At 55.7% G+C, this 121,517-nt stretch overlaps 4 protein-coding genes and 1 long non-coding RNA gene across 8 annotated transcripts; 2 read left to right on the forward strand and 3 right to left on the reverse strand.

The window, feature by feature from the left end:
- The first annotated feature begins 262 nt into the window (after positions 1 to 262).
- ABCG1 (ATP binding cassette subfamily G member 1) lies at positions 263 to 68,233 on the forward strand. Of its 4 annotated transcripts, none has more exons than XR_006965587.1 (16): positions 263 to 335; positions 6,964 to 7,207; positions 39,811 to 39,928; positions 41,606 to 41,738; positions 43,620 to 43,670; positions 48,023 to 48,168; positions 48,452 to 48,575; positions 49,537 to 49,651; positions 51,716 to 51,864; positions 52,039 to 52,140; positions 52,984 to 53,152; positions 53,963 to 54,063; positions 54,177 to 54,335; positions 55,358 to 55,476; positions 57,096 to 58,993; positions 59,117 to 61,272. XR_006965587.1 is itself a non-coding variant. In XM_047098588.1 (16 exons), the coding sequence occupies exons 1-16, from the start codon at positions 294 to 296 to the stop codon at positions 67,392 to 67,394; spliced, it is 2,196 nt and encodes a 731-aa protein (XP_046954544.1). In that variant the 5' UTR covers positions 263 to 293; the 3' UTR covers positions 67,395 to 68,233. The 4 variants fall into 4 exon arrangements, 3 of the variants coding, with proteins under 3 accessions (XP_046954544.1, XP_046954545.1, XP_046954547.1); XM_047098588.1 differs by lacking the exon at positions 59,117 to 61,272 and adding an exon at positions 67,196 to 68,233 and having other exon boundaries at positions 57,096 to 57,320; XM_047098589.1 differs by lacking the exon at positions 59,117 to 61,272 and adding an exon at positions 64,116 to 64,692 and having other exon boundaries at positions 57,096 to 57,320.
- Positions 15,502 to 18,690, forward strand: LOC124525946 (uncharacterized). Its single transcript, XR_006965588.1, has 2 exons — positions 15,502 to 17,174; positions 17,367 to 18,690. It is a non-coding gene; the product is annotated as an uncharacterized LOC124525946 (long non-coding RNA).
- A 6,191-nt stretch (positions 68,234 to 74,424) lies between the features above and the next one.
- TFF3 (trefoil factor 3) lies at positions 74,425 to 77,439 on the reverse strand. Its single transcript, XM_047098678.1, has 3 exons — positions 77,340 to 77,439; positions 75,628 to 75,774; positions 74,425 to 74,468 (listed from the first exon to the last, which is right to left on the reverse strand). The coding sequence occupies exons 1-3, from the start codon at positions 77,419 to 77,421 to the stop codon at positions 74,455 to 74,457; spliced, it is 243 nt and encodes an 80-aa protein (XP_046954634.1). The 5' UTR covers positions 77,422 to 77,439; the 3' UTR covers positions 74,425 to 74,454.
- A 25,829-nt stretch (positions 77,440 to 103,268) lies between these two features.
- On the reverse strand, positions 103,269 to 106,168 carry TFF2 (trefoil factor 2). The gene is made up of 4 exons (XM_047098633.1): positions 106,089 to 106,168; positions 105,257 to 105,406; positions 104,210 to 104,356; positions 103,269 to 103,359 (listed from the first exon to the last, which is right to left on the reverse strand). The coding sequence occupies exons 1-4, from the start codon at positions 106,165 to 106,167 to the stop codon at positions 103,346 to 103,348; spliced, it is 390 nt and encodes a 129-aa protein (XP_046954589.1). The 5' UTR covers position 106,168; the 3' UTR covers positions 103,269 to 103,345.
- Positions 106,169 to 118,290: 12,122 nt separating this feature from the next.
- Positions 118,291 to 120,496, reverse strand: TFF1 (trefoil factor 1). The gene is made up of 3 exons (XM_047098646.1): positions 120,419 to 120,496; positions 118,818 to 118,970; positions 118,291 to 118,396 (listed from the first exon to the last, which is right to left on the reverse strand). The coding sequence occupies exons 1-3, from the start codon at positions 120,492 to 120,494 to the stop codon at positions 118,380 to 118,382; spliced, it is 246 nt and encodes an 81-aa protein (XP_046954602.1). The 5' UTR covers positions 120,495 to 120,496; the 3' UTR covers positions 118,291 to 118,379.
- Between the last annotated feature and the right edge of the window lie 1,021 nt (positions 120,497 to 121,517).

Here is a 121,517-nt window from a genome sequence, read left to right on the forward strand (position 1 = left end):
CGGGGGACTTCAGCCGGCGGGCCCGCCGCCCTCCGCAGGAGCAAAACAAGAGCACGCGCACCTGCCGGCCCCGCCCCGCCCCGCGCGCCGGCCAATCGCGGGGCGTGGGCGGGGCGTGGGCGGGGCCGGCGCGGCGGGCGGGGCCGGAGCCCCAGCGGCAGCAGAAGCCCGAGCCGGCGCGGGGCGCAGCAGCCCAGCCTGGAGCGAGCGCAGCCTCGTGCCCGCCGCCCGTGCCCGCCGCCGCTGCCGCCGCCGCCGCCGCCGCCGCCGCCCGTGCCCGCCGCCCCCGGGGCATGGCCTGTCTGATGGCCGCTTTCTCGGTCGGCACCGCCATGGTGAGTGAGGGCATCCTTCGCCTCCGGGGCTTGCTTCTGTTTTCCAGGAGAGCGAGAAACGCACAAAGCCCCGCACCCTCACCCTGACACCCGCCCCTGAGCCCCCGGGGAGAAGCCCGGTTCCCATTGCCCCCAGCCCCGGCCACCTGACGCCTCGGGATGGTCCCCGCACCGGCAGGGGACGCGGGGCAGGCGGAGGGGCCAGGAGTGTGCGGGAGGCGGCCGGGCAGCCCCACCAGTGCACAGATGGCCTCGTCTGGGTCCCCTCTGGCTAGGGGCGTGGGGCCTGGGTTCCTGAGCGCACTGAGCTGGGTGGCAGCCTGGGCCCGAGGGAAGGGGAGGGGGGTCCCTCCCTCCCTGCCGGCGCGCGCGCGGCCCGGACGCGGGGAGCCCGCACTTCCCGCGCCACCCTCCGGAGTGCCTGGCACGGTCTGGGGGAACAAAAGAGGAGGCTGCTCCCTGAGAGCCAAAGCCTGCGCTGCCCCCCGCGCTCCGCAGGGACAGCCTCTCCCGGACGTGCTCGGGAGGGGGTGGCGGATTCCGGGGAGGCAGCCCAGGGGCGAGCCGGATACCTGCAGGCCACCTTCTCTGCACCCTGGAGAGAGCCCAGGGTGGGGACAGGGACGCGGATCTCCCGTTCCCGAGGGTGCCAGCTCCGTAGGGGGACCACCGGGTGCAGGCAGATTCAGCGCTGGACCCAGTGACAGCAAGTGCTGTTCCCATTGGTGGCCCAAAGTCTGCTTTTGCTCCTTTATACGAGCTCCAGAAACTCACATTAGGAAAAAAAAAAAACAACAAAGTAGCCATCGACCCGTCCAACCTAGGGCCTTTCATCTTTATGCCTAGCGCACCGACCTTGCAGTTAGGTACTTACAGACTAGATTTCAGGTCACCTAAAGTACAAATAGAAAGTATTCCGTTTTCCAACCCACCTCGCCCTCCCTCTCCATCCCTCTCTCTATCCTCTGTCTGTGGATTTACTATCCTGCTAATTACTCCCCATAGGCTGTAAGCCCACGGTGCACAGCACGCACCCCCACCCCTCGCCTTATTTCATTTTTAGCATCCTGTGTTTGAAGTCAGCAGGGCTCAGCAGGATCTGACCGACAGTTACCTCTTGCCTTGAGCCTGAGGAAAAAAAAAAAAAAACATAGCTGACGGTCTGCGCATGCTCTCTGCTCTCACAACCGCATCCTATGCTCCAAACAGGTTACTGTGGAACACATACCGAGCGGCGCCAGCTCATTATATAATGATTTTGTGTAAACCGATAGAATGGGGCCGCAGACATGTTTAGGAGGTTGGTGGAGCAGAGGCTGGCGGGAGGGGGACGCACTGACCAGGTCCCCTCTCTGGGCGTGCCCTGCCTTCATTACTTGGCTTCTCACCCGGAAGGGGATATGGAACCACAAAAAAGGCAGCCCCTCTCACATTCGCTTTTATGTGATTGAATGTTTGGGGAACACTTGGTAATTCTTCCTTTCACATTTGCCCATCTCTTTGGGTTGCCTAGATTATGTGGATAATGGAAAATTAAGGCGATCCTTATTGTTAGTCGTAGGTAAAGAATGTTTCAGATCTTTGAGATGCCGGGTAACTCCTGAAGTCCTTTCAAAGCTGCAAAAGTGGTTTATACGTGTGGAAAAACCATGAATCCAAACGTTTTAAGGTATTGATGTTTTTATGTCAGGATTTTCTAATGTTATGTTATAGTTTGATGCAGACCCAGAATTCCACAGTGTTCTGAACTCAGATGGACACACTAGCGGCTGGGCTCATTTTTTCAGGAAACATTGTTTGGTTTGAAAAGCATTTTCCTCCCCCCCAAAATCGTGTAATTTTTTTTTTAATTACAAAAATTCTACCCAAATCATAAACAAAGAGCACTTGAGGGAGCCCCAGGATCCTGAGCTCTTTCGTTGCCCCCTGCTCTGGGGTCCCACCTGGGACTGAGTGCGCCGGCGGTGAACCTGGAGAAGCTGGTTTAGAGGGTGAGCAGAGCACCCAGCCCTGAGCTGGGCTGGGAGGGGCGGGCACGAGGTCCCAACGGGATGGTGGTATTTGGAGCCGTATGAAGTGGCTTTTGGTGATGGTGAGGTCAGCGGCCTGAGTGACCACGCAAGTGGCACTTGCCTTTTGCTTGGTTAAGGGTGTGACATTTGGATCAGTCTCCCCAGGGCAATGGCCTTGAGGATTCTTGGCGGGGCGTTGTCCTCTGATGTGGCCAGCGTCCCTGGGAGGGACCTGCCCTCCAGTGAAGGGCCCACCGGTTCCAGGTGGGGACCAAGCCCAGCAGCTACCCACGGAAGAGAGAACCGAGAGAGAAGCGCGTGCCAATGCCTGGCGCTTGCACCTTCCTCTCCTTTTCCTCCCTTCCCCGTGAGCTGCGGGAAGAAGTTTCTAGCTCTCACTGTGTGTTCCCGGGTAAACAGAGTGAACCAGCCTCACAGTGGACTGGGGGCGGTTGCTGACTGTCAGAGACCCTCCCCAGCTAAACACGCATCTCTGTATGCTTGCCTGCCAATTGGTATGAGCGCCCAAGAAAATACTCTCATGAACGGCAGGCACTAACAATCCAAACGGGGTCTCCTCGGCATTCAACACCACGAATGGATATGTTATTATTTATCATGTATTATGTAGCACACACCGTGTGTAGATGGGGAGGTCAGAGGCAATGTGTGGAGAAGACAGGGAAACATACAATGAAAGGGAACAAATGTGCAGGGAAGATGTATTTGTTTCATTTTTAATGAGCTCAGGAGGCTGAGGACAAGTTAGCTGTAACCTACATTGCCGGCCGCTCTCATCTGAGGATGTGTTTCCAGAGAGCTGGTCTATTTCCGAGTGACAGCCACTGCCTCTCATCATACAAGATTCCATGATTTTAGTAATTGGGCGAGGTCATTGGACACCCGCGGAAGAAAGGTGGGTAACGGTTGGTTTTTGGCGGGGGCGGGATGGTATGGTTTCCTCAGTTCCTTGTGGATTTTCCTACAACGGGCAGGGGCTGGGATGACCCCGGGTCACCTACAACTTGCCTCGAGACAGCTGAGCAACCTTCGAGCCCGGTTAAGGACACTGGCCAGGGGAACGGGGCACAGAGAGGAAACACAGGGGGCTGGAGCCTGACTTGGCCACTCATGCACTGTGGGGTGTCGGGGGCAGAAGGCGGTCTCTGTGCCTTAGATCCCAACTCCAGGCGAGTGGGAGATGGTAATACCCCCTTCGGGTGGAGACAGGAAGAGGCCTACTCCTGGCAGTCTGGAGTTTACAGGCACTTGTAATTGCTGAATCAATAGTCACCATTGTTTGTAATCACTTACCTAGTAGGCGGGAGGCATTATTATTTAATACCTTAAATAATGAGTACTTGACGCGCTCTCTCTCTCTCTCCCTCTCTCCCAGATCAGTTTAGTTACCCAGCTTTGTCTTACCGGGCTTGTCCCCTTGTCTCCATCCCCCCGGCCACTTGCTGGTTAAGGCCACTGTCACCCTCCCATCTGCACGTTGAGGCAGGAGATGGTTTTTAATTACAGTTCTGGTCTGTTACCCCCCTTTTAAATCCCTTGGTGCCCCCCCCCCAACGACTTGTAGATAAAGTACAAAACCCTTAACAGGGTTTGCAGACCCTGTGTCTCTAGTTTCATTTTACCCTCCCTCCCTCCTCCCCACCACCTGGAAGGGGGCCCAGCCTCTGAATTTCTCTCAGATCCTCCCCCCCCCCCACCTTGTTCCACTCCCTCCTGCCACTGAGCCTCTGCACCTGCTGTGGGGAAAATCAAGCACCCTCCCCCCACCTCACCCAGAGGATCTCAGTTTAGATTTGATTCCCTCAGAAGAAATTGGTGCCGAGTGCCCCCCACCACACCCCGGGGTCTGCTGCTGCTTTGGAGGTCCCTCTGGGTTTCTGCACAGGGCTCGTTATAGCTCTTGCCTCCTGGCATTGTGATTGTCCGCATTCTTGCCTGGGGCCCAACGTTGAAGGGAGCCTGTGCTGAGGCCACAGGCCTCGTCTGCCTGGCTGACTGCTGACCCCCGCAGCTCTGCTTGGTGCTCTCATTCCTGAAGGAGCCAGCGAGAGAGAGAGAGAGAGAGAGAGAGAGAGAGAGAGAGAGAGAGAATAGGTAGCCTTGGAGTCTGGAGGGGAAGTCAGACCCTCATCATAACATGGGTTTGGTATCCGCGGCAGCCGGCTGGTGAGTGGAGTGATGGCCGTCACCCCTGCGTTCCCGTGGGTTTTATCAAAAAACGAAAGACACCACCCATCCCTGGAACCTCCTCGAGGGTGACGCCTGTGGTGGGTGCCGGGGAGAGGAGGGCGGTATGGATGGGCCGCGACAGCTGGAATGCCGGGGTGCTGGTCCCGGGGGCCACCGCTGGAGAGGGGCTGCTGGATGCCCCCTGCTGCCAGCTGAACCCAGTGAGCGGGGACCCCCAGGGTGTGGGTTTAGTAGCAGACATTTAGCCTTTCCACTGAGGCGGCAGGTGGGGGGTGGAGAATGGGCTTTGGGGACCGGCCCTGGAGCTCACGGCCATCCCCACGGCTCTCTCCTCTATCCTCCAAAGCCAGAATTTGCAGAGTCAAAGCCGGCCGTCAAGCTGGAGCATGTGCGCCCCAAAGGGCAGGATGGATGGGCAAGGGGATAGCGTGTGGTGCCCGCGGTAGGTGCCGGAGTGGCCTCGCACGTGCTTTCCCAGGGGCCGAAGCCAAGAGTCAGCTGAGCAAGGGTGGGCTCCCGTCATCCCTTCAGGAGGCCCCGGCACAGAAGGCACTGGGCAAACCCAGGCCCGGAGGTGGTCCGGCAGCTAGCTTCCTCTCGGGAGCGGGACGGCCACAGCCCCACGCCAAGGCTCTCAGGAGTCCGTTGTCAAGCCTTCCCGGACTCTGCGTCGGGAACGTATGAACCGGCTTATGTTTGCATTTGAAGCATTTCACATGCTGGGTGCCAGCAGCCAACCAAGCTTAATTTTCTCAGTTTTACTTTGCACTTTAATTTTTATCCACAGAATGTTACAGTCAGTGAGCTAAGTTTTGATCTCAGCGAGTTAAGCTCTTCAGAGGTAGGAGATGCCTGGGAGGGGGGTGTGCGCGTGTGTCTTTCACTCAAATGGCAAAACAACACTTGCAGACGTCACAGGAACCAGAAATCTCGTGCGCACCTCTCCCCTCGCCCCACGTGTACTTCAGATATTCAAAACCTTCAAGCCTTCCAAGACTTCTGAGCCTTTAAATCCCGTGATGGAAATTATGCCAGCTCTTCAATGATGCAGTCACGTACCCTAAAGCGGGCCCTGTAGGTGGGGGCAGAGCTGGTCTGGCCGCTAGAATTGCTAGGGTTTGTAGGCATGTTTATCGACGATCCACTTTCTGGTTTTGTTTTGGGGTTTTGATTGGAAACAATAATGATCAAGAAGCTATCACCTCTAGAGGAACACCTAGCAAACCTAACGGAAACAGAACAGTGTGGTGCCGTTCTGCTTTAGAACAAAGGACGACGTGGCAGTGTGTCCACAGTCCTGTGGCCTGAATTATCAAGGATGGTTCTCGATGGGCTCTCCCAATCAGGCCGACTGTCTTCAACGGTACGGAGGAGAGTTGCCAAAGGCCCACCCTTTTGGCACTGTGGAACGTTCTCCTTGGGGTCGAGAGACGGCCAGGAAAGGCAGAGCATAATATCTGTCCACCCCAGGGTTCTTCTGCGTTTTGGGGGGTGGTTGCAGCATATTTATCTGTTCGGGGTTGCCAAGCCATTAGACGAGGATATTCCTTCCTTCGCACAAACACTTTTGAATCTTGGCACATCTGTACCAGTGCAATTGGCTCCCCGTGGAAGCTTTAAAAGCCAAGGTAGCTACAAAAGATCAGGTCCCCTGGCGTTGCAGTGCAAGGAACCCCTGTTGTTTTGGTGATTCGACCCTAGGAGCCATCGTGCCCCTGCCCTGATCCTAGGGCTCAGGGCAAGCTCCTCAGAGTGGCTGTGTCTCCATTGCCTTGTCTGTATAATAGAGACAGAGAAAAAAAAGAAATCGACCTTTCCAACTTCCCAGTGCTACTAGGAAGATGCAGTGAGAGGGAGAGTTGGAAGTGATTTGCAAAATTTACAAGGAAGACACAAATGCTGACTCCCACAAACCCCAGCACTTGATGTAAAGCCACTGCTCTTGAGAAATGTTTATGAGCCTACACAGGAAGGCACTAAAAGAGCTCATTTTAAATAAAATGCTTTCAATTACACATTTCTTAGGAACCCCAAGCGTTTTTATTGGTTTTTTAACCGGTGTACTTAATGTAAACATCATTTTTTTTTATGGTGGCCCGTGTTTGATTCTTTGAGACAAACAATTCATTTCTGTTACAGTTTTGGGAGATTTTGACTCCAAAGTAAGACTTTGGCAGGTTAGTTTCGTGTTCTCTCTTAGCGTTTTTTTTTTTTTTTTTTTTTTTTCTAAACGGAAGAGGTAGTCATGGCTGGAGACGACAGATCCCTCCAGGTAAGCACCTTGACGTAGTTTCAGAAGCGTTGCCATGAATACTCAGTGACCCCGAGCCTCAGGGCCAGTCCCCTACGCTCTTCCCTCTATGGAGATCGTGACGTCTCTTGGTGCTTCTTCCCCGGTTTTCTAGAACGCCAGCAGCTACTCTGCAGCGATGACGGAGCCCAAGTCCGTGTGCGTCTCGGTGGACGAGGTGGTCTTGGGCACCATGGAGGCCACCGAGACGGACCTGCTGAACGGACATCTGAAGAAGGTGGACAACAACCTCACGGAGGCTCAGCGCTTTTCGTCCCTGCCCCGCAGGGCGGCCGTGAACATCGAGTTCAAGGACCTCTCCTACTCCGTCCCCGAAGGACCCTGGTGGAGGAAGAAAGGTAGGGAGGGCTGTTGTGGGCCTCGGGCCGGGAGGAGCCTGTGGAGGAGGCGACAGGTGTCTGGGGCCATCTGGGTCTGGAAGCCAGGAGGCGGGGAGTCTTCCCCCCCGAGTCACTGCCACGGCCGATTTCTTCATGCCCAGCTTTTTCTGACCTCTACTACAAACAGCTCGGATTAGAGACCTCCGGACTTAGGGTGGCTCTTACAGCCTGATGTGATTACAAAGGCTTTCATGTCCACGTGTGCTGGTTCCTCATCACAGGCTGCTGTTCCCATTAGCCCCCCGAGAGGGGACCGTTTCACAACGTTTCAGAGCAGAGAGGAAGGCAGGCGCTCCGTCCCAAGTTTGAGGGGCTACGAAGTAGCCGTGACCTAGAGTGGCCCCCCCGGGAAACCAGTCATCTACATTAAGAGTGGTGCCGGTGGGCTATGAATAAACTGTTATCAAATGAGCCACAGAAATAAAAATAGAAGGGAGAGAAAGGACGGGAGGCTCAGGTATTTGCCGCGGCTTGTCGCACGTTAACGAGAATTGACGACCCACGGTATTTCCAGCTTCCTTAGCAACCTGGATGTCCCTGTGCTAGCTCTAGATTTTCAAAGTGTGTAGAGTTAATGCCTCCCTGGGCTGGCGTTTCCTTTTCCAGCCTGACCTATTTCTTCCCACGGAACTTACTCCGCATGTCCGTGCCCCCGTCCTGCACCCCTCTTTCTGGCGGGTGGGGGGCTGGTTGGGAGAGGGCACGTCAGACCTCACCAGGGAACATCTACTGAGTCACTCGGAACGGTGTGTGGAACAATGACGGTGACTCAGGTACCGCTGGAATATCGTACGTTAGGATTCTCCGCTCAAATCCAGAGTCAACCCTTCTTCCTTTTTGAGGAAGACTCACCAGGACTTTTTTAGTTTTCGTTTTCCTGTCTTTTCCCGCCATCACCTCTGTTTTGTTCTCCTCCTCCCTTGAGGCCGAGTTGCTGAGATTGTTGGCCTGGGCACTCTGGGCTTCCTTGTGACCACGGTGTTGGACCCTCGGCGGACTGGCCGCTGGGACCGGCGAGCCGCGTTGGTTGCTGGATGACTTCTGTCTGTTTGTACAACTAGGAACGGACCCTGAGCCTTATCGATGGCCGAATGTACATTGCTGATACGTCCGTTATCCGAGTTTGCCAGCCAGGGTCATAGAGAAAGAAATTCTGTGAAGGCTCCCGGGTGAGTCCATTCGTGTGAGCCGACTGGAATGTTAGTACAGGGTTACAGCCTTCTCCCAACTCTCACGGTGAACAAAAGACCTTAGGGAAAAACTCGCCTTGTTCTGTTGGCTTGATTTGTCTATACAGACACATTGCGGCAAACCCGTGAGAGGCAGAGATGGGATTCTGTACGCCCGTTAGGTGTGGCCGGACGTCCCGGTGCGTGGACGGGTACCCTGTAAACAGAAGGTGGGCTTGCGGTGCAGACATGGAAACACTTGCAGAACCCTGGCAGAACCCAGGAAGTGCTCTGCACTTGCAAGTATCGTTTCCTATTTAGGTAAGGGGCTTGTTAACCCTGTATTCTCTCAGTGTTAGGACCGGTCCCCATAATTGTCAAAGCTAGCCAAAGGTGACGGGCATCTTAACGAGTGAGGGAGGGGCCACCGCCGTCCATTCCCGGTGGCCTCCTTGGAAACTCCACCCAGGCGGCCTCCAGACAGACACTTGCCCTACAGTAACCTGTGTGGGCTCGGGAGGGGAGGAGTAGGAAGTGAGCCCCACGGGACCTGCCGGTGAGTCAGAGATGGCGAGGGCCGGAGGGGTAGATGGGCCCGATCGGTCTGGCGTGTCCCAGTTGCTGGTTTCTGAACCGGCGGGGCCTGATCTCGCTGCCTGGCTTCCTTCCCTGCTCCCCTCAGCGGCACCTGTTTCCGCTTTGCTCCCCCTGCCCTTCCCCCACTCGGTGCCCCATGGTTTCCTTTGTTCTCGGTGCCCTGCGATTCGGAATTTCGATGGCTTTCCGCTCCCCGTAAATTCAGCGGGGGAAATACTTCTCACAGAATAGAAAGGAAGCTGAGTGGTCAGGGGGCTTGTCCGTGCACCTGAGCTAGTCAGCCGGGGTGGTTTCTAACTCTGTAGCCGGGCTGCAGGGCCTCGGGGGTGCCAGGGTCCCCGCAGCCACAGGGAAGCAGCGTTCCTCCTGGAGGCTTGGTGCCCACAGGGCCTCACTTCTGGCTGATTGGCGGCTTGGCTGCCCCGTTCGGCTGCAAGCCGCGGCCAGGGAAACCTAGAGCTTCCCGAATGAGGGAAGTTAGCCGCCCACGTGGCTCGAGCTCACTGCCTCATCGCCAGCTGGCTCTTGAGTGGGGTCCAAGTTCTAGTGGGGTCAGAACTTGGGGACCGTAGCACCCCAGCTAAGAGCCCCCACCCAGGATGAAGAGTAAAAGTAGGCATTGAATCTGGAGGCAGGCATCGGGGCTGTCCCCCGACGTTGGCAGCGGGGAGGGGGGGTGTCCTTAAGCTGGTACGTGTGCGTCTGCTCGTTCTTTTCCTGCCTGGTTCGCCGCGTCCTCTTCGGGGAGCCCGCTCCTTCTCGGGGTCCGTCTCCTTCGCCCTCAACGTGGGACCCTGCCTTTCCCGATTTTGTTCCTCTGATTGCTGCTGATTGCCTCAGCCCCCAGCAATGATTAGGCTAAGCTGAGAAGTCAAAGCCAGCCACCCAGCACCCCCCTTTTCTCATCGCGGCCATTCTATATTTGGCGACACTCTTGTAGAATTCACGTCGTTTGTGAGGCCCCTTGGCTGTGCGGCCGACCTTCGGGGCAGGGGCTCTTTTCCTTGCTTCTGTCACCATTGTCAGTTTTCGGTTTTTTTAAATTCGGCTTTACGTGTTGCACTCCCTATAGCGATCACACAGGGCCTGGATGCCCTGGCGTCTCCGGACGTTGAGTTCCCGCAGGGCCCAGTGACTGCACCAGGTCACAGCCGAGGAGGGACCCGCGGTCCGACTCCTGCTCCAGATTTCTTTCCATCACAGAGACACTGGACCGCTCTGTAGATTCCACGGTTTCTCCCAGAACCAGGCGCCGGGACACAGCTCGACACAGAAGCTGTAGCAAAGCTTGGTGTCGCGATGAGAATAATATTATACACTCCTACGTGATCGTTTCCAAGAAAGAGAGCTTCGTAATCCTTAGCAGGAAGGTGTCCGGTGAATCAGTAGCACTATTTGTAAGATGTCAGGCACTGGTTCCTTAAGATCCTTGAGTGTGACGATTGCCAACCCCTGAATACGGCATTTAACAAAACATCTCGCGTTTTCAATTGTAGTAACGTTTTCACCATATGATTAATGATGTCTTTGGAGGGAAAACTAGATCATGTAATAGATTCCTAGTAGAGAACACAATTGTGAAAGGAAGTGTTCTCAGGAGAACACAGCTCACCCCAAGGATAATCGCACCGGCTTCTGATACAGTAATTACTCTTCCCCAAGGAGTTGGCTCCCGTAGCACAAGTCGATGGGACAAATGATCTGGAACGGTGTGGACGTCGGCCCCGTCACACAAGCCATCGGGTCGGGGATGCGCCGGAACAATCCGGTCCGGTGGTTCTCATTCACCGTCAGCGTGACTTACTTTGAAAGCAGCTCTGGTTCCTGTAAAGGAGGCGCGGCGTTGGGAATATTTAGGAGCCCTGATTAAGAACAGAATCCACATCAAGAAATTCTTAGGTGCACATTGTACTGCCACAGGTGGTGACGAGGACGTTTTACACCGAAATAGCACCTCCTGGCTTGGGGAGCACTTACTGGGATGTGACCGATCGTAAGGAATGGATACTCAGGGTACCAGAGGGGTGCTGCTCGCCTGGGGGACCAGTGCCATCTCCATTTGTAGAATTCATGTCGTTTGTGAGGCCCCTTGGCTGTGCGGCCAATTCTGCCCTTTCTCCCCGTGGGATCCCTGAGGCTCAGAGACAGGGCCCAGGTCACAGGAGCACAGAAGACAGCCCTTGAAAGCGGGTCTGTACAATCTGAGGCCACGATACGACAAGGAACCTGGCAAGCTCCTGGCCCTGAGGTGGCACACCACAGGGCCGCTCTGGCAGGGATGTGCCTCACCCCACTTTATGAAACCGTTACGCATCGCCTTGACCGTTAACGCCGACGTGTTTCCCTTTTAGTTGGCCTGCTGCGTTGTCCGTCCCCTTTGCCATCCGTGAGGACCCATAAAAGACCTCCTGGGCCTTTGGAGAGGCTCCAGCTGACCTGTCCCGTCACCAGGGGAGGCTGATGTGCATGGCATGCTGTCACCCAAACAAGTGACATGATTCTTAGAAATTAAATACACCTCCCATGATTACCTTGTGATGAAGTTCAGGCGGAGAATGAAAGTAATCGTATCTGGGGCTTTAGAGAGCCTGGCAATTGTCTCAGCGTGGTGAGTCTCAGACGGAAGGGCAGAGAATTGCCTCCTCTGGAACCCTCCCTCCTTGCCCGGGATACCGGGATGGAGTTCAACATTCTGGGCGGGCCCACCTCAGATTATCGGTCCTGGTTTGCTTCTAAGCTTTAAACATGCGTTTCTCAAATGAAAGTTTGTTTTCTCTTACTTTCCAAAGCTATTTCGCGGGGCCTGCAACGACAGGCCGGCGAGTATGAGTGGAATGTGCCACTAATAAACCCCTTTCAGGAATTCCGTTAAGGGAAGATTGGATTCCAACCACGCGCTGGCCGGCTTGATGCGGCCCACGGGAGCAGGGGTGGGGAGGAGCGCCGTGGGGATCCCACAGCAGCCATGGGTCTTCCCAGGGGTGAGCAGCTCACGTTCAAGGGGGTTTGTACTCCCCAGCATGAATGAATGGCTTTCGAGCTTCTTGGGAACCATCGCACTAAGGTGATTTTCTTTGGGGTACAAAAGAAAATTGTCTTTAATACTCTGCCTTTGTCTCTCTGTCTGAGGCTGTAGGTAGTCTGTAGGGCACTGTGGTGAACCTACACCTTGCTCACAAGGGCTCTTTCCTTGAGGCTGGGGTGTTCACAAAGGAAGCCCAGTGGCCCTACGTAGTTGCCGTGGTGAGTCCAGACACTGGAGAGCTCCTCCCTTCCCCTCCCGGGGCCAGTTCTTAGGTCCTCAGTACTGGGTGGCTCCCCGGGGCAGGCAGGCAGGCCACCCACTCAGGCCCCGTAGCGGTGAGGTCTTCTGGAATAGTTTTGATCTTCTGTTCTCTAGGCTTTGAAAGAGGCTTTGAAAGACGTGTTGAGAATGGGGCCGGCTCTCACACAGAATCACGATAGATACGGTGACTGTGTTCAAAACCGGAAAGGCCTGCTAGTTTACAAGAACTTTTAACACCCAGGGGTCAGGGTGCTCCCCTTTCTCCAGCCGGCACATCCTGTGCCCTCGAGCACCCTGCGTGGAAGCCGGGGCCTGGAATCAGGTGCCGGGATGGAGAAGGTGGCACCGTCCAGCTCAGTGGCCTCTGCAGACACGACTCAGGTGGCCCGGCCATCATGGGCCTTAAGGCTTCCTTTTCTCCTCCGCCTCGATGCCTGGCCACCCTGTCACCTTCCCATCTGCAGGCTCTTTACCCGGGCATGCTACCCTTTTGTCACTTTCCCATAGAGTCTGCTTCATTCTTGAATCATCTGGTCTCCTCGATGAGACTTTGCAGGGCTGTGCTCTGCTTGGTGGAGCGTTGGTGTCACTGTTCCACCTTCTGAGGACGTTCCGGCCACACTTGTTTTCACCTGCTGCCCAAACCCCAAATATGTTTGTATCTTGAGAACATCACATTCTTGAACTAAAGTCCTCTGTTAGGAACCAGAACCTAATCTTCCAGGGCAAAGCTATAACCCAAGGTGATATTTTGCTGAACCTGAAACCGTTTCTGTTGTTTCTGAACTGGCAGAAAAAAAAAATGTTTAGTAACCATACACCTTCTCTTTTTGAGTTCAGTTCTGGAATCAACAGATCTGCTCATTTAAGGGACAAAGGTAACCACGTGGTCAGATTACATCTGACCTGTTCCATCCAGGGGTTTGTAGAAAGGTCGTGCATTCTCTGTCAGCCCCGTGCTGCCCAGCTTCCAAAACCTTTGTAGGAAAACTTACCTTCAAGTGAACTATATCTAATACTGAGTGTCTTGCTCATGGGAAAAGGCACCAAGAGGGGTTTTCGGAGTCAGGGTGGAGGCCGACGTGCCTGCTGGGAGCCAGTCTGACCCCAGCCATCAGCTTCGTTCCTCACTCTTGGGCTGTTCTGTCGGCACCTAGTGCTCTGTGGGGGTAAATGGCATCCGATGTCAAGATTAAGACATACCAGAGTCACTTCAAGACTCTTATTAATTCCAGCTCAGGCCTGTATTTAGAGTCCCAATCTTGGAGGCCCAGGGGGACCTCCGAGCTCCCTCAGGCCGACCTCTTACCGGTGGAGGAACCTTCCTTGCAGCATCCCCGCCAACGGGCGGCCAGCCTTTCTCTGGAAACTTCCAGCAACCAGGCACTGGCACCTCCCCGGGCAGCCAGGTCCTTGCTGGCACAATCTAATTCTTAGAAAAGGCCTCTGTCTGTTGAGCCGAAATCTGCATTCGAGTTCATCTGTTGATCCAAGTTCTGCTTTTTGGAACTCTGCAGAACACGTATAACCTTGGTCTTGAAACGAGCTCCCCAATGAGGAACAGAAAAACCTAACCAAGTACCAAACAGCAACCAAGTGCATCAAGGCCAAGGACGACCTGAAGAGGAAGAGACAGAAGCACGTAGCCCCAGAGTCTTGCTTTGGGTGTGGGCATCCCAGTGACATCCCTGGAGCGGGGGGGGGGCAGGGCAGTGAGCAGGAGCCTCTGCCCACAATATTCTTGCTCTCTTGGTTTGCAAAGTGACGAGTGGAGCTTAACAGAAGAGGAGCATGTGAGGCCCCCTTTCTGTTTCTTTTACTGTCATAAGGCAAGCAGTGTGCTCGTCCAAAAAGTCCCTCACCTTCATATATCTCCATGGCCTATCTTGAAACCGAATCTTTTTAGTAGGAGTTTTATGGGCTTTCTCATTGTTATGTCTGCCCTCCCGCTTTTTTTCTGGAAGGGTTTATTTTTTATTACAAAATAACTGTCCACTAAGCAAAAGCGGTTGGCTTTTTATTTTTAGCACACTGCATCCTTAGGCACTTGGGGAAGAGTCGTGGGGGCCTATCTGTCTGGACATCCTACCCAGGAGCAGTGGAGGTTTCTATCTTAGATTCAGGCTTAAACCTCAAGTCTTAACTACAGTCTCTCAGCAAGCTCCACGGAGAACTCTCCTCCTTTTGTCATTTCCTAGGCCCACGTAAAATGAACCGCATTATCTTTGCCTGTGACTTACACAACCCCAGGCCCTGGGGGCAGCTGAGGTGCCACAAAAGGCCTCCCCACTTCCCTGGGGAGGGGGTTCCCAGATTTCCTTCCTGGCTCAGGAGGGGCACTTCCCTCTGTCCTGTGTAGGATCGCTGTCCACCTGCCTGCCCTCACCCTCCAGGATGGGGGTATCGGGCCACCCGCCGTCCTCCCGGACGGCCCTTCCGAGGGCCGCGAGACTGGCCTGTTCCCAAAGAACGAATTCATTTTGGCCAATTTTCACCTGCACGTTCTCGGGGGAAAAATGAGGTTCTGGCCATCGGCCTAGCGGAGGCTCTCCAGCAGGCTTTCAATACGGAGTAAAACCCCATCTCTTTCCCGGTGCGGGGGCCGCGCTGACTCTGCGGGCCTGCTGCCCAGGGTGGGGTGGGGGGTGGGGGTGACGTGTGCGCTGTCCCCGCCAGGCGGCCCGATGCACCTGCTCCCACGTGCAGATCTAGCCGCGGGTCTGGCGGAGGCTGCCTGGAAGACTTTCGTGTTCTCAGGGACCCTAAATTCTGAATGGCTGCGAGAGAAGAACGGGGCCGGCTCCCCAGCGCGCGCAGGTGCGGGCGGGGCAGGTGCGCGCCCCCGCGCGTGCGCAGTGGCCGCCGTCCGCCGCCGCCGCCGCCGCCGCCGCCCGCGCCGGGGTTACTCTCGGTCAACGCTCGCTGGTAACCTCGGCGGCGCGGCGCGATTGGCTGCGCGCGGGGCGCTGTTGCCAAGCGGGAGCGGAGGCGCGCTGAGCGCGGGCGGGATGCTGGGGCCCTGGGGCGGCCGGGTGTCCCCCCTCCCCGGCCCGGCGACCTCTGATCCTCGGACCCCGGCCCGGCAGACCCCGTGTTCCGCCCGCACCCGCCCCGACAGACCCCGGCGCCCAGATCTCTCTCTCTCTCTCTCTCTCTCTCTCTCTCTCTCTCTCTCTCTCTCTCGTGTCGGGGAGCCTAATTTTCCTCCGGAGACGTCCCTAAAACGGACCTGATGCACGGAGAGACTCTTTACTCCCTGCTTACTATTTTGATGTCCGTTTAAGCATAACTGGGCGCTTCACCGGAGTGGGAACAGCGCACAGACGTTTACAACGGCCAGCCGCAGGAACACGGCAGGTGTCCTGTGCAGTGTCTGTGTCCTTGTAGCTTTCATCCTGGGCAGGCTCCACGACTTTTCCAGACTTCTGTTTGAAGTGGAAGGTGGCGCCATTAGGTCGGGTGGCGCACGTTCCCTTTGAGGCGACCGACTTCTCAGTCCTCCTGAAAGGTTCTTGTTTTGTTTTGTTTTGTTTTGTTTTGTTTTAGGCTCACCTGTGGGTGAGGTGCTGTGAGGCCGGCCTCTGGGGGTGGGGCCGAGCGGGTTGGGAGGAAAGCACCCAGCCCCCGCTGTGGCCCCCTACCGGGCGGTCAGGTCAGCCTTCACACATGACCCCGGGCGGGTTTTGGAATCCTGGAATTCCCCTTAGGAATCTGAAGCGGGGGATCCAGTAAGGCGGCTGGCATCCAGAGAGCCAGGCTGCTGCTCCCCTGTCTGCTGAGTCACTTCCACCCTGGGCGTGTCCCCGAGGCCAGGAGAAATAATGGCTTGAACTTGACCAGCGTGTTTTCTGGAGCACCTAGTGCACGTTTTTTGCGAACCCACAAACGAGGCGATAAACATAGTTTCTGCGGTTGGGCTCCGTTCCAACACCGCGAGGGCCTGGGAATGCCGTGATGGGATTGGGTGCCCTGTGTCACCGTTCCTGGGGACCGGGGCCCTCCCTGTCCAGACACACGCTGGTCTGGTTCCTTTGGGCTTAATTTCCGTGTGTCAGGAAACCTTTAAACACTGTCATTCCTATGCTCTCCTCAACCTTTCGGTTTCCTGACCCGATGTCTAATGATTTTTCTCGTACTCTTGGGTTTTACTGGGCTGCTTATCGGGTTCTGTGATTGTAGCCTTGACATTTTTGTAAACCTGCGTAGAGACCTTCTTAGTCCTCTGAGACTCGCTGAGCTGAAGGTAGCATCTAGGAAGTCGGAGACGGCGGGGGGCAAATTTCATTGCCAGAAATTCCCTCTTCCGTTTTCTTGAGGTTTTGCTGGTGAGGAGGGTCCCAAACCTTTGCAAAAAGAAGGAAGTGCACGTTTAAGACAACTGCGACGCTCCATCGTTATAAACAATAACAATGCATGTTGGCAGCATAAGGATATACTACGTCCAAAATTCTAGTTGACGAGTGGGGAGCCCTTACGGCGGTTTTCAGAGGCCCCCGTCATAGGAAAGGAAGCTTGCGGGTTTCCTGTTTCTGAGGCCTGCATATCAGCTTGTCCAGAAAGTGGTTACGTCTTAAATGGGGGTGAGCCTTCTAACCACGTGCGCCTCGTCCTCCTTCCTTTTGGTCGTTCATGAATGTGTCACGTGCTCTGAGCCAAAGCTCAGACATTTCCTGCCTCTCGTTTTGATGAGGCTCAGGGAGGAGAGGGATCACGGTCATCTCGTCCCTTTCTGTCTTCGTAGGAGCGTTCTGTACCTCTTGACTTTGGAACTGGCCGTGTCTCTCAAGGGCTCTCCTCGGCCCCTTCCTGCGCGCCTCCAGCCTGTCTTCCCTGAAGCTGCTCTGCAGGCAGGGTGGGCCGGCAGAACTGCCTGGTGAGAAAGACGTCTGCTGGCAGTATGTGTGTGTTCTTCTCCCGCGCCGTGCCCTCGGCCAGGAACCCCGGCCGGGGAGGTGTTCCTCCTGCCGTCCTCCCCTCTGTGGCTTGTGCCTCCATACCCTTGTGCCCCGTGGTCGTGGCGCTCAGCACACGATTTTGTGTCTTCTTTTTCTCCGCTTCCGAACAGGAACCATGTCAGTGACCCCTTACGGCTGCAGTCCAGCCCAGGGCCTGACTCAGCCCGGCCCGCAGCGCCAGTCCAATGAATGGAGTCACAGAAGCCTAGGTCACAGCAGACAAGCGCGGCCTCAGCCTGGAAGAGGTGTCGGGGACATGGGACGCTTTGATCTTCCCATGCTGTATGGAGCCCATGAGCCCCCTCTGACTGATCACTCAGGAGGAGGCTGCCTGCTGTCTCCTTGGGTCATTGCAGCCCCGGGCCTCACCTCCAGCAACCTGGATGGGCAGGCAGGCGGGTGGGAGATGGGCGGTGGCTAAGTCTGGCGTCTGGGGCAGACACCCTGCTCTTGGATCCTGGCTCCACCCCCCCCCCGCCCCCCCCCCCCGAGCCATGTGGCTCTGGGTCTCAGTTCCCGCATCTGCAGAATGGGGTGAGGAGGGTCCCACCCTCAGTGGGTGCGAGCAGGGAGGGGCGGAGGTCCACCCACACACAGCGGGGCACAGTGCGTGTCGGTACGGTAGGTCAGACTTTGCTGAAGTCCTGGTTTTTGTGGTCTTGGCTTCCCTGGGGATTTTACTCGTGAATAAGAACGACGATACGAGTGTGTTTGTCTTCCCAGCATCCGCAGGGGAAGGTCTCCTTACCCCCTTCTCTTGTGGCTCGGAGCAGTGAGGTCCTCTGCCCGAGCTGCACAGAGTGCCCTCCCTCACCTGGGACCTTCGACCTCGTGTCCCGATGCCCTGGGCTCTCTGCCCTGTCCGAGGAAGACCGTTGACAAGCATCCCAGAGTTGTGCTCTGGGGGAATTTCTGTACTTCTCTAAAGTGGCTTCCTGCTCCTGGTGGCTGTCAGGACTGACCCCCACCACGTCAGGGATGTGAATAAATACCGTATTTAAGGCTTGTGCACGTCCGTGGATGAACTAGACAGAGGTTCCATTATTTCTGGGAGGTCCCGCAGGCACGTTCAGCTTGCCGGCTGATGAGTCTACTGACACGGAAGTGTCTACACTTGGAGTGACTGGATGGAAATTTCCACCGCAGGAACAAGGCGCCCAGCAACATTACCCTTCAGCAGTTGGCTCAGGAGTGAGGTTCATTGGGTTATCTTAGGCGGGTGTGAGATGTTACAGGGCGCTGTGCGTGTTCCTCTTGTTGGCTAGAGTTTCATGGCTGGAAATGAAGGACGTCGTGCCCAGTGCTGGAACGTGGCGGGGTCGGCCGCCTCTCGGGCACGCGCGGTGATGGGCCGCGGTCTCGGCGTGGTGGCAGATCGCCGGCGTGTGAATCTTCTTGGATTTGCAGATACAAAGTGTGAAGTCCTGCCAGGTTGTAGTTTTGTAAAAAACGCATATTCCGGGGCGCCTGGGTGGCTCAGTCGGTTAAGCGTCCTACTTCGGCTCAGGTCACGATCTCGCGGTCCGTGAGTTCGAGCCCCGCGTCGGGCTCTGTGCTGACAGCTCAGAGCCTGGAGCCTGTTTCGAATTCTGTGTCTCCCTCTCTCTCTGACCCTTCCCCATTCATGCTCTGTCTCTCTCTGTCTCAAAAATAAATAAACGTTAGGGGCGCCTGGGTGGCGCAGTCGGTTAAGCGTCCGATTTCAGCCAGGTCACGATCTCGCGGTCCGGGAGTTTGAGCCCCGCGTCGGGCTCTGGGCTGATGGCTCAGAGCCTGGAGCCTGTTTCCGATTCTGTGTCTCCCTCTCTCTCTGCCCCTCCCCCGTTCATGCTCTGTCTCTCTCTGTCCCAAAAATAAATAAACGTTGAAAAAAAAAAAAAAAAGTTCAAAAATAAATAAACGTTAAAAAAAAATTAAAAAAAAAAACGCATATTCTTTCTTTCGAGTCATAAGTTAACGTGCAACGAGGCGGAGGAGGGTAAGGCGAACTGAACTATATACAGGGGGCTTAGTCAGAACCTCTTTCTCCTTCTCTCTTTTAATAAAAGGACTGCGGGTCCAGCACCTCCTGGCAACGTATGCTTTGTGGCGGAGGGTTTGGCTTGGGAATGTGGGCTCCAGAATAAGGGAGTCTGCGTTCGTTCGAAGCCTGGTTCTGCCACCTACCGCCTGGGCAACTGGGCGAGTCCCCTCGCCTCTCTGTGAAAGGCCATCATTATCCTCACCGTCATCATATCCCTCTGACTGGATCCAGTAACCTCATATATATGAAGCGCCGTGCCCAACACGTAGTGCGGAATAGACGGTAGCTACAATCCCCGTGAATGGTTCTGTATGCGACATAATAAAATAGTCATAATAGCCTTGAATCGAGGGTGGATCAAAGCCCTTCGGTTATCATTCTGAGAGTGAGTTGGGGGCAAAATCTTAGGCTTTACAAATAAGAGCAGTGGAGTTGGTTCACGGTGACGGTAAATGACGCATCACCACCTGTGAGCTCACATGACCCTCACCTTGGCCCCACGGAGGGGAGGGGCCCTCGTGAGACAGCCGGGGTCACAGGCTGTAGTCTTGGAGGCTCGAGCCCTGGGCGTCCACCTTGGAGGCTCCACCCGTGGGTGGAATAGGAGAGAGGTAGGGTGACCTGTCTTGCTCTGTCCCCAACACCGTGTCCGGCAGCCTGTTCACGTCACCCATGAGGAGACTGTGGCTGGAGAAGTGTAAGCCACAGGTTCAGAGTTCCTGCAGGGGCCACTCAGACGCCCGATCACGGCCAGCCCGGCTGACCCCACTCTCCTCCTCTTTGCCCTTGATCGTGTGAAGCAGGTCCAGCGCCCACACTCGCCCATGGCCCTGTTGAGTCAGCTCCCTACACGAAAATGTTCACTTCCTTCACGCTTGTGCCCTGCAGCCCTGTTTTCGGGGAGAACGAGGCAGTGTCCTCAGGGAGTAAGTCTGAGGATCTCGGAGCACAGCTGAGTGGTGGAGGCTGCAGCCGGGGGTCCTGACCGGGCCCAGACCGCCCCCTGCCCGTCCCCGGGGACGGTGTGGCACTGTGATGGGCACACACTGCACTCGCTGCCCCGCCTGACCCGGGGCGGACCTGGGCAGGGAGGGGTGAATCCAGACGCTCTGTCACCTTGTCCGCTCAGGGCAGACTCGCCAGAGGAGAAGAGGGGCCTGGGAGGACCAGGGAGGGCCTCTCCGGCCATCCGGTGTCCGCACACACACTGCGACAGCTCTGCCCGCCTTCTAGAGAGGCTCAGGACGCCGGGCCACCAGCTTTCATGCATAGCAGTGCGAAGTGGACGTGCCTCGTTCTTGACACGTCGGGGAGCCCGCCGTCACCCAAGAAGGGGGGGACGTGTCGGGCCCGTGTTTCTTCTGTTGGGGGTTTGAGAATCCACGGTAGCCGTGCAGTGTTTTCTTAAGAAATCCCGTGGTATTAGGAATGCCCCGTGGCGAGATGCGTTTCTAAGACCCGAGGGGCCAGTGCTACAGTAGACTCCTTAGTGCGTTTTCTTTAAAAAAATTTTTTTTGTTTTAACGTTTATTCATTTTTGAGAGACAGATTGAGGCAGAGCATGAGCGGGGAAGGGGCAGAGAGAGAGGGAGACACAGAATCCGAGGCAGGCTCCGGGCTCCGAGCTCTGAGCTGTCAGCACAGAGCCCCACGCGGGGCTCGAACTCACGGACCGCGCGATCGTGACCTGAGCCGGAGTCGGTCGCACAGCCGACTGAGTCACCCGGGCGCCCCATCCTTAGCGCATTTTCTTCTAAGCAAAATGACCGAAGCGTGTGCTGTTCTTTCTACTTTATTTTGACTTTCTGAGCTTCCGTTAGGGGACGCTGGCTTTTTTAAAGCTGCGCAGCAAGAGGGAGGGTGCTGTGGCGGGCAGGAGCCTGGGTTCTGCTATCAGACCCAGGCAGGGGTGTAACGGCGCGGGTAATGGGGTGTATTGGCTGCAGGGAGAACACTGGCGTTTCGGGGCCTCTTCATTTCCTCTTGCTGTTTTCTTTCTTCTTCTTCTTCTTCTTTTTTTTTTTGCTATTAAAAAACTTTATTCTTACTGTATTTTTTTTTAACCAAGAATACGCCCAGCTGGGGTTTCTCTAGCTCTTCTGTTATTCACGCCTCCCACACGGCCCCCCTCAGAGCGGATGCAGGGGCACCAGCCTCTGTGTTGTTCTGTTTGTTCCTTGGCTTCTCCAGAAGCTGAAGGGACGAGAGGCAGTCAGAGGAGCAGGGGCCCCACACCCGAGTGAGTGCCAGAGTGTCTGCGAAGCCTGCGAAACGCAGGTGGCCGGTGCCATCCAGAGGGTGGGATTCAGCATCGGGGGGGCAGGCGAGAATCGGCACGTCCCTTAGGTGTGGGTGATGCTGCCTCTGCTGGCCCAGGGACCTCACTCTGAGAACCGCTGAGTTCAAACAAAGAGGAGCTGGTGGCCGTTTGACAGCCACACTGACCCTGTGGGAGCTGGCCCAGGAAAGGGCCCCGCCCACACCTGCACTGGAGGCGGGACCCAGCGGGCGTCAGGGTCTCAGCAGCCCCAGAGCTCACGGTCGGCTTCCCCGGGGGACCTAGGAGGGTGGGACCGGGGTGCAGGTGCCGCTCCGCGTGCAGCACAGGGCAGGGCCCAGGCTTCTGAGCCCCACCGTGGACTTGGGGAGCCTGTCCGTCCCCTCCCCTCCCCTCCCCTGAGGACTAAAATCTCACTGTCCTCCCCGGGGCATCTCTGGGGAATAGCAGGGCGGGAATGCCTGGATTCAGCGATTTTTAGTGTTCGTATTCAAGAGAACACACATTGTATTTTTGTCTCTGTCTCACCCAGAGCACGGTATTTTAGATACCCTGTGTGCGTGTGTGCACGCGTATGTGTGTGTGCGCCGTCTGGTTTGAGACCTCACCCGTGCGGGATAAAGAAGGTAAGGCTTCCTCCTGCTTGTTTGTAAAGCTTGTTCAAGCCCCCAAAGAAAGCTGTTCTGATCTCTGACACGGCTGGACTCTTGTCCGCTGGCCAGTTCCTCTGTGAAATCTGGGAAGAGGGCCGTGTGAAGGGACGGGGGTCCGTTGTGGGAACCCCAGGCACTGGCCAGACAGAGGAGGTGGGGGGAGCATAGGGGAGCCCACTTCCAACCTTCCAACCTGGTCGCCCTCTTTCTTTGTCTGTAAACCTGCCTCATCTTTGACTAACGGAAAAATTCCTCCCTTCTGGCTAAAACGTCACTGTAAGCCACAAAATCATTTGCGGAGGCTGGAGCCTGAGGTCGGCCGGGGTGGGAGGGCACGGCCAGAGTAGACACGGGGGCCCACGGGTGTTCAGAATGGGCCCTTCGGACCCCGGGCTTCTCCGTTCCCCTCCCGGAGCAGGGTTCCAACACGAGCCTACCTGAGCCGTCTGTCGGTGTTTCGTAATACTCGCTCACAGCAGAATAAGGTCACATTTCCAAAGTCCTCTGCACCAGCTCCAGGGACTCGAGAAGAAACACCGCGGTCGGCACGGCCACCGCTTTGCCCGTAGGCGGGCACATGTAAAAGCCCCCCAAATCTTGTTCTCTGATGCACCACGTTCCCTGCCGTCTGCTGTCTTGCTTTGCAATCCCCACTCCCTTCTTGGCAAAGAACCTGAGCATCTTCCTCGTCTCGCAGAGGGTAGATTATTCTGAATCGCAGGACGGTAATTGACGAATTTTAAAAAATTTTCCTGGGAACACAGAGGCGGTCCTAATGGTGGGAGCGTGAGTGGGGCGACTCCAAGGCTTCTCGCCTCTGTGCTGAAGGGCAGGGGCTGTTGACGTGACACCCCTTGCCCCACCACCTAATAGTTGACTCTGCCACTGAAGTGTCTCCGTTGGAAAAAACTTGCTGAGGACTGGCAGTGGCCTTTACCACGGGGGAAGCACCTTCACATGTGGAATGACTGAGGCAGAGAAATCCCCAAGCTTGCTGGCAGAACTGGAGGTTCACAAGGGTTGTTGACTTGGCAGGAGTCATGCGGGGGGGACATGTAGAAACCAGAAGCGTGAACTCTCTCGTTTTCAACTTGCCGGCTGAGGGTGACTTCCAAGCAGGAAGACCCTGTGCCTGGCAGGGTCCTGGGTCCCCCAATCACCGGCCCAGCTCTACCTCCCAGATGCCTGCTGCACTTCAGACCCACCCTACGAGCTCTGCACGCTGAGCCTGTATCCCCTGGGCTGCCTCTGGACCTCTGGAGCCTCCTCCAGTAAATTCTGGATGCCCCGTGCTTTGTGCCAGAGTGTGTAGGGGGAAGCAGACGTCGGCATCTGAAGACTTCTGGGGCTTCGTAGATGGAGGAACCAAAGAAAATGGGATTTACGTGAAAACTCGAGCCTTTCCATTGGCTTGTGGATAAGCTTGATCTATAAAGAAGCTGTTGGATTGGGGTTTTGGCGTCATAAAAATGAGAAGGGAACTGGAAAATTACATTCTTCTCCAGCTGACTTGAGGCCTTCGGTGCAGATAAGGGGATTATTAAGGGGGGGAAGCAGGACTTCACCCCAATTTGCTTCAGCATACAGCAAGCGCTCTCGTGGAGAGTGGGGTCCGTTTGCCTGCAAGCTGGGGCTTGCCTCGCGTCCTGCACCCCCACACAGACGAGGGGCCAAGCAGGGCACAAGGAGAGGTCAGGGCAGACGGCAGAGCAGAAACAAAGACTGTGGGGGAGGCGTGGAGAGGCCCACGAGGCTGGCAGAAAAAAGAGAACAACTCAGGGCTGGGATGCGGCCAGGCCAGGTGGGCAAACCTGCAGGGGAAACCAGGCAATGTCAGGCACTTCCCCGTCCGTTCCTGGCCTCCACCCGTGATGGCACACCTCCACAGCCAAGCGAGTGTCTCGGGGGGACCCTGATGGCCAAGCACCCGTGGGGGGCCATGCCTGCCTCTCTTCTCCCTGGGGAACATCCTGGAATTGGGTCAGGAACAGTGGCCCGGGCAGGAGACCCCAGAGAACCCAAGGCGGATCGGGGAGGAGCAGGCTGGTGAGAGGGGGGGACAACGACACAGACACATGTCCAGTGTCCAGTCCAGTGACTGGACACAGACAGTGATCCCGACCCCCGGGGCGGCTCCCTGCATCTACAGGTGTCAGCCTCGAGCTGTACGACCTTGGCCATCCATGCACGTCAAAGGAGTCAATGTGGGGGTTTTGACGGAGGCTGGGTATGGAAGGCAGTTTCTTAAGAGGAAAAAGAGTCCTCAGTGGATGTAAAGAGGCTTGAAAAAGGATTTATTGCTCTTGAGGCCTTCTTCACTCGTGATGCTGGCAAAACATTAAAACTGTTCCAGTAATTACCTGGCGATGAACGTTTTCATAAAGTAGCCTCAGTTCAGTGCAAGAAGTGTAAACAGAGCTGCCGTGGCTGAGGGAAGGTGGTCAGCTACAGCTGAAAGCCCCCTGATGTACAGGAATGAGCGATCTCATGAGCTTTCTTCCGTTTCTTTTTCATAATGTTGCCTTACAGGGAGTCAGAGAGGTGATTTCAAGATGCAGCCGCATAAGCACGTATCAACGCTTGTGTATGTGATGTATTCACGTATGATTACTTTTATATGTGAGTGTTGTGTTTTAAATTTTTTTTAAGTTTATTTATTCTCGAGAGAGAGAGACAGAGCACAAGCAGGGGAGGGGGAGAGAGAGAGAGGGAGACGCAGAATCGGAAGCAGGCTCCAGGCTCTGAGCTGTCAGCACAGAGCCCGACGCGGGGCTCGAACCCACGGACCGCGAGATCATGACCTGAGCCGAAGTCGGCCGCTTAACCGACTGAGCCACCCAGGTGCCCCTATGTGAGTATTTATTTTTAAGTAAGGAAAAGAACTTAAAGATTCACAGAATCCAGTTTTCTAGAAAAATAAGGCCTGGGTTGACAGAGTTGGGTTTGAGATAAATCAGCTTTTGAGATCAAACACTGTCCCTGCCACATCTAAATTTGTATCTTATGTGCATATCTTTATTTCCTTCTGAGTGAGAAGGTGATATATTATTGCCTCTACTATCAGCACCAAAGCCGCATGTAACCAGCTTAGGATAAGTGGGGCGGGGGGTGGGGGGGAAGGAAAAGCCTAGGATCACGAGATTGTAAACTTGACCATGATTTTTCAGCTACACCAGGGAAGCCCTTTTCTGCTTCAGATTAGACAGGAACATCTAATGTAAGAAACAGGAGGTGTAGGGGCGCCTGGTGGCTCAGTCGGTTAAGCGTCTGACTTAGGCTCACGTCATGATCTCATGGTCCGTGGGTTCGAGCCCCGTGTCGGGCTCTGTGCTGACAGCTCAGAGCCTGGAGCCTGCTTCCGATTCTGTGTCTCCCTCTCTCTTTGCTCCTCCTCTGCTCACACTCTGTCTCTTCCTCTCTTAAAAATAAATAAACATAAAAAAAAAAAAAAGAAATGTGAGGTGTTACATACTCTTGAGAAACAATTTCTAGTCAGCCCTTCTTGGGGGGGTTGCTTCTTTCTCCATTTGAGTAATTTTCAGGTTAGAAAATATTTGAGTTTTTTCCCCATGTTCTTAACAAGTTCATAAAGCATCTGTTCATCATTCAACAAATTTGTTATTAGTTATCTGTTATAAGCAAAGTGCTTTGGCTAAGTCTCGGGGAGGATAAAAGTGGATAAAGTATGGCCCTTGAGGGGAGGGGAATTTACACAGGGGAGGGGGTCACTGGGAGCAGGAGTGATACATGGCAGGGTTCTAGAAACCAGGAGCCGAGAGGGGTGGGCACCATCCTCTTGGGAGGAAGCAGGGGCGGGGGACAGAATGTGTAATGGGAGGCCCACTGTCCAGGAAGGAAGGGGGCCAGAGCCCGGCCGAGGGCCCGGCGTGGTGTCCAGATCTGGGGGGGGGGGGTGTGGGGGGGAGGGGGGAGTAGAAGGATCAGTGGTGTGCGGGCACCAGGGTCTCCAGGGCCACCACCTGACCAGTCTGTGTGCCATGAGGGAGACAGGCTGCGGCCCACAGAGAGCGTGGGGACCCCAGGAGGGCACGGGGTACAGCAGGCACTGTGTTTCCTCACCCGGGTGGTGGGCACGTGAGTATTCATTTCTTTTCCTTCCGTCTGTGTCGGAGAGGGAGTTAGCATCACAGATACACTCGGGACCAGGCCAGGTGGTTTAAGTGCTGACTTCTCAGCCGCTGGCCCCCGGGACCCCGGGAAGGTTATTTTAGCTCTCCATCCCTCAATGTTCTCACCCGTAAAGTGGGTGTATTAAAAGTACGTCCCACTCAGGGTCGTGTGGGAATCCGCTGAGTTAGTCCAGGTGGGAGCGTGGAATGGTGTCCGGGGCCAGGGAGCCCGGAAGCCGGGGCAGCTGCGGTCGCCAGCGCCCTGTGACTGAAGCGGTCTGCGATCAAGAAAGGAAAAAGCAGAAGGGATGGATGGATGGAGAGCTCTCGCTGAGGGAGGGCCGGCGTGTGCCCGTCCGTGACGTGGGGTTCTGACCTGCAAGCCCGGGGCTTGGGGCTCCCGGGGGACGACGGGAAGGGAAGACACAGGAGGAGAGCGCCCTAGAAGGAGGTGACGAGGCCTCCTTGGCCGAGCGGCCTTCCCCCCGGGTGAATCCTGCCACCCTGCTGACCAGGGACCTGGGGCACTGTGGCACGTCTGGTCACATTTTGAAGGCCTTTAAACGGGCAGATGCCAGATTCAAGCTCAGTTGGCTCCCCCGGCCCCCCTGGGCACCTCATTGGTCTCTGCTCTGTGGGTGCCTGTGGGGTGTCCTGCTCACAGGCGGGGACTCCAGGGACAGGAGGCTGCGTGCAGTGGCGCTCAGACATTCAGGAGCCACACTCGGCTTGCTCCTCGGAAGTGGGCGCTGAGGACACGCACCGGGCCGTCCAGAGAACGAGTCAGTCCATCCAGGGGCAGGGCCTCCTCTCCGGCCGGCTCGCCAGTCCTCCCTGTGGCCGCGCGTGGTCCCTGGAGTTTCATTCGTGGGTTGCACGTGCCCTCAGCGCACGGCTGTGTCAGTCAGCCTCTCCCGCGTGGTGCCGTGACCCCGGCCGTCTCTGGGTCCCGTGCTCCCCGAACTGCAGGTAACACTTAAGCCTTCATCTCTTGCGATTATGGCTTCTCATCACGCCTTGTTGGTTGGAGACTTGGTCAGGAGCCAGGCCGAGGATTGGACGGGCGCTGGGTGTGAGGCCTTCCCCGGTACCCAGGAGGACCAGGCTCCCAGGAGGGACCCGTCTTCCCCCTGCAAGGGACGTGAGGGCAGAGCTAACAACAGAGCGACCACAGCGCGGTGACAATGATGGAACTTGTGCTCTGACGTCCCACACTGCCCCAGGCACCGCGCCCCACGGACGCCGGCCCCCGGCCCCGTGAGGGACTGGGTGGCCCTCCCCCGGCAGGTGGCGAGCCTGGAGGAAGGCAGGAGTGGCTTCTGACCGGCCTGCCTCCGCACCTGCTGCCTTGACTCTCAAGGTGGCGAATGAGTTGGCAAATGGAATGAATAGATGAAAATGGCCCAATTGCTTGGAGGAAGAAGCCTGTCTAGTTTGGAGGGGGTTGTGTTCACTGAGGCCCAGCCCAGCACCAGAGGCCCCCCCCAGTGCTCGCCTCCTTTCACCTTCCAAGCAGGTAGATGTGGTTATCCCCACTTTAGAGATGAGAAAACAGAGGGGTAGATTTGGGATTTGAGCCATCACCAGTCACCCCGTAAAGGTCACTCTCTCTCAGGGGCCACGTCCCTGGCCAGACCATGATGGAGCCAGCACAGGGGGTGCGTTCTGTGGGGTGAAAAACACCAGCCAAGGCATGTTTGGGAGACCCCAGCAGACCGGCCTGGTGTGCGGGGAAAGTTGAGTTTCATCACTGGGTGGTGGGAGATGGGCCTGGCAGGGCCCAGTTGTGGCAGAAGGCCCGGAACCCTGGGCCTGGCCACACAGAGGTGGTCCTGGAGGGGGAGATAGTGGGACCCCATCCAGAGGGACACCCGAGAGGCTCAGGATGCCACGGGAATCCCCACTGGCCCAGAGGGTACCGAGCTTTTACTCGGGGAGCCAGAGTGACCCTCTAGGATGGGTGTCAGGCCTGCGTCTGTGTGTGGGGTCCTCTCCACGGCTGTGTAACCCAGAACAACAGGGAAAGTTCATGAAGCTGGTGGGGTCACTGGCATCCCTGGCTTAGCCACCTCGGTCATGCCACGGGGTCCTTGGAAATGCCAAATGTGGAAATACAGTGTCCTCCAATCTGCGTCTTCTGCAGCTGTCCCCAGAACGTTTCTCGGATGTGGCCACGCACGGTGACGCGTGGCTGAGCTATCTCCAGCTCTGCCCGGGTGCTTGCAGGAGACCGAGCTGTGGCTGCCATTTCCTGTTGGGGAAATGCCATCAACGTTTCCCAATGAGGGAGGGGAGTAGAGCCCAGCGGTCGCCAGCCATGGCGTGCTTCTGGAAGCCGCCCAGAGCCCTCTGTATGTACAATTGCACATGTGCTGATTTGGGCTTAGTTTCTCCTTTCCCCCTTCAGACTTTGAACTTGGGATGGGGAAGCAGTCATTGGACAGAGACAGCGGTAACCATGACTTTCCTTAAATAGCCCCGCTGAGCACAAACGGGTCCAGTAGGTCTGGGACGCCTCAGAGCCCGTCGAGCACGGAGCTCGGGCGACTGTGACGTGTTATGGCAGCCAGCCTGGCTGATGGGGAAATGCAGCGACACTTCTAGGTTGTCCCGTTTGAGAGCCTCCACCATGCCTTTTTGGAGAGCGTGTGGCCTCTGGTCCGAGTCGTACTGTGATGTTTCTTCAACGGAAGACGCCGGTGAATGTCCTCCAGTTCTGAAACGTGTCCCGCGATAAACTGGCATTCACAGAAGAGCTGCTTGTGAGGCCGGGGGCAACCTCCTGGTGCAGTGACTGCAGGGTGGAGGGGACGGTCCCTTTTCCAGCTCGGTGACCACGGCCTCCTTGGGAAGTCATTGGAGGGAAGCCCTCCCCACACGTCATCCTGGCGGGCGGTGGCGGCGGTGAGCGCGGCTGACACTGGTGCTCCTTGGGGCAGGCAGCAACAGCAAGAATCTTTGCGCCAGGGGCTGCCACCCGAGTGCTCCGGTCTCCCAATGTCCCCGCAGGCCTGCGTGCAGCGTCGGCACTCGGGGAGGGACACGGCAGAAGCTCCAGGGCGCTGGGATCCGGATCCCAGCCTTGGGGCCGCTGGCCCCGGGGAGTGCATCCGCCCTGCCCGGAATCGAGGGCTGGTCACCACCCCGGTGGGAGACAGACACCGGGGTCTGAGTGGGGCACGTCGGCAGAGAACGTGGGTGGCGCAGACACGTGGAGACCCGGGCAAGCGCGGCATCTCCAAGGGCGGGTGCCCGGAGCAGGTCACAGGACCAGACTGGGGATGAGCTGGTGCTCGCGGGGGGAGGACAGCCCCAGCCACCGCGGAAGGTGGGGGACTAAATCCCGGCCACACCAGGCACAGTTCAGCAAGGCACCGGATGATGCCCGTTGCATGGTTTTCTTGCCCAAAGCCCTTCCTTAGAGGGAGAAAGGCCCTCATGTTACCCTCCAGGGTGTCAGTAGCCCACCGACCCCTAGGCCAAAAGCCCTGCGCAGAGAGGAGCTGGACGGAAACCCTTGGTGCCGCGACTGGCTTCCCGGGGAAATGGAAACCACATTTATGCAGCTCTGCCCAGCGACCCCAGATGCACCTGCTGGGGCAGGAGGTGAGAGGGGGCGTGTGCGCCTCCCTGGGGTGCTTTCTGGACACTGAGCACCGTCTCCGGTGATGTTCATTGATGTGATCGTTCCCCAGTGCGGTTTAAAATCCTGAGGCCGAAGCCGGCGGAAAGAATGAGGGAGCTGCTTGGGCCTAGAGCCGGGCCGAGGTGGGGCGGCAGACGGACAGACGGACAGGGGAAATGGGCGGTGAGGGAGACCATCAACCAGGGACAATAAAGCAGAGAGGCTCTAGGGAAGGAAGGGTGGAAAGGCATCCTGAACCGTGGCCGGGTGACCATTTTGGGTCCATTAAAGTCACGGCCCAAAGGAAAGCCCTTGGAAAGTTCAGCGCTTTGTCTGTTATCCAGCTGCTGGTGGGGGGAGAGGGAGCTGTAAGACCGGTAGTAGATGGTCACGGTCGGACCGGTTAAGTTAGCCGTGCCGAAGCCGACTGGACTTGCTGCCCCAACACTCGCTGGGCCGGCAGAGAGCGGGGACGTGCTGTTTGCACGGTTTGGGGACACATGGTAATGTCTCGGAAGCCCTCACCTACCCCGTGTTCGGGCCCGTGTTCACGTTACGAGCCCGTTTTCCCTGCTGTTGCTGTCATGTCAGAAGCCCCCTTCACTGTTTCGGAAGGTGCATAAAAAAGGAGAAAGAGGGTTGGTTTGTAGGCGTGGCTTTGCCACTTAATAAGGAAAACCGAGGCGTGAATGTGAAGGCCCTTGAGTGTTGCAGGGAAGAAGCAGGTGGGCTAAGAACGAAATGTCTGGGTTTATAGGAACACGGAGTTCTGTCCTTCGTGCCTTGGGGTTACTCTTGGAGGGGGAGGGGGAAGGGGCTGGAGAGAGACACTTTGAACAAGAGATCCTTTTAGCTCTGGGGCCAAGAGTAGTGGGAAGAAGAGGAGAGGGAGAGGGAGAGAGGAGGGAGAGGGAAGAAGGGGGAGGAGGGGACAGGGAGGGAGGGGGAGGAGGGAGCGAGAGGGAGGGAGACCAGGGAAGGAGAGGGAGGGAAGGGAGGAGGGGGAGGGGCATGGGGGGGAGGGAGGTGTGCAGCTGGGCTTATCTTACAAACGTCGGTCTCCATAGAGAATTCCGCCGTGGGCGTGGAGACCAGGTACTGCGTGTTCTGCTCAGGTGAGGATGATGGGATGCCGGGAGGATGGTTTGGCACCCTCGAGGCCCTGCTGGCATCATTTGAAGAATCGGGATTTTTTTCTTCATTGTTCTAGCCAGGTTTAGAAGTGTGTGAAAGAGACCAGTTCTGCTTTTAGAAGTATAAAAATAACGTGGTGATAAAAACCTGCTTCATGCCTGACAGGCAGATGTAAATGACTTGCATCCAATTTTTAGTGGCTGTGCTGGGGCAGGGCTGTTCCACTGCCAGTGTTCTCACGAACTGGTGTGGTATGTGTGGAGCGGGGTGTCGGTGTGCCTGTGTGTGTACATGGTGGGGTGCGGGTGTGCATGTGTGTGTGTGTGTGTGTGGTGTGCATGTACATGTGTGCGTGTGTGTACCAGGGCGTGGGCATGCGGTGGGGTGTGAGTGTGCCTGTGTGTACCTGGTGTGTGGGCACGTTCGTGGGTGCACGGCGGCCTCGTGCAGGTAAGGATCACAGAGGGGGCACCTGAAGTGGACACGCAGTCAGAATTTCATCTGTGAGCTTCCTGCCCACCGCTCGGGGCGGGGGCTTTATGGAAATTGCGGAGCCACCCTCGGAGACTCTGCTCGTCCGTTCTCGTTGGTTTGTGTTGCTCTTCCCCTTTAATCGCGGCTCGGGCTCCCTCTGGTTTCGGGGGGGGGGCTGCTTTCGCCTAAAGTTCTTCATGTTCCCCGATTCCCGCTCTTTGGTGTCCCAGAAACAACACTTCTCAGTCGTCCTTCTGACGTGATGGCTTTCTGCCCTGACTGATTCTACGGTGGATCCGAGAGAAGGAATTCCAATGGGGTTTTTGAGACCTTTTGCTATTTGGCAAGCCCTCGGCTTTGTCCTCCGGCCCGTGTGCCGACGCCCCCAAGGGGGGGCTGGCTGGGACCCGGTCACCGGGCGCCGCCTCCCCGTCTCCAGAGCAGCACTGGGAAAGGGGTGGCCCCGACTTGGATCCAGGGGTGGACACTTCCTCCCCGTGTGCCCTGGGCAAGTCCCTCGGCCTCTGTAAGCCTCTGTAAGCCTCGGTCCCCTCCTCTGACATTCATTCTGCCCCCCGCCCCCAGGGCTGCTGGGCTCACTGAGGCTGATTCAATGGTATATGCAGAGGGCTTTGCCTCAAAACAGCCCTTGATGGCAATGCAGGAAAGATGCTGCCGGTGTCACTGGCAGGACCCTGTCTGTTTTGCCACCGGGACCAGTGGGGTTTTCGGCTGCTGCGCCCGAGGCCACGGGGGACGGTGGGCACTGTCGGCTGGGCTCCAGGAGCGGTGGCTGGGATAGAGAGGTTCATGTCTATCCTCCCGGCTCGACTGTACCCAGGCCCGCTCACGCCTTCGTGCCCCACGGCTGTCTCAGCGGGTCAGCATCTCAGAGAACCCCGATGGGATATTAACCGGGACGCCATTTCCCATCACCAGGTCACACAGGTCACCTGGGGCCAGCAACCACGATGTTCGGGGCTCAGAGCCACTCTGATGCTGATGCCAAGATCCAAGCCCTCACGGGAATGCGTCTAAGTTAGGGGCAAGGGAGAATGTCCCGTAATTTAGGATTCGATCGAACTGGCCTTGACATCCCCCTGGTCCAGAGATGCCTCCCTGCACGGCGGGAGGCACTGTGCTTCTTGAGAATAAAGCTGTGTAAGGAGGGAGCACGTGCATATGGGCTCCCTGGGCTGCATGCTGTCTGGATACAGATGGGCAGCTTTGGCGTGCACAGGAGACTTGTACACTTCGGTGTGGCGTGAGCGATCAGAGCCCCGGGCCCACGCTGGAGCCCCCGAAGCCAGCCCCCCGCCCCAGAACACAGAAGCCTTCTCTGTACCTCACCTGCTCCCCTCTCCCATCTTTCCACTGATTTGCTCTTTCGAGAACGATCCGGGCTGTCTCGGTACTGACCGGATCACGCAATCTTCGGATCGCCGTCGCGTCGGCGTTGATCTTCGTCAGTTGGGTAGGAACGTCTGATTGTGTCTCTCCCTCATGGCGGAGAAGACAAAGCATCAGTGAAATACAGTTCTGGGTAATGGGGGGGGGGGGTCGCGCTGTGTGTGGTCTGAGGGACTGGCTGGCGTGAGTCTTGCCTGACAGAGCTGGAAAATGACTCGCTCTAGGATTCTGGGCGTTAGCTGTGGGAAATTTTACCGCTGAAAAGATCTGTCGTTAAATCCCATACATTTAAAAATAGTCGACGGTCTGTGTCTATTACCTGGCTCTTCCTAAGCCGCTTGGGGCTCCTTTCTTTTTTGTCGTCATTACTCAGAGCTGACGAACGTGTGAAAATCAAGCACGTGCTCGGACTGAGGGAAGGTTCTGTGTCAGGCCCTGCACGATGACGAACCCGGACCTGGCCTCAGTCGCAGACGCTCGCCGTGAGCTTGGCACGTGCAGAGGGGACTCCCAGTGGCCGTGTCAGTGGGATCCGCACGTAACCCCCAGCTACCATTTGGTTATCTAGGGAAAGAAAGCCACATGTGACTCCCGGAGGAATCTAGAGGATTCTAGTGCCAGAACGGGTTTTATCCCGGGGAAACTAAGGCCAGGACGGGTAGGTGGTCTGTCCATGGCCACTCCCTAGTCGTGAGCATAGCTGGAGGGGCCCTTGGCTGTCTCCCACCACCTTACTCTTCCCTCTCCTTGTTTTTCTGTTCACATTTAATTGCAAAGTTTAATCTGCTTCCTTTAACCTCATTATGAAAAGTCTACACTGGGGACCTGGTCTAACCAGGCTCTGTGCCGTGTGGATGACCCGAGAAAGTCAGAATGACACCGGATAGAACAAACACTCGTTCTGGAAGATTTTGCCAGATGGTACCACTCATCTCTTCTAGAACAGCCCGGGGCTTCCTTCCCGGAGGGAAGACCGTCCATCGAGCTGCTCCTCGTGAGGCTTGCTGGCCTGTCCGCCATGTCCACAGAGGAGGGGGGACGTGGTCCTCGGGGGGCATGGCCCCGCAGGCAGCACCTGGGCATCGGCTGAGCGGGGCGGGGAGGGGTTTACGGGCGTCCTGGTGCTGAGGTAACAAATCGCTACAGACCTGGCGGCTTCAGACAACACACATGGATTGTCTTCAAGTTTGGGACGTTAGGAGTCCAAAATCAGGGCTGTGTTCCTTCTGGAGACTTCCAGGAAGAATCTTTTCCTTGCCTTTCCCAGCATCCAGCGGCTGTACTCCTGGTCTTGTGGCCCCTTCCCCATCTTCAGAGCCAACAGGGGGGCATCACCCGATGTGTCTCTTTCCTCAGCCTCTGCGTCCTTGGTCGTGTCTCCAGTCCTGCCTCCGACCCGCCTGTCTCCCGCTTTCCCTTAGAAAGACTCTCGTGATTATTTTGAGCCTGCCTGGATAATCCGGGGTAATATCTCCATCTCAAGATCCTTCATTTAATCCCATCTGCAGGGAGACACAGATTCTCAGGATTAGGACGTGGACTTGTTTGGAGGCTAGTATTCGGTCCACTCCAGGGGTAGAGCGCGTATCCCCCCATCCCTGCCTCTTTCCCTCCTTCCCTCCCTCCCTTCCCTGTCCCCCCCACAACTCCACCCCGGACCCCCAACACTCAAGGCCTGAAAACCACCCTGGGAGTTGCAGCTGGGGATTGCTTCGAACCAACGTGTTTCTAGTATACCTGGGTAAGCTTTGGAGATGGGGACTAGAACATTCTATCGGAGAATGGGCCCTGAGGTCAGTTTTTCTCGGGCTCCCGTGGAAGTGGGGTGCTGATAGCAGCTGCCCTGAGGGCCCGTGAGGAGGTGGCCCCCGTGGGTGGCTCTGGAGACCGCGGTCCTAGGGGGCTCCCCCCGCCCCGCCCAGGGGCAGTGTGGCTTCCTGGTTAGGATGGCACCATGGGGAGTCTGGGTGTGATGGGGGAGCAGCGGGCACCCTGACAGGCCGTCTCATTCATGCTGCTGAGTTGGGTCTGGGCTAGCGTCCCCCTCGCTCCGGGGTGTAGGGTGAAGTTCGTTTCCTCTCAGGGCTGCCTCAGTTTCCCCATTCTCCCCTAGAGCAGGCGCACGCCAGCCCTACCTGGCCTTCCCACAGCTAGCCAGCGCACCCGCCTGAGAGAAGTGACCTGGCAGGAGCCCAGCCGCCTCTCGTGCCGGGCCAGTCCCCGCTCCAGAGTTCTAGAACAGGGTCCCAAACCACCAAATCCGCCCGCCTCCTCGGTTTGTAAGTCAGGTTTATTGGAACGTGGCCACACCCATTTGCTTCTGCAGCAAAGCAGTGGAGTCCGTGGTTTGTTCTGTGGGCACAGCCACCTGGGCCGGGTCTTGAGTGAGCCAGCAGGCCCAGGAGGGCGGCCCCTCTGTGGCCTCTGCACAGCTGCCCGCGTGGGGACTGTTCCTGCACCGTTATTTTTATGGCGTGAGTGCCCCACCCCCGGCGGGGTCAGCGCCCTGGACCGTCAGGATGGCATTCGGCCCTCGGACGAGCACGGAAAGGGCCCCCTCTCTGGGGGCGCCCGCTTCTCCGTCCGCTGCCCGGCGCGGTGAGACAGCGCGCCCTTGTTTGCCGCGGCTCAGAAACAAAACCTAGCGACGCACTGACCCTGGAAACCTCTCTAGAAACAGCCGCCTGTTCTAAAGCCACAACTCGGTCAGTGAGGCCTGAGCCAGCGAGTCACTGGCTGGAGCCTGCGGGACATGCTGCTTGTTATTTTCTGCAGGTCACCAGGATCGGGGCCTAACGGGTCCCCGAGGGCTCCGACAGCGGGCCCCGATTTGCGGGCTCTGCTCTGAAACACGTCTGCCGAACCCCTTTGTCCCTGCGCCGCCGGGCTGGGTGGCTGGAGGCACTTTAGTATCAGGGAGCGTCTGTTCCGTCAGAGGACGCCTGTCTTCCCACGTGCACTGAGGGGTCCCTAACATACACAGGGCTTGAGTCCTCCCTAAACCACAGAAGACCCTCCCTCACCCCGGCAGGAAGTGTTTTTTACCTTGAGGGCATTTTACGGAATGAAGATCTGAAAGGGGAGGGGAGGATTCGACCCGCTCCGAGCTCTTTGGGTGCACACAGGGCGTTTTTGGCCCGAGCCCCCCGGGACTTCTCAGCTCCTCCTGCCCCCGGGTGGCAACCTGGGCCTCCGGGGAGGGAGGGGATCCTGTCTTTGGGGGACGAAAGGCGCGTCATTTCTTCCCTTTCTCTGTGAAGTGCTTCACACAGTAGCAGACGGAACGCACGTGCCTGGGTTGAGCGGACACTGATTTGGGGGGGGGGGGTCAGGCCACGCTGGGGGGCGGGAGCGACGCCCAAACCCTGCGACGGCATTGCTGGTGGCACATCAGGCCCCCGGCTGCAAGAGCCCCTGCTGGAGATTTGCACAGCGCTTGGAATGCTGGCCTTCTCTGCTGACCCGCTGTGGGACCTTGGGCAGGTCACACGCCCTCTCTGGGCCCTGGCTTCTGGTCTGCAGCTTATGGGGAGGAACCCAGTACTCAGCTTGCTGTGGGGCACAGAGGGGAAGATGTGAACGAAGCAGGTGCCGCGCTCACCCCGAGTGAGCGCGCCTAGAGCTGGCACTCGCCCGAGGGCCGGGCTGTCCCCCGTCCTTCCCCTCCAAGGGCACGTTTCTACAAAATGAGACATCTGTGTGCCCCCCCCCCAGGCTGAAGCTTTGCCTCTGTGTGTCCCCAGCACCTTGTGGGGGGTCGACAGACGCCGCTGCCCCCTAAAGCACTGTTCGCCAACGTGGGTCCCCGCGACAGAATGGCGCTAACCTCCTCTGAGGTGGAAGGGCCGGTGTCTGAGCAGAGTTCTCGTCCCTGGGCTGGAGGGACCTGGGGCACTGTCCTCTCTGTCTTTGTGTCTGTCTCTCCGCTCCTCTGTTGTGTGGGTTTTGATCTGGCTTCTTGCCTGGCTGTTTTAGGGATGGGCTGTCCGCACGCGGCAGGGGGGCCCTGCCCCTCTGTGGTTTCCGCACTTGGCGATCCCCGGAAAATCACTGCCTCACCAGAAGCAGCAGGGAGAGCACGCGTATCGAGTGTCCACAGCACACGAAGGAGGTGGCTCCCCCATCGTGCCAAGAGCTGGGCTGGGCCGAGCTCAAGCTCGGGATGTAGGGCGGGGGTTTGGGACGCCTCACGTATTCTCGCATTCCGTATTTCCGCAAGGGGTCAAGTGCAAGGCTCTGCAGCCGAGGACGATTTTGCTGCGCAAATGGAGTGAGCACGTGTGGGACACTCACAAACGCGATTCTAATGGGTGCGCCCGGTCCTTGGGCACCACACTGGGGGCCGCACGTCCCAGTGTGAACTCGGACCCTTGCGGGTCCAGACAGACTGGTGATTTCTTGGTTCCCTGTCACTTTTACGACTCTCCACTCCCGAATGTGTGTTCGCTGTTTCTAAAGAAAAGCAGGTTTCTGATCTCAAAGAAGCACAGCCCCACGCCGGGTCTGGTACCTTCTCCGCCACCGGACGCGTGCAGGCCCCGCTCGGGAGGACCCCCTCGGCCAGCCCGCCGCATGCACCTGGCCTCGCTGGCTGCCCTGGGAGCCAGCGCCCCTCCCCGAGGCATGAGTCGTCAGCCTCACCAGCCTCGCTCCACCTGGCCCTGGCCCACGAAGCCACTACGGGGTTCGTGGGCACATGTACAGTCCCAGTCGGTGGCTCTAAATGACAAGACCACAGGCCACACCCCTACGGGCCCACCTTCTCTCGAAAGGGCCCGATGAGTCCACCGCTCCCATGGTTTTGGTGCACGTCCCGGTGTGCCGGCCGTGGGCATCACCGCCTGTGTGAGTTGTGCTATTATCTGGTGCCCAGTGTGCACCCCAATACCAAGGGGCAGCCCCAGCTGCTGTCAGAGGAGCCCCCATGGGCTCTGCCCGGAGGGAAGGGCCTCTCGGAACCCCGGGGCACAAGGCCGCCCCCAGGCCGTCAGACGGCCCTTGGCCCGCACATGGCCATCTCAGTGAGTCACCTACATCCTCGGGAGGTTACTGGTTCACAGGACAGACTCAAGGGAGGGTTTGCTCGGGAGTAACCCCGATCCCCACCTGAACTGCCCACCGGGAGGCCAGGAAGGAGCAGACGCCTGCCTGGAATTAGTGCGCCCTCAGTGATGTCATTCGAGTCCCTGTGGCCCAGGCCCCGGGGCGCCTGATGAGGTCCCACCGCACGGGGAGCTTGACCTTGCAGAGGAGAAGCCTCCGCTGACCCCCAGCTTTTCCATGTGTCCGTCCGCCGCGGGGCAGATGCAGACGCCGTCCTTGGGGTCCCAGCCCCTGCCTGCAGCTGGTCTCCCTCTGCTCCTTCCGCTAAGTCCCCCACCTCCCAGCGGTAGGAATGTGAGCTGCTCTGCCCCTTCCTACCCGGCGCGATCTCCCCAGGGGACTCTGCCGCTCTCCGTAATGAGGCAGATCGCGGGGTCACAGGCTTCCTGCCTCTTGCTTCTGCTTCTCTCTGCCTGATTAAACAAGTCCTCGGGGACTCCCTGTCCAAATCGAGGTGGCACATGGTGACAGGTGCGGGGTTGAGGTGCCCCATCTGTGGAAGACGAGTAGACAGCTGGGCGAGAACCCCCCCAGGCCCGTGCAGGTTTGGGGGTACGGGGAGCATACAGCCAGCGACTGGGGAGAAAGTCGAAAGGAGGGGCTCCCTGCCCAGAGGGCTTCACCGGCCCCTGTAAGTGTTGGCCGTGGGGGGTGAAACGCTTCGTTTGCGTGACTGTGGTCCCGGAGGGGTCCCTTCTGAGCACGTTTCTCAGGAACTGAGGAAATGGGTCCGAATCAGGAGTCTTTACCTGTGGGTCCAGCTGCCCCTGTTTTATTGTCGCACGTTGAACTGTCTACTCGAAGGCGGACGCACGTGGCTGTCTCTGTGACGCGTGGTCCTTCTCCTTTTACGAGGCTCTCGGATGGAGACTTGGCAGAGCTTCCAGAGCGATTTGATGTGGCTGCAAAACGACAAGCCCTTAATTATTAATTAATTAATACTATTTTAATTATTTAATTAGAAGGCGATGGTTTATGAAGAAGTCTTGCGTGAATAGTTCGTGTGTGTACAAACTGTAAATAAATGAAATAACCGTTTCGTTAATAAACACACTTGGGGGCGCCTGGGTGGCTCAGTCGGTTGAGCGTCCAACTTGGGCTCAGGTCACGATCTCGCGGTCCATGAGTTCGAGCCCCGCGTCGGGCTCTGTGCTGACAGCTCAGAGCCTGGAGCCTGCTTCGGATTCTGTGTCTCCCTCTCTCTCTGACCCTTCCCCATTCACGCTCTGTCTTTCTCTGTCTCAAAAATAAACATTAAAAAAAATTTTTTTTAAATAAGTAAATAAACACACTTGCTCCCCATCGTGGGGGCGGAAGTGACGTGGCTGGCGGTGTGGCCCTGGGTTGAGATCCATTCACACTGGCTGTGGGGGTCCTGAAGGAGACACCAGACCCCCTGGTCTTATTCCAAAACGAGGTGGTGGATTCCCTGTAGGCCAGATAATTAATGCACGTGCAAGTGCTTTGTAAACACTAGAGCAGCGCACGTGTGCGGGTCGCTGCTAACATAATGCCGGGGGGTGTGCAACTGAGGAGACGGGGGCACACGGGTGGTGGGCTTTCGCCCTCAGAACTCAGCATTTAGACCACGCGTGTAAGATCTTGCTTTCTGGCCGTGGTTACATCGTCAGGTGTCCTCGTGGGTTTGCCCGTATTGCCTGGCAGAAAAGCCCACGATCCCTGCGATCGGCAGCTGGGAAACGGGTGTGATGTGCTTTCTGCAGGATACAAGACCCTTCTGAAAGGCATCTCCGGGAAGTTCAACAGCGGGGAGCTGGTGGCCATCATGGGTCCCTCTGGGGCCGGGAAGTCCACACTCATGAACATTCTGGCTGGGTACAGGTGAGCACGCCTCTGCGGAGAAACAGGTCCTCACCCCGTGGTTGGCCTGTGGGTGGCAGTCGGGAGAGAGAAGCCCCTTCTGTTCGACCTGTCACTTCTTAAGGTTCTGTACAGACTGTGACCTGTGGGGTTTAGCAGCGAGAGGCCTTGGGATCCGGGAAGGAAGCCCTGCAGGGACGGCAGTGACTTTGAAAGTGTCAGAGGGCAGCATCTGCTCAATGTCACGTGACGGTGGAGGGTGGACGGCCCACGTGCAAGGGAAGGAGGCCACGGGACGGAGCAGCCGGGTGGGCTCCCTCGTGGGCTCAGCCGCGGCCAGGCACAGGATAGGAAGAAGGAGGAAGGTCAAGGCTGGGGAGGGGACGGCAGGAGAACTCTAAGACTAGTGTGAGTCAGGGTCTAATGTAAGATGAGCAGGAGGACCGTCAGGCTGGGTCCCCAAGCTCACGCACTCCTGCCAGTGCCCGTGTTAGCCCCGGACGTCCTGCCCCGTGTCATTCCTGGGGGCGTCACCGGAAAGCCCGATCCTCATGGGTGTTAAAACTGTGCTCCTCAAGTCGCCTGTCTTCAGCTCTCGGGCTTGCGTTTGCTAACTGTAGCAAAAAACGCTGTTGATACTCAGGAGAATTTCATCTCCTGGAAACAAAAAGACACTATCACCTCTTTCCTTGGGACCTCTGCATTACTCCTTAATGCCGAAATTAGGATTTTTAAAAACCTGACAAAGGTTGAAGTCAGGGGAGGAGGGGGGGGCAGCCACTGTCAGCACATCCCACACCCACAGTTGCTGCCTGGCCTAGGGGTGCTCAGGCAGCCTGGGGCTGTGGCCCACTGCCTGGAGGTTGCTATTCCTTGGGGGGGGGTGGGGTGGGGGGGTGGGGATCCCAGCCCATTGCCTGGAAGAAAGAGCCCAAGGTCATAGTAACGGCCGGGATGAGGCTGGAAACCAGACTCCGTAATTTCACTGGTCTCCACTATCCCTTGGTGTTTCTGTGCCCGGAGACATCCAGGAGGCACTTCCTTAGGGGCCTGTCCCGGCCTCCCCCACCTCCCTGGGCCAGTGCAGATGCACCGTGGGTCTGGGAGGAGGAGGCCGTGCCCTTCAGGTCTCCGGGGTGCACACGCCATGTCCCGACCTGTCGCTGGGCCAGGGGACAACTTCCCCTGTGGAGAAGGAGCATCCGCTTGGCCGAATGGATGCAGGGCCCAGACCCCCTCCTCCGAGCCACCTGCACACAGGGAGTCTGCTCAGTCTCCGCCCTCAGGAGCTGGTTCCTATATAGCGGCCACACCCCCAGCTGCAGAGTCTTGGCCTTCGGGGTAGCCTTGGCCACTCACGACATCGCTCAGAAGCCAATCTCACAAACCCCAGCACAGTGGGGGGAGGGGGGTGTGTGCACGTCCCACCTGGTGGCCACGCGTGGGAGCACCCATGTGCATCTTTGTTCATAAGCGCTGGTTACTTACGGATTCGGTTCACCTCCCCGTCCATCCCGAGTGTGGTCTCCGTGCAGCTCCTTCCTGCGAGTCCTGGTACTATTCTGGGTCCCCATCCCCTCCTGCCTGCCCCTTGGTGTCCCTGCGGTAAACGGTTCGTCGGGAAGATGCTGGGAGGGGCCTCCTCCCTCCCCAGGGCCCTGGAGGAGGAGCTGACGGTGTCCGCTCTCGGCTCTGCAGGGAGACTGGCATGAAGGGGGTCGTCCTCATCAACGGCCTGCCCCGGGATCTGCGCTGCTTCCGGAAGGTGTCCTGTTACATCATGCAGGACGACATGCTGTTGCCACACCTCACTGTGCAGGAAGCCATGATGGTGAGCCGCCCACCGGCCTGAGCCTGCACAGGCCGCCCCCCTTCCCCCTTCCCCCTCCCCCCATTAGAGCAGTGCCCGGCGTGGGGCTGGGGGCTCTGCCGGCCACCTCTCTCCAGCGCAGCTCTCACACCAGGCATGCTGTTTGGACAGCTTCATCGAAAACAAACTCCCAAGACCCTGACTTCTCATAGACTCTGGATGGCAAATTCATGGCCAAGTTTGTGAGGTTACTGATACACCATCAGACACACCCCTATCGCCCCTAAGGGCCATCAGCTGCCCTTAGTTGTTTGTGGCTTTGGGCCCAAGTATCCCGATCTGGTGCCTGGGTTAGGGCCTTGAGGGTCTCGTCCTCGGCCCCCCGCTGGTTGTGCATGGGGCTGCTAGCTTTTCTGCCTTGGCCTCACCTGCTGCAAAAGATAGTGTGCGGCCCCCAGGTCCCTCCTGGCACTGTGGGGAATGTTCTGGGGTGCTCTGCCTGGGGCCTGGTCAGTAAACAGGCGTTTACCTTCACTCTCCTGCCCAGAGAGGTCTTGCCCTGTGCTCCTGACCCGGACAGGGCAAAGCTTCCTCTCTGCGGGCTTGGAGAGGGCTGCCTGCCAACTTATCTGAAGGGCAACTCCAAGGGCTTCTCAGATCAGCAAAGGGGAGCAGGTAAGATGTCGGATATGCCACCTGTCCCCGACCTGCTCCGTGGGTTGTCTTCATTCACGTGCCTGGTGCTGAATGTTCTGGAAGGAGAGACGTCTCCACCAGGCTGGGCCTTGCCAGCAGGCACACATGCTCAGTGCCTCTAATGGCTTATTCTGCCTCCAAATGGCCATTCTCATGGGGCACAGGGAACTTAGGAGGGGTTACGAAAAGAACAGTCGATTTAGAAAATTCAAACTTAGTTTTTCGCCTTTCTCCTGGGAGACCAGAGTTTAGTTTTTTGGCGAGTTACTGAGCTAAACACTTGGTTACTTGACTGAGAAGCTTCATTTCGATTTCCAGCTCGATCACTGCTTTCTTTTGCAGACAAGATTGGTGATTCTCACCAAGCTGTCACCAGGCTGTGCTGTGAAATCCGTTTTCAGCATGAAATTAAATAAGATTTTGATTTTGAGAGTTGTATGATACCTTGAAAACCACCTCTCTCTTGGGGAAATCATGCCTTTGGCTTCAGAAGGTCCTGTCACAGGGGTGGGGGTGACACCAGCCACCCACACCCAGTCCCAGGCATGTGTCGCAACAGCTGTGCCTTTCCACGTGCTGCTTCTGATCCTTACCACCACCAGGCAGACCACCAGGTGACACTCGGTGTTACCCAGCAGGCAGCTGGCCCTGTGAGCCACCCAGGCCTGGATGGGAGGTGTGCCCCTGTCTCCCAGGGCGGCCCACAGACCCCGGCAGGGCAGAACCAGGGCTGACACTGGATGCCAATTGCTACCCAAGGTTTTACCCAGCAGCATTGTGCACAGCCAACCGGATCTCAAACAAAACAAAACAATGCCGGGGGGGGGGGTTCCTAATATTTAGCACTTTCCACTTTCTGCGGTGTAAGCACCCCCACTGTGGATAGCGTTAAGCTGTCCAGTGGTTTAACGGGTGGCCTGGTCTTTAAGCCCCTGATGCCTGGGGTTTCCTTAACTGTCAGCTGCCCCTACCCACCTTCTCTTGTGGGCACAGCAGAGAAGCTGTCTGAGATGACAGGAAGCAATCCAGACACGTGCTGCTCTCTGGGACCCCGCCTTTGTTAAGCCAAGGGGGGTAGGAAGCCAAGAGCTCCAGGGGCTTTCCTCCATTATCTGGCAGCGTGGCCGCTCAGGCTCCAGCCCACAGCAGACCAGTGAGTTAGCTCGCCCTGCTGACCGCGGTCTGTTCTGATTCCCCACCCTGCAGGTGTCTGCACATCTGAAGCTCCAGGAGAAGGACGAAGGCAGGAGGGAGATGGTAAGTGTGGGATTGGGCCACGGGTGGTCCAGAAAGTGCGTGAAATCCCTTTGGCGGAGGCGTGGGGAGGGACTTTGTGGCCCTGCTTTTGTTTGCTGGTTCGTCACCTAGCCTTCTGCATGGGGGACAGCGACATCTCCGTGTGCGCCCTAGGCTCGGCAGCCGGGACCCAGGAGTGGCCGCCTTGCCACAAGACTTATAGCTCTTAGCGTGGCCACCAAATGGCAAGGGCGCGGCAGGAAAGCTTAGGTGGTCAGAGGACACCAGCCTCAACACTAGACCAAGCGTTCTGCCCCTTTTTAGTGTTTAATGTGCTTTTTACTCCATTGTTGTTGTTTTTTATAAAACACTAACAATGAAGATGGTTAGTCACTCGCTTAAAAATAACCAGCCTCCACCCACACGCACTCACAAGAAGATATTTGGTTCTTAACGTGTTATTAAGCAGCCTTAAAAAAAATCAAGTAAGTAAGTTTCCAGGATGCTGGAGGCCTTCTAAACCTTTTCATCCCCCTCCTCGCCGCTTCCCTAAAAGCCCAGGGCACAGGGAAGGTGCCGGGTCAGCACCCCATCGGAAGTGGGCAAGCCACACTCGGCGGCGGGTATGACGGATTTATGTTTACACATCGTCTGGGGGAGACTCAACTTCCCTCCTCCGCTCCCCGGCTAGCCTGGTGCTAGTGGGATTTCAATGGAAGAGTAAAATTGGGCGAAATCCCACTCTCGCAGTACTCTCTTGTCTTCTGACACCATCAGAAGACGACAGTCCGGAGGCAGAAAGAGTAGGCTGCAGGTTCAGCACCAGCGGTGCTGGTCAGCGCCTTACGTTTGCCGTAATCTGCAGTGATGAGAGGCAGGGCCCGGTTAAGGAACATTAATAGCAAGTCTATTTCCCACGTCTGTTCCCTCTCCCATGGCACATACTAGTTCGTGTTCCATGAGTGTGCCATGAAAACAATGCTGGGCATCGCTGGGGCTCCTTCTCTCCCCTGTGCCCCCCACCCCGACCCTGGCCTGGCCGGCGCCCTTCAGGGTCAGCCCCGGGAGTCCAAGGTCAGCCACGTGGTGGATGCAGGTGGGAGCAGAGCAAAGACCCCTGCTGCTGTCAGGATGCCCCCTGTGGCGTTCTTTTATTCTGAAGCCCAAAGGAATGAAATAGATTGCTGGAACCCAGGACAGAGACGGGGCAAATGTGGGGACCCCCTTAGGAAGGTGGGAGGGGTGGGCTGGGTCGTTGGTGCCGAACGTGGAAGGCCCCCAGGAGTGAACAACCACCTCGGGCCCGCCGGGGAAAGCCGTGGAGGGAAGGCCCCTCGGAGCGATGGAGGGCCAGGTTATAGTTCCGCTCAGGACCACACAATACGGTGGAGAGTGGACAGGGGAGGTGGAGGGTCTTGCTGACACGGAGAGGGCCCTGCCGTGAGGCGGAGCTAGGTCCACAGGGGGGCCCCTTCAGCTCTGGCCTCCTAGGACCCGCTGGATAACCTTGGGTCACTGCCTCCAGCGCTCTGGACCGTTGTCTGTAATGAGGGCTAGAGACCACGGCCGCCCCTGCCCTCCGGGCAGTGTGAAGCCGACTTAGCTCGTGGATCCACAGAGCAGACTCGGGGTGATCTTCCTGCAGCACGACTCTCCTGGACAGTCCTCTCCGTGGGGAAAGGGAACAGGAACGTAGCTTTCGCTGGAGGGCTGGGAGGGCAATGCGTGCTTCTCGGCTGACATTCTGTGTCACACACAGGCCCTCTTGCTTCCTGAGCCAGGTCTTCAGAAACCGGCTTCCAGCCCCCATCAGGGAGCTGGTCGGGGTCTTTGGGGAGGGCTGTGGAACCCACTCTTCCTGCTCTAGCAAAAGGGACGGGGAGAGAAGGCCTTCTTGGTGGGGCGAGCAGGTGTCTCCCGGGCGGGCCACGCCTGTGCACATGTCCTCCATACGCCTGACCTAAGACACGAGCAGACCAGAGCCTCATGCTGTTCTCGGCTGGGTTACAAGAGCAAAGACAGCAAGTCAGTGAGGGTCTCGTCTGCCAGCTGCGTGGCTGATCGTCCCGAGGGAGCAAGAGGCTTGCCCCGTCTTCAGATTCGTCTGCTGCTGGACCGAGCAAGGCCGTGAGCATGCACGCCTAGCGGTGGTCTTGGGTCCCGCACACATTTCTTACCAGAAGCCCCCGTTCTGGTTTTCAGCCAGGTGTGGGTCCCGCCTCCCCCGAGAATGCATCTGCCGGATTGGCTGGTTATTTCCAGGATGAAACAGTGGCGAGTGTGACTCATTTCCCCCCAGCCTGAGTTACAGTTGTTTGTATCTTGTGGAAACACAATAGAATGGAATGTTCTATTTTTTTAAAAAAAAAATTTTAGCCTTTATTTTTGAGAGAGAGAAAGAGAGAGAGAGAGAGAGAGCACAAGCAGGGGAGGGGCAGAGAGAGGGAGACCCAGAATCCGAAGCAGGCTCCGGGCTCCAAACTGTCAGCACAGAGCCTGACACGGGGCTCAAACTCACGAACCCTGAGATCATGGCCTGAGCCGAAGTCAGATGCTTAATCGACTGAGCCACCCAGGTGCCCTTAGGATAGAATGTTCTACTAGGTAATGGAATGTGTTGTCCACAGCCTTCCTTGGTTCCCAGAAAAGCAGCCTCAGCCCTCGAGGGTCCCCAGCAAGGGGCTTTCTCAGGAGCAAGGTCTGCCAGGGCTGGGACATTGTTCTTTCTGACTAGTTTTAGAACAAAACCAACCAGCAGAGCATGACTCTTGAGAGAACGCCGGAGAAATGGGCTGGACAGGCAGGAGAAGGACAGGCACCGATATTTGCCTCCACCTCCTGCGTCCTGTCTGTGGGGGCCGAGGGTACATGGAACGGGACCATGCCTGACCACAAGGAGGGATCCCCAAGAGGACAGATCATGGACAGGACAGGGCATGCTCCATGCTGCAGGGGGACCCCAAAGACGAGCCTGGAACAACCAGAATGACCCTTCATTCTGCAAGTCCAGTCTGTGTCCCAGAAGACCGAATGAGCTTGGTGGCTCTGGGAAAGCCAACAGGTGCTGTCTGCAGGGGAAGGAAGTGGGCCAGGGCACACACACCCCCCACGGCCCCCCTTCGATGGCCCTTCCCGGGAAACCTCGCTGACCTTCTTTCTAGGTTGGGATCCCTCAAATGCAGTGTGTCCTAGAAGGGCCGTGGGTTGGGTTTATGGGTCAGCAAGGGAAGAGTCTGGTGGGATTCAGACCCAGGTCCGTCTGACCTGACTGCGTCCCGGGCTGGGGGGCAGTGGTGCCCCAGCTCTTATCATCACCCAGGCTTGCATTCTGTACTTGACCGTGCACCAGGAATTCAAGAGCTGGAGTGAAATTTTTCTTCCCTGGGAGTTCTTTCTCCTTTGGGATGACCTCATCTCTCCAGAGAAGCCACTGGACTGGGGTCCGCCTGCTTCTGCCGCGAGGGGCCAGGATGGTGGCCGTGGTGGGACCTCCAGGGGGGCTGGCCCTGGGCGGCGAGCCTGGTGTGGACGCGGGACAGCGGCGGTGGACCCCCGCCTTCCCAGGGGCTGCCTCCGGGAAGACACTGCTCTTAAGCCTGCTGACTTTCTGTTCCCTGAGCCCATGCTGGGTCAGTCATCTGGAGCGGACAGGAAGGCGTTGTCCCAGTGGACTGTTTGTATCCCGGTGCCCAGCCTGCTTCCCAGGGGCCGGCCTCGGCGGGGCCACCGTGGAGGGTGGTGACGGCTTTAAGCGGTTTCCTGGCCTTGCTGGCACGTCGGACACCTGGTTCTTCTATTGACAAGTGCCAGGGGACAGCTTTCCTTCTTCCGGAGAGGCCCGGCCTGCGTGGGGCGTGTCTGCAGGAACCGCGTGCGCCAAAAATGGTGGCATTGGTCGCTGCTGTTGATTAAATGCTTCCTGTGTGCCAAGCCCTGAGCTGGGTGTTTTGATTCCTTATCCCATTTAACTGCCACGATGGCCCTCCCCTCTGTGCTGGTCAGAAACCTGATCATCCTCTGTGCGTCTGCCGGTCTACCTGTTCCACAAACGGTGATTGGGCACCTTCCCTGACCTGGGCCCCGAGTGAGGCTTAAAGAGGCCCGCAAGGTCACCTCTGCAGGAGGCATATCGGAGACTCTGCCCCAGGCAGGCCTGGCTCCAGCACTGCTTCCCAGCCTCCTGGGCCCAAAATCAGGACCTCGGACTTGGAAACTCGCCTGTCCACTCGGCAACGGGCCCCGCTCTGCAGTCCCATCCGTGTGTATCCACGAGTGGGATGCGGGAGGCAGCAGGTGTTTCCACATGGGCCCTGTAGGTGGTGAAGTGTGGTGGGCAGTCCCTGACGGACACTCTGGCCCCGTTGCTCCCTCAGGTCAAGGAGATCCTGACGGCTCTGGGCTTGCTCTCTTGCGCCAACACGAGAACCGGAAGCCTCTCGGGCGGCCAGCGGAAGCGCCTGGCCATCGCACTGGAGCTGGTGAACAACCCTCCCGTCATGTTCTTCGATGAGCCCACCAGGTAATCAGGAGCAATGAGGGAGGAGCCCCGTCCTCCCCATCAGCAGTGTCCACGGGGGGCCCCACAGTAGCCTCAGAAGGGGGGAGGCTTGTGCTCTGCCTGCCCATCTTTTTCTCCTATCCCGGGGTCCCCGAGGGGAGGCCTGACTTCCCTCCCTCTCTCCATCCACTTCTAGAAGACATGACAGGCTCAGGCGTGCAGCACAAGCCTCCCCAGTGTGAGCTGAATACAGGGTATGGTTGGGGGGTCCCACAGGCATCTGACGGTACCCCTTGCCTTGCAGCGGCCTGGACAGCGCCTCCTGCTTCCAGGTGGTCTCCCTGATGAAAGGACTGGCCCAAGGAGGGAGGTCCATCATCTGCACTGTCCATCAGCCCAGCGCCAAGCTCTTCGAGCTCTTTGACCAGGTGCGCAGACCACTTGATGATAGCCCGAGTGAAGCCAAGTCCCAGGGACTCTGCTTCCTGTCGGTTCCCGGAGGCGTCTTCGTTTCTGAATGGCCTCAAGTGTTATTTTTCATAAGACTTTGGAGTCATCGGCAGCTAAGGTGGCAGGGCAGGAGGGGGTCAAGAGAGCTGGCCAGCATTCTCTCTCTGGGGCTAGTATCTGGCCAAGGGGTCTTGGGCAAGTCACTGACATTGTGGAAGCTTCATCCTCCACCCCCACCCCTGTAACAATGGGGAAACCTGCTTTACAGAATTAAATGGCAGGTTATCACGTGTGCACGACATCATCTCTTGTATAAATCTTAGGTTTCAGTATTATAATAAGCAAAAAAAAAAAAGAAAAGGCCCAGGGATGAAATGTGTATAGCTTCAAAAATCTTTCCTAGCAGGCAGTGCGAAGGGGCAGGAAGCGATATAGTAAAGTAATGCCTGTCCATATAATACCTTTCCTGACTTAAAGTTTCCTTGGAACTTTAACAGTTTGCGGGAGGTAATGTATAGCTGTCCTGAAAGTGAGAAAAATTGATCGATGGATGGGTGGATGGATGGAAGGATAGATGGATGAAAGGTTGAATGGGTGGTGGATGGGTGGGTGGGTGGGTGGATGAATGGAAAGGTGGATGGAAGAATGGATGGATGGATGAAAGGTTGAATGGGTGGTGATGGATGGGTGGGTGGGTAGAAAGGTGGATGGAAGGATGGATGGTTGGATGGATGGGTGGGTAAACGGGTAGGTGGATGGATGGGTGGGTGGTTAGATGGAGGGGTGGAGGGGTGGGTGGGTGAGTGGGTATAAGGATTGGTGAGTGGGTGGGTGGATGGTTGAATGGGTGGTGGGTGGAGGGGTGGACGGATTGACAGCTCTTGTTGCTGTACAAAGGAAGACGAGGTCGGTGTTCTCCCTTTCCTTACTTTTTTCCAGCTTTATGTCCTTAGTCAAGGACAATGTGTGTACCGGGGAAAAGTCTCAAACCTTGTACCATACTTGAGGGAATTAGGTCTGAATTGCCCAACCTATCACAACCCTGCTGACTTTGGTAAGTAGAGGCTTGGCCAGCTGGAGGGGAAAGAAAAGGGCTCTTCTCCGCTCTCAGGGGGTTTCTGCTTTTACCTGAAGCCCCAAAGTCTGGAATTCCTTCACTATTCCAAACATGGGTCAAGTGCCATCCTGTGGTGGAGCTTTTAAGAACAGATAAGAGGTTGTCTTTCCTCCAGATAAGATACCTGGGAACTAGAACAAGGGAGCTGTTAGGAGCAGAAGTTCCTAATGCTATGCTGTGTTACGCTTCTGCTTTTATTTTTCAAAAAAAAATTTTTTTTTCAACGTTTATTTATTTTTGGGACAGAGAGAGACAGAGCATGAACGGGGGAGGGGCAGAGAGAGAGGGAGACACAGAATCGGAAACAGGCTCCAGGCTCCGAGCCATCAGCCCAGAGCCTGACGCGGGGCTCGAACTCACCGACCGCGAGATCGTGACCTGGCTGAAGTCGGGCGCTTAACCGACTGCGCCACCCAGGCGCCCCTATGCTTCTGCTTTTAAAGAAGTTATTTCTGGAAAGAAATAACCTTTAAAAATAAAAAGTGACCCTTTTGCGTCGGTTAAACGAATTGTTAAAATGCTGATTTCAATTTTGACCAAACATAGCAAAAAAGGCGATGCTCGGTGTGCAGAGACTATGTTGATGGTCCGAGCTCCTCCTTCTGAGCTGGTGGTCCTGGGATTGGTGGCCTTGGTGCTTGGAGGCCAGTTGAACCATTTCACGGGCCTTGAGACGCAGGGGCCCACACCTCCGTGCTGGCAGTGCTCCCAGGCATTCTCCTCTCTGCCCACACCCTCCAGGGCACTGACCATTGCCAGCCATCACTTTCCCCCGACCGGGTCCCCATGCCCAGCACCGTCCTCCACATCATGCTTCCCCGCATAGCTCTCAGCAAACCCAACAGCCTCTCCAGGCCGTCTCCAAAACCAAATGTCCTCCACCTTGCTTTGCAAGCTGGAGTCCCTGGCATCCCTCTTGCCTTCTCTTTCTCTCCAGCTTCATGTTGACTAGACCCCCAAGTGCTGGAGATCCCCGACTCAGTACTGTTCCCCCACCTCGACCCCGGTGCCAGGGTCCAATCTTTGCCAGCACCTCCTGCCTTCCGTGCCTGCTGAGCCACACACTGAGTGGTCTAAAACCTCGTGGTTCTGGGGGCCAGAAAGAAGTCAAGGTGTGGGCAGGGCCGTGCTGCCTCTGAAAGTCCCGGGGGAGGCTCCTTCCTGCCTCTTCCAGCTCCTGGTGGCTCCAGCGTTCCTGGGCTTGTGGCTATGTCCCTCCAGTCTCCAGGCAACATGTCCTGGTTTATGACAGGACCTAGGAGGGACCTGGTTTAGGGGTTCAGGCTCGGGGAAAGCAGAGAGCTGGTTTTGCAGAGGACAGAACCAAAAAATCAAGGCCGGGGACTTTGGGCCTCAGCAAGGATGTTAGGGAGAGGTGGGGCTGTGGGAAGGAGGCACCAAGACCTCAGGTCGGGAGCGAGAAGGGGCAGCAGTAGTGTGGGGTGTGGAGCCAGGGGCCAAGGAGAGGCCAGTGGGAGCCAGAGACAGGGTCTGACATCCCTGGGGATGGAGAGGTGGGGTTGATGGTCCCACGCGGCCTGGTGCCTCCGGGGCCCTTCTCCATGGTGCTGAAGAATCACTCCCGCCTCGGCCCATAGGGACACACAAGCCCCCTTCTGCTCACCTTCTGGCTCCAACCCTTCGGCCTGAATGCCTGAAACAGGCATTCAATTAACATCAGTGGGTGGATAAGTCAATAGATGGTGAGCTAATGACCTCCCAGGCTCCCTGGCATCACCACCTGAATTTGCATTTCTAGGATCCGACATGATGAATGGCCTTTCTGGGTGGGGCGGGGGGGGGGGAGGGGAGTTTAGGGCTGAAAACACACTGGCTGTGAAATGATTTCATCGTGTCGCACAGCATCCATATAATGGGTTGAAAATATCCCCACAAGGCTAATGGCTGTGTTGTCGCAAAACGAGCACCGCCTGGCTCCATGGGAGGGACCTGGGGGCACCTCTCCGAGGCCCGGGGCTGACCCGCCTGTGTCTCCTGCAGTCATGGAGGTAGCGTCCGGTGAATACGGTGACCAGAACAGCCGCCTGGTGAGAGCCGTCCGGGAGGGCATGTGTGATTCTGACCACAGGAGAGAGCCTGGGGGGGATGCCGAGGTGAACCCTTTTCTTTGGCACCGGCCCTCTGAAGAGGTAAAGCAGGCAAAACGATTAAAGGGGTTGAGAAAGGTAATGCAAACCCCCGGCCCCCCCCGTGGGACGGCTGCATGCTGCACCTTGCACGCTGCTGCATGGGGGCTCCGAGCCGGGGGGAGGCGTGTCCCGGGCAGGTGGCTCACCCCTCCCCCTTCCCGCGTGTGTCCCCAGGACTCCACCTCCATGGAAGGCTGTCACAGCTTCTCGGCCAGCTGCCTCACCCAGTTCTGCATTCTCTTCAAAAGGACCTTCCTCAGTATCATGAGGGATTCGGTAAGGGTGTTTGCAGATATTCTCCCACGTCTCGTGCGTGTCGGGTCATTTTCCGCTTTATTCATCCCGATGGGGCTCTCGAATTGTTTTCCCTGCATCTGCATCGGTCAGCTTTCCCTCCACGATGCTGCTGTGACAAACAGCCCCCAGATGCCAGTGGCTACAATAGGAAACATGTATGTCTCACCGGTGTCGTGTGTTGGTGGCTGTGGCTTGTGGCCCTGCCTCACGTGTCTCGTCCTGGAACCCGGAGCGGACACACGGCTCCTTTTCTGGGACGCGGCAAAGGGCAAGCGTGAGAGAGAAATCCAGGTGGCCTGTAAAACTTCCCGCTGGGGGCGGCAGACCGTCTCCCGTGCGCACGTCCCGCCGGCCAGGCCCAAGTGGGAGTGCTCCTCCCTCGAGGAGTCCCTGGGGGCCCAGGTGCTGGCAGATGTACAGAGCCCGTCAGGCGGGAGGTGGTGAGTGACCGGGAGCTGTGATCATGTCCACCTGTCCCAGTGGACAACCTGACGGGCTACCTGCCGAGGATGGCCGAGTGCCCAGTGGGGCTCCGGGACCTACTTGGAAAGTTGGAGGGCTGGGGGCCGCCTGGGCCAGTGTGCTCCAAGGAGGGGCCTCGGATGTATCCATTCTAGCAGTTGCTTCTGTTTTCACAGCAGTTAAATGCTGTGTGTGTGTGTGAGAGAGAGAGAGAGAGAGAGAGAGAGAGGGAGAGAGTTGGTATAAGATTCAGCTTGTTTTTCTGGAGGAGAAATCAGCAGCCGATGCCTCCAGAGGCCTTGGCCTTGTTGTCGTTGTCTGACCCCCGCGAACACCAGTGAGAGCCGTGTCTGCCCCCAGGTCCTGACGCACCTGCGGATCACGTCTCACATCGGCATCGGCCTCCTCATCGGCCTGCTCTACTTGGGGATCGGGAATGAAGCCAAGAAGGTCCTGAGTAACTCCGGCTTCCTCTTCTTCTCCATGCTGTTCCTCATGTTCGCGGCCCTCATGCCCACCGTTCTCACATGTGAGTGCCTGACCCTAGACCCACCCACCAGTGGGGCGCTGAGACCGGGGCGTGGCCCATAGATGACTTTTCTGACGCGTTCTATCTTGGTTCTTCGAAGTGCCATTTTCTTGGTTGACAGGTACTATCATATTTTCTCTTAGACGAGAAAATACATACCATGTTTAAGCCAAAGGAATTAATCACTAACGACATATCTGTAAGCATGGAGGAAGGCTGATGGGGGGTTTCTGAAAGGTGTTCTGATCAGGAATCCCTCAAATTTTACTGGGGGTAGCATGACCTCGTTCACTTATTAAGGGAGCCTGCTGTGGCCAAGTTTGCGAGCGGGTAAAGCTATTCTGGATGGATTTCTGTGTAGTTCCGGATTGTTTGTGAGTGCACTGCCCTTGCTCACTTCGGGCTGACCGTGAACTCTGGCTCAAAAACCGCCCCCGGCCCGAGTGCTGCCGCCCTAAATGGCCCTGAATCCTCAGGACCAGCTTGGGGGCTCTTGCCCACGAAAGGACTCACATTGGTCAGTGGTGAGGTTAGCCGTAACTACTTGAGCGCATCACTGAAATAACGCTCAGTCTCCGAGGAGACGTCCTCCGCTCTTTGATTTTCCGCTCGGTGCCTCTTCGGGTTATAAAACCAGTTGGCAGTTTTTCCAGGCTGGTGATTCACTTCACATGTTTTCGCTCCGTCTCTGAGCGCTGCACGCACACAGGCCCAGGCCTCGGCCTCCAGCTCAGCACGGGGTCGCCTGGGCGCGTCTCCAGCTGGCCGGGGACGTCCGCCTGACCCCTTTTCCATCCTTCTGTCTCCTAGTCCCCCTGGAGATGGGAGTGTTCCTTCGGGAACACCTGAACTACTGGTACAGCCTGAAAGCCTACTACCTGGCCAAGACCATGGCCGATGTCCCCTTCCAGGTGTGTGAATGAAGGGGCGAGGTTGGAAGAGGGGCGGGAATTCTACGTCACTGCCGGCAGGGGGTGGGGGAGGCAGCCGTTTGCAGGGGGCGTGACGGACCCTGTGCTTCCAGATCATGTTCCCGGTGGCCTACTGCAGCATCGTGTACTGGATGACGTCACAGCCGTCCGACGCCGTGAGGTTCGTCCTGTTTGCCGCGCTGGGCACCATGACCTCTCTGGTGGCGCAGTCCCTGGGTCTGCTGATTGGAGCTGCCTCGACGTCCCTGCAGGTACCGGCCGAGGAAACACCACCCGAGGGGCCTCCCTTCCCCCACCTGGGCCGGCGCGGCCGGGGCTGCTGCCCTGGCGAGGGCTCAGTAGCACCCCTCCTCCCCAAACCCCCCTCTCGCTTCTGCCCTGACCGCCTGGATCGGCTTCACCTGGTCGCTCCCTGGGGAAGGACTCACACTGCTGTGGCCAGGGTCAGGGTTGGTACGCTGCCACCAGCAGGTGCCCTTGGGTGGCACATGGTAGCTCATGGAGCCCCCCCACGCCCTCCCGCTAGCTGGGATGCTGTCCCCATTTCACAGATGTGGAGACTGAGGTCCAAGAGGCAACACGGTCTGGTCAGGCTCACGCAGCTGGCTCCGAGTCCTACGGTTTACAGCCTCTGGGGAATCTACTCCACTACCCCGTGGACCCCCCCAGCTGCAGTCTGTGCCCCCACCCTGCCCCGAGCCCCTCCACGTGCTCTCTGGGGCTTCACGTGCCCTTCACGTGTCCGGCACCGCCCTGCCCCCCAACCCGCCAGCCCCACCTGCTTAGCCCCTAGGGTGGCCCCCCGCTCCACGGACGGGAATAGTGATGGTACCCCCGGGATGGCTGTGGAAAGTGCTTGGGCCCACCGGCCACAGTGGGTGCCCAGGGGATAGCGCTCACGGCCCTTCCTCCCTCGGACGCGGTGGCAGCGCCTGGCTGTCCGGCCCTCCAGGTGCTGTTCCTGCTGCCTCACCACCAGTCACTGCGGTCCCCACTGTAGCCCTGCAGAAGGCTCTGTCTCTTTGCCTCCCGTCCCCTCTGCTGGGGCCCGCTGATCTCCAAGCCCGACATCCCAGCCGCTCCCTGCTGCTGGAGGACGGGGGCTCCTTCGTGCCACCTTGGCCTCGTGGGCCCCAGCCTGACGCCCTGGCCCGGCCCCAGCTGCTGCTGACCCTGCAGACACGTGGGGGATGGCCTCCTGGGGACACTTGAGGAAATTGGGCGGGACCTCCCCCCTGCCGCCTCTGAGCACGTGCTCCCTGTGTCCCGCCAGGTGGCAACCTTTGTGGGCCCTGTGACGGCCATCCCCGTCCTCCTCTTCTCGGGGTTCTTCGTCAGCTTCGACACGATCCCAGCTTACCTGCAGTGGATGTCGTACATCTCCTACGTCAGGTAGCGTGTGTGACGTCTCTCATCACTCGGAGCACTGTGCGCACAGAGGGAGGGGACAAAAGCCACTTCTCAGCCGTCAGCTACAGGCCAGCGTGATGCTTGCATCACGGATCCAAGGCCGTTGGTGCCTTTCATTTTTTTCCCTAAGTCTTATGTGTTCCCATCGTCACCAACACACATGCACACACACACACACACACACACATTCACACGCACACACACATTAGAATAAAATGAATACTAGCAGTTTGTGCCTTGGAGGAGCCACTGTGGACCCCCAAATTCCGCCTGTTTTGGAGAGCTGCCGTGGGGAGAGTGTTTTCATCTTAGGAACCTCGTTCCTCTCAGGAACGAACAGCACCCGTCACTCTGACCGCGTGTAAATCCAGGAGAAACCAAGTCATGTTTTAAACATCCTACTGTTTTCGACCAAGAGCGTCCTGGCCCCTCGGCACTGTGGCGCCCGGACCTCGTCCTCTCTGCTGGGGGCTTCCTGGCACGTTGGCCTCACTGGACAGCACCCGCCTTCAGAGCTCGCCTCCCCCAGCTGTAGCGACTCCGGGTGATGCCTGAGATCCGAAGCTGGGAAGAAGCTTTCCTTTTCTAGAATGTCAGTTCAGACCCAGATGTATTGTTCAGGAAAACAAAATCAAAACAAAGCACTCGTACAGAGTTTCAGCGATCGGTGTACGTTCCAACACCAAGAAATCAGAAACCCAGGTCTTTCTTCCTAAAAATTGGTGTTTTTGGTCTGGCGCTGTAGAGCTGGGACAGAACGAGAGCTGGCACAGAAGGGTTTTATTTAAATGTTCTACGGTCCTTTGGGGCACCTGGGTGGCTCAGTCGGTTGAGCGTCTGACTTCTGATCGGGTCATGATCTCACGGTCTATGAGTTCGAGCCCCGCGTCGGGCTCTGTGCTGACAGCTCCTTCGGATTCTGTGTCTCCCTCGCTCTCTGCCCCTCCCCCACTCATGCTCTGTCTCTCTCTGCCTCTCAAAAATAAGGAAAACTAATTAAAAAAGATGTTCTACGTTCCTTTGAAGGTGATCAGGTCCTAACTATTTTTTAAAAAAGTATGTAATATCAGAGGTGATCAGAGAGCTTTTTAAAAAATTTGTATTTCTTTATTTTGAGAGAGAGAGAGAGACCATGAGCAGGGGAGGGGTGGAGAGAGAGAATCCCAACCAGGCTCTGCACTGTCAGTGCAGAGCCCAACGCGGGGCTCGATCCCACGAACCGTGAGATCATGTGACCTGAACCAAACCAAGAGTCAGACGCTTAACCGACTGAGCCCCCCAGGCGCCCTGATCAAAGAGTTTTCAATTCATTTCCCCACTGAACGAATCCCTACTGTGCGTCCAGTTTGGTTTTTCGGGAGGAGGCTCTGGAGGAGACAAAAAGTGGACAGACCTCAGCCAAGCCGCTGGATGTGTTTGTCTTGGGACGACGTTGCAGGGCTGGGAGGTATCTCCGTGACGACAGGTGTGGGGAAGGGAAGGTGGCCACGCTGTGGGTCAGGGCTGGCTAGGGACCCACCCGGATCCCCCCCCCGCGTGGGGCTGTGGGGTCCCCTGGCCGCGGGCAGAGCCGTGTTCACGCTCCGTGCCTTCCTCCGCAGGTACGGGTTCGAAGGGGTCATCCTGTCCATCTACGGCCTGGACCGGGAGGACCTGCACTGTGGCATCGACGAGACGTGCCACTTCCAGAAGTCAGAGGCCATCCTGCGGGAGCTGGACGTGGAGGACGCCAAGCTCTACCTGGACTTCATCGTCCTGGGGGTTTTCTTCATCTCCCTGCGCCTCATTGCCTACTTCGTCTTGAGATACAAGATCCGGGCCGAGAGGTAAAACACCGGAGTGCCGGCAGAGGGCGGAGTAGACAGTGCGGCCCAGGGTGGCTTGTAGGATCGCGGCGGCAGGGCCGTGCCCGCGGACACAGGGACCCCCGCCACCCAGCCCTGGCAGCGCCCTCGGGCCGCAGGCGTCAGGCCGCCCCGTCCGCGCAGCCCGGCCGGGCCTTCGCTCCGTCCCCCTTTCTGGCTCCGCCGGGGAAGCGGGTGTAGAGGTGTGTCCGCGAGCAGCATTTCACAACGCAGCGGCGGGGCGGCCGGGGAGGAAGGCCAGCGCCCGCGGCCCCGCTCATGACTGTCGCTGTCACCCCCCCACGGTCTGCCTCCTTCTCCACGGAGAAGTCACCTTCCAAGCCAAAAGCCGATAACTCTCGTCCATTTGAAGAAACTGTATCTTTTTAGTACTCATCGAAGAACACGATTCAGGGTAAATAACACACTTTGCTTCGAGAGGCAAGGGGTTGAACTTCACTGCGGGGCTGGTCTCGTTTTTCGGGCTGAAGCTGTAAAACATGGAGACGCGGTCCCCGGTGGAGAGAAGGTTCTGGAGCTGCACGCGCTCAGCCGCGCCGGAATTTCAAGAAGTCGTGAGGAAAGCTGGAGGGTGAGGTTGGCCGACGCCCCCCAAGCCTTCTGTTTCCCCCCGTGCTTCTTATCTTAAGCAAAACATATTGCTTATTTCTTCCTAACTCTCTGAACACCTTAATTTTGCCTACAACATGTCCAGAAAATTGGCTTTGTTGACGTTTTACCCGTGTGTCTCTCTCCCCACGTATCACATCACCTACCTCCACGGAGCTGGGGGTGCTGGGCTTGCAGAAAGTCCAGGGGGGCACACGGAGGGCCGTGAGGGGACCCCACTGTGGCTGGGGGGGGGCGGTGGGGAGGGTGCCCAGACCCCAGAGCATCCAAGGCCCTTGCAAGAAAGCGGCGAACGCCGTGTGTCCGAGACGCCTGTGGTTTGGCCAGGCGGTGGACAGGGTTGTGGGCAATGCCACCTGCCAAGCCCCGTTTCGGTGGCATCTCCTCCTTCTCAGCCCTGGCTGGGCTGGTGGCGATGTCGCGGCTCAGAAGCTCCTTCTTCCCCGTGAAGGAGGTCGAGGGTGCATCTAGGGGAGGGGGGTAAACGGCCTCTGGCTTGCTACCAGGTGCCTGGGCGCTTACCAGCCGTCAGAGGCAGTGTGACCACAGGGTGGAGGTCGGAAGAGGCCAGAGAAGGGAATGGAGTGTTGCCCCCTCGGAATCTCCTTGCCCTGGGGCCGGGGTCTCCTAGCGACTCTGGCTCCTTCCCGCCCTGAGCCTGGATCTCCTGGTCTGTGAACGGTAGCGCCGGGAGGTCTTCAAGGCCGCTTTCAGCCCTGAGAGGTTCTGCGCCTCCTCAGCCGTGTTCCCAAAGCTTCTATTTCCTACTTGAAGAGAATGGAGAGCGTTCAGATTTTGCCGGCGCATGGATTTGACTCGCAGATACTTGGTGATCCCTTTGCTCCCGCTTTGATCCGTTTTAGTAAACCTAGTGGAGACATGTTACAACGTAGCTTTGAGTTTCATGGTTCTGTGCAAATGGGGCAGCACCGGCCAGATGAAGCGATTTAACCAGGATCGCTTTTTAGGCGCCATAAAAAGTCTTCGTTTAATTTCAAGACAGATTTGCCCGCAAGATGTCACCGGTAGGAAGTCCCACATGGGAACAGCCTGGTGAAATAGAGAGGGGGTGGGGCCGGGGGGATGGCTTTGGTCACGCCACAGTGACATCAGGTGCGCTGGGTATTTAAAGACCTCTTTCCCTCCAGGTGAGCCCTCTGGAGGCAGGTCTGTGACCCTGCTAAGGACGGGCTGGCCGGGAGCTGCAATGCAGGACCCAGCCCTCCCCCTACCAGGCACCATTTGTGAGCCGAGCCCACCGTGCGGTGTCTCAGCCATTTCAGAAGGAAACCGATTCCTTGAGACCGAAAATCTAGTTTCCAAGTGTCCCTGCGTCCTCAGAAGGAAATATTTCCCTAGGAGTGCATCCTCCCTGCATTCTCCATTTTCCACTCTTGAGAAATTACATTTGTCCCTTAATAGATGAAGACGGGTAGGGGGCAGATCTGGCGGATGTGAGGTTGTCCGCCGTCGAGGAAAATGCATGTGCGAAGCAACAGGGCGCTGACTGGTGTGTGGCACGAATACTGTCGTGGCCAGGCGGGGGATTTGCTCAGAAGGTCCTCGGGGCGCCTTGAGAGAGGCGGTCAGTCCCGGGATGCCGTCCCTCCCCCGTCGGCGGCAGGTGCCCCCCGCTGGCGCCTTCACACAGACCCTGGGCGACAGTGATGCAAACCGTGTTCCTTGCGTCCCCAGGTAGCTGGGTACAGTGTCTCACTCGGATGACCTAAGCTAACGTCCAGACAACCTGTTGACTTGTTTTTGAACTCGTTGCGGTTAAGAGGGGGGTGTCCACCTGCTGGGACTAAATCGAGGCCAGCTGCCCAGATTTAATTCTCGTCGTGAGTTCTGAATGCAATGCCTCCTCTCGTCTCTGTGATTCTTCATTTAGAGGAAAGAGTGAAATCTTGCGTGAGAGATGTGCAGCCCCTCCGGTGTTAGGAGAGGCAAAAGCGCGAGTCCAAAGGGTCTCGCTTCTAAGTTCGGCTTGTCAGGCGAGAAGGGGGAGCAGCGGGGTCCGACAGCTGCGGGGCCTGGGGTCTGGTGCCAGCCTCACCTTGGGAGCCTTCCACGGGTGCCACGGTAGGATTGTGCCCATTTTTGCTCCTGGTCTCTCTGAGGACCAGCCGGAGGGGGCAGTTCTTCCAAGGGTCCCGCATGGGTGCCATGGGGAGCTCTCCCCAGGGAGGGAAGAAACCCTTTACATGGAAGATGCTGGAGTCTGGTGATGTCACCTTGGGCAAGGGGAATCGGGACCAGGAGAAAGCTCATCCCAGAGACCCACAGAAAGGCCACGTTCCCAGGGAGCATGACCGGGAGGTCAGGGACAGGTGGAGTCACCTTCTGTGGTTTGGCTGAGAGGACGGAAAGCCCGGGCCGCCGTGTACTGAGCGTGTTTTCCCTGCTGGTTGTCCCAGACACCGAGCCAGGAGCCGCGGGGGCCCTCTGTTCATCCCCTCACTCAGCAAACACGGTCACTGGTGCTCCCCACGTGCTTGGTGCTAGTGTCTCAGGCCCTGGGGTCCCAGGGGGAGGGAACCCAGAGGTGGCTTGGCCTCCAGGGCGGCAGGTGATGGGGCAGGGGTTGTATTCATTCTGCAGATTCAGAAGGCCGGGCAGGGGAGGACGGGCAAAGTCTCAGTCCGACACCAGGGAAGAGTGCACTGGGAATTTGAGTGGGGGTCTGACCCCAGGTCTTTTTTTTTTTTTTCGCTTTGCCCTGTTGCCTCTTATCTGTGATGTACAAATACACATGAAAATACTTCCTAAAGCATAAAGTGCAATACTAGAATACTAGCTTAGTGGCTGTTCATTATGGACTTGGCTGCTACCAAACAGAAAGCCGAGACAGGAGGGTGGCCCATGCCCCTACCCTCCCCCCACACCATCGCCCGGCATGGGGTTGTCCCTCCGGCCTTGGAGGCTGAGCTGACTCCTGTCTCGTGGAGAGGTGCCTTCCTCTGCCCCGGCCTGGTCTTAGCTTCCTAAAGCGGCATACCTGAGAATTAGCTCGGGCTAGAGAGGGCTGGTGTGTGTGTGTGTGTGTGCATGCACACGTGCTCCGTCTCCAAATTCTCCGTCATCCTTTATTCCCAGAAGGTGGGAGAAAATTCCACTTCATGCCTGCCGTGCAGATGGCCAAGAGCGTAGTCAAAATCTGCTGAGGCTCCCACATCCAATGCCGTGTAAATGTGACCAAGGGTCAAACACAACACCCAAGATGGGGAAGTGCAGAGTGTGTGACTATAAAGTTAGATAACTTCTAAGAAATCAAGACTGCTAATAAAATATTTTACATAAAACATTTCACTTGTGTTCAGTGTTAAATGCTTCCAGTTCAGAATGATTTGCTTAAATCTTACTAGGTAAAATGGGTTCTTAGGTTGCATTTTGAATACATTTGTTGTGCGTCTAGTAAGATTCTCGCTTCGTTACTTGGCGTTCTGGTCTAACACCCCCGCTTGTAAATTCACCTTCCTCTCCGGACACCATGTTGTGTCTTAAAACTTTGTGCTTTTGCTCTGTTCTCCCAGACCCCCACCCACTTCCTCCTGCCCTGTCAATGTCGGCCACAACCTCAAACAGGGCCGAGCCCCCCCCCGTGCGCTGTGGCCCGTGTGCCCTTCCTCTCCAATCCCCTCCGTCTTGGAGTGAGCTCCGGGGACACAGGCACTGGTGGCCATTCTTCAGAGGAATATCCCCCTCTCCTTGCTCTCATGTTCCCGGACACCCACTTCTCTGGCCTGGCCTCTGTGGAGGCGGCTGTGATGGGGAAAGCATGTTCTCCCTAGGTTTGGCTCCCCAGGCGGACGTGAGCGGGACCCAGAGGGAGGCCGGTGCTGTGCACTGCTTTAGCTCCCCCGGAGCAAGGACTTAAGGGTAGTGGTGCTTAAGGCCTGGCCTTCAAACGGGTCTTCGCTCCCACCTCTGGTAAACAAGCAGAGAGCCGGGCTGAGCAAAGTGGCAGAACGATTGCCCCTGCAAATCCTAAGTGACAGGGACAGAAGGTGGCCTGCAAGATCGGAGGGCACCCCACGTGTGGGACCGGCTCGAAGTGGCTCCGTGTGCTCACCTGCTCCCTCTGCTTCTCCTTCCGCACCCGCCTGCCTCCGCAGACCCTCCAGTCCCGCCTCGGCCCTTCTGGGTCACTGTCCTTGGACTCCTCTGGGATCATCGCCCTCTGCAGAGACCGGGGGCCTCCCTGGGGCCAGAGGCCGGCAGGGCAAGGAAGACGCCTCACGGCGGGCTCAGCTCGGCCCGTTTGTGAAATGCAAGCGTCCAGGGCAGGAAGGCAGAGCGAAGGTGACGCCCAGGCCCGCCCTTCCAGGCGGTGTAGCTGGGTTTTCCGAGAACCACCGCATATTCTTCCCGTTTCTTTCTCTCATCTTGGCTCAGACAGAAGGGTTTAGCCCGAGCCCGATTTCGTACGTTACCTCTGAACATGCCAGCTTGCAGTCGTTCCTCCAACAGACGCTTGTGTGGCCGGGTCGGGGGCGCACGGAGGCCGGCCGAGGGAATCCGCGGTGCGTTTATGTCAACCCGGTTTGTATAAATGAGCTTAGCTCGGGCTCAGCCCCTGACGCCTCCCTGTTCTCAGAAATAGTCCCCCTGGCGTCGCGAAGGAGAAAACGACCAGGCACATTAGGTACCGTGTTGCGGCCCGGGCAAGGGACTGTCCCTGGTGGGGGCACAGCTTGGGGGCTTTCCCGCAGCACAAAGACCATTGTCAAGCAGAAGAGGAGGAAGCCAGAGCATGGAGTGTCCTTGTTTGATCGCAGGGGCGGGGCGGGGGGAGTCTGCAGCTCTGTCCGGGCCCGGCTTTCTGAGGCTGCAGGACGGAGGAGGCAGAGCCCTGGGGGTCCATCACGGCTGGAGGGCTGGGCTCGCCCCATCCGCTCCTCCTTCCCGGGAGACCCCCCACGGTCTCCACCGAGGACATGACCCCGGGCGCACGTGCCTTTCTCGCCGAGCTTGCAGTTCCCGCTTTCCAGAGGGTCCTCCCTCAGCCCCTAAGCAGGAGCACCAAATCTTGGGAGCGGCACGAGCCCCAAGCCACATAAAGAAGCAGCAGCAAAACTCGACATTGCTACACGGAGCTGAGGTTTTCCTCCGCGGGGCAGCTCCTCCCTGTCCTGGAGCCTCTGCGTGAACGGAAGAGAGAATCCCGCTCGTCGCCTTTGGGTGCCTTTGGCCTACACTTTGCACATGAACTTAAACGTGACCCCGGTGTTGTGTACAGTTAAACGGCATTTCACCTCTGCACGCGGGAGGCGTTCGCCATGCGCAGCAGGGCCGGGCGGGCCGGGGTGGGGGATGCTGGGGCCAGGCCGGTGGGCGACAGAGCGCCCCGGTGACGTTCCACTGCAGGCCCGCTGGGCCCAGTTCTCAAGCCCCCCCCCCCAGACCAGTCCCCCCGGGGAAGGAAAGCCCTTCCCCACACAGGTGGACGGTGTTCCTCTGCCCCACCTGCCCTGAGGGCTGGCCCAGCAACAGATCCCAGCACAGCCTGGGGGCGCACAGGGAGCTGGGGGAAACCGCTGGCCCATTTCTGCCGCACAGGTCACCAAAACGGCCTCCCCTCCTGGGCCGCCCCGAATGTGCCCTCTCCCGCTGGACGGAATGATTAGGCGGAGGGGGAGGTAAAAGTCATGGGGAACACAGGGTGAAGGTTGGGAGCCCCAGGGTCTGGGGTTCCTGGACATCTCAGGGTGCAACCCGGTCCGAACGGTCCCACGGGTCTTGGTTTTCCTGGAAGTATTTCAATGGTCGTGGTAGCTATTTTGTTCTTATTTTTTGTTCTTTGTTCTTTGTTCTTATTTGTTTTACCTTGTATAATTGTTTTTGACAATTCTGCCCTCGTGTACCCCCGGGGTCTCTTTCCCGTGACATTTCCATGACGCCCGAGCGTCGCCATCAACATCTCATTTTTAAGTTCTCGGCCACTCGAAAACGGTAGAAAGAGTCCTCTCGTCCGAGTTGCTGATAAAATGGGCCACCGAAGCCGCACAGTGGGTTTTCTGTTTCTATAATCTTAGGGTCACTGTAGAAGGGGCTGAAAGAGTAGTTTCTCAGCAGAACGCGAATGTTTAAAACAAAGTTACTGTCTGTAACCAGCCCTTTGAGCCTTGTTTGCATTTTCCTTTGCAGACATAGTGGGTGTGTGAGCAGGTGGCCAGTCGTTGCCTTTCATCTGATGAGTCGCTACCGAGTGTTATCCCTTTGTTGTCCCAAAGCAAGAGTCAATGCAAGCAACGTTTTCAATCAGCGTGCGAACACGTGCATATATCTGTATACCTAATCTGTGATTGTATAATCCCTGGTTTTTAAAATACGGTATGGATGACTTTGCAACAATCTTGCCATTGTTATTTAGGGAATACCGTCGCCTGCGCTCTGCGAGAGGTTTGCACCGTTGTAGATAAACACCACACGTGTACGTACATACGTATATACAAATATATATATTTAAAAATAACGTCGGCTCTCTCGGGTACCTGTTTCAGGGGCTGTCCACCCCGTTGGAACAGAGACCCAAGCAGACCCTAGGATGTGAGCTTTCTAACTGTACCTTACAGGCTTCGGTCCTGTTGTGTACATTTCTGTAGAGTTACCTCCTTAGAAGATTTGTACGTGCATTTTTTGCAGACCTGAACTTTGTTTTCTGAAACTAGATGCCACTTATGAAAATGTGACATAAGTCAAATAAAGCATTGTTATTTTCAGATTTCTCCTTCTCTCTCCTTCTTGCTTTCCACAATGCCAGCGCTTGCACCTGCCGGGCGAATGGGGCCCGGGGTCTGGCAGAAACTCGCTCTTGATGGAGCCATTGGCTCAGCTGGTGTTGTAATGGATGGGAAGAGGAACAAGACTGGTAGTGGTGTGGTGGGCAGCCCCCACTGGTTCTGCGGGAGGACGGGTCAAGTGCCTTTTCGTGGACTATCTCATTTAAACGCCCTCTTCGGGCGGGGCCGGAGAGCCACAGATGAGGAAGCGAGGTTCTTAGAGATTTCACAGCTGGCCCAAGACGAGTGATGGGCCGAATTCAGATGGTGACGGTCTCGCAGGGAGCCAGGGCTTTTGACCCCCGCGTCATCCCCCCACGTGGGAAGAAGACACTGTGGGGTTGAAGGCTAAGGAGGAGAATCTGTTTTGTCACAGGAAGTGGTTGCGGGAACCCATCCCCCATGACCAGAGGAAACTTCTCCCAGGTACTTTGCCGAGGGGCACGATGATGGGCGAGTGTCCCCAGGAGTCAGCTCTGGTGGCTTTATGTTCTAAGGGCCCCTGTATAGGTCAACACTGGGGTTCAGGCTGGGCCTGGGCACAGGTGTCACTCTGGGGTCATCACCTGGGTGTGGCCGTGATGGGGAGGACCAGATTACTTCTGCAGGTGTGGAGGAAGGTGTGGACGCAGGGACATACAGAGAGAGAAGCCACCACCCGATGACCCAGCATTCATCACCCCTTCTTCCTGCCCGGGTTTCTCTGCCCCCAAATCTTGTGAGATGCTCCCAAACCCCTCTGCTCCTTCCCCCATCAAAATCCCCATTCCTTCCACACTTTTTCCAAAATTATCTTCATTTGCATCTTTAAATTACAAAAATTCTACAGACTTGTTTTAACAAATAATGCAAAAGTGAATGATCTTGCCCCGAACCCATCCCAGGCACCCCCCTCGAGGTACCCAGAGTGAACAAGCAGACAGCAGTCTGTTCCCCCAGAGAGGCGGACACAGCACCCCCACCCCACGCCCCCGCTCGCCTCCCCTCCCACCGGGTCACAGACGGCGCTCCAGACCGGAGGGCACAGCCCTCCCTATTCTCACTTCAGCAGCTGCGTGGCACATCACCGCGGGAACGTTCCAGAATCCCTGCAGCCATTTCCCTTCGGAGAGACGCTGTGGTTGTTTCCACAATAACAAACAGGCTTTAATAAATCTGAAAATCTGGATAGCATTCTTCTACTGATATCCTTGTAACCCACAATTTAAATCACAGAAGGCTTTCTGGAAACACAAGTGGAAGGAAGGACAGGTGCACAGAGAAGACGGGGACCCGCGGACCCCACGTGTGCCCCCTCACTCTCACGGTGGCTTTGGGGCAGTCCCACGTGGCTGACATCTCGTCTCCAGCCCTCTGGCCTTCCCTTACATGCGAACGTGGTGACGCTTGGGAGCTGCAGGTGTGCGGGGGACAGGAGACCCCCAACAAAGCCGCCAGGCCCGGGGGATGTTGTTGGGAAAGAGGGTCCTACCCCACCCAAGAGTGCTAATCCTTGCTGACAACATCGCCATGGCCTTGGCGGTGAAAGTAAGGGCCTCGTGTCGGCAACCCCGTTCTGTAGAAAGATAATGATGTAAGCAGTAGAGATAAAGCCCTGTGGCGGGTACTCTTCCTGATGGACAAACCCTCTTCCCCCCAGCTGCCTTCTTTCCTCTGCTTGTCCTGCTATGCGAGCAGCCGGCCGGCCCTGTGGGTCTGTGCTCTGTGCTCCCGCTCTTAGGAGATGCTAATCCGGCCACACCCAGGAGTGACCTTGGAACTTGATTCGTTTCTCCCAATTTCCTCATCCGGATGTCACAGTTGAGAGCAGGTGGCAGGAGGAGAAGGGATCTCTGCACATCCCAGGACAGAGAATTCCGCTGGGTTGGTGAGAAGTGGGGGAGGGGTGGCTGGACCAGAGCAATGACAGAACAGACGTGGGTGCCAAGGGCTCCCTCTAGTGGACGCCGGGGCTGTGCGCCGTGGGCCACGGAGCAGCCCAGCCCTCCTGGCAAGGTTTGTAGGTCGGAGCAGAGGGGACCATCTGTACCCCACGAAACCAAACACAGAGAAAGCCTGCAGCGTCCAGGCCAACAGGGGCAAGGGCAGCTGTCTGGTGAGAAGAGCTAATAATTCTTGCACCCTGAGCTGCAGAAGGTGGAGAGAGCCCTCGGCCCCGGGGTCACCTGGAAGGGGACGAGGCCCCCTCAGAGGCCATCTGGTAAGGCCAGTGGCGCGGAGGACAGGATGCACCGGCCCCCACCGTGGCCCTTGGTAAACTCTTGGAAGTAAACTCAGTTCTTGGAGCAGAAAGTCTGACGCTGTCCAAAGTCAGTAAATCCACAGAGAGAGATTAGAAGCACAATTGTGTTTATTATATATAACGTATATGGAAAGAGAGAGAGAGAGCGAGCTCATTCAGTGTGAAATTTGCCCTGTTAACGTGTACGGTTCACTGCTTTCCAGGATCTCACAGACTCGTGCAGCCGTGGCCAGTCTCCAGTTTCCGAACTCTTTCGTCGCCTGCGGAAGAAACCCACCACCAGCCCGTCACCGGCAGCCGCGAAGGTGCCTCCTGTCTCTGGATGCGCCTGTTCTGTGCACGTCACAGAGATGCAGTCACGCTCTTGCCGTCTTGGCGTCTGGCTTCTTTCAATTAGCATAAAGCTCGTTTCGTTTTCAAAAGTAGCCTCTCACACACGAGAAGGACTGCCAGCGGCTCAGGAAGGTTTGAGACCCCCGCCTCCCCCCACGGCGCTAAGGCCGACCACGGTGTGCCCATTTTCCAGGTTTTTCCCAGCTTGCGTCTTGCGGCCACAGCTATCAAACACGCTCTGATGTCGCCATGGCCGCTTCCCCAGTTTGCCGACGGGGTCTTTGAAGCTCAAAGGATGTCTCTTTCCAGGGCACGACCGCACCTCTTCAGCCCTAAAGGCCGGCGGTCCGAGGGGAGGATTTCCAGCCCAGGTTCCGGAAGGGCCTCAGAGAAAACGCACAACGAAAAAGGAGCCTCTGTGACAATTCCTGGGCCACACGCCGTCCAGAAGTCCGTCCGAGAAAATCCGGCAGAGGTGGACGAACTCCCCCAGCCGATGCCCCTTACCATGCAACACGGCGCCGGTGCCGGGCCCTTCTTGCCCCCAGAAAGGATTCTTGTAAGGGGCACTTTGGCTCGCTAGGACGCCTCGTCTGAACTTGGCCATGGTCTGAGGCCCTGCCCACCCCCTTTCGTGCCTTCCCTGTCTGCGTTCAAAGGTGCCAGACCCGCAGCAGTTCTGAGACTCCCGGCGACGCCTGACCCCCTCCCTCTCGGGGTTTCCCCGTGGAGTCTGTCGCCAGTCTGACCCTCGTGTCTAAGTGTGAAACAAAAACCTTCCCCTGTGTGCCACTGAACGTTTGAAGATCCGTAGAAGAGAGTGCTGAATTCCAGGGAAAAGCCAACATATCCCAGGACGACCCAGAGCCATGCAGCCTACGCAGAAGGAACCGTTACCGAATAAATGTTGAAGCTGCACTGGTTCAAAGAAATTTTTGTTTAAGTTTATTCATTTATTTTTGAGACAGACAGAGACAGAGACAGAGAGGGCAAGCGGGGGAGGAGCAGAGAGAGGGAGAGAGAATCCCAAGCAGGCTCCACGCTGTCAGCACGGAGCCCAGCACGGGGCTCGAACCCACAAACTGTGAGATCGCAATAAGAGTCAGATGCTTCCCCGACTGAGCCACCCGGGCGTCCCTTAAAGCCACACTTTTAGTGCCCAGCTGTACTTAAACTCAAGAGGTGGGGAAGGCAGGTACACATCACCGGAGATAATAATCAGGTTTAATGGCCACGGTGGGTGTGAATTTCAGAGGAGCTCTGACCAGGCTTATGGGCACCATGTGGGGGTCCCGGTGTCAGCTGAGTGCCCAGGGAGCCTGAGGAGGCTATGAGGGTGATCGGGTCCGTGTAGCCCCCACAAGAGCAGTCAGCACGTCCCAGCTTTGAACCTCAGCAAGGCTGGGTCCTCGGGTAAATTTCTCTCAACTTCCGCATCAGTAAAGTAAGAATAAATACATGATTTCCCACTGCAGTTTGGGGAAAGGCTACGGCCCACACGGTAGCACCTTCTAGCCCCCAATTTTAAAACTGGTTACCGCTCTCTGGGCGCTCTATCAACACCGGCTGTCCCCAGCCAAGAATGTTGTTGTTTAAAAGTCCCCAGGAAGATTCTGCACCCCTTGGAGACCTCCGCGGACCCCGTAGGACTCAGGGGCAGACCTGGGCTTGGGGGGAGGGGACCTTTGGCTCCTGGCAAGCAAGTAATTAGAGGAAATCGCTCCCATTTGGTTTGTCTGGATTTGGGTGTTTCATTTTTAAACCTAGCAGATTACCGCGGGGCCTCTACACAAGGTTGAAACACAGAACTATTTAATTTCTTCAGCCACTGTCAGGAGACAGACACTGCTGTGGCTGGGAACAGACCAGAACGGCCTATGCACGGCAGGTGCTGTAATCCAACCACGCTCTTCTAGAAGGGCTCCGAGCCCCGGGCGGCCTCCTGCCGTAGGGATGTCCTCACAGCCCGGCCTTGCTGGCTGCAAACTCCCGACCAAATTACTAACTGGCTCCGTGTCTGTTTCCTCCTCTGCCAAGGAGGTGGAGACGCCCCCCGCCTCGCGGCTGGTTCCGGAGCATTCAGTGGGTTTGCGGGTCTCGTGTGCTCAGTCGCCATCTGACACACACCAGGTGCTCGGTCCGGCCTAGTTTCCACGTCCACAACCTCTCTGGGCATCGGCCGCGGTGAGGCGGCGCCTGGAGACGGTCAGACCCGGGGCAAAGGGGAAAGACACCCCAGCCGACAGAGGCCACCCTGCCCTGTGCACACACGGAGCACTTCGGGGAGCCAGGCCCCTGTCCGGACGCCTCCTCCTGCCCGGGCTGGCCTCCCCACGGCTCCTGGGAACGCGGGAGGCAGCTGCAGACTTGGGGCAGCAGCACAAGATGTGTAGCGAACACATAACTCACCTTCACCCCAAAACTCCTTGTGCAAAACAGCGACCTGATTTTTCTCTGTTGCCCCCACCCAGGAACTTGCGGGTAAACTGGGTCCGGGTTCTCCAGCCCAGTGAGCCGGGGGGCTTGCGGGGTCCTGGCTTCCACCAGGGGGCGGGGTCCTTGTCGGTCTGTCCTGGGGGCACTGCTCAGTGAGTCCCAGGTGGCTGGGGCGGGTGGCTTCGGCAAACGTCCCCCAGATGTCTGCTCCTCTTGTCCCTCCAGCTTGCCCTGGGCTAGCGTGCACCTGGGTGGGGTCCCAGGACATTGGGATGCCCTCAAAGACCCTTCGGCAGCCTGCAGGTCGGGGGGCTGCCTCTGGCTCTCTCTGGCAGGACGCAAAGTAGCCATCCGGCCACTGCTACTGCTGGAGCCATCTGCCCCTTCCCCCCTTTCCTCCACGGACTACCCCACCCAGTGCCTTGGCCGTGAACTGAGAAGGAGCCCCTCTCCTCTACTCAAAGAGCTTGGAGCTGCTGGGCGAGTGTCTGCGGACCCTGGAACCAGACTCTGGGCTCCGGTCCCTCTCTCTGCTGTGTGACCTTGGGCTCTCGGCCTAACGTCTCTGTGCGTCCACTTGCTCACTTATAATCTGTACCTCGCAGGGCCGCCGTGGGGCTAAATGAAGTGGAATATGTGAACCGTAGCGGGGGCAGCAATGAGCCTTAAAGAAGGCTGGGCCTCTGCTTCATCATCCGTGGGGGGGGGGGGGGGGCAGGGCGCCAAGTGCTTCCCTGAGACCGTCCTCCCCTCCAATCTGTTCTCTCCCCCAGCACAGAGGAGATCACCAGGGGTGGGAGGTGGAGGCATGGGCCACACCTGGGTTAGGCTCAAGCACAGGAGGAGAAGGAGGAACTTTGACATTTTGGCAAAGATAAAGCTTCCCCTTAATTGGTTTTACCCACTCGGCCTCCATAGCTGCGGGGATACTGGGGAGAAATGGATTGTTTTGGAAAGAGGGAGCACGGCCCCTGAATGGGAAGTAAAGGTACAGGGTACCGGGCAGGTGGGAGCCAAGGTCATGTTATCCACGCTTCTGTGGGCCTGGTGACCCTCCTTCATCTGAACTGGGGACGAGGGGGAGGGGGCTTTAGGGAGGTTGTCCTGGGGAACCAGAGTACACATTTGTCAGCCTTTGGGGTTTTTTAAGTTCAAAAGCCATGACCCAGGTTTCAGATTGAAAATACGGGAACGAAGAGAGGCCGGGGAGGCAGGGGTCTCCTGGGGCTGTCTTGCTGGGGACCCCGGCAAGAAGCGACAAGAGGCCCCCCTGGGAGGTGGGGAGTCTCATCCCAGCACAGCCCCCTTCTTTACAGCAAGGATTTCATAAGACCCCTTTTGATCTCCTGAACTGAAGTTATACCTAATAATTTTATACTTAATAACTTAATAACCTGCCTACACACAGAGTTTAAAAGAAATAAACATGCAGCCTGCCCTAGAAAAAATGAGAAGTAAAGGGAAAGTAATGATGGGGCGATAATGCTACATGTTTGTGTAGCTGTGCGTGCCGGAGCTGGAGGAGGAGACAGAGGTGAAGGCGGGGGCTCGCCCCTGCACCAACCCCCCCCCCCAACCCTTGTTACGAGTGATACAAGGCACCGAGGTACCGGGGATGCAGGCAGCCCCAGGGTGGACAAGTCACAAGGCACGTGGGGCACTGTCCCTGGTGACGGCGTGTCGGGAATGACCCACTCGGCCAAAGCTCCGAACTACGCAGGAGGCTTCCCTTGCATTCCTGGGAAATCTGGTATATCCAAACTTGACAACAACTTTGCTTTTAGGATTTTATTTTATTTCATTTATTGACTTAAAAAAATACTTTTAAGTCACTTTATTTTAAGAGACAGAGAGAGCAGAGGAGGGGCAGGGGGAGAGGGAGAGAGAGAATCTCAGGCAGGCAGGCTCTGTGCTCTCATCACAAGAGCCTGACGCGGGGCTCGAACTCCTAGACCGTGAGATCATGACCCGGGCTGAAACTCAGAGTTGGATGCTTAACGGACTGAGCCACCCAGGCACCCCTATTCATTTCATTTATTATTATTATTATTAATTTCATTTTGAGAGAGACAGAGTGAGTGGGGGAGGGGCAGAGAGCGAGGGAGTGAGAGAATCTCAAGCAGGCTCCACACTGTCAGCGTGGAGCCCGATATAGGGCTTGAACCTCTAAACCATGAGGTCACGATCTGAGCAGAGATCAAGAGTCAGACGCTTGACCGGCTGAGCCCCCGACGCGCCCCTGTGCCAGGATTTTAACCTACTTCTAGTCTCCAACCATTACAAACAGGTCTGTGGCTGCCTGAGCGTCCAACAGGACACTGGCCGTCCACAGTAACCCCCAGCACACTGCAGACCCCCCATATCTGGCTTTGTGCCCACTCGATGCCAGCGGCCCCTCCCCCCATTCATATGGCACTAAGAGACATGCCCACAGATCTCCAAACATCCCCTATGGCCGTGAAGGCCCCACTGAGGACCACGGGTTGAGACCATGTGTCCCTACGCCCCCGTCACCCCACCAAGCCTTCAGCCTGTGTCTTGACAACGTCCTCCTGCGAAAAACCACAGGAACACAGCACATTATGGGGCATCTCATTAAGAAGGTGTTAGGAAGGATTAACTATAGGACTTAGGCGGGCGTTATGCAGTTTTGAGGGTGTTCAAGAAAATGGGGTTTTGCTCAAGAGGTGCCGGCAGGAGGTAGGTGTAGCGGAGAGATCGGGGATCTTAATACATCTTTTCTAGAAGGGGAGAAAGGTAGGGTGGCAGCCGTGATGGGTAGGAAGACGCAGTACTCGTGGTGACCTGAAGAGGGAGCCGGTGGGCCCTGGGGGCTCGGACCAGGTGGATGGATTGAGCTGCGGCTGGGGGTATCTCCCTCCAAGGCGGTGGGGGGTCTGGCCGGCTGCTGGTGCTCTGTGAACTTGTGCATGAGAATATCATGGCCTCCATGGGCTCAGAACGGGAGAGGCACAAAATTGGAAGGTTGCCCTAAAACTCAGCGATCAAGATAAATGATATTTTTAGTGGAGCCTTTTTTTTTTTTTTTTTTAAAGTGGCCTGGCAGGGTCCCCAGATGTCTGTGGCCTTTTTGGCCCAGAGGCTTTGTGGGGACAGGTGAGCTACAGGTTTTGCTTGTTCACTTCGTTTTTGACACAGGCTGGAGAGAGGAAGAATCTTGAACCTTGGGTTAGCGCCCGAATCTCTGACCTGGAGACCCCGCCCACCCAACAACCCACTTCGCTCTTGCTGTTGGGCGTCCGCCCGGCACTGATGGAAGTGACCAGCTTCTCTGCCTGGCTGGCCGGGGCCGGGGCCGGGGCCGGGGCCTGAGGCCAAGGCCCAGGGCCCGAGGTGACCCCTGAACCCCTCCAGCTAAGATCTGGCCTGGCCTCAAAGGCCGGGCTCGGTCTGTGAGGAGAAAGGGACACAAAGGCAGAACCAGGAGCGTGTCCGGGCGAGAACAGCTCTGGGCAGCAGCGTCCCCAGGAGAGGAAGCTGCGCTTTGCACGTGCTGCTTGGTCGGAGATGCTTCTGGAAAGGTTCCCTCCCTCGGCCTGGCAGGAGTAGCTGCTGGGCTTTACGAGGAACACACAGAGCTTTGGTTTCAGAGGCCTGGGCGTCCTGACGTGGTCCCCTCTCAGCAGAAGCCACTGGATGGGTCTTTTTAAGTCTTTCTCCTAATGTTTCCTTATCTGTAAGACAAGGGCAACCGCATGTCCCTTCCAGGGATAGAGTCAGCTCTGGGGGCCTGGCCCCAACGGCCCAGAAACAGAGCTTGTTGTTTTGATGGAAACCGGGGTCTCTTCTCCAGTGGGAGGGTGGCTCGGACCAGGCGGCCCCTCTCCCCGAGCTGCGCGCTTGGCTTTCACCTTGGAAACCGCCTCGCGGGGGGGATGGGGGGGGACAGTCCGCGGGGAGCCACCTGTCCCAGGAGGAGAGGGGGCAGGTGGGGTGCTCTGCGTCTAGGCGTCATTAGGACCCCGTGAGGACTTGGGACGGGATCGTCATGGTGAGACTCGCTCCCTTACAGAGCTGCAGCCATTTTCAGAAGAAAACGGAAAAAGAAAGCCGCCCGAGGTGTCACAGGTGTTAAACTTGACCTGCAAATAAGTACAGAAAAGTGCCAGTTTGGAACATGGCTTTATTGGCTTGCTCTCTTCCCCAAGAAAGACACTAATGATCTTTGTTTGTTTGTTTTGAAACTTACATTTGCAATGTCTTTTCTGAATTTACACGAGGTGGTGGCCGCTGAGAAGGCCGCTTGGGCTCCCTGTCGTGTCAGGGCTTGGCCTGGGGCCTGTGACATCCTCACGCAAGGGGCGTCTCCTTAGGGGCCGCCTTTTGGGGCCTGGGGAGGCCCTGGACCGCAGATGCCATCACACCCTCCTGCCACCCCCCACCCCCTGCGTCCGGGAGAGGCTGAGAAAGGAAATGCACTTGGCAGAAATAAAACTCAACAGCACGGGAGGAGTCTCGGGAATGAGGCGCAGCCCTCATGCTGAGCACAGGATCTTTATTCGTTAAGCCATCAGGCCCCAGGCATCAGCTTTCAGCGGAAGGGCTTGCCAGGAGCAGGGTGGGAGAAAAGCAGGGAGGAGCGGCCGCGGCCGGCCCCGCAGAGGACGCAGGCTGGGTCCCCCAGAGCACGGAAGGTCGTATTCCAGGGTGTCCGGGGCCGGTGGGCGTCGCTTCAAAATGTGCATTCTGGAAACAAAGCGCAGACGTGCATCACCACCACCAACCTTGGCTCCACCCACCAGGTGCCCCGCTTCTCAAGGTCAAGACAGCCTCCAAGGTCAGCGCCTTGGGCTGCATTCTCCCCCAGTCCCTGGAGAAGTGTTGAGGGTCCGGCCTCGTGGAGAATAGCACGTGTCCCCCCAGAACAAGGGGTTCAGGCAGATGATATGAGATGGCATCGTCTCAAGGCCCCCACCAGCGCCCAAAGGAAAGGGTGTAGCCCCCCCACCGCCCCCACTGAGGGGCCCCAAAGTAGGGCAACAGCCAGCAGAGAGGCAACGGGCAGCTCCCTCCTGGTCCCAGAGCTGTCTCTAGGCCTCTGCCCCGATTTGCCGGGAAGGGGCAGGGAGCCCCAGGGCCGTGGGCAGGGCCCCATCATTGCTCAGGAGGCTGGCTTGCGGCCCCACTCCCCGCTTACGGGGGGGGGGGGACACAGGGCGAGTGCTGGCTCCAGGAAGGTGGAGCCCGTGCCCTTCTCAGAAGATGAGCTGGCACTTGGACTTCCAGGGGGCTCACAGCAGACCTCACGCCCAAGATTCGAGGTGGGACCGGGGAGCCGGGCTACGAACCACCCACGTGCACAGACACCTGCTCGTGGCCGACGTGGGGTTCCCCAGGGCGGCCGTCCCGCACCCCGCTGCACACCGAGGGAGGGAGGGGTGCATCGCGGTGGGGGCAGGGCGGGGAAGGTCGCAGGGCGTGGACAGGCGCCAGGGCTCCGTGCCCGGTGCTGCCACCATCTGCCGTCTGCCGGGAGCGCGTCACAGATGACGATGCTTTGTTTGCCGAGCGAGGCCTCGAACGTCGGCCCAACTTCCCAAACCCGTGTGTTTTCCACTTCTCTCCAGGATGGTTTTTAAACTAGTTCCCTGCACACAGTGCCTTGACTTTGAGCACCTTTTTGAAACGACTGCTTTCATAGTTCGCACAAACCGCCGAGCAAAGGGACGGCCGGGGACGGCCCCTGGCAGCTGACCTCCCTGTGCACGACGCCTCTGGCTGAGGCCCCCTCCCCGATGGACAGTCACGGTGCCGGCCGTCCCGCCCGGGCGCGCGTGGCTTCCTGGGGATCTGGAGGCTTCCCCGGGGGGCCCGGGAGGGACACGGGGCTTGCGGGGCCTCTCACCTGTGTCCTGCAGAGGCTTGAAGCACCAAGGCACCTCGGGGATGCTGGAGTCAAAGCAGCAGCCCCTGTTGACACACTGCTCGGGGCTGATCTCGGGGTAGCCACAGTCCACCCTGTTCTTGGCCGGCACGGCACACAGGTTCTCCGCTGTCCCAAACAAAGCCCGGTCAGCGGCCGGAGCCCTTGCCGGCCCGGGGTGTCGGCTGCTGCCTTCATTTGGCAAGTTTGCAACCGCCCCCAGCCTCTGGGTTCGAAGCACGTGACCCCACCCGCACCCCAACATCGGCTCGAGGAGCACCCTCCTCCCACGCACACTTCTGTATGCTCTGTGGGGACTCTGGCCTCTGCCAGGGCGCCCCCCTCCCTCGTGTGCCCCTGGAGCCTTGTCGGGAAGTCCATGGGCCTCGGGTCCCTCCGGCTGGCAGGAACCCGTGGGAATCTAGGGGCTCCTGAACCCCAAAACAAATTCCACTTCACTGTGTTATCAACACAAACTGCCCCCTTAAAAAAAAATGAATAGTGTAAGAGGAGATGCATGTTCAGTACAGAAAACCACAGCGCATGCTATTTTCCATTTCTTTCCTGTGTCCCCCTGTCCCCCAGGCACTTGGCTCGTCACGTCCTCCTGGGACATCCTTCTGTCCTCAATACTCGTTGTTGAAGCAAGCCTATAGTGTCTAAAGTTCCGCAAAATCTGGGACGCCTGGGTGGCTCGGTTGGTTAAGCGTCCGACTTCAGCTCAGGTGACGATCTCGTGGTTCACGAGTTCCAGCCCCGCGTCGGGCTCTGTGCCGACAGCTCGGAGCCTGGAGCTGCTACGGATTCTGTGCCTCGCTCGCTCTCTGCCCCTCCCCCCACTTGTACACTCTCTCTCCTTCAAAAATACATAAACATTAAAAAAAAATTCAAGTTCCGCCAAGTCGGCCCCATTGCCTAATGGGATTTTCCTTAGGAAAACAGAACCATGTGAAGTGTGTAAAATCCCACTCTATTGTGCCAGGCGGTAATGCCTCAACCCACTGGTGCCCCAGCCAGATTTGGTCACACTGGGATCCCAGAGGCACTGTGCCATGAAGGGCACCTCCTGGGCTGTAGGGGTCGCAAAGCCGTCCTGGTGACTCTGACAGGCACCACGTTTGGGAACCACTGCCTTTGGCCCCTGATAATAGCCACACCCTAATTTCTTCAAAGCTGGGTGGGTGGGACAGCCGCCCTCCCCCCACCTGCAGGGACAACGCCACGGCCAAGTGAAAACCGTGTGCTGAAAATGATCTTCAGGGATCTGCGTTCCTCGGTCTTTCCTCTCTGCCTTGCAAGTGTGCTAGAACGGTGCGTGAAGACCTACACCGTCGCTCAGAAACCTGCAGCCAAGAAGGCGGTGGGGTGGCCGGCCGGCCAGGCAGACCTGGGTTCTAATCCCGGTTTCAACACCGGCGGGGAGGGGGTGCCTGCAGCCAGTTACTAACTTTCTGAGCCTCAGCTACCTCGTCTGCAAACAGCAAGACCCAGTTTGTAGGGCTATTGGGAAGGAACATGCGCGTCTGGTAAATGGCAATTATAAATCAATGTGGGGGCTTGATCCCTTTCCTCTAGCCCCCCCACACACCGCCCCGAGCCTGGACCTAGCGTCCCTTCTCCTCCTCCTATGTCCACCCCCCCCCCCCGCCTCCTGGCCCCTCCTTCCTACAGAGCGAAGTCAGAACGGTACTCACACAGGCCCACATACTCGTCAGCCAAGCTGGAGGACCCCAAGGCCAGGACCAATGCCAGCAGCCAGAGCACTCTGGCCTCCATGGTCACGGGCGGGCTCTGGGGACCCGACCGCTCAGAGGACGTGCCGCGTCGGCCGAGCAGACTCATTTATACCCCTGTGTTTGTACAAGGGCTCTGCCTTCTGTTTGTTTGGGGACGGCCCTTCCCTCTGGCTCCGGCTGCTGCCTGCACGGGACTGTGAAGTCCCCCAGCGGCCCGTCTTCCTGCGGGGGAGAGAGCAAGTCCACCCCACCGCTGTGGCAGCAAGCAAGCCGGGAGGTCAGGCTCCAGGCTCCGGGTTACAGTCCTCTACCGGGAGCCGGGATTAGCCCGGCCTAGAGGCCAAGGTGAAGGCTCGGCACCTCCGTGGCCACAGCGCCCAGGCCACTTAATCCCAGACCTCAGGTGCTTGAAAAGTCAGCGAGTCAGCACTGTGCGCACGGGTGTCGTCTCTCCTTCGAAACTCTTGAAATTCCCACCCTTTCTTTTTGTATTGTTTCCGGTAAGACTTATTTCTACCATTAGCTACACTTTAATAAATGTGTTAAATAAACGAATTCGCTATCGTGATAACATTTAATGTAATCAACTGTAATCTTTTGATAAAAACAGAATGTAACGGTAAGTTCGAAAAATCAGGCCGTGCAGGGGCGCCTGGTGGCTCAGTCGGTTAAGCGTCAGACTCTTTGATCTGGGCTCAGGTCGCGATCTCACGGTTCGTAAGGTCGAGCCCGGTGGCGGGTTCTGTGCTGATAGCACAGAGCCTGCTCGGGATTCTCTCCCTCCCCCCTTCTCTGTGGCCCTCCCCTACTCTCTCTCTGTCTCTAAAGAAATAAACTAAAAATAAATAAATAAAAATCACACGATACAAAAAAGCCCTGTCCTGTCTAGAGGTATCGGTTTAACACTTTCTTAGGTATTTTTCCAGAAATGCTCTCTCTAGATCTAAGCACATTTTTAAGCCAAATGAGAACTTACTGGATACCTTTGCTCAGCTTGCTTTTTTTTTTTTTTTAAATAAAGGAGATTATTTTATAATAGCCTATCAAAACAAGGTGGGGAAAAAAATAGACCCATTTTCTGGAGGAATGAACTATGGCTCACAATGTAAGGTGCCTGTCAGGGGTTACTCTCGTAGACCTGGGATTCAGGGAGCTGTCTTGGACCCGGAGCAGGTGCGCCTGGCTGGTCGCCTCAGCCCCCGAGGTAGGGGGGTGGGGTCGGAGGGAGACCTGGGCCACCCCGGAGTTTGTGCACAGAGCTGTTCTCCACCCGGTGACTGACGGGGCCTGACCGTGCACACGCTGGCACAGGCCTGGGGTCCACCTTGTGCAGCAAGCCCATGAGAAACGGACCCGAGGCGAGGCACACCGTCTGGTTTCCCGTTCCTTCCAAGACAAGGGCAGGCTGAAGACAGAGCAAAGTCTGTGTTGTTTTCAGAGCTTGCTTTGTTCCCAGAAGGCGAGCGTGCACCCAAGCTAACAGGTGGCATGGTCTTTGTTATTAAATATCATCATATGGGGCGCCCGCCCGGGTGGCTCAGTCGGTTAAGCACCCGACTTCGGCTCAGGCCACGATCTCACAGTTCATGGGTTCAAACCCAATGTTGGGCTCTGTGCTGACCGCTCGGAGCCTGGAGCCTGCTTGGGATTCCGTCTCCCTTTCTCTCTGCCCCTCCCCTGCTTGCACTCTGTCTCTCTCTCTCTCTCTCTCTCTCTCTCTCTTTCTCAAAATAACAAATAAATATTTACAATAATGGTCATCATAGAGAAAATCCCTGGGAGCCTTTTCTGGCCAGACCGCTGCCTTCCTGCCCCCACAGTACCCCCAGGCCTGGTGTCGTCGTGGAGCTGAGCTAGGTTCCAGGAAGATGCAAACACCCCAGAAACGGGCTTAGAGGGAACACCTATTTGAACTGTCAGAGCGCCTTGGCCTCCACCCGACTGCACTTAGAATCACCGGGGGAGGGGCGCCTGGGTGGCGCAGTCGGTTAAGCGTCCGACTTCAGCCAGGTCACGATCTCGCGGTCCGTGAGTTCGAGCCCCGCGTCGGGCTCTGGGTTGATGGCTCGGAGCCTGGAGCCTGTTTCCGATTCTGTGTCTCCCTCTCTCTCTGCCCCTCCCCCGTTCATGCTCTGTCTCTCTCTGTCCCAAAAATAAATAAAAATGTTGAAAAAAAAAATTTATAAAAAAAAAAAAAAAGAATCACCGGGGAAGCTGGAGCCGTGTCGGAGCTGGTCCCCTGCCTCCCCCCAGCTCGGGAAGACCCCTCAGATTGCAGCCAGTGCCCACAACCACCACCACCGCCAAAAAACAGCTGGTGTTTTGCTTTCAGTCTAACTCAGTTCACGTGGACGGAGCCTGGGGCTTGGGATGAGTGACAAATCCCTGTCCTTGAAGAGTCCTCCGTGGGGAGACCGGGCCGTGTGGTAGTTATGATGGGAGGGTGAGACATTTGGTCCTGAGTCACTTTACCACTTGTGCCTCGGTTTCCCAGCCTGTCCCGTAGCACCTCATCCACAGGGCTGCACACTTAGGTAATGCAGAGCTAAGCCAGGCACCTGGGGACACACGGCGATCAGCAGGTGTGGCACGGCAGGTGCAGGGGCCGGGGGTCTGGGCTCGTGGACCCCAGATGTGATACAAGGGCAGCTGTGGTCTGGCCGGGGCGGGGGGGGGGGGCATGCAGCAGGAGCACAGCTGGGTCAGAGGACAGTGAGCTTGAACTGGCACAGGGGCACTGGCGCGTCGGGTAAATGTTTGTGGGGAGGGAATTCCTGTGTGGTCCTTTCCTCGGTGCTAGGGAACCCTCGACCCAGGGGCAGAGGATGGGATCCAAAGAGCCTGCCCTGCCTTCCAGAGCTCGAGGGCTCGCTGCCTTACCCCAGCCTCCCTGTTCGGGGCGGGGGGGAGGGGGGTGGTTCAACTTCTAGGAGTGAACGAAAACCAGGGCCAGAGCTGGTCGCCAGCCACACCCTGACAGGTGGCTGCCGCGGGCGTCCCTGAACCCAGGGTGAGCACATCCTGGCACCTGCTGGGATCTCTCTCCTTCCTCCTGCTCTGAAGCCTTATCTCTGCCTGCACTGTCCTGGGATCCCTCCCCTACCTGCCCTGGGCCCTGTGCTCTGGTGTCTTGGACGGGTCTCCCGGACGGGTCCAGAAGCAGGCCGTCTGGCGCTGAGCGCTGGGGCTGCAACCTTCCCACCTGCGGAGTGCACGGCCACTGGCATGTATATGTCACGGGTGTGGACTGACCGTGGATCAAGGGCAAGGTGCGTGGCCTGCTAACGTTGGAGCCTCCGGACCCCGGGCAGCACCCCTGGCCTCAGAGCCCACAACCCACAGCCCACGGGGGAGAGTAAGCCTTGACACGTGCATTGCGATACACTGCGGAAGCTTCTCCCTGGGAGAGCGATCTGAACTGGGTTTTGAGAGTGAATAGGAGCTCCCAGATGGGTGAGGGTCACAGGGCGCTCCAGACAGGCACTGCTAACCCACACAAACACAGAGTCAACGTGGCCTCCTCCCAGGCTTATATGCTCCGGGCTACCTCTCAGCTCACTAGCACCGTCCCTCCTGGTTCCTCCGGCCAGCAGAGAGCCAGATGGAGGGGTGGACCCGCAGTCCTGTTAATCGGGGCGCTTGGGTTCACCCCTGGGATCACACACCTCCCTGGGGAGAGTCCTATCCACCGGCTGTCATACCGTTCCACAGCTGCCTTGGGTGTGGGCACTCCCTCTGTGTCCTGCACAGAGTTTCCTCCTGCTTCCTGGAGAGAGACTTCCAGACCCTTCCTGGAGGCTCCCGTCTTTGGCGTGGTTTACTCGGAGGACAAATCGGGGGAGTGGAGCTGTGCAGATGAGCCTCCCCACAAATCTGGAGGGGCAGGGGGAGAGGACAGAGGGTCCTGGTGAGTCAGAACAGAAGCCAGGAGCCCTAGGATGCCCCTCAAAGACCTAGGGTCTCCTGCTCCCAACACTGGGTCACTGTCTGTCCTGCTACGTGCAGGCGCATGGGACAAACCCGGGGTGTTTTGGAGAAACCAATGTTTAGCCCAAAGTCTACAGCTGGCGGTTTCGGCCACAGCACCCCTCACCCCGGAGCGCCTCTGGGTTTGAGCTATTGCATCAACCCCAGGTGCTGTTACGACAAGGAAGCTTCCCAGCCATGAGTTAGCCGATGACCAGGACACCCAAAGGGACAGAGATAAGTCAGGAATAAACAGAACTAAGAGCCGGGAGGCAGATGTGCCTGGGGCGCCAGGCCCCTCCTTGACAGCCCCTCCTTTGAGACCCGGATGGGCCTTTCTTGAGCCGCTGGATGGGCTCCAACAGGAAGCCAAGGCTCTGGCAGCGCACGGACACCGGGACGCGGATGTGCCCCCGGCTGGCACCTGGTGCAAGCCAGCCCTCAGCGCTGCTCTGAGCCGCGTCCCAGGAGGACAGCCGGGGAAGGGCGGAAGATGGTCCCCTGCCAGCCGAGCCGGACAAGCCCCTGTGCTCTCGGGCTTCAGATTTGCCTGTGAATCAAATCATTGTCACTAAGTGACTTCCAAGAGTGCCAGGATGGCTTCCCTTCCTGGAAGCTCAGAGCGTGGCCGTATTTGGAATTGGGTTATTGCAAGTGTAATTATTGAAGTTGAGATGAGGTCAGACAGGAGCTGGGTGACCCTTCATCCACTATGACTGGTGTCCCTGTAAGAAGAGAAACACAGACTCGCAGGGAGACAGCAGGTGACCACGGAGGCGGGGGCTGAGGTGATGCAGCTAAGAACAAGAATGCCAAGGGCAGCGTGCAGCCACCAGGGCTGGAGGAGGCAGGAAGGACCCTCCCCCAGTGCCTCGGGAGGGAGCACGGCTTGTACCGCCTGGATTGCAGACTTCCCGCTGTGGCCAGAACCACCTAGTGTGATGGCCTCTGCTATGGCAGCCCCAGGGCTCGGCGCATCTGGTTCTGAGATCTACCATCACTGGAAATTTTCTCACAAGGGGGAGGGAAGAACACAGTTAAAAGACCCGGGCCCGGGTCCCTCCCCTTACCCACCCTGGCTGGGCTTCCGGGGACCTCCGCCTGGCACTTGGCGCCCCTGCACCTGAGACCCTGTCCGACCATAGGCCTGTGCCTCCACAGTGTCCCGGGCCTGCCTCCGCCCTCCCTGTGCACATTCCATTGCTGGTCTCTGTGAATCACCGGCCCTTCGTAATCAATCACCAATGTTTGCAGAATCCTTTCCTGCTCTCCGCACCTCACCCAAATAATCCCCATGGAGGCTTTGTTCTAACTTCCTCGTCTCAGGGGAGGCTAAGACAACACCAGCGGGAGGGCAGCTGCAAGAGCCCCACACCCTGGTCAAAGCAGGGCCAGCCTCCACCCGCCTCGAGGCCAGGGGAGACCCTTTAGGGAGGTGACCGTGTCATGACTTGTCCAAACTGGGACGCTTCTCAGAGCATGCAGGGCACTAGTAATGATTATGCCGGGAGAAGACTTGTGAACACGGATCGATCGTCCTAAGCCAGTGGGGTGAGGGCCACCTGCCGAGAGGGCCACCCACCAGCCCCCGCACTGGGTGGTGGCCATTTTCGAGTCCGTGGACTTTGATGGAGCACAGGAACAGGCACTCGGCAAAGCTCGGAAACCACACGAGCCGTGGGATCAAACATGAGTGTGTCAGGCTCCGCCGTGTTCCGACATACGTGCTGCGTGCCGATGGGCAACTTGCGTGTGGAGACGAGGGTGCGTGTCCGGCCCTTAGTGTGCTCAGGCTGCCGTAACAGAAGCCCACGGACGGGGTAGCTTATTAACAGTGCTGATTCCTCACGGGTCTGGAGCCTGGAGGTCCAGGGTCATGGCACCAGCACGGTCGCCTTCTGCTGCGGCTGCCTTCTTGGTTCACAGACGGTGCTTTCTTGCTCACAGATGTTTCCGCCTCACACGGTGGAAGAACAGAGGGCAAAAGGGGTTAGAAATAAACAAAGCCTCTGGGACAGTATCACAAGGTCTAACAGAAATAAAAAAGAAAAAAAAACAGACGAGAAAGAAAATGAACAGCGCTGGGTTTCTCAAAAGGTTAAAAAAACAATACATTTCTTTAGGTTTATTTATTTATTTTTGACAGAGCCAGAGACAGAGAGAAAGAGAGAGAGAGAATCCCAAAACCCAAGTAGGTGCCACGCTGACAGCCTGGAGCCTGACACGGGGCTTGAACCCACGAACTGCAAGATCGTGACCTGAGCCGAAGTCGGAAGCTTAACCGAGTGAGCCACCCAGACGCCCCTCGATATGTTTCTAATTAGACCGATCAAGAAAAAAATGACAGAGAACACAAACTACTAACATCGGAAATGAAAATGGGCTATCACTATAGTCCTACAGACATTAAAAGGAAAATCAGGTTATGTTCAGAATAATATTCATATTAATTAATATCTACACCAACAAATTTGATGACTCAGATAAAACGGACAAATTCCTTGAAAAACACAATTTATCAAGTGGACACAAGAATAAAAAAAATCTAAATAGCCTTAGTTTTCTGGAAAATTTTGAAGTTCCTATCAAAAAACCTTTCTGCGAAGTAAATTTCAGGTTCAGGTAGTTTCACTGTTTGATTCTATCAGCAAGCTCCCTTCTTAGACAAACTTAGAAAAAAGATGAGGAAGGGCCATTTCCCAACTCATTTTATGGGACAACATATACCTAATACCAAACCTGACAGACCATCGTGAACATAGATCAGGAATATTAACAAAATATTAGCAAACTGAACCAGAAACATACAAAAACAGTAACACACCACAGATGAGAAGGGTTTATCTAATGAAAACAAAGTAGGGTTAACATCAAATAATCAGTCAATGCAATTCACCACATTAGTTAAAGAAAGTGAAAATTAAAAATGTGATCATTTCAATGAGTGCTTTAAAAGCATTTGATGAAGTTCATACTCACACATAATGAAGACTTTTAGACAATGAGGAGTAGAGAGGAACATTTTACAGCTGATAAAGGGCATCTACCAAAAAACATCATAGTGTCATGCTTCGTGGAGAAAAATGAACATTCTCCCGTAAGATTGGGACCGAGGCAAGGATTCTTACCTTCATTTCAATTTAACATTGTCATGGTGGTTCTGATAGATGTAGTAAGGCAAGAGAAAAAAAGGCATAAAGATCACAAAAGAATAAATAATATTGCCTTTATTCACGGATGATCCTTTTACTTCCAATTGTTTGTTGCTAACATGTAAAATCACAATTCTTGTTTTTTTAATGTTTATTTATTTTTGAGAGAGAGGGTGCAAGTAGGGGAGGGGCAGAGAGAGAGGGGGACAGAGGACGCGAAGCAGGCTCCTTGCTGACAGCAGAGAGCCCGATGCGGGGCTCGAATTCATGAACCTTGACATCACGGCCTAAGCTGAAGTCAGACGCTTAAATGACTGAGGCACCCAGGTGCCCCCACCATTCATTTTTTTAAGTTTATTTATTTTGAAAGAGAGAGAGAGAGAGAGAGAGAGCGAGAGCATGTGCACATGCATGAGTGGGGGAGGGGCAGAGAGAGAGGGAGGGAGAGAATCCCAAGCAGGCTCCATGCTGTCAGCATGAAGACGGACAAAGGGCTCCTTCCCACAAACTGGGTGGTCACAACCTGAGCAGAGATCAAGAATCAAACACTTAAACGAATGAGCCACCCAGGCGCCCCAAACACAATCCATTTTTTATATTAACTTTGTATCCTTTAAAGATTTCTTGGGATTTTCTAAAATAGTGCACATTGTGAAGGTACAGTTGTTAGGTTTGATTCGATTAAAATGAAGGCTATCTATTCAGGAAGACATGACAGATGAATAAAAAAGCCAAGCCACGGACTAGGAAAAGATATTTGAAACCAATGTACTTGACAAAGGATCACTATCAAAGATACATAAAGAACTTCTACAAACCAACGAGAGCAAGACAAACATGGTTTTGAAAATAGACACATAAGTAAAGGATGGAGAGAGGCCCAGGGTCACTCATAGTTGGGAATTACAAAATAAACTGACATTAACACACCATTTCACTCACATGGTTCGTACCCATATCATGAAATACTGACAAGGGTATAGAGAAATAGGAACTCTTCCTCAGAGTCGCTGAGTGTAATTAGCACATCTACTTTGACCACCATTTTGACAACTCCCAGTAAATGGAACAAGTGTGTATTGTTTTGATAGGAAGAAATCGGGAATAATAATAATCTAATCACTGGGGTGCCTGGGTGGTTCAGTCGGTTGAGCACCCGATTTGGCTCAGGTCATGATCTCATGGACTTGAGATTGAGCCCCACATCAGATGCCACATCTGGCTCTACAATGGGTGTGGAGCCTGCTTAAGATGGTTCCCTCCCTCCCTCTCTCTCTCTCTCTCTCTCACTCTCTCTTTCCCTCTGCCCCTTCCCCACTGTTACACACGTACCTGTGTGTTCTCTCTCTCTCAAAAAATAATATACCTAATTGCTCATCAATAGGGGAATGCATCCCACATTAAAATGGATGAATCAAACCGATTTTTATCAATAGGGATAAATTTCAGAAGTATAAAATGTAAGAATAAAAGCCTGCATATTATAATACCATTTCTGATGATTTAAACAACAATAACAAACATTACACACTGTTCACGGATATGCATGTGAATAATATACAGTGACTTCAGAATGGTGGTTAGCTCCAGGAAGGGAGAGAGAAGAATGGGTAAAAGGGGCATTTTTATTGTTTTATTTCTTTTTGTAAAATGAGAGCTATCAAGGTGAATAGAAAAAAGTCCAACATGGATAAATCTGGGTATTGTGCATTTGGATGACTACTGCATTATATACAGTTTGAGGAAAATCTGGCTACGGAAAAAAGTTTTTTAGAAAAAAAATAATTTTAATTAAAACATAATGAGCTTCCAAACAATTTAAGCAATTTTTTAAATGTTTATTTATTTTTGAGAGAGAGAGAGCGTGAACATGGAGGTGCAGAGAGAGAGAGGGAGACACAGAATCTGAAGCAGGCTCCAGGCTCTGAGCTGTCGGCACAAAGCCCGACGCGGGGCTCAAACCCCTGAACTGAGAGATCATGACCTGAGCCAAAGTCGGACGCTCAACTGACTGAGCCACCCAGGCACCCCTAAGCAAAATTTTTTTTAATATCTGATTTTGAAGGATACAAAATTTAAGATTTCAACTTGCAACCAACATTCTACTTTTTTTCTTCCAAGTTTTTATTTAAACTCAAGTTAGTTAACGTGTAGTGTTGTATTGGTTTCATGAGTAGAAGTTAGTGATTCATCACTTACACATGACACCCAGTGCTCATCACAACACATGCCCTCCTTAATGCCCATCCCCCTTCTAGCCCCTCCCCCACCCACCTCTCTCCATCAACCCTCAGTTTGTTCTCTATCGTTAAGAGTCTCTTGTGGTTTGCTTCCCTCTCTGTTTTTATATTATTTTATTTTTCCTTCCCTTCCCCCTATGTCCATCTGTTTTCTTTCTTAAATCCCACATATGACTGAAATCATACCGTATTTTCTTTCCCTGACTGACTTCTTTTGCTTAGCATGATGCACTCTAGTTCTATCCATGTCATTGCAAATGGCAAGATTTCCTATTTTTTTTCTTTTTTTATTTTCTTTTTTTTATTTTTTCAATATATGAAATTTATTGTCAAATTGGTTTCCATACAAGATTTCCTATTTTTTGATGGCTGAGTAATATTTCAGTGTGTGTGTATGTGTGTGTGTGTGTGTGTGTGTGTATGTGTGTGTGTTTGTACATACATACACGCCACATCTTGTTTATCTATTCATCAGTCAATGGACATTTGAGCTCTTTCCATAATTTGGCTATTGTTGATAATGCTACTATAAACTTTGGGGTGCATGCACCCCTTCAAATCAGTATTTTTGTATCCTTTGAATAAATACCTAGTAGTGCAATTGCTGGGTCATAGGGTAGTTCTATCTTTAACTTTTTGAGGAACCCCCACACTGTTTTCCAGAGCGGCTGCACCACTTTGCATCCCCTCAACAGTATAAGAAGGCCCCCCCTTTTCCACATCCTTGCCAACATCTGTTGTTTCCTGAGCTGTGAATGATAGCCATTCTGACAGGTATGAGGTGGTATCTCATTGTGGTTTCGATTTGTATTTCCCTGATGATGAGTGATGTTGAGCATTTTTTCATGTCTGTTGGCCATCTGGATGTCTTCTTTGGAGGAATGTCTGTCCATGTCTTCTGCCCATTTCTAAACTGGATTATTTCTTTCTTGGGTATTGAGTTTGATAAGTTCTTTATAGATTTTGGATACTAGACCTTTATCAGATATGTCATTTGCAAAGATCTTCTCCCATTCTGTAGGTTGCCTTTTAGTTTTAATGCCTTTTAGTTTCCTTCCCTGTACAGGAGCTTTTTATCTTAATGAAGTCCCAGTAGTTCATTTTTTTTAAGTATATTAATCTGTTTTGAAAGAGAAAGAGAGAGTGGAAGAGGGACAGAGAGAGAGAATTCCAAGCAGGCTCCACACTGTCAGCACAGAGCCCAACTCAGGGCTTGAACTCAAGAACTGTGAGATCATGACCTGAGCTGAAATAAAGAGTCAGATACTTAACCAACTTAGCCACCCAGGTGCCCCTAATAGTTCATTTTAGCTTTTGTTTTCCTTCCTTCAGGAGACATGTCTAGTAAGAAGTTGCTATGGCCACGATCACAGAGGTTGTTGCCCGTGTTCTTCTGTAGCATTTTGATGGTTTCCTGTCTTACATTTAGGTCTTTTATCCATTTTGAATTTATTTTTGTGTGTGGTGTAAGAAAGTGATCCAGTTTTATTCTTTTGCATGTTGCTGTCCAGTTTCCCCAGCACCATTTGTTGAAAGGACTGGCTTTTTTCCGTTGGATATTCCTTTCTGCTTTGTTGAAAATGAGTCGACCATATAGTTGTGGGTCCATTTCCAAGTTCTCTATTCTGTTCCATTGATCGATGTGTCTGTTTTTGTGCCAGTACCATACTGTCTTGATGACTTCAGCTTTGTAATGTAGCTTCAAGTCCAGAATTGTGATGCCTCCTGCCTTGCTTTTCTTTTTCAACATCACTTTGGCTATTTGGGGTCTTTTATGGTTGCATACAAATTTTAGAATTGTTTGTTCAAGGGGCACCTGGGTGGCTCAGTTGGTTAAGCGTCCAGCTCTTGCTTTTGGCTCAGGTCATGATCTCATAGTTCATGAGTTAAGCCCTGAGTTGGTCTCTGCACTGATAGTGTGGAGCCTGCTTGGAATTCTCTCTCTCTCTCTCTCTCTCTCTCTCTCTCTCTGCTTCTCCTCCACACTCATACAATCTCTCTCTCTCAAAGTAAAGAAATAAACTAAAAAAATAGAATTGTTTGTTCTAGCTCTGCGGAAAATGCTGGTGTTATTTTGACAGAGATTGCATTGAATGTGTAGATTGCTTTGGGTAGTATAGACATTTTAACAGTATTTGTTCTTCCTATCCATGAGCATGGAATGTTTTTCCATTTCTTTGTGTCTTCTTAAATTTCTTTCATAAGCTTTCTATAGTTTTCAGAGTACAGATCTTTCACCTCTTTAGTTAGATTTATTCCTAAGTATCTTATTGTTTTTGGTGCAATTGTAAATGGGATCCATTCCTTAATTTCTCTTTCTGCTGCTTCATTATTAGTGTATAGAAATACAACTGATTTCTATACATTGATTTCATATCCTAAGACTTTGCTGAGTTCATGTATCAGTTCTAGCAATTTTTTGGTGGAGTCTTTCGGGTTTTCTACAGAGTATTATGTCACCTGCAAAGAGTGATAGTTTGACTTCTTCCTTGCCAATTTGGATGCCTTTTATTTCTTTTTATTGTCCAAATGTTGAGGCTAGGACTTCCAAAACTACGTTGAATAGCAGTGGCGATAGTGGACATGCCTGTCTTGTTCCTGACTTTAGGGGGAAATCTCTCAGTTTTTTCCCATTGAGGATGATATTAGCTGTGGGTCTTTTGTATAATGGCCTTTATGTTCTTGAGGTATGATCCCTCTATCCCTACTTTCTTGAGGCTTCTTATCAAGAAAGGATGATGTATTTTGTCAAATGCTTTTTCTGCATCTATCGAGAGGATCATATGGTTCTTATCCTTTCTTTTATTAATCTGGTATACCGAATTGGTTGATTGGCAGATATTGAACCTCCACTGCAACCCAGGAACAAATCCCACTTGATTGCGGTAAATAATTCTTTTAATGTACTGTTGAATTCGATTTGCTAGTATCTTGTTGAGAGTTTTTGCATCCATATTCACCAGGGATATTGGCCTTTAATTCTCCTTTTTAGTGAGGTCTTTGTCTGGTTTTGGAATCAAGGTAATGCTGGCCTCATAGAATGAATTTGGAAGTTTTTCATTTTTTGGGAACAGTTTTAGAATAATAGGTTTTAATTCTTCTTTAAAGGTTTGGTAGAATTCCCCTGGGAAGCCATCTGGCCCTGGACTTTGTTTGTTAGAAGATTTTTGATTACTGATTAAATTTCTTTGCTGGTTATGGGTTTGTTCAAATCTTCTATTTTCCTGTTTCAGCTTTGGTAGTTTATACATTTCTAAGAATTTATCCATTTCTTCCAGATTGCCCAATTTGTTGCTGTATAATTGCTCATAGTATTCTCTTATAATTGTATTTCTACAGTGTTGATGGTGATCTCTCCTCTTTCATTTGGGATTTTATTTACTTGGGTCCTTTCTCGTTTCTTTTTGATAAGTCTGGCTGGGGGTTTATCAATTTTGTTAATTCTTTCAGAGAACCAGCTTCTAGTTTCATTGATCTGTTCTACTGTGTGTGTCTTTTTTTTTATTTCTATGTCATTTATTTCTGTTCTAATCCTTATTATTTCCTTTCTTCTGCTGATTTTAGGCTTTATTTGTTGTTCTTTTTCCAGCTCCTTTAGGTGTAAGGTTGTGTATTTGAGAATTTTCTTGCTTGAGGTAGGCTTGTATTGCTATATTCTTCCATCTGAGGACCACTTTTTGCCGGCTGCATCCCAAAAGTTTTGTACTGTTTTCATTTGCATTTGCTTCCATGTGTTTTTTTTTTTAAATTTCTTCTTTAATTTCCTGGTTAATCTATTTATCCTTTAGGAGGATATTCTTTAACCTCCATATATTTGTGGTCTTTCCAAATTTTTTCTTGTGGTTGACTTCAAGTTTCATAGCATTATGGTCTGAAAATATGCATGCTATGATCTTAATCTTTTTGTACTGGTTGAGACCTGGTTTGTGACCCAGTACATGATCTATTCTGGAGAATCTATTCTGCTGCTTTAGGATGAAAAGCTCTGAATATGTCTGTTAAGTCAATCCAGTCCAGTATGTCATTCAAAGCCATTGTATCCTTGCTGACTTTCTGCTTAGATGACCAATCCATTGTTGTAAGTGGGGTGTTAAAGTGCCCTAATATTATGGTGTTATTATCAATGAGCTCCTTTATGTTTGTGATTGGTTTATATATTTGGGTTCTTCAAGATGGGGGCATAAATGTTTACAATTGTTAGATCTTCTTGCATAGAGGCCTCACTCATGATATAATGCCCTTCTTCATCACTTGTTGCAGTCTTTGGTTTAAAATATAGTTTGTCTGACATTGGTATGGCTACTCCAGTTTTCCTTTGACATCCATTAGCATGACAGATAGTTTTGCGTCCCTTCACTTTCAATCTGGAGGTGTCTTTGGGTATAAAATGGGTCTCTTGGAAGCAGCATATTGATGGGTCTTGTTTTTTTTAATCCATCCTGGTGCCCTGTGTTTTTTTATTGGAGCATTTAGCCCACTTACATTTATAGTAATTATTGATAGATATGAATTTAGTGGCATTGTATTACCTGCAAAGTCGCTATTCTTGCAGGTCGTCTCTGTTCCTTTCTAGTCTTTGTTGCTTTTGGTCTCTCTTTCCTGCCCCTTAATATTTCTTGCAGGGCTTGGTTAGTGGTCATGAACTCCTTTAGTTTTTGCTTGTCTTGGAAACTCTTTATCTCTCCTTCTAATCTGAATGACAGCCTTGCTGAATAATGAATCTTGGCTGCATATTTTTCCCGTTCAGCACTTTGAATATTTCCTACCACTCCCTTCCAGCCTGCTGAATTTCAGTGGACAGGTCTGTTGCTAACCTTATGTGTCTAGCTTTGTAGGTTAAGGACCTTTTGTCCCTAGCTGCTTTCAGAATTCTCTCTTTATCTTTGTATTTTGCAAGTTTCATTATGATATGTCTTGGTGTTGACCTGTTTTGGTTGATTTTGAGAGGAGTTCTTTGTGCCTGTTGGACTTGAATGCCTGTTTCCTTCTCCAGATTAGGCAAGATCTCAGCTCTAATTTGTTCAAATAAACCATCTGCCCCTTTTCCCTGTTTTTCTTCTGGGACTCCTATGATAAATATTATTGTGCTTTCTGGAGTCACTGTGTTCCGTAAGTCTACATTTATGATACAATAGTTTTCTATTATGAAAGCTTGTATGTTTCCTGCTCCTGAGTGTAATGCTGTATTAAGAAGGGGTCATACTGTGCACGGACTGGCACTTCAGGAAGTATTTCTGGTGTGTGCTGTGTGAACCCTGCTTTGCTACAATAAACCTGATATAAGAATAAAAAAGCCTGGGGCGCCTGGGTGGCGCAGTCGGTTAAGCGCCGACTTCAGCCAGGTCACGATCTCGCGGTCCGTGAGTTCGAGCCCCGCGTCGGGCTCTGGGCTGATGGCTCAGAGCCTGGAGCCTGCTTCCGATTCTGTGTCTCCCTCTCTCTCTGCCCCTCCCCCGTTCATGCTCTGTCTCTCTCTGTCCCAAAAATAAATAAACGTTGAAAAAAAAAAATTTATAAAAAAAAAATAATAAAAAAGCCTGATCCAAAAAAGGAGAAAAGGAAAAGGAACAAAAAACAAACAAACAGAGAAGCAAAGAACTACAAACCCAATTCCAAAGAAAAAGAAAGGAAAAAAAGAAGAAGAAGCCTATCCAAAAAAAAAGAAAATGAAATAAGAAACAAACAAACAAAAGACTATACGCCTGGTTCCGAAGGGAAAAGGAAGAAAAGAAGGCCGGGTTCTATTTCCACCAGAACTGCAGCTGATGCTGTGGACACTCTATGGTCAGTAGACTTGGGGTGCCTGCGTGGCTCAGTTGGTTATGCATCCGACTCTTGATCTCAGATCAGGTCATGATTTCATGGGTTTGTGAGTTTGAGTCCTGCATTGGGCTCCTCTGTCTGACAGTATGAAGTCTGCTTGGGATTGTCTCTCTCTCTCTCTCTCTGCCCCTCCTGCACATGCTCTCTCTCTTTCTCTCTCTCAAAATAAATAAATAACCTTTAAAAAAAAGAAGAAATTATGATCGGGAGACTTGATGCACGCAGGGGGCCTGTGCTGGTCCTCTGGGAGGTAATCCCACTGTGCTGGGGCACAGTCAGACCTGTCGTAGTAAAAATGCACCTGCACGGAGCAGGGGGATAGGGTTTGGTGTTAGCAGCTCCCCCCTCCACTGGGGAAGCCGTGCTGCTCGCTGAAGTCTGACCATGCCGGTGGGGGAGGGGGGAGGGGAACGGTGACACCCTGCTCTCTCATTCCCAGAGAGGGGACCAGGCACCCGCCGCGGTTCAGGTAGCCCTCACAGACAAGCAGTCTCCCCTCCTGTGTCCCCGGCTTCCGTCGGATCCCTGCCCTCAACCTGTCTGCCGTCAACCCGCCAGCACCACAGCTCTCTTGTGCTTTCTCTCTGGTGAGGCTGGAATTCAAAACCCCAAATCTTAAAGGACCTGACAAGGTGGAGACCCACTCGCCTCCTCCAGAGGAGAGCCTCGCGACCTCGCAGCACTGTGCCCGGCACTGTTCGATCCCAGAAAAGCAGTCGCACGGCTGCACAGGTGCCTGGAGTTTATGGTGAGGCACAGTGACAAGCTGCGACCACTCTATCTGCCCTCCTGCCATTGAACTCAGGGAAGGGGAACATTCTCTCCCAGAGGGACCCGGGGGATCCTCACACCCCCCTGTCTGCCGCCCACTCCCGGGCCTCTGTTCTCCTCCCCAGGAGCGCGGCCACGGGCCTGGCTTGACTCTGTCCGATGGCTCAGACTTTTAAAACCTCAGAACCTGAGCTCTGCTGCATGTAAACACTTGCAATAGCTCCCCTCAATTCCCCAGTTAATGGTTTTGGGGAGTGTGTTTCTTGAGCGAACCCAGCGTGCATCTCTCTCTTTTTCTCTCTCTCTCCTCTCTCCGAGAAAAAGGTTCCCCCCCCCCATTACACGCCACCTCGGCTTTCCTCTCCCCTAATTCACATCTCCGTACCACGTAACTGCCATGTTCTCTCCCTCTAGATGGACAGACTGTTCTCTTAATCTTCAGATCGATTTCCTAGGTGTTCAAAAGGATTTGATGTTAATCTAGCTGCGTTCAAGGGATGAGACGAGCCCTGGGTTCTCCTACTCCTCCTCCATCTTAACTCCCCTCCTGGCTACTGAAAATGTTTCTTTAGAAAATCCAGACAACGTAAGGTGGTTTGGGAAGGAAGGAGGGAATGTGCTGAGTGTGACCAAGCCTGGGACAAGCCGGCTCTGAGGCTGGGGATCAGAACACTGGGGTCCTGGTTTGGAGAAGCAATTGTAACGTTCCATCCGGGATGCCGGGTCAATATCAGAGAGGTTCATCTGGTCAGGGATGAGGGAGGGGACCACTCCAGAACCTCTTCCAGAATTCCATCTTTTTTTTTTATTTTATTTTTTTTTTTATTTTTTTTTTTCAGAATTCCATCTTAATAGGAAACAATGCCTCCAGTCATTTCAAGTTTTCTGATTTTGAGTCCCAGGTCTCTGGGCCTCCGCAAGGCAACCTCAGCTTTCCCTCTGTATCAGTAGGCTTGACAAATCATCCAGATATGGAGGCCTGGCTGTGTCCTGGGTGGGGACGAGGAGGCCGTATGTGTGTGGCTCGGCATCCCAGCGGCAAGTGCCAAGTAAGTGATCAGGGTTCGCACTATTAACCTCTGGATAGAACGTGCTATCCGTTTGTCCCCCTGCTGTACCTCATCTCATCCTTCCCCCTCGAAGTCCGTCAGAGAATAAACTAGAGATGATGATTCTGACTTTCTGGAAATGAGCACTAATCCATCAGACGAGACTAAATGGCCTATGAGACGTTTCACTAAAAGACACAGTAAGAACGATAGAATTGAAAGCATCTTACATCTCATAAAACACAACTGTATGCCATGCCTCGTTCTTTCCAACCACACCTCAGACAATTTTTAGTTCAGCTGCAGTAGTTTTTAAGGACTTCAAAAGAAATGGAAAGCAGACGCCATCCTTCAGCAATGCATTGTGTTCGGGGCGCCCGGGGGGCTCAGTTGGTGGAGCGTCCGACTTCGGCTCAGGCCACGATCTCACGGGTCGTGAGTTCGAGCCCCGCGTCGGGCTCTGTGCTGACAGCCCGGAGCCTGGAGCCTGCTTCGGATTCTGTGTCTCCCTCTCTCTCTGCCCCATCCCCATTCATGCTCTGTCTGTCTCTGTCTTAAAAAATAAATAAAACATTAAAAAAAATTTTTTAATAAAAAATAAAAAAGACATGCATCGTTTGCCAAAAGCAAAAAAAAAAAAAAAACCCCACATAGTGGACCATCAAAACTACAAAGAGAATGTACAAGACGGCCTGGACCAGAGTCTCCACTTGCTTCCTTGAACGTGTCCGTGCAGGGGAGGGGGAGTCCTCTGCATGGAGGAGAAACTTCCCACAGCCAGTCACCTCTCCGGGGCCGCTGCTCACAGGGACTCCGGCTGGTTTGTGTCAAAGGTGCCACACGGACATTGTTGAAGCGAACGTCTCTCCTGTTCACCCTTCTTGTACTCACCATCAATGCTTTGAGGAGTGCTTTTTCCCTGCTGTCACGCATTCACCCCGTGAAGCACTGAATCCACCAGGGAATTGAAAGCAAAGTGTGTCACATCACAAAGAGGCAACATCCATAGGAAACAGGTGGCCTCAACAGCCCATGCGTCCCTGTGGTTCTTGGTCATGAAGGTGCCCACCTGCTCTCAAGACTGGTGCCTCAAAAGGCAAAAAGCTAAATAGCACGGTTCGTTAGCAGATTATTCGTACAGAGCACTCTCCGAGATGTTGGGTTTGAACGTCTTGAGGGGTTTTACCAAAGCGTGCATGTTTGTTGCACTCCCATAGGTGGATAAGTTATTGGACAAAGAACAATCAGTCAATATTTACCAAACATCCTTTGTGTGCACAGGCTTCAGCCCAGGTGCTGTGGGAGCCTATAAAGGAAGAAGATGTGATCACCCCTGATAAGAAGACTGCGGTCTGGAGGGGGCGTCAGAAACTCAAAGTCAAAGGCCACACTGTGGGATCCGTGCCGCGTTCTCGCGGCGGCAGCGACCGCCCTCTAGTGGCTCGGGACACCGAGTCGGTGAATGTGTTAATTGCAAAAACAATGTCACAAACACGCATGCCCCCCCGTGGGAGGAAAGACGCGTGGGTGTCGGCTATGAACATTGGCACCTTGCTCTTTCCAACAGAGGCGGTAGTAAAGGGACAGGAGACCCTGCACCGACTTCCACCAGGCAGGCGGGATGTGAGTCAGTCAGTGTCGCCTGAAACGGGAAGGCACCTCTCTCCAGGGCACCAGGGCAGGGTGAGACATCCGGAGACTGGGAACGAACGTGGGGGGAGGGACCCTGGGCAGCCCCGGTGGGGGGCAGAAGGATCTCTGGTACTTGGCCTCCTTTTGGCAAGAGCCGAGCACAGTGGTCACGGGCCGGGTTCTTCACCGTGATCTTTGCGGTGGGGTAGGAAGGTTGAGAGAGGACGACCCTGATGGGTCTGGAGACAGAGACTAGGGTTCAAGCTGTCGTGGGTGTCCCTGGACACCCGAGCCGCGGTTTCCTGATGGATAACCGTGATGCCTTCCTTCCAAGGTGGAGTGACTCGAGGAGCTGCGCTCGGCACAACCTAGTGGGCGAAGCACCATCCACCTGCCAGTGCCCGGGGTTGTCGCCGGCTCAACACAGACCCGCACGGTGACTGCTTTACCACGACTGTGATGATCGGGGGGTGCAGACGATAAGCATTCTTGGTCCCTCGTGACTCAGTTCCACGGGACTTGGTCTAACTCGCTAACCAAGCCCCTGAGTTTTATGCCCGGAGCAGCTGGGGACAGTCCCGGAGCAGACGCCTGGCCTCACCCGACCTTCCCACTCTTGTCTCGAGCCGCCCCCGCTTAGCTGGCAGCCGCTGGCCTGCTCAGCTCCCCCCTGCTGTACGGGGTCTGCAGACGGAGGATGGGGAAATGAGCGTCACCCAGACGCGCTTGGGGAGGAACCCTGTACCACAGAGCTGCGCCCTGAGGCCAGAGGTGAGCTAGGCAGCACGCACCCAGTGGCTTCGGATACGAATGGAAAACCATCCGCAGAGGCTGAGCACTTTCTTTTTTTTTTTTTTAAATTTTTTTTTCAACGTTTTTTATTTATTTTTGGGACAGAGAGAGACAGAGCATGAACGGGGGAGGGGCAGAGAGAGAGGGAGACACAGAATTGGAAACAGGCTCCAGGCTCTGAGCCATCAGCCCAGAGCCTGACGCGGGGCTTGAACTCACGGACCGCGAGATCGTGACCTGAGCCGAAATCGGAGCCACATTCCTACTGAAAAGTTAACTTGAACAGTGTCCTAAACCCAAAATGCAAAAGCTATGAAACTTCTAGAAGAATATATACCAGCAAGTCCTTGTGGCCTTGAATCAGACAGAGTTTGTTTTAGCGGGGACCCATCAAGTGTGAGTCATAAAGAAGGCGGGACTTCAGAAAAATGAAAACCATTTGTTCCTTGAAAGGTCCTGTTAAGGAAATGGAAAAGTACCTGGCGGACTGGGGGAAAGCGTTTGCACAACACACACCCGATGAAGAACTCGCTTGCAGAACAGGTGAAGAGCGCTCTGATTTGGTATAAAGACCACAAAGCCCCCTGAGTAAAATGGCGTAAAGGTTTGAGCAGACGCGTTCGTGGAGGAGAGGATGTAACACAAAGATGGGCCAACGAATGGGTGTTCCGTATCACCGGCTGCCAGGGAGACAGAAATGAAAATAAAATACTGTATCCCATCCACTAGCCTGGCTACGATTAACACATGACGGCAGGTGCTGGCGAGGACAGGAGGACACCTGGGGTCCTCATACGTTGTTCCCGGGAAGGCAAAGCCGGCCGATGACTCCAGAAAACAGTCTGTTACGTTCTTAGGAAGTTAAGCAGAACACTACGCGGCAATCTGACCACCAGATAGTTGCCATGAGTAAAGGTGTCTTCCCAAAGCCCACTGAAGACCTGTACGTAAGCATCCATAGCACTTGGTTCGCAGTAAAGAACCAGGAACCGCCCACGTGTCCAGCAGCTGGCAAGCCGTTCGCAGCGTGCGGTGTCCCCGCGGTGGGGGGGACGATGGAAGGGAGTCCCTTTACCCGCAGCGACCGGGCTACGTCTCAAGAGCACGGTGCCGGGTGAAAGGAGACAGACCCAGGAGCACACACTCTTCGGTCAACTTGTGAAAATCCACAGGAGTCAAAACTGTCCCGAAAGAATGTGGATGGTCGGTCTCTCGGCGCCGGAGGTGGGAGACGGGGACCGACTGCCAAAGGGCGGAGGGAATTCGGCACCTTCGTGCGGTGTAGTGTTCCCGTGACCGCGTACGTTTTTCAAAACTCACCGAACCAAGTCACTTAAATTAGGCACGTTTTGTTGTATTGGATTATATCTCAATAGAGCTGATTTGAAAAAAAGAACAAACTTTTAAGGTACAACCGTTACAATTATCAGCATCACTCGTGTCAAGTCAGTGAGCTGATATGACTGAGTGGTGCCCCCAAATCCATATGCCGAAGCCCTGCCCCTCGGGTTGATGGTATTTGGACACAGGGGCCTTGACAGATGTAATTCAGCTTAAATGAAACCATAAGGGTAGGACCCTGATCTGATAGGATTAGGATCAGAGAGCCTGGATCTCAGTCCTCCCTTTCCCTCTTTCCCTTCCCCTCTCTCCCTCTCCCCCTGCCTCCCCTCTCCCTTTCCTTCCCTCTCCCTGCCCTTCTCTCTCCCACCCTCCTCTCTCCCCTCCCACCTCCCTTTGCTTCCCCTCCCATGTGCAGACACATGACTGTCTTCCAGCCACAAGAGAGCCTTTTCTAACCCCCCACCGCCCCCTCCAGCTGCATCGTCGGACACAGAATCTCGGCTTTGTGAGCCCACGTCACTAAATCTGGTCCAATCTGACTTACGTTATGAGTTCAGCAACTTACACTTGTTACTGAGATCGCTCTCTTGACATTGGGAGGCTATGTGGTCAGACACCAAATCCTTGCAACTGCCTGGGCAGACCCGCAGGTGCCCAACAGGTGAATGCTGGGGACGTCCGCTCCCAGGGTGGCCAGCAGAGGGCACCAGAGGACTGGCGTGGGAGCTGCATGAGCGTCCTTGGCTGGAAGGTCCTTCTAGTCACTAGCCCTGTGTCCCAAGTAGGACAAACAGAACAGAACGGTCCTTCTTTCCCCCAAGCCACGTTTCTGCCTGTGCCAGACGAAGGTTGAGCACCTATGAAGTTCTGTGCTCTCTTCGGGCTACAGGGGATCATGGAGTCGGCCAGTCATGGGACCTTGTGGAAACCTGGTCATCCAGCCGTGGTATCAGCACGTCCGTGTCTGAGCTGCCAGGGGAGCCCGGCTGGGCTGGAGCAGGGGTCAGACTCTTCCGGGTGCTGTGGACAGAGGCTACCCCTCTTCCCAACCCGTCTGGGCCGTGGGGAAAGGCGGCAAACTCCCAGGAATGTCCTGGAAACCTCCCACAGGTGTTCACATAGAGGCAGACAAGCCTTGGGCAGGGGACAGAGGCTGTGAGAAGCTGGTGATGGGGCCGAAAAAGTCCTCTTCACCGGAACACCTCTGGCCAGTGCCTGGGACAGGGACCACTGCCCGCCAGGACCACAGCACAGCCAGGGCCACAGGAGAAGCCCTGGGGAGGGGACTTGGAGGGACTGGCCTCCTGCATCAGCAGGCAGGATCGTGGAGGGTCTGAGAGCTGTGTCCTGAGGCAGTGGGGACACATTTGTCTCCTGGTGGGGCCTGGACTGCTGGGCTGTGGCTTCAACAATGACTGGAACTGGCGTTACGTTCTCACTGAGCCCTTCCTATGTGCCTGACACTGTGGTCGGCATGTTGCACGAATTGGCTCATTGACTCCTCATGACAAGATGCTATTGGGGGCACCTGGGGGGCTCAGTCCATTGAGATTTCAGCCCAGGTCATGATCCCAGGGTGAGCCCCACATGGGACTCTGGGCTGGGCTTGGAGTCTGCTTACGATACTCTCTCTCTCTCTCTCTCTCTCAAATAAAATTAAGAAAAGATGCTGTCAATACCCCCACTTTGCACACGAGTAAAATTAGGCACAGAACATCTACGTAACTTGCTCAAGGTCACACAGCTGCGAACTGAGCTTGAAGCAGAAATCATATAGAACATAAGTGCAGCATATGTATTTTGGAGATCTGATACCTATGCTCTCACTGCCACAGTCCGATTCCAGGGCTCCCCACGGAGGCTCAGATTGTGCTGTGGTCTTTCCTTCTCTTTCTTTAAGCAAAAGGGGCAGGGGGGGCCCGGGGCCCCTGGACCCCAAGGCAACAGCGAGGGGCATTTGTGTGTATAAAGCACACCTCCAACATCCGCGTATTGAGCATGCAATACCTATGATGAATATATAACCGATCCTCATAATTCAGATCCCCTATGTGCAAGTTCACCTGCTGGCTAATGTTTATTTGTGACACGAACACTGCCAGCCGAGGTCCGGCAAGGTGACACTGTGCCTTCTCGTTACAGCTCTCAGACTGTAGACAGGAGACCTTTCATGGCCGATTGAGTACTGCATTTTTCGCCTCTTTGTGCTTTTCGTTGATTTCGCTGTTTAAATGGTTCCCGTGCACGGTGGGGAAGTGCGACCTGTGGGCGAGAAGGTCGTGTCGTGCCGTGCAGAGAAAGCAGGTGTGCATGTGAGGTACGTCCGGGCATGAGTTATAGTGCTGTTGGCTGTGGGTTCAGTGCTAATGAGTCAATAATACATTTGAAATAAATTATCTTTAAGCAGACACACACATCAAGCACGGTCACCTATTGGTCATTGATGAAATTGGTTAGGAGGCCCTCGGGAACCTCGAACAGAGAATCGGCTGCACGTATATACTCGGGACATGGTGACCGTGTCGTGAATACGAGGAGCAGATACGTATTCGTCAGGCTCCCCCCACATTCTGGACACAGCCATGCTGCTGTGCGTGGGGACGGGCTTTCCTACATGACCCCACTTGGTGTCAGGATGAGAGCAGACGGTCACCTCTGCCCAGACTCTCCCGAAAGAGCCCGCGGGCACCAGGCACCAGGCAGTTCACAAAGATCGGTTTTAATTCCCACCACAACACGGCCAGGAATCTAACTCCTACCTATGTTTTACAAACAGAAAAGCGGAAGATCTTGAGAGATAAGAGAACCCCCCCGCCAAGGTCACGCACGTGGGATATCAACCCACTTGTGCCCTGTGGCTCGTCCTGCCGCTCCCGCTGCCCAAAGGCTGGCCAGTCCCCTCTTCTGTGAGCACCCGTCACGGCACCTGTTACCTGAACCGGCCAGGAAGAAGCCTGCACTGAGGACGCTGAGAAGCCAGAGACCAGGACGGTGGGATCGAGGGCCGGAGATGGCCTTCCCCTTCCTCTGCTCGGGCTCTGGGGGCAACCGCTGGACCCTCTGCACCCCTGCCCGGCCAGCGGGGTCCCACGGGAGGGAGACGGAAGGAGGGAAAGAGAAGCAGACACGGCAAAGGGGTGAAGGAACTACCTCATCGGAGGAGGAGAAAGGAAGGTTGGTTTTTCTCATGGGGTGGGTTTGAATGTCACCAGCTGTTGCTCCTGGGACGACGAGGACCCTCCGGTGGCCCATCTGGAGGGGGAGGAGGGAGCACAGCCCCAGCCACCACGGTGGGGTGCCCCGCTGTGGCCTCCAATCTGCAGGGGTAGAGAAGGAGGCAGAGTATCTGACACGGGTGAGTCGGCCAAGCCCCTGAGCCCAGGGCGAAGGCCATGGCCGCTGTTCAAGAATCCACCCTTGGTCATCAGACGGGCGGTGTAGGCTCCGCTCCTCCAGGCAGGGCGTGCCGCACCAGGAGACCCTCCGGGAGGAAGCGAGGCTGGGGGCGGGGGGGCACGAGAAAGCTCTGAGAAGGACGCCACGTTCCCGCGCCCGCCGATGGGTGCAGAGGGCCCGAGACAGGAGCGGCGGGCCAGGAAAGGCCCACGGAGGGCATGAGACCTGGAGCTTCCCGAGCCCCGCAGGCAAGACGGCCCTGTGCCAGTTCCGGGAGCAGAACCCCAAACTCTCGGTTCCAGTCCAGGGGCAAGACCCTTTCCGAAGGTCGGGGCCTGACGCGGCCGTGCCTCCGGCGTGAAGTACACGGTGAGGGACACGGTGCTCTGTGGTGAGTGACGTCACAGGCGCCAGGGTCCGTCTCCGCAGCCCATCTGTCCTGTGTCAGAGACCCCAGTCCCACGGGAGCCCTTGTCTCCTTGAGCTCATGGGTGTGTTGTAAGCCAGACCAAGATATGACGCGGACTTGGCTTGACTCAAAATAGGCGTCCCGAGAGGTGATGTGGGCCGAGGTCCTTCCTTGAAGAGGCGTTTCTGAGCATTCCTACCTTTGGATGCAGAGTGGGCACCCTGGGCAACCCCCGGCCCTGAAAGGAGAGGCCTTGGATTTCCACGGTGGCAAGCAGGCCAGCGGGTGACACCCTGGCTAAGCTGGTGGGCTCAAGCTGGAGGCGGCATTGGGGAGGAGGGAGGGGCCACAGAAAGACTGGCCTGTGTCGTCGCCCGCACTCCCGCCCGACTGAAGAATGCCGGGACCCTTTCGTGGAGACCCGTAGAACGAGGTTTTGCGCCCAAACCTCCCTCCGGGCTGGCTTGATGGGATGGAAGCTGTCAGCCTCCTCTCCGGACGGCTTCAGACCTCGGCACTTAGAGGGGGAGGCCAGGAAACATGGAGACCCATTTTGGGAAAGTGTCGCTGGGTGGGGGGGGGGGGGTCGCTGAGCCAGCCCACCTCGCCCCACACGCGGGATGAACAGGTGGCTCCCACCCTCCGTGCAGAAGCCGCGGTCCGGGTTGCATTTGATACAAGCGAAGCAATGTTGTAACTACGATCGGAAATTATGTGTTACTCCAAGACTTTTTTAAAAATTTTATTTATTTATTTTTTAAACTTAAGTTTTTAAAAAATATTTACTTATTTTTGAGACGGGGCAGGGGGCTGAGGGAGACACAGAATCCGAAGCAGGCTCCAGGCTCTGAGCTGTCAGCACGGAGCCCGACGCGGGGCTCGAACCCACGAATTGCGAGATCGTGACCTGAGCCAAAGCTTCAGTTGGCTTAACCGACTGAGCCACCGAGGCGCTCCCCCCACCCCCCCCCCAGAGGTTTTCAGGGCTAAAGGCACTTGAGTTTTTACACAAGTGATCGGGAACAGGAGTGGTTGTGGTTTCTGAAATTCCCGTGCACACAATCCTTGATTGCGGCTGGCGCAGCCTGCGTGTGCCGGGTGGACCCTTGTTCCAGCAGCAAATGAGAGAATCCGAGCCGCGCACCCTCTCACCTGCACACACACACACTCCCTCTCCCCCTCTCTCCACTTTCGCCTCAATGAAGCCAAGAGGAAAGTTAGCAGATTTTAAGGACTTTCTTTATTTGAAGGAGTTGTATGTGGAACCAGTGGAAAGGACAGAAAGCCGATTCAGGAAAGCCAGGAACTCAGGAAACCTGAGATGTGGTGGTGAGTATTCCTCATTTCCAGACATTCAGGGAGCCTGCTGGGTCCTCGGAAGGGACTCCTCTTAATAATGACAGTCTGGAAATTTGAAATGGCGGAGGTTTGAAATGGGCAGCGTTAGGGGGCCGGGGGAGCCCGGGGGCTCCTGTCAATAGACTTCCTGCTGAAGGACCCCCGTTCTGGGGGATGGAGGGGGACACTTCTAGGGGGTCCATTCTCCCCCCCACCCCCACCCCAGGAATGGCAGTTGTCCAGAACGACCCTTAGCGAAGGCATCGCTCGGACGAGTCCGAGCGAAGGCTGCGCTCTCCGGAGGACCCTGAGGTTCTAACACGGGGAAAGACCATCTAGCACGGTCAAGGCCACGGTGCCCATTTTGGGAAAGCGTCTGAGCTTTCCTTGGTGTGGCCAAACACAGTGTGAGGAGACACGCTGTAGCTAATGGGGAGGGGGCAGCCAGACCCTCTGGGGTGGCGCTGGGCAGGCGGCCGTGGGCAGAACGTGTCCCTGCGGCCCCCACGTGAAGGGAGCAGTAAGGCCCCGGGGGTTGGGGGAGGCCTACGTCCCCCCACACGGCCCCCAGCACCACACACAACCCTTAGTAAGTAGCACCGCAAACCGGTGGCCTGAGGACAGTGAGTTGGGCGGTGCCACCAGCCGCACCGGGACCCGGGGGCGTGACTGAAGTGATCCGCTCCCTGTGGCCGTCACACAAACCACAGTGGGAGCCTGGGGGCTTTCAGCTTCTGGAAAAGCAGCCGTCAGCGTGGACAGCATTCTGGACTCGCCCTCAGAGCCGCTTGGTGCTGACCTGGCCCCCACGGGGCCCAGGGGCCTGGCGTCGATGGCCGTGAGGCCAGAGTCGGCTCGGGGCCCGGCAGCCCCCCGCCACGGCCCCGGTTCCCGCCCCGACCTGCACGGACATTACCGTCCACGGACATCGGGAAGAAGCACCAGGGCACTTCGAAGATGTTGTCGGAAAAGCAGCACTTGCGGGAGGCGCACTCCTCGGGGCTGATGCCCGGGTACCCGCAGTTCCTACGGGCCGAGACTTCCATGACGCATTCCTCCGACGCTGGTCACGCGGCCCCCGGAACCGGGAAAGGAGCGACACGGAGACCCGGTTAGGGCAGCTAGCTAACGGCAACTTCTCTTCCCGTCCTCCCCGGGGGGAAGCGCTGGACCTCAGCCTCGGCGTGCGCGGGGGCCGCCGGACTACAACCCCCAGGCCGGCCGCCTTCGATCCACGCAGAGGCCGCGCGTCAGAAGTTCTGGGGCCCGGGGTTAACCATTTCGCCTCTCTGGACCCGATATTCCCATCTGTAAGACGGGCCGACCCACCGTACCGTGAACTTGAGCATGTGGAGCGTCTGGCCGAGGTGCTGAAAGCCAGCCCCGCTTCCGCCAGCGGGAGGGCCCCGGCTAACAACCACCCGTCTGTCTTGTCCCCTTCAACACCCAGGGAGCCCGTCACCCACAGCTGCTGGCGGTGTGGACGGGCGGCCGCGGGCACGAGCTCCACCCACACGGAGTGCTATGCACACGCAACTTTCTCTCGTGCACGCCTTGGAATTAAAGACCTGGTATCTTGCTCATGTGCACTGACGTCAGACTCCTTCTCAAAGGAAAATCCTGGAAGTTTTAACTGAGCCTCTTACCACTTAAGGTCTATGAGCGGTCATGTGGATACCGTCCTATGAAATGCCTTCATTGCCCTTAGAAGCTCCTTCCGAAGTCGTACTTGCACAGCTAGGAGGGCCCTGAGAGCTGCTTTTCCTTCTAACACAGTGAAACTGACGGGTTCTCACAAAAGTCTGCAGAAGGGCGAGTGGCTGACCCTGGGGGCTCCGGGTGTGGACAGCGGGCCGGGGCCCCCTTTCCCCTCCCTCCTGGCTGGCCCGGGCGGGGGTCCACACATACGCGCTGGGAAGCCGGTCAGGGCGCCGGAAGAGGGCCAGCTCCCCCTGGGGGTTACCTTGCTTCGGGAGGGGGTGGAAACACCAGGGGACCCCCACGACGCTGGAGTCGAAGCAGCAGCCAGAGGAGAAGCACTGGTCGCTGGTGATGCCCGGGAATCCACAGTTCTCCCTCTTGTGGGGGGTTACCCGTGAGCACCGGCAGGGGGCTGTGGAGAGAGCCTCGGTCAGCCTGAACCACACGTGCTCCCCGCCTGCCACGTGGGTCCTGCGGCCGCGCAGGGAAACAGGAAAGTCCCGTCCTGCCTGTATTTGAACCATGCGATGCCCCTTCCGACACAGGGCTCTGCAGAAATTATTTTATTAGTTTAAAAAAAAAAAAAGGAGAAACCTTCTGGAAACAGGGCCGACAGGGGACCCAGGAAAAGTCAGAGTAAAAGGTGACCAACGTGGGCTCCAGACACCCTGGGGGCCCCTTCCCAGCCCTTCTCCGTAGCTGGCCCACCGGCTCCTGTGCTCACCCTGACCTTGTCCGCGAAGGTTGGCTTTCCTGGAGGTGTCACACGGCGCCCCGTCATCAGGGTGTCCTTCCTGATGGCGGGAAGGGTGCACGAATCGCATAGCCCACGTCACGAATCTCGGGGTGCCTTTTTAGCTACTTCTGCTCTCAAGTGAGCCCATCACACCCCACCCCGGCGCTTTGAGGGAAACAACCAAGAGCACAGAGACCCAGCGAGGCCAAGGGAGGCACCGCAGAAAGCACGCAGTTTGCCCACCTCCGTTGCATTTTGGGGGTGCGCGAGAAGGTTCTCGGGGCTCGCTGGCCCCAGTGCTCCGTCGCCCGGTCAAGGACACCGAGAGACACAGGACAACCTACAGCCGCTCACTTACAAGGTTTCTGGGCCCCTGCCGGGGCCCACAGCCCCAGGACCAGGAGAACCGCCAGGAGCCGGACGCCTCGAGGTCCCATGTCCATGTTGCGTCCCAGGGCAGAATGCACAGTGCCTGCTGCCACGGGCTGTTTTATAATCTGCTCTCTGTTTGCTCACCAAGTGCAGATAACCTTCCTGTGTCCCCTGGGGCACCAGCCCTGTGGCTCCTTTGTTAGGAAAAGGGGCTGAGGTAGCCCGCTGCTCCAGAGACAATACGAGGTTTCCGCCAGGGGCTGCGGGCACACTGGCCAGGCCTCCCCCTGCCCTGGGCCGGGAGCCAGGTCACACCAGGATGCCGACGTGGAAAACTGGCCACGTGCACATCTGGCACTGGGCGCTCACGGGATCACACCCAGGAAGGGATAAGCCATGTATGTCTCCTGATAAAGGAGGCGGTTACACGATTTTTTTTTTTCTTTTTAAATATTAGGCCCAAGGTTACTGGGGAAAATGACCAAGCCAGCCGGAGACATGGAGAAGACCCTACCTCCAAGGCAGCGGGGACGCCTCTGCCAGCCCCAGCCCCTTCCTTGTCTCCTGTGTCTCCTCGTGTCCGTCCCGGGGAGGGGCTGCTCCCCCTGGACATGGGCCGGTGAGTAAAATGACAGGTTCATTTCAGCAACCCCCGAAATGCCTCGGTTTCTCTTCCATGGGAGCGCTTTGTCTCCTCAAGACAGAAGTCTGCCCACGCGCAGGGGTGAAATGCTCCGGGGAAGAGAGTCCATGCCTGGGACGGAGGGAGAGGGGAGGGGAGGGAGGGGGAGACACCCCAAGGGACAAAGAGGGGAGATGGAGGGCAGAGAGGAGGTCGTGACCCCCTCCCCACTCCCGCCTGAGGTCCTGTAGGGGGTCACCCATCTGCGAGTCGCAGGTTGAGCCTCCCGGGACCCGGAGAGGCACAGAATCCCAAACCCGGTGTCCTCTGTGCTCCAGGCCTCCTGCCCCACCCAGTCCGGCCCCAGGATGTGCACACTCAGCACCCACACGGTCCTGGAGGCCGCGTGCCCGTCACCTGAGCTCGTGGGGGCCGGGGGGGCTGGGTGCTGGCCGTGTGCCCAGATGTCTCCACGTGCGTGGGAAAAGCATGCTCCTTGGGGAAGCAGGCTGTGACCTGCACCACTTCCGATGCCCCTGCCCTACGTCATCTGCCGACCTTCAGCCGGTCACTTCCGTCCAGGATTTCAGCACTGAGTTCGCTGTGTTCCCTTCACGCCAAGACTTAGCAACATCCCTGCTGGCTTCCGCCTCCCACGTCCCCGTGGGCAGCTCATCCAAACCCATAGTCGCTTGTGGTTTCATCTCTAGGAACACCCCTCCCTACTCTGTGTCTGCTACGGGTCTCCCACGAGCACACTGGGGATGCACGCTCCACTCAGAAAGAAGACACGGCAATGTCCCTTCCGTTCAGGTGTCCTAAGCTTCTGACGTTTTCTCTGCTCTCCAAATCCCAGGGACCCCTCGATCCCTCTCGTTCCCTCTGTGAGCCATCGTGCCCGTCCCTTCCTCCGCCCCTCCTTCCCAGCCTGCTCCCCACGGTCCCCACTGCATCTGCTCTGTCGCCCTGGTGCCCAGCGGTGCGCCCATCTGCGAACTGTCTCCAGGCCCGCGGCACCCGCTGAACCCAGCGGACGTCCGCCTCCGACTGCGGCCACGGTCGGTGCGGGATCTGCACGGATCCCCGCCCTCACCGGTACGGACCCTTTCCTTTGAGGTTATTCTGCTCCAGCCCCGTCGCGTCCGTCCCGCAAACTGCAGCGGTGATATCGTCTTTCGGTTCACACAGAAAACAGATACTAACAGATGGGAACCTCCACAGACATCCCTCGTGGGGATCGCTGCCTCCGACTCTCGCGGAGACACTGGTCCCAGACCATCCCTCCCGGCACAGGTAACTCGAAACATAGGAAATAGCGGGCACGGGTGCTGAGCATGTACAGAGCAGTGGCAGGCCGAGGGAAGGGAGCGGTGCGGGCGCCCCTCCATCGCCCTCGTTCTCTGCCTGCAGGTGCCGGCTGGGCCATGGGCAGCAGGCAGACTCGCCGGGCTGCAGGGACAGAGGCCGAATTAGAAGCCTCGGAGGGAGTGGATTTCAGGGGAGGGGTCCCAGAGAGGGGGGTGCTCCGGAAATAGGAGTGGGGGGGGGGATCTCCCTGGGGTTTTACTGAAAGAACCAAGCTGCCCACGCGGACACAGGGAAGGTGGGAGCAGCTGCTGGGGAAAGAACGAGCCCCGAGGAGGGCGAGTGGGGTGGCCACGAGGCGGGAATCATCCGAGCTCTGACAGTGGGAGCAAGCCCACTGGTCGTGTTGAGCACTCAGCAGGGACACAGAGGGCCCTGCCGTGTCTTAGCCGGCTCAGGTGACCACGTCAAAACGCCGCAGACGCCACCTTCTCGCTGTGTCCTTGCCTGAGAGAGAGAGAGAGCGAGCGAGCTCTGGTGTCAGACCATGAAGACAGCGTCCTCATGACCTCAGCTGGCCCTAATTACCTCCCAAAGGCCCCTCCTCCAAACAACGATCGTATCGGGGGTTAGGACCTTAATCTTATGGGGACACAAACATTCAGGCTACATTATGCCATAAAAGCGGGGTTGGTCCAGTTCTAGAGCAGAGGCGCTCCGTGCCCGTCCTCGCGGAACTTTAAAACAAGTCCTAAAAGCAAGTCATTTTACTAAGGGAGACAGCAAAACCCAGACACGTGACGTTACATCCACGACGTTTAGCACAAAACCAGACATGTGAAGGAGCTGGAAAACATGACCCATGGTCACTGGAAAACACAGGGAATAAAAATAGACCCAGGGGTGCCTGGGGAGCTCAGTCGGTTGAGCGTCCGACTTCGGCTCGGGTGATGATCTCGCGGTCCGTGGGTTCGAACCCCGAGTCGGGCTCTGTGCTGACAGCTCAGAGCCTGGAGCCTGTGTTGGATTCTGTGTCTCCCTCTCTCTCTCTGCCCGTCCCCTACTCACACTCTGTGCCTTTCCGTCTCTCTCAGAAATAAGTAAACATTAAAAAAAAATTTAAAAAAAGAAAAGAAAAGAAATGGCAGTTTATCTGAAGCCAGCGCAGTGTAAATTCTTCAGACTCTTGCGGAGAGAGAAAGGGGGCTGAGAACAGTGAATAGAACCTCAGTGACCCCAGAGGCATTTTCAAGGGTTCTAACAGTCATGTAATCGGGGTGCCGGCAGGAGAGGAGAGAAAAAGTATTTGAAGAAATAATGGGCAAGCAGTTTAGGGGGGACGCTTGTTGAAAACTCTAAACCCATGTATCTTAGAAGCTCAACAAACTCCAAGCAAGAGAAGTACGAAGAGAACCGCACCCAGGCAAAGCTCGGATTGTTGAAAATGAGTGTTTAATATAATCCTTGCGGCCGCTGGAGTTCTCCACATACCGGACAAGTCAGGTGACTTCTCGCTGGGCCAGTACAAACCAGAAGGAACCGAGTGACAATTTTTAAGCACTGAAAGATTTGTAAAGACAGAATTCTATACTCAGTAAGAATACCCCTCAAAGAGAAAGGCAAAATACTCTTTAAAAAATGGATTTTGGGGTGCGTGGGTGGCTCAGTCGGTTGAGCGTCCGACTTCAGCTCAGGTCATGATCTCACGGTTTGTGGGTTCGAGCCCCGTGTCGGGCTCTGGGCTGACAGCTCGGAGCCTGGAGCCCCGCTTCAAATTCTGTGTCTCCCTCTCTCTCTGCCCCTCTCCCTGCTCACACTCTGTCTCAGAAATAAATAAATACACCAAAAAAATAAAAAATGGCTTTTATTTTTAGAACCGTTCTGGGTTTACAGCAAAATTGAGCAGAAGAAGGCACAGAGATTTCAAACCATTTTTGTTTTTTTTTTAGACATGTAACAGAAGCCAAGAGAATCGGCCACCTGCAAACCTGTTGTCCGGGGGCTTTTCAAGGTCGCGTTTCTGGCTGAGGTTGCGGTGACCTCTAACGCAGGGTGTGAGTGCCCACTTCTCATCTGGCAGGATCCCCTCAGCGTGGCACCTGCTTGGCACCTGTGTGTCATTAAAAACTTTTTTTAATGTTTTATTTATTTTTGAGACAGAGAGAGACAGAGAATGAGCAGGTGTCCCAAGGAGAGGTAAGAGGAGAGGTGGAATGAAGAAGTTTAAATGCTTTTCAAAGTGTCACAAGCGGGGCGCCTGGGTGGCGCAGTCGGTTAAGCGTCCGACTTCAGCCAGGTCACGATCTCGCGGTCCGTGAGTTCGAGCCCCGCGTCGGGCTCTGGGCTGATGGCTCAGAGCCTGGAGCCTGTTTCTGATTCTGTGTCTCCCTCTCTCTCTGCCCCTCCCCTGTTCATGCTCTGTCTCTCTCTGTCAAAAATAAATAAACGTTGAAAAAAAAAAATTAAAAAAAAAAAGTGTCACAAGCCCCCTAAAACCTGAGTAAGATAAAATCTCACATTTTTAAGTTTACTTATTTATTTTGAGAGAGAGAGAGAGTGAGCGAGGGAGAGAGAGACAGAATCCCAAGCGGGCTCCGTGCTGTCAGCACAGAGCCCGACGCGGGGCTTGAACCCACCAAGTGTGAGATCATGACCGGAGCCGAGATCAAGAGGGGGACGCTTAACTCACTGAGCCACCCAGGCACCCCAATAATATATCATTTTTACACTATCATCAGGGGAAAATGTATGGTTGCTTCCAGCATTGACAGACCCAATCTCCTCAAATCGAGAAGAGCAGGGATCCTCCAGCCCCCTCCTCAGCATGCAGGCGTCTGCAGTTTGGTTGTGCTGGTCAATAGATTGGCTGAAAAAGGGCGCCTGGGGGGGCTCAGCTGGTTAAGTGTCTGATCTTGGGGTCCGTGGGTTCAAGCCCCACATCGGGCTCTGTGCTGACGGCTCAGAGCCTGGAGCCTGCTTTGGATTCTGTGTCTCCCTCTCTCTGCCTCTCCTCTGTTGTCCTCTCTCTCTCTCTCTCAAAAATAAATAAAATATTTTAAAACTTGCTAAATAATAGAATCTTTAAAGCCCAAAACTAAAATCATCCATATAATAAAAAGTGTGGCTAAAACTGGGAGAAGAAATAAGCAAATGAAACAATGCTGGTAGGAATTCTGATAGAGTCTGGGAGGGAATGACATTGGAGATTCTTGATAACTTATATTTGAGAGATATAATTAGACAGACATGAATTTTAGCACCGTTTTCAATGTGCTGTGTGATAAAATTCCTCCTTGAACTTCTTTGAAAGACTCCTGTTAAGATTGAAATTACTTGAAGGGGCACTTGGGTGGCTCAGTCAGTTAACAGTCCGACTCTTGATCTCAGCTCGGGTCACGATCTCACAGTTCGTGGGTTCGAGCCCAGAGTAGGGTTCGGCACAGACAGCGTGGAGTCTGCTTGGGATTCTCTCTCTCTCCCTCTCTCTCTGCCCCTCCCCTCCTCTCTCTCTCTCAAAATAAATACATAAACTTACCAAAAAAAAAAAAAAAAGATTTAGGGGCACCTGGGTGGCTCAGTCAGTTAAGCATCTGACTCTTGGTTTTGGCTCAGGTCATGATCTCACAGTTTGTGGGTTTGAGCCCTGCATCAGGCTCTGTGCTGGCGGTGTGGGACCTGCTTGGGATTCCTTCTCTGCCCCTCCCCGACTCCCGCTGACTCTGTCTCTCTCAAAATAAATAAATAATTTTGTTTAGAAAATTTTTAAAAATGATTTAAATTGGGGCGCCTGGGTGGCGCAGTCGGTTAAGCGTCCAACTTCAGCCAGGTCACGATCTCGCGGTCCATGAGTTTGAGCCCCGCATCAGGCTCTGGGCTGATGGCTCAGAGCCTGGAGCCTGTTTCCGATTCTGTGTCTCCCTCTCTCTCTGCCCCTCCCCTGTTCATGCTTTGTCTCTCTCTGTCCCCCCAAAAAATAAATAAACGTTGAAAAAAAAATGATTTAAATTACTTGAAGACGTCTCTGTGGTATCTGAGTGGATACTTTGTTTCGTTTTACCGGCACCACGCTGAGACAAGCCACGATCTGGCCAATATTAAAACTTAAAAATATTTGAACCATCGGGGCACCTGGGTGGCTCAGTCGGTTAAGTGTCCGACTTCAGCTCAGGTCACGATCTCGCGGTCCGTGAGTTCGAGCCCCGCGTCGGGCTCTGGGCTGATGGCTCGGAGCCTGGAGCCTGCTTCCGATTCTGTGTCTCCCTCTCTCTCTGCCCCTCCCCCGTTCATGCTCTGTCTCTCTCTGTCCCCAAAATAAATAAACATTAAAAAAAATTAAATAAAAAAAATATTTGAACCATACAGGTTACTACATATCAAGGAAGAATAATACATTGTAATAGAAGTTGGCAAACTATGGCCCGTGGGCTCATTGTTTTCTAAATAAAACTTTATGAGAAGCCAGCATGCCCATTTAAATCCTGTTTATGACTACTTTCACGTTATAGTGGGAGACCTTTTGAGTTGTGATGGAGACTGTAAACCCCACAAGACCTAAACTATTTACTATCTGGCCCTTTATGAAAGAAAAATCTCTATACCCCGTATTCTAGTCTTAAAATTCTAACAGTGAATTTTCAAAATAAAGATGGAGAGAAATATTTGTATTTTATTTCATTTGTAAAGAAGATGTTGCAGGAACATGCCTCGATGTTTGTTCTCCTTCTTCTGTAATCCGCTCTTGAAAAACGCCTCGATGCTTGTTTTGTTTTTTGCTTTTTCTCTCCTTCCGTAATCTGGTCTCGAAAACGATACGTTGGGTACACTGTTTGTTGGGAGACAGTTCTCCACGAGTGTCTCATTTCTGCGCATGTGAACGAGGCATTAACGATCCATACGGTATGGGACCTACAGTCAAGGTTTAGGGGTACACGCTGCCTTGGCATCTGGTGGAACTGGAGGGCTTCGAGTGGCGAAACTCAAGTTCCCCTCCCTGCTCTGCCCCCACAGATATGGCCCCCTGGCCCAACAACCCTCCTTATCAAGGGGCCAGGCCCGGTTTCTGCTCACCCCTGAGCGGTGGGTCTCCCTCCCAGGCCAGCCGCAGAATTACTCAAGCCAGCCACCCTCTCCTGTGGGAACCTCCTGAAGGCACTCCACCCTCTCTCGTTCCTCTAGAGCCTCCTGCCACAGCTCTCGGGGCTCTTTCTGTTCCCAGGGCTGCAACCCATGTGGCCCTGTGCGGCGTGACGTCCTCCCCCCCTGGGGTGAGTGTATGTGACTCATTAACTGTTCTTGATCTCATCTGTCCAATGTTTGTGCAGCAAACAACCACGGAAGGGAGATACGATGCCTCCCTCCAGGACAAAGGCAGGCAAGCTCCCTGCCCCTGAAAAGACTGGAGTCCCTGAAGTGGTAGAGCTCCCCGCCTCTACTGCAACCCACTGTGTGTGCCCGCATCCGTCCGGGCCCGTCCATGCCACCCCAGGAGGACTTGGGGGCAAAGGGAGGCAGCACAAAGATGCTGAGGCCCATGCTATGGGCTCTGCCGTGAGTAATAAAGCCCTTTGCCTCTGAACCAGGAATCTCGTATCCTCTGCCAGCACCTGGCAGTCTGTCAGCTTGCAAGGAAGGTAAACTCTCAGCCCTTCCAAGTTCTCCGCACTGGACTGAAAGCCCTTTCAACGTTTGCCTTAAGAGTACACGTCCCCAACTTTCAGGTCACTGAGTCGTGTTGCACCGCATACGTATGTAGCTGTGTGTGGTTTTCCCCGATTCAATCTGCTACCCCCCAAACGGCCAGCTCAGAGCAATGTTACGAGCTGAGAACAATTAAGAAATACCTTTAAAAACAATGCCAATGCTCTTCCTGTTGCCAACTGGAACTTTCCATCTGCTCGGACCCTACACGAGTGACTGTTCCCTAGGAACCCTTGACACCTTCCGGTAAGTTCCGGTGCTGGGCTTGCCATGTGTGTGTCTCTCTTTGAGCTGATGTTTCCTATCAGGCTCGCAGGCACTGAACCTTTCCACCAACCGCCTTTCCCCGAACTCACAGAGAAAGGTGAGGGAGTTTTCTTAAGCTAACAATATCCTTGTCAGTGACCCTACAAACATGATCAGAAACCACAACTTGGCTTTGAGAACTGGTTCCTGGTCTGGCGCTTAGTTCAACATTTTTCTGAACAGAACCCTGTTCCTGTGCGGGAAATCATCCGGAAGCAAGGGTCGCCAACAGGTACACAGAACAGAAAGGCTCGTGGAGCAAAGCCACAGAGCGTGGTAATCCATCTGTAACGCGTGTGAAAATCGAGAGGCAGGTTCACATTTTGCCTGAGGTGCAGGTGGGTTTAGAAGGACCACACACCTGATCCTGGGTCAGGAAATACTCACGGGTCCTGTCCTGTTCTCGGACTTTCCACCAACGCATGGTAACCGGGACCAGAATCGGCATTTGGGCAAGGGGCCAGGACATGGATGGCACCAGGGGCCACCACAAGCTCAGGCTTCATTGGAGAGACCCGGGGTGAACCCTTCCTGCCCAGCCATAGCCCACGGTGACCCGCAGAACAGCCGTGACATTAGTCTGTGTTTCTGGGGTTGACACATGGACCCCCATCTGGGCCCTGACGGGAGTCACGATGGGTACCTGACCGAGGGGTGTCAGAAAGCTGTCAGCCCAGACATGCACAGTCTGCTTCTGATGGCCTGGCCTTTCCAGCCCTGACTGTTTTTGGCAACATTTCTGTTGTTCTTTCCCTTTCATCATGTCACATGTCCTACAGGTTACCGTCTACCTTTTTTTTAAAGTTTATTTTATTTATTTACTTTGAGAGAAAGAAAGAGAGCACATGAGCTGGGAAGGGGCACAAAGAGGGGGAGAGAGAGGATCCCCAGCACGATCTGCTCTGTCCTTCAGTGTGCGGTCCTTCACCGAGGTGGCCTGAGCTAACACACCAACTCCAGCTGGAGGAGAAAGCGGGGAGAGGGTTATCTGGCTTCAGGGTGTCACTGGACCCTCAGGGCCGCAGCCCCGTCAGCCTCAGGGTCAGGACGTGCCCCCGCCCTGGCCTGGCCCCTCTCCATCGTCCTCCCCGCTCCTCTCCTGGGAGCTCCTCCGTCGTGCATTCCGAGATTCTGGGTCCGTTCCAAGGCTGACGGAGACCAACTCTCTCCCACGCCAGCTGTCTACCTACGAGATCCCCCAACTCCGCCTGAAACGTGAATCACTTGTCACGGGAGACTTCCTGAAGTCCTTCAAGGACGTGGAAAGTTCTGGAAGGTCCCCTGAGATGCTGGTTTCCAGGCTGGTGGGAAAAGGGCAGCAAGCGGGATGGGAAGGACAGCTTTGCCAGGGTTTAAATGGGTCAAGCTGGCATTTTAGCTTCGTGTCTAGTAAAACCAAGATCGCTGTAAGCAGACACATCACTCCATTGCCTGTTCCTGAAAACGACATAGAAAATATACAAATCTTTCCACTGCCAAGCGATGTGTTCAAACAGAGCAGGTATCAGGTGGCCTCCTCTCCTCCGACGGAAATCCAGCGGTGTAAGGTACGGAAGGCTTGCCCCAAATGGCCCCCTTCTCTGGGTTCCCCGGGGCCCTTTAAGAGCAGAATGTGCGTGCGTGCGTGCACGCGTGTGACAGACACGTCCCTCCTGGCGCCTTATCAGCACAACGGTTCCCACGAAGGTGCTTTGTTGCCACAGGTGCCTGCTTCCCACCCCCTTTGGCACTTCAAGGACTCAAGGGGCCCCAGGCTGCCACAACCAGGCCACCCGGGGTTCCTATTGCTGGGAGGCAGGGGAGGGCTGGGGGTGGCCCCGGGGCCTGGAGAGGGGGCCGGAGGGAACTGGAGGGGCCTGGAGGGGGCCTGGAGGGATCTGGAGGGGACGAAGAGGGGGCCAGAGGGGCCTGGAGGGTGGCTGGGAGGGTGGCCAGGAGGGGGCTAGGAGAGGTCTGGAGGGGGCTGGAGGGGGTCAGGAAGGGGCTGGAGTGGGCCCGGGAGGGTGGTCAGGAGGGGGCTGGGAGGGGGCCGGGAGGGGGCCATAGGTCCACCCATGGAGCAGTGACTCCTCTGTGTTCCCAGCGCTGAGGACACAGCCCCTGTCACCGCCGCAGAGCCTCTCTGTTCTGCCAGGCACCCTCCCTCCTTGGACCCGAGGAGAAAGCCGCACGCCCCCAGTGCCCCTGACCCCAGCTCCAGCCTCTGCGCCCACGTTACCCCTCGGGCTCCCCAGCCCCCGCAGCAAAGCTTCAGGGAGCTGCGGGCCACCAAGGGACGGAGGGACCAAGGGACAGAGAGACAGACACAGAGCGGCTTACACTGAGTGTCCCCAAGGCAGTTCGAGTCCTAGAGCCTTCGGGGCGCCCCACCCCTCTGATACGTCAGGACCCCCGCTGCCGCCTGAGTGTTTTCTCGCCCTCCCCTCGTCTGTAGTCTGCTGGCGGGATTCTTGGACAGGGTGCGATTTTCCACAAGGACAGAGTAGCAGAGACCAAACTGAACCTCCCTTGTGCCCCACCTCCCAGGCAGGGACAGAAGGCTGCGTGTCCCCTCTGGAGGCAGGGCCATCCCTGCAGAGTCCCCAGGCTCTCTCTAGGCTGCAGTCCAGATGGTGGGGCCAAGATCACACAGCCACGCATCCTGGATGGTCCCCAGCGGATGCCGGACCCGGATTTCTCCCCGTGTCACATGGTGGGAGGGGGAGCTGGAGACACTACCAGCCTTCAGCCCCTCCCCCCACCCCGCCCTCACCGGGCAGGAATCCAGGGAAATGCAAGGAAGGTGGGGACACAGCTAGTCACCCGGCCCGAGGCCCCTCCTGGTGCATGGGCCAGGAGGAAGGCCCGTCCCTGCTGGACATTCCCAGCCACGGGAGCGCTGCGATCAAGGAGCCCCTGGTCAGCGGGTCACGGAAAGTGCCACTTGAGCCACACAGCCCTCTGGGGGAGTTGAGGGGGGGCGCATCTCACAATCACATGCCCTGCTGTGTTGGCTCCAGCAGAGAAGTCGTCTATTGTCCAGCACGCTAGGTCCCGTGTGACACGGGAAGGAGCGAAGGCGTCCTCCACCCCCCACCTTTCTCTCAGCTGCATTCTTGAAATTATCACAGACCCGGATTCTGGAGAGCCCGTGATCCAGGAGGGTGGCTGGGCTGGTCGGGCGGTGTGCCTGCTCACGCGGGAGACTGGCAAACGTTCTCCCGCCCATCCTTGTCAGTTGGGAAGATAAGGACGAGATATCATTTGTAAGGGAGTTGGTTTCGAAAACAGAAAGATACGCCTTTTAACTCTCCCTGCAACACCTGCCGTTCACTCCTGACACGGACCCCGAGCTTCCGCTGAGAGCCTGCGTCACACCAAGGGCTTAGGGAGTAGCCGGGGGGGGGGGGGGGAGTGCTGGGTGTGAAGGAGGAAACCAATAGATTGCCTGCTCCTTTAACAGCTCAAGGGAGGACTCCGCCGAAGGACTTTCACGTTGGGTGAGAGTTCGCTGCACCCCTCTCCCCCCACGGTGGCTGGGCCTTGGTTATGTGTGGTCGAGGAACAGAAGACCAAACGAGCAGTGGCTTAACCCATCGGGACATTTGGGTTTACTCAACATGAAGTCTCAAGGTGGGTGAGTCAAATCAGGAGCCCAGGGGTGTCAAACCTCTAGTTCTATGCCTTTTCCTCATTAGCACAGAACGGCTGCTTGGAGCAGCACATCACACCCTCAGAGCACACAGCGTCCGAAGGCAAGGCTGCAGAGCCTGGCCAGGACCGCCAGAGGGAGCTCTTCTCCCAAGGAGGAAAAGTCGCTCCCCAGAGCCTCCGACTCAAGAGTCAGAAGGAAGCCACGCAGCCTCCTGCAGCTGCGAGAGGCTGGGAGAGTGAGTACTTGCCTCCGCTTTAGGTAGAGTGGGAGTCAGGTAAGGAAGAAGGTGGGGAATGGGCGGCAGGAACCCGGGGAAAGGCCTGGGGCTCCATGTCATGGGGGTGAGCCCGCCCCTCTGGTGCCGGGGACCAGACCAACTGCCCTCCCCAGGACGCGAGCTTTGCCCGAGACAATCTAGCGGGCTCATGGGTTGACGCCCACCGCTGACACATGCCTAGGGGGCCTTGGTGGCACGGTGAGCGCGTCATTCCCTCCTCGGGCCCTCGCAAAGTCCAATCATTTGCAGTTTTTCACAAGAACTGAAAACACGAGTAACATCCATGTCTTTTAATCTTTAAGCCAGTTTCGAGCAGGGGAGTGTGTGAGTCCGTCCACGCAGTGAGCGCTGGTGCAGGTGCGGAGGCCCCGAGGGCTGGGCTCCCGGCCACCGGGGAGGCCATGGCCGCTCCTGGCGAGGCTCGGCCGAAGCGCGTCTAGAAGGAGCACTCCTCTGAAGGGTGAGGCGGGGGGAGAAGGCGCGAGGCAGGGAGAGGTAAATAACCACGGAAATTGGACTCGGCAGCCCAAGGGGGACATTTCTTAGAAAACTCGCTCCAGCCTCATATCGTGGTTGGCGTTTCCTCCCCTGCAGCCAAGCGGCAGGTAAGGAGCAACCAGGATTCGTCAGAGGCTTCCGGTTAGCCACGTGAAGAAAAGCCACGAACAGACAGAACTCCTCGCCGAGCGACGTTGCAGCCCGGTCTTTGTGCCCCCAGCCCGACGTCAGCCCGACGCCACCTCCCCACGGCCACCCCGCGGCCCCTGTCGGGCGTGCAGACACAGCCGGCGGTGCGGACCAGGGCCGTGCACTCCCAGGCCGTCCCGTCACTCATCCTACCCCTTCAGACCCCCCAGAGCCGCCCTGGCCCTACCTTCGGGAGGGTTGTCCACAGCCACGGGGAAGAAGCACCACGGGACTCCACGCACAGTGTTGTCGAAGCAGCAGCCCTTATCTTTGCACTGGGAGGGCGTGATTCCTGGGGAGCCACAGTTCGTCCTCTTGTGAGGATCCACGACGCACGTCTCTGAACGTATAGGGGACAAGAGGCCAAGTCAGGTCTCGGGCTGTCGTCCGCCTTCCTTCTCCAGTTGAATCAGCAGCCAGCTGGCACTGCTGATGGGGACTCGGGGCTCAGGGGACAAGAGGGACACCTTGTCCCTCGGCTCCAGATGCAAAGACACAGAAGCTCAGGGCCATCGCAAGGTGCCGGGGATTTGGAAACGTCACGCCCAGCGACAGAACTTACAGATGCATTCATTCATTCCAGCCAACAATAACTCCGCTTAGCACCTATGGAGCATCGTTTGTGCATGCTAGAAACAGAAATTAGCACAACAAAACCAGACGGTGAAGGTCAAGCTCGTGCCGGGCCCTGTGCCGGGAGCTGGGGACCCGGAAACTAAAAATAAGACAGTCGTTGTTAAGAAGCTAGCAGCCTAAGGGAGGAGAAAGCCAAGTAAATGCCCCAAACGGCACAGTGTGTCCGTCCCAGGGTGCTGAGGGCAAGCACGGGACGGACAGGGACCAGACTGAACGAAGCAAGGAGGGCTTCTAGGTGGGGACGAGGCCGTGGGGGTATCCTGCAGGGGGAGCGGTGTGCTCAAAGGCAGTCAAGAGAGAGGGGGAGCAAGGTGCATTTCCGGAGGCGTCGCCCCGTTTGCAAGAAAGACGCAGGGGCTGGGGTGGGTGGGCGCCAGCTTTAACCCGGAGTGCGGGCTGGTGATGGAAGCCAGACCACGTGGCCAGACCGCACAGGGGACGCGGGGCTCCCGTGTGGTCTACACACGAGAACTGAAGGGGCCGAACCCACGTCTGTTCCTCTGTTAGACCCGGCAAAGCACATGAAGGGGAGGATCGCCTCAAGCTTTCTCTGAAGAAAGGATTCCGTGGCTTCGCGGGAAAGTTCTGGACCATCTCCCGCCGGCTGGGCGGCCCCTGCAGGATGGCAGCCTCCCCGGGTCTGGCTCTGCACCTGAGAGGGGAGGTGGCATTGCCACCCCCCCCCACACACACACACAGGAGGACACATGCATGTGTGAGTGTGTGCACGTGCGTGTGCACGTTCAGACGCAGCTCTGTGTCCCTCCCCCTGCCCGAGGGCGAAGTGGCAGCTGGGGGTGGGGGCGGGGGGCTCGCTGGGCGATGCGGCCCCTCCCGGCCGGCACTGCTCAACAGGAAGTCAAGGTTTCCAAGCTGCTGTCCACCCAATGGACTGTCGCACGACGGAACTACGCGGAAGCGATTTCCACTGGGGTGTCCACCCGCGTCCTCCCAGCAGCGCTCGGAGCTTCTGTGGCCTCTGCTCTTTCGCTGCTTTCCACCTGCCTTCACCCTCCAAAATCCTCCCAGGGCCCAGAACAGTGCTCGGCTCAAACACATGGACTGTGACGCACGGTGTCCCCCCCCCCCCCCCCCCGCCAGGGGCTGACCCGGGGCTGGCGCCCACCGTGACGCGGGGAGAAGGCTGCTTACCCAGCTGGCCCTGGGCCAAGGAACTGAGGGCCAGTGTGGAGACCAACAGCAGGACGCAGATAACCCTGGGCTCCATGGCGGCCGTGACCTTCCTCTCTGCTCTACCGGAGACCACGAGTCAGGGATGAGAACCCGTCCAGGCTCTGGATTTTATGCAGGCCTGTTTGCCCAACGAGTGTTAGGTAACATTTGCCTAAGGAGGGTCCCGAAATTCTCAACTCCGCATAATCTCCTCCGATCAACACAGTGTGCTGATACAAGCAAGTGCCGAATTGTCATCTGGCTGAGGGACCTCAGAAGGTCCCTCCTGTGCCGTGGGAGTCTCCTGGGCCACGACCCCATCCAGCTCCTAACCGCAGTGGAGGCCCTCCTGTGAATGTCAACATTACACTCACCGAAGAGTGAGTCACGGGAGAGGTGGCCCGAAAAATCACAGTTGTGTCAACAGTGGCTCACGGGGTCACCCTTCACGGGGTCGGCTGATGCGGGGACGGGGTGGGGGGGTGGGGTGGGAAGGAGAAGGAGCAAACAGGGCCTAACCATCAGACCACGTTCTCCATCGATCTGAGATTCCAGGTGGGGGTAAGGGGGAGAGCCCTGGCGGAACAAGAGGAGCAGGAAGGGGACAGGCCCGCGTCCCCTCCCTTCTCCACCAGAGCACTCGGGGCTTCGAATGTCATCTTCTCTCCAGGAGTTCTGTCTCTGTTGGGCGTTTCTGTGGCAAAGTTGTATGTGACCAGAGCACGATGAGGTCCCTCCCGGAGGAAACGTGACTCCCCCGGAGGGGCTCACGATCCGCGGGGCACCAACATTGAAAACTCGGAAATGTTTAACATCCCACTCAGAGGACGTGCATGAGCATTTTTACTTATTTACCTAATTTTTTTTCTTTTTCCTTAAAAAAAATTTTTTTTAATCTTTATTTGTTTTTGAGAGACAGAGAGAGAGAGAGAAAGAGAGAGAGAGAGAGAAAGCACGAGCGGGGGAGGGGCAGAGAGAGAGGGAGACACAGAATCCGAAGCAGGCTCCAGGCTCCGAGCTGTCAGCCCAGAGCCCGACGCGGGGCTCGAACTCATACTGTGAGATCATGACCTGAGCC

This window comes from Lynx rufus, unplaced genomic scaffold, assembly GCF_022079265.1.
Source record: "Lynx rufus isolate CCGP_SWC_20201006 ecotype Redwood Valley unplaced genomic scaffold, mLynRuf1.p SCAF_5, whole genome shotgun sequence".
Classification (NCBI taxonomy): Eukaryota; Metazoa; Chordata; class Mammalia; order Carnivora; family Felidae; genus Lynx; species Lynx rufus.

Coding starts and splice junctions, on each gene's coding strand:
- ABCG1 (XM_047098588.1), top strand. CDS start 294: ATGGCCTGTCTGATGGCCGCTTTCTCGGTCGGCACCGCCATG. Junction 41,739..43,619: donor CTGTGCAGGAAGCCATGATG/GTGAGCCGCCCA, acceptor CCCACCCTGCAG/GTGTCTGCACATCTGAAGCT. Junction 48,169..48,451: donor TTCTTCGATGAGCCCACCAG/GTAATCAGGAGC, acceptor CTTGCCTTGCAG/CGGCCTGGACAGCGCCTCCT.
- TFF2 (XM_047098633.1), bottom strand. CDS start 106,167: ATGGGACCTCGAGGCGTCCGGCTCCTGGCGGTTCTCCTGGTCCTGGGG. Junction 105,407..106,088: donor GGCAGGGGCCCAGAAACCTT/GTAAGTGAGCGG, acceptor CTCTCTCCACAG/CCCCCTGCCGGTGCTCACGG. Junction 104,357..105,256: donor CCACCCCCTCCCGAAGCAAG/GTAACCCCCAGG, acceptor CCGCGTGACCAG/CGTCGGAGGAATGCGTCATG.
- TFF1 (XM_047098646.1), bottom strand. CDS start 120,494: ATGGAGCCCAGGGTTATCTGCGTCCTGCTGTTGGTCTCCACACTGGCC. Junction 118,971..120,418: donor CTTGGCCCAGGGCCAGCTGG/GTAAGCAGCCTT, acceptor CTATACGTTCAG/AGACGTGCGTCGTGGATCCT.
- TFF3 (XM_047098678.1), bottom strand. CDS start 77,421: ATGGAGGCCAGAGTGCTCTGGCTGCTGGCATTGGTCCTGGCCTTGGGG. Junction 75,775..77,339: donor TGACGAGTATGTGGGCCTGT/GTGAGTACCGTT, acceptor TGTTTGGGACAG/CGGAGAACCTGTGTGCCGTG.